Consider the following 144,179-nt stretch of genomic DNA (forward strand, 5'->3'; position numbering starts at 1 on the left):
ACAATTCCTGTGTGCACACAGACTCATGGTGTGATTCTAGGCAGAAAACGATATTTGATTGGCAATTTGAAAGCACATTTACTACTGTTGAGGAGCAAATGATAATTACTGTGACAGCCTGACACATTTTTCTTATATTTTAGAGAAGCAGAAAAGAGCACATGTCCTTACACCTATTTGAGACCATGACCATGTGTTACAGGGTGAGTGATTAGACTAGAGCAAAGGAAATGAGCCTTGGTGACATTGAATCTGTTTGCGTTACACACTGCTATCTGAAAAACCATATACAGCTGAGTAGTACGCACGGGAGTGTACGAGAAGCTGCTGTGTGTGCACAAAAAGTGTGTTTCTGGAGACTGTGTATTGTCAGTTGCAAGAGAGATCTGCATGGAAACTTGCACAACTGCATGAAGAGTGCAGACATGTGTATAAGAGTACATGTGTGGTAAGGGTTAATTTGAGTATTGAACATGTAGGAACTACCTCAGCCATTGCAAGATTTGATGGAAAATCTACCTTGTTGATTTGAAATGTGTTAGCATTTGCCTCTCATTTTTGAGATAGTGATTTCTGCTGAGTGCTAACCAACACATTTGAAGAAAACAAGCTGGCCCTTTCCTGAAAGTGCAAGTTTTACAGAACAACAGCAACACAGATTAAATCTCTGACAACAATTTCTGTGTGCACACAGTCTCATGGTGTGATTCTAGGCAGAAAACGATATTTCCTTTGGCAATTTGAAAGCACATTTAGTACTGTGGATGGAGCAAGTGATAATTACTGTGACAGCCTGACACATTTCCCTTATATTTTAGACAAGCCAAAAAGAGCACATGTCCTAACAGCTTCTTGAGACCATGACCATGTGTTACAGGGTGACTGATTAGACTACAGCAAAGGAAATGTGCCTTGATGACGTTGAATGTGTTTGCATTACACACTGCTATCTGAAACACAACACAGAGCTGAGTATTATGCATGGGAGTGTAGGGGAAGCTGCTGCATGTGTGCAAAGAGTGTGTTTCTGGAGACTGTGTATTGTCAGTTGCAAGAGAGATCTGCATGGAGACTTCCACAACTGCATGAACACTGCAGATATGTGTGTAAGAGTACATGTGTGGTAAGGGTTAATTTGAGTTTTGAACATGTAGGAACTACCTCAGCCATTGCAAGATTTGATGGAAAATCTACCTTGTTGATTTGAAATGTGTTACCATTTGCCTCTCATTTTTTTTATAGTGATTTCTGCTGAGTGCTAGCCATCACACTTTAAGAAAACAAGCTGCCCTTTTCCTGCGAGTGCAAGTTTTACAGAACAACAGCAACACAAATTAAATCTCTGACAACAATTCCTGTGTGCACACTGTCTTATGGTGTGATTCTAGGCACAACACAGTATTCCTGGGTGATACCAGGCCCTTTCCTGAAAGTGCAAGTTTTACAGAACAACAGCAACACAAATTAAATCTCTGACAACAATTCCTGTGTGCACACTGTCTCATGGTGTGATTCTAGGCAGAAAACAGTATTCCTGGGTCATACCAGTACACCTTAACTTATGGTGAAGACATACTCCATAATATCTTTCAAGTTCAAGGCACTTAAATATCTTCCTTAACATAAAATGTAAAACACAACTTTTAAAGTGGTAGGAAAATGTACCATGCTATTTTCAAATGTGTGTGCATTTGCCTCTCATTTTTGAGATAGTGATTTCTGCTGAGTGCTAACCAACACATTTGAAGAAAAGAAGCTGTCCCTTTCTTAAAAGTGCAAGTTTTACAAAACAACAGCAACACAAATTAAATCTCTGACAACAATTCCTGTGTGCACACAGACTCATGGTGTGATTCTAAGCACAAAGCGATATTTTCTTTGGCAATTTGAAAGCACATTTAGTACTGTGGTGGAGTAAGTGATAATTACTGTGACAGCCTGACACGTTTTTCTTATATTTTAGAGAAGCAGAAAAGAGCACATGTCCTAACAGCTCCTATGGAAGGAAATACAAGTTACTGGTAAGTACGCTTAGAATTACTTTTCAGGGTCAATGCTGGGCTAAATGATGCAGCACTGGGTCCTCTCCTGATTACAGGTGAGTAAATCTGAATTCGTAGTTCGGCTGATTTTAGAGGAATATTTGTACGTTTCAAAAATGGACACTTAGAAACTTTTCTGGTGAAAACAACACAATGGATTCCTATGGAAGGAAATACAAGATACTGGTAAGTACGTTTAGAATTACTTTTCAGGGTCAGTGCTAGGCTAAAAGATGCAGCCCTGGGTTCTCGCCTGATAACAGGTGGGTAAATCGGAATTCGTAGTTCGGCTGATTTTAGAGGAATATTTTTAGTTTGTGAAAATAGACACTTAGAAACTTTTCTGCTGAAAACCACACATTGGATTCCTATGGAAGGAAATACAAGTTACTGGTAAGTACGCTTAGAATTACTTTTCAGGGTCAATGCTGGGCTAAATGATGCAGCACTGGGTCCTCTCCTGATTACAGGTGAGTAAATCTGAATTCGTAGTTCGGCTGATTTTAGAGGAATATTTGTACGTTTCAAAAATGGACACTTAGAAACTTTTCTGGTGAAAACAACACAATGGATTCCTATGGAAGGAAATACAAGTTATTGGTAAGTACGCTTAGAATTACTTTTCAGAGTCAGTGCTGGGCTAAAAGATGCAGCCCTGGGTTCTCTCCTGATAACAGGTGAGTAAATCGGAATTCGTTGTTTGGCTGATTTTACAGGAATATTTGTACAATGGTGAAGGAAGGGGGCGGGGCCTGAGGTGACGTGTGCAAACACGCCCTATGGCGCGTTTTAAGTTGGGGAATTAATTCCTCTTCAATCCTGAGGTCCCCTGGGGGCCAACTAGCCCACCAAGTACCTCCAGTATGCGCCAGGGAGTAAAAGGCAAAAGGCACGAGTCTGAACTGAGGACTACCTCTTTGCCAAATTTGGTGTAGTTCTGTTCAGCAGTTCGGGCTGTAGCTGCGACAACAGATCCTATGGGAAATTGCATCGGGAAAATGCGTTTTGGGACCCCCCTTTTTTCTTGGCCCCCGCTTGTCGAATCACCACGAAACTTTCAGGGTAGGAGCGGAGCGGAGCTGGCCAAAAGATTGGAAAATTTCGCGAAGATTCGTCAATCGCCGCCAGACTTATTGGGAATAGAATGTTGTGGATTTCCTATGGAAAATAGGTCCTAACTATAACTATCTACTGGTGACCGCCAGTAGATAATATATATATATATATATATCCTTGTCTTCATTGCTTGATTTTGCTCGCGAAAAAGTGTCACACACAGTCGGTGAAATGTCACTCATAATGACACTAAAATTATGAAAATGTCACACATAGCAATCTGAAACCTTGGCAGCTATGCAAATAGCTATTCTACACACGCTTTTAAGCAGCATCAAGGCAAAAAGGCCAAATAGGCTTGACGTTGGTTTGATTGATACTTTGAGAGGTCAGCGAGTCCATGGGTAAGTCCTGTTGTCCTGGTTCCCAAACCGGCACAGTAGAAGATGTGTGATTTCATTTTGCATAGGCTCCCGTAGTATGAGGAGCGGTTAATATAAGGCCCTGCCAAGGGCTGGAATCTGGATTATTTAGTTCTGTGTGCGGCAGGCAGCCTGTGCAGATTTGTTTTCAGATTGCCACTTCTTGCAATGATTTTAATTGTCTACATAGCCACTGACTAGCCCTTACAGTTAAATATAATCAATTCGCAGCGGGATGATGAAGAGAACGTTATCTTTACAAGACGAGCACAAAGCCATTTTATGAACATAAGACATTTGCAGCGACGTCAAAACACATCCAGTCCTATTTGTAAGGTCTCTTTTCATACTTGACTCCACTCCTAAAGCCGCGGGAAGGTCGTACAATCGGAGAAGATAACTTAGAGAATTACAAGTGTAAAGACATGTCAGCACCCGGAGGGGCACAATTTTGAGGCCTGGTGGGTGTCACAGCCTTTTGTGATCCTGCAGTTTAACAAGTTAATGTTTTAATGTTAAAGTAATACCTGTTATTAACGTGATTTGAAGCCAAATGGTAAATACTATTACAATGTCATAAAGTACTGGTATTTCCTGCTCTGCATCAGGCACTCCCTCCTCTAGGAATACACCACACGAATATAAATTTAATGCAATTACAGTTGGAAAGTGGTCTCTCTTTGTCTTTCTCTGTCTCCCACACTTTTTGCACTAACTTTTTCTGCCCCTCCCTCTCTTTCCCTGCCGCTCTGACTCTGTTTTTGCTCTCTATTGCTCCTTGTTTTTTCCCTCTCTTTCTTAATACCCTTTTGTCTCTTACATGCTCCATCTTGATGCTTCCTTATATTTTTCGTTTTCCTTCGAAGCCTTTCCTTCTCTCTTTTATTACATGCTTGTCATTCTCAGAACACTACAGTGTGACAGCATTTTGAGTAATCAAGCACTGACTTATATTTCGTTTTGATGTGAAAGACGATGTTGATGGAAATGGTGTGGCCCTTTCTGCAAGTCATTATATTGAAAGCATGGCAACGTGTTTTTGTCCAAACTGGCACGTATTATGTCACTTAAAAAAAAATAGATTTTTAATCTAAAGTTTGTATACATCATCCCAGAGGAAGGATATCCATAAAAAATTGCAATAGCTTTCTCTTCCTAGATAGAATAGTTGTTTCTCAACCCACAGCTATGAGTTTATTCTCATGTTCATGTTAGAACGTGAAAACCTTTATCTCGGTTTTCTTACAATATCATAATCCTTGCAAATCATTTTGAAACAAAAGGTACTTGCGGGTTATTGTAGGGAGTGCAAAAACGGGTGCTAACAGTATATTTTGTACTACCTTTGCATAAGAACCCAAGAGCCGAGCACAGCCTGGGCTTACTCTGGTTTGGCACTTGCCTTTACCATCAACTATTGCTTTTTTAAAATATTGTACTAGAGAAGAATTGTTACCCATGGCTTTAGTAAATGCACTCATGCTTTTAAACGCAGTATTGTTGTAGCATATCAGGCATTGCCAAGTCTCAGTGTGCCTGACATGCCTGTCCAACTCTTTTTAAATATAGAACACCCATTAGAGGCAACTTTAAAACTCACAAATCTGAAGATATTTAATCGTATGCAGGCAAGTACGCCCTCACGCATTCTTTTTTATGGTATAATCCAAGTGAGCTTCAGAAACAGTTTTGAAAAACTCAGACATCACTATTTCATTGTTCATTACTTTCAGTTACTTTTAACAGTGCGAGTTGAGGATGTGGGTGAAGCCAATAGACTAAGTGGGTGGAGCCGGTGGAGGAAGTGGGTGGAGCCGGGGTAAAAGTAGGTGTGGCCTCCGAGAAACATTTGAGCACCTGGACTTCATATTCTACAATTTAAGCACTGCCCTAGATGACAAAGTGCACGTAGTAAATGTGTTGGACATAAACGCAAGAGGTGTGGGGAGTGCCTTTTGCATCCGTAGGCATGCTGTGTTGCCAGCACACCGTGAATGTGTCACTTCATGCACCATGTTTAAGGAGGAAGGCTGGCAAATCAGGATTCTAAAACTAATCATAGCTTATTAGAGTGACTGATGCCACTTTTCTGAACAGGACCATATGCAACTGCAGAACATCCTACGGTGCTAGAATGGAAATTTAAAGCAGAACAAGCTCAAGGCCATTTCTCCTCAAACTTGTCACCAAATTTACCCTATCAACCTGCTGGACACATTGCCATGTTCTAGCTACACACTTCACTAAATAGGCCATTTAAATATGTTTTGGTCATATTTTCTTTTCCTTTCAGAGAATGCTTGCATCATGCATAGTGTTAAGACAATAACAGCCACAGTTGTTAAGGCTGTCTCCCAGATGCTAATGGGTGAAGGGCCTCTATAGATTTGGGAATATGCCCTCTAGTGAGCTCGACAATCATGCGAGCCCGCTGGAGGTGCTCCATGTCATTCTGATTTGTCACAGTGATGTTCATAGGTTTACCGCATTCTCAGTGAGAGTGGCTCCCATCCCATTCTGAGGAGACCGCCTAAGTCTCTGTTACTGGGATCATTTACCTTCATCATGGTGGGGGCACAGATTTAGGATATCTGTTATGCGTATGTGGGATTTCCAGGCCACGTGGACAGGTGAATGGTGCAGCCCATTTGCACTCTGTGTGTGGGTGCTGCACAAAATTTTGGTAGCGTTTGTGGTGGGCTGGTTATGTCCATCTTGAGCAACTCATCCTGTTGGTACACTCTCCCTACCCACCTCCAAAAGCTGTGTACCTGGTGGGTGGGGTCGGTTTTCAGCCCATACCATTAATCTTGAGCAGGGTCCCTTTCCTGGGAAAACACACCCATCTCTCTTTTTCTTGTGTCAAGCCATGTTCCTTGACAACAGGTCTGGGGGGAATACACATTACGCCTAGACCAACCTGATTTATCTGACTATAATTTGTGGGCTCAGAGGCATGTGAAATCTTCTCAGTGACCGGGCCAGGATTCTCCTCCAGGATTGGAGGAACACTCAAACTTTCAAATGTCGCAAATTCTCTGATTGGCTCTGTCAGAATATCATATAGATGTCCTCAATTTAATTTAGAAAAGCTTCAAACTTCCTGGTTTGATTCTTTTCTATTTGCTTGTAAATTAAATATAATATTTAATCATTTGTGTATTTGTTCGATAAATAATTGTGTCTGTATTTTTGAGTACTGTTTTGTGGTTTAAATCATCGAAATTGCTTAGGCTGGGGTCCCCTGCTTCCAGCAATGACTCAGTGGGGGACCCTGGATTCCAGTAATGATTAAGTGGGAGTCAACAGACTTCAAATGGTTAAGAACACCTGCACTAGAGACTTTGCCTTTTTGTGAGGAGATGTGAACTGCATGTTTGATGCACATGTGTGTAGTGTGGGTGGGGTCTATTTGTTTGTTAGATGCAAAAGTAACAGCCACCCAGGTCATTGGTTTTTTTGTGTGGAATTGTCACTTTCACAGCACAGGCTATTGTTGGTGGGAGGGCCTGAACGAAGTAGCCTGCTGATATCCTTCTGTCATCACCTGCATACAATAAAGTTAGAGTAGTATGGGCTCCTCTTGTGACCAGTAGCATGGCAAGGATGTCATGGGCCCTGGTTCAGGCTAGGAACATGGCCTCTTCGACTGCTGCTGGGATAGTAAAATACAATATTGTCAGGGCTCACTGGGCCCTTCCGGGCTTTGCGTCCTGATGCCACTTCACCTTCTGAATCCATAGTAGCTGCACAAATGGGAAAACAAGGACTGGCAAAGCCAATAGGTGTGGTCTCAACTGTGGCTATCATATGGCAATAATGAATGCATTATACATTTTATTAAAAAAATGAGAATGTATGTATGTCTTTAAGTTTCATATGCAATGGTTCTTGCACCAGTATTAGGTTTGGCATGCAATGGTACTTGCATCATGTTTGCAAACAGTAGGACTATCAATGACTTCCTTTAATTTAGTTGGATCTTTAAAAGACTGTGGAGAATTTGAAGTCGCTATTGGATCATCTATGATTCTGGCTGCCCAGGTTTGATGAAGTGCAGCATTCTCATCCCATAGCTGATCCCGTTCCTGACTTTGTTGCTATCAAAGCGCATACACATTGGAAATTAGATGCGTATTTTCAACAAAGGCCTGAATATTTAGGCATCACAACCTGTCAAGGTCTGGACACAGAAGAATGTTCCAAGTTCGGGCTCCGGTCTGTCAGAGGGAGGTAAGGACGATTCCTGCTTATAGCCACAGTGCCTTTGCACTATGTGTATAGTATATGAAAGGCAGGTGTCTGCAGGAAGTGTTGCACATTGGAGAAAAAACCAGAGGCACAAAAAACCTTCAGGACTTGGAAAGGCAGGAGACAGAAGACAAGGACCCTTGAGGTCAGAAAAAAAGATTGCAGCAGGTCAAAGACCAGACAGGAGGCTAAACTTATTTGCCCAAGTTAAAAATAGGATCAAAAATACAAAACCTAAGGTGCGTTGAGCTTGCTGAAAAATATTATGGCTGCATTGCTAATCAGTGAAAAGGAAGAAAGGACGTACTTAAATAGTGTACAAACAGAAAAAGGAAATTACACAAAAAGCACATAAGTCCAGCCATAAGAGATTGGGAAAAAAGGAATATGAAAACAGTGAACCTCCTTCTTGCAATTACAAAGCAGAACAAGGAAAACATGGACTGGATTCAAGTCTTCAAAAAGCATTTACAAACATTTAGACAAGTGATAGCGCTCCCCCTATGGCAAGACCATGAAACTGTTGGTGAGAATTGACCCCATCCCTCTCCACCTTCCATAGTAGCTGAGTTTCAAGATGATGCTCACAGGGAGCTTACTAAATGAACTCCCAATAGGACCCCAGAAACAGAGCAGGACCGGACCCCCTTGGGCTGCAGTTGTTTGTCTCAAATGCCAACATACCTGGGAGTAATCTGTCCGTAAAGACGCTGCCCGTGACCAGGGGAATATGTGACAGAAATTTGCACATACACTCTTGCTATTCTAATTCCTTGTTCTGGTTGGAAAACTACAGTTGCACTATGCTACCAACAGAGGTCCTCACAGAAGAGTATATTGTAGATGGAGAATGTGTTCCGCTCTACTACTGACAGATGTACTTAAAGAAAAGTACAATGGAGATAGGAATGGAAAGCTACAGTTATGTTATGCTACCAACAGATGTCCCCAGGGTACAGTGCAAATAGAAAGCTGCAGTTTGCACAACTCTACCAAGAGAGGTCATCTCAGGAGAGTACATTGGGATAGAAAGCTGCAGATGTGTACCAATAGAGGTCCTCACAGAGAGGACAATGGAGATGGAAAGCGTGTTGTTGGCACTATATAACCAACACAGCTCCTAACAGAGAGTATAAGCCCTTCTTGGGTGTACACATAGGGGCATATTCACAAGGATCTATCGCCGAGTTAACGGCACTTTATTGCAGCCAAAGTTGCGATAAACTTATCGCCCCAATCACAAGCTGGTGTTAACATCTCACAGCACCAGTTTACCCGCGACAGCAGCTGCAAAAAACATGGCCACAGATGACCCCCGCAACTATCGCTAATGAGATGCAGATTAGGCGTTCCCGTGCCCAAAGCCGCGACAACACCACTCCACAACATTTACAGCGACCAGCCAGAACTGCGATAAGAACACAAAACCGGCGATAAGGCGCGTTAGCAGAAGGAAAATAACACCTGCTCTGTCCTGGTGCAAAGTCGGACCACAGCCCGCACCACAAAAGGGAGTACAGCCCAGAGCCACATCTGAAGAACAACAGATGCACCCAGGCAACTGAACATGCAGCCCAGAGGGCCGAAAGAGCAACAACACCTGCCGCCACCACCCCCAGGACCCCCCTTCCCGGCACCCCCCTGACCAAAGACATGCCATATCAGCTACACCTAAACATGTACAAAATAATCCGCATGATGTCGCACAATCACAACTGGTGACATGCATGTGCCGTCACAAAAATGAGCATCACACATTCACTTTCGAAGCAACAAATGAAACTTTATTAAAATGAACACTGAAATGAAATGAAGACACATGGCGGCTCCCCGCGGGACAATCCGTAGGTCACAACCTGCAAGACAAAAATCATGATGAGAAGGTGTGTCCTGCACACATCAAAGGACAGAGAGAGAACGAAGGAGATAGAGAGGAAGAGAGGGAGAGAGAAAGATAAGAAGAGGGGTGTGAGAGAGAGAGAAGAAGAGTGGGGGAGAGAGAGAGAAGAAGAGAGGGCGAGAGAGAGAAGAAGAGAGGGGGAGAGGGAGAGAAGAAGAGAGGGAGAGAGAGAGAGAGAGAAGAAGAGAGGGGGGAGATGGAGAGAGGGAGAGAGAGAGAGAAGAAGAGAGGGGGAGAGAGAGAGAAGAAGAGAGGGGGAGAGAGAGAGAAGAAGAGAGGGGGAGAGAGAGAGAGAAGAAGAGAGGGGGAGAGAGAGAGAAGAAGAGAGGGGGGAGAGAGAGAGAGAGAGTGCCGCCAGAGTCCAGATACATGATTGGCACAGTACACACATTTGCACAAGACAACATCGCCTGCCCACCCATGCACACCCAGGCAGAGGCATCCCAGCCCCTCCCGCCGCCCATCAGAGCATGCCCGCCCATGCACACCCAGGCCTCACTGCTCACCTTCCGCCACCGGCGTGCAGACAGGAGGTCCCACCACGTGCCGCTGCAAGTCACAAGTCCAGGGCCCGTGGACATGGCACCCTCCACATCATGCAGCTCCGCTCCGCAGGCCACCAGGTCTCACGTTTGGTGCTGGGTCTTGATTACTCCATGGCAGAGGACATACCAGAGCGGCCTCATCACAGGCTGCACACCTGCTCAGCCCAATATGTGCCACTAACTCTGGGATCCCGGAAGCGACGCCACGTGGCAGTAGGCCCGCGCTGCCCGCTAGCTCTGGCCTATACTGCGGTCTAGCAGGGTACACAAAACCTGAGCTGTCCGGACCACGGGACGGGGCATCTTCGCAGGCTGCACACCCGCTCAGCAGTTTAAGGTTCCCCCTCCTCAGTGCACCCAAAGTCACCGTCCCGTGGCGGGGTGCCTGTGTTGGTTGCAATGCTCAGGGTGCCACTAACCCTGTGAAACCCCAGTCAGCGCCACGTGGTGGCAGGCCCGTGACGGCTGCAAGGCCTTGGGTGCCACTAACCCTGTGCGCAACAACTCATGGGCCCTTTATGATTGAGAACCGTGGAGTGTCCGTTATCCAGTCACCACCGGCAGAGGGGAATGTGACATCGTCGGCCCCTTATGTTGGCGGAATCACATGGCCTGTGACGCCTGTGCTGGATGGGTGTGGTGTGCGTGCAAACCTGCCCACAGGGAGTGGCTGTGACATGCTGACAACTAGACTAGTGACCTGCACACCACCAGTGAGTACGCCTGCGATGGGTAGCAATGAGGGCCCCCCCTTGGAGCGTAAGCTGAGTGGTCTGGCATGCCGTACGCCAGACCAGCGCAGGGCTTGCAACAATGACTCGTGAGCTCTGGGCGTGGTTCAGTCCATGTCCGGACATGGAAGTGACTGATGCGTGTGTCCCTGTTGTAGTGTCCATGGCATCCGGTACACAATATGCAATGTAGCACCCTCTGACTGGCATCCCACAGGATGACGCAAGGGAAATCACTGTCCCTACATTCATCCACACATTGATACATGAATGATGAAAGATATAACACAGCAGTGCGTCACTGGATGTTTATTGCACATCCAGTGCAGTTCTGCAGCTGGAGCGGTACATGGCAATGCCGAGCACACTACACAATATGGGCCTGTGGAGGGCCAGCCAGAGTCCATCCGGGGATAACAAGTACTGCGGAAGAGGAAGGGTACAGTCCGCAGTCTGGTCACCGTGTGGTCATCAAACAGGATATGGCAGTCCATGTCGCTGTCCAAGGTGAGTGCATCGGAGTTTATCGGAGGTCAGTGGAAGGTCATGGCACCAGGCAGAAACAGACCAGGTGGCGAAAATGAATGCTAGTGCCTCCTGATCACAAACCTATCCACGTCCTCATCCCCGGATGTGTGCTCTGCCCCACCTGTGGGTGTTGCAGTACCGGCTGAGGCACTGTGTGCCACGGACACATCAGGTTCCGGAGTGGATACCTCTGCCGCACTGTCAGGCAATGGCACACCAGGTGGTGGAGATGTGGATGGTGTGGGGGCAGCAGCATTCATCATCGCCACGCTTTGTGGCAGCAATGCCATGATGAGGATCTGCAGGGTATCGTAGATCCCAGCTACATTTCGCTAGTGTGCAGCGGTGGCTGCTATCCTTTCCGCCTCCATCCGCACCATGTCCTCCATAAGCCCCCGCATGTGTGCCAGCTCAAGGCTGGTATTGCTGGAGCCCCTTTGAGCAGACAGATGTTCTTCTCTCCGCGTCATGACTCTAGCGATGTCAGTCAGGGCTCGTTGGAGACTATGGAGCGGGCCTAGACATCCATGGATGGCGTCCAGTTTGGTAGCCATGAGGTCGAACCCTACCCCCACCTGCTCAGCCGTCACCCTCTGGCCCTCCAGCACACGGCGTTGGAAGGCCGCGTGTTGTTTCTGGGGGTCTTGGGTGACTGCCGGGGCCGTGGGTGCCTCCTGCTGGGTGGTTTGGGTGGTGGGTGGGGTCTCCTCAATGCAGTTGGGCAGCCCTGATCCTGGAGGTGAGTCGCGGATGATGTCAATGATGTCTAGGAGGGCTCGTGCGTCGATGCTGGGGTTGTCCTCCTCATCATCAGTGAAGAGTGGCTGGGACTGCTCTGCAGGGGGTGTTGACGGTGGCCCTGCAATATGAAGGGGAGATGGTGTATTGCAATGTGTCCACATGTAAGTAGTCGCATGGTACATGTTGACATTCAGACAGCATGGCATTGTACATTTTGACAGTCTATAGATCTGGGCGATGACCCAGAGTCATTGAGGGTGTGCACTGTGCTCTGCTTTATTGTGCATGTGTGCCATCATGGCCATTTACACCCGTCCCCTCAGTACCTGGTGGTCACTCACCCTGTTGCGGTTGTGTTGTGTCTTGTCGAGCAGTGTCTGGTCCCTCGACTCCCGCACAGTATCCACACTGATGACTGTCAACACCAGCTCCTCCATGTCATCCAGCACGAGCTGTGGTGCTGGGCCCCCACCTCCAGTCTGCATTGCTGCCTTCTGGTTGGCTGCGAGTTTCTCCTTGGTCTTCCGCTTGATGTCATTCCATCACCTTGTGAACTCGTCCATTGTCCTCTTGTGCTCTCTGACGGCATTCACCTTGTCCACGATGTCCCGCCATATTCCATTTTTGGTGCCCAATGACACGTTGGAGGTGACGAACAGTTGTTGATGGTGTTCCATCACCTCTGTTACTATGATCCTGTTCGCCTGCGGACTGAACTTCGTCTTCCTCTTCTTCTTGTCCTTGCCCTTCCCTGTCCCCGAGGTCCCGGCCTGGTCATCCGGTTTGCTTGTGGGGTTACGCTCGTCCTCTGCGCCTGCTCCGGCTGCCTGCATGGTGCTAGGGTGTTGGTCAGTTTGTGTTTGGGTGTTTTTTCTACTTTTATAGTGATTTTTCCCACCTGCCAGGTGTGTGTTGCAGGCCTGGCACTGGTTATGGCTGATTTCCTCATCGCGCTTTGACCCATTGCAGGTTTTTTCGCGTTGGGGTTTGTGTTTTTATCTCCGTTGAGCTGGTTGTATCGCTGGCATTGGCCGCGGTTTCGGCAAACTATCGCATAGGGCCGCCTTGTTGTGAATTCCACGTTGACACAGGGTTATTTTCCCATGATAGGCTGCGATGTGTAAAGTAGCGTTAATATTTTTGGGTGATATTTAGCACCACACGTTCTTGTGAATATACCCCTTAGACTTTGTACGAGCGAGTAATGCAAAAAGCCACACAACATTAACATCTTGCGAAAGTACAGAAAGTACAGAAAGCACTACTTAGGTCAAAGTTTTCTTCAATCAAGTGCAATAAATAGACTTACTAACTTTTTCAAGATCACATTTGCCATGTACTTACCTCCACCATTGAACATTTTCTTTCTTTTTATACATTAGGGTGTGTACCCCATTGAAGAATAGCAATTGCACTATTATGGGATGACTCTAACATCCAGGAATTTTTGCACACAATGAACACATCTAACTACAACACCAATATATCGGAAAGAAGTGCAGGGGCTGCAGAGCTACTGCAGTTCCTCAAGGCGTTACGAGAGGTTCCTCTCAAGTAAGATATAATTGGTTGAAATGTCTTTCACGAAGCTGAGACGTAGCTTCAGCCTAGACATTTGTACATATCTACTCTTGCTAATCAAGCGCCATGTGCTCGTTTTTCTAAAAGATATATAAATACCGCAGCTCGTTGATAAAAATGAGTTAACATTGCAACTTACAATAAATATCTTGAGTGTTATGAAAATAGTTGATGACTCTCTACTACACATAGGACAAGCAGTCACTGAAAACTAAAAATGTCCAAAAAGTTCTATTGTTGGGAAAATATTTTTTTTAGGTGCATGTATACATTTGCAAGGGCAAAGTGCAATTATTCAAAGTGACGGCTTCCAATGGCTGAAGTGATTTGTTCCACTGACCTATACTCTGCTGTGGTGTGAGGGAGCGTTATTTGAATGTCATTTAATAAACCAATTGCAAAAAAGTGTTTATTGAGAGCCTCTATATATCTAAATATTATTTGCTTGATTTTATTTTGGAAAACATGAAGCTAACAGGTCAGCTAAACCTTTCTTTAGGCAAAACCTTAAAAAAAAAACAGGGCACCATCCACATCTAAAGCCCCTAACCCGTTCATCTCTTCATGACTAGACAATTCTATCTGTCCTTAGTTTGTTTTCTTTCCGCCCTTACCACCTCAGCATCTCCCTTTCAATAGTGTGAAAATTCAGTGTTTTTTACTTGCAATGCAATGCTTTTAAGGACAACACTAAAACAGAATAATAAAAGCAATGTTCTTCTGTCCCCCGCCTGGAAAGATGTGAATGGGGCTTTGACTGCCTGTGAACCGTTCCAAAAAATGAGAATTGCTTCATGTTTCGATTTGAATAAAAACCAATTTTGAAAAATAAATTGCCTTTGGGACTTTATGTCATGAGCTTATAGATAATGCAGGCTGCAGCTCCGAGAATGGATGGCATTTTCTTGTTTGCACATAAATACATTAAACCATCTTCTACTGGGTCAGGAAGCATATTTACAAAATGACAAGTTATATTAACACGCAAAGCAAACTATGCGAGCTCTTGAGACCTGACCGGTAAATACAGTGGTGCACAAAAGTGTTGGAGACAAGAGATTTAAGAAGCTCACCCAACATGAAGGTTTAAATCTGTATTTCAGTTGGCCATTTACTTAGGCGACCAGGATAAATCCTATTTGCCTTTTGATTCCTGACAAGGTCATAATAGAAATCAGACTTAGAAAGCTAGCGTACCAAGATTTGCATCGATATAGATAACTAAATGCAACTACTTCAGCAGCTGTGCTGCATCAATAATGTCACAAAGCCATCTGCAAGTATAAGCTGCATGTAGAGGTATAAATGGCTTGCAAATCCTCTTGGGAAGTTATAGTTAGAACCGTGTTTCCATAGGAAATGCTTTTATACTTTTGCTAATAACTTTGGTGCCGTCTGACGAATCTCTACAAAACATTCTTAAAAAGTGCTCCTTCTTGACTAGTTTGCCAAGGAAAGTTTTAAGAGGACGAGAAAAAGGGGGGAAACCCAAAACTCATTTTCCACATTCATTTTTTCCAAAGGGATTGTAGACACAGCTACAGTTGAAACAGATTTAAACCAAGTTTGGCAGACAGCTAGACCTTGGTCCACAAAAAGTGATTTTTGTATTTGATGTAAATCTGCTCAGTAGTTTTTGAGCAATTAATGCTCAAAAACTTAGAATATTCAACAACAATGTGGCTACAGTGATCTCAGGACTCCGGATTTAGTCCGGAGTCCTAATAAACGCAAAAAAAGAGATAAGCTGTCACGGTAGGGACACTCTAACCCCTAGGCTTGGGGCTCAAAATGGTTAATTTCTTTAACGTTATTTCAAGGAGGATCAGTGAAACTGCTGTAAATGAAAAGCACAGTAAAAAAAATACTATCCCGTAGAGGGCCACGGCCCGGGCGGGCGGTGGTGCATATGTAATTTAGGAGGAAGAGGCCCATGGCCCCCTCAGCCTTTAAGAGGCCCTAAGGACCCCATCCCTTGGCCTGATATTTTGATTAAGGGAGGGAGGCCTTTTGGGGACCCTCCCTGAATCTGAAAAGGCCCCTGGGGCCCCATTCCCTGGGCCAAATACAACAAAAAAGAGAAGGGGGCCACATGGCCCCATTCCCTGAGACTTAAAAGACACCAGGGACCCCATTCCACAGGGGCAAAATACACTAAACATAGGGAGGGGTTGTGCAGCCCACTCCCTAAGCCTGTTGAGGCTCCATCCCCGGAAGCCGAAATAGATATATATGGAAGGGAGCTTGCAGACCCACACCTGAGTCCTTACAGGCACCATAGTGTCCCCATCCCACAGGACATATGCATTTTTATGGCGAGTGTGGGACCCAGCTCTTAGCATTTATAGGGCCTGGAGACCCCATCCTCTGGGGCCATATTACATTTTAAGGAGAGGGCGGTGTGTGACCCCCCTCCTTTAGCCTTTAATGGCTCTGGAGACCCTATCCCCCTCAGGACCTAATGTGGGTACAGGTGTAGTCACCACGTGGTGCCTGCCACCTGGTGCAGGGAAATGTAGAGGGTGCAACCGGCATCCCCCAGTGCACACCCACCTCCCCCAACACAAGAGGGGCCCGAAAAAGGCCCCGGAATGCAATCCCCGCCAGCCTTTCCATGGCGGTTTCACCGCTGTGGAAAGGCCAGTGCAAGCCTGCATCGTAATTTGGCGGGCGTTGCCTGCTAGGCACCGCCACCATTTTAGGAATACGGGCTGGGTCTGCCAGGCAATTGGAACGATTTTGCATCGACCATCACACCTCCCCCTATCCTAATTTGGCGGGCGGGGAAGTGCTTCGCGATCGTGGTGAATCTGCCACCGGCAGGCTGCCGGTGGCGGTTTCACCGCCATCGTAATCAGCCCCCTAGTTTCCATAGGGAAAGTGTTTTTTTGACTTTCTTATAACTCTAATGCCATTTGATGAATCTTCACACAATTTTCCAAACAAATGACCTCTTGATTCTAGTTGTGCATGGAAAGTTTTGGGGTGATCCGGCAAGTGGGGCTGAGAAAGAGGGAGAGTCAAAAAATGTGTGTTTTCCCATTATAATTCCCATATTATAGACATGACTGCAGCCCAAAACGTTGAACCGAATTACACCAAATTTAATAGAAATGCAGATCCTGGTCCAAAAAGTGACCTTTTGTGATTTTATGTAAATCCCTTCAGTAGGTGTTGAGATATTAAAAGAAAAACAAATTTGTATCTCTAGATGTGCGGACTCACTGCAAATCTTATAATCTCATGCAGAGACCCAATTGGCTGCCAACACTTCAAAGATATGAAATTCTTAATGGAGTTGAATTCATCAATGATCTATTGGAGCGCAATCTGATCTGTATTGACTGTGATGAGTGGTTTCTTTCTTGTCATCTCCCGGTGGAAGCAGAGTCCTTTGTTCTCCCTTTTAAGTACCCTAAGTATGCAAATGTCCAAAATCCATAGCACTATACACACACACTCACAGATATACACAGGCACTCACACACCCACTTGCAGACTCACACAGGCATTCACAGACCCACTCACAGACCCACACAGGCACTCACAGACCCACTCACAGATCCACAGAGGCACTCCGACTCATTCACAGACCCTCACAGCCCCTCACAGACCCACACAGCCACTCACACAGACACTCACACAACTACACAAGCACTCACAGACCCACTTGCAGACCCACTCATATACCTATTAAGACACTCACACACCCACTCATAGACCCATACAGCCAATCACACACCAAGATACTTAGCCATACAGCTACTCATAGACTCATACATTCATTCACATATCCACTCACAGACCCATGCAGCTACTCACATACCCGCTCACTGGCCCATGCAGCTACTCATATACCCACTGACTGATTTATGCAGCCACTCACACAGCCATTCTCAAAGTTTGCAGGTTACAGTTAGGAAATAATTAAAATGTAGAAGATGACAGGGACGTTATAGTTAGGAAAGAGAATTAAAAAAACCCTTAGAAATTCACTGAAAAAACAAAGGTTACAGGGATGTTGTAGGTAGGCTCAGATTTCACTCATACAGAACAATAGAAATTCAGCAGTTAAAATGACCCTACCTAACTATGAATTACACCCTTGCAGTGCACTGCTTATTTTTTTTTTTGTTTGTTTTTTAGAATATGTTTATTAACATTTAAGAGCATGCGAAACACATTACAGTCAGCAATCAATACTGCCTTAAAACACCCACCTGAGCCGCATGTCTAGTACAATCATACCCACTGGTACCCATTGTCATATTCACTGTCTAATCACTCCCCCTAGTAATAGAGCCCTCGCTCAACGGGTCCAGGTCATGATCAAAATAACTCATCCTGAATCAATCAGCTATACTCTGCAACAACTCCCTCCCCCCTCCCTCCACCCCCTTCCCACAACTCCTCCGGCATGACTCTGTGGCTGAATATATGGCCAGGCACTAAGTTCCTTGTAACGTACTCCGTATTCTATCCTAGTACAGGACCATGGAGAACCCAAGTGGGGCAGCGCCCAATCCCCCCGGCTCCCCTCTAATCCGATACAGTAGGGGATCGACTCTGTACCTCTCCATTCCCCGAGGCCCCATCCCCACTAGTGTCTGCGGCTTTTAATAGTACTGCCAGCGTTCCCCAAGCATGAGCTGCCTCCAATGCTCTATCACTATGTGCATGGGTGGCCGTCTGCAATCTAATAACCATTTCACAGTCTGCCCACCGGGAATTGCAGTGCACTGCTTATGACCTCACATATTACATCACTCGTTACATAGTCAGTGACATCACTGATGACATCTCAAATTATATCACTGACAACATCATCCACAGAACTACTTACGCACCCACTCACACCCCATATAGCCTACCATATATCTACTCACACACCCACACTCCCACTCGCACACCTATTCACAGTCCCATACAACTAATCACACACTCACTCACTCATCCATGGAGCTACACCCACTCATTCACTCATACAGTCACTCACACAATCACTCACTCATCCATGGAGCCACTCACACATCCACTCATTCACTCATACCGTCACTCACACAATCACTCACTCACCCATACAGCCACTCACGCAGCCACACATTCATCCATACAGCTACTCAGACATCTACTTATTCACCCATATAGCCACTCACACACCCACTCACTCACCTATACAGCCTCTCAATATGGCCACTCATAAACCCACTCATACAACCACATACATACCCATTTACACATCTACACATCCAGTCATACACCTGCTCACTTGTCTATGCAGCCACTCACACAGACACTCACTCTTCAATACAGCCATGCACACACACATTGGCTTAACCAAAATCCCACTCAACAGCCACTCACTCACCCATACCGCCACTTCCAAACACTAAGTCACTCACCCATATACCCACTCACACACCCACTCACCCAATAATACAGCTACTCATGCAGACACTCACTCACCCATAAAACCACACACACCCAGTTACAGATCCATAGAAACACACACATGTCCACTCACACCCCAGACAATCACTCACACATCCACTCACACACCTACACAACCACTCACAAACCCACTCACCTACCCATACAGTCACTCAGACACCCACTCACAGATGGATGCTCATAGTCACACAGCTACTCACATATTATATGTTAGAAGTAGTAGCACTCATTAGTAGTACACAAACGATAGCAATTTAACTTTGTAGTAGCTTAGTATATATCGTTAAGTCTCAGAAACCTTTACAAAACAATAACACTCACTGGATGATGTCATCATTGATGTCATCAGTGATGTCATTTGAGATCACATCAGTGATGTCATCAGAGATGTCACTGACCATGTTATGAGTGATGTAATATGTGAGGTCATAAGAAATGCATTGTGGGGGCATAAGTTATAGTTAGCTCAGGTAACTATAACTGTTAAATTTCAATGGTTTTGTACAAGTGAAATCTCAGACTAACTATAACGTCCTTGTAACCTTTGTTTTTTTTCTTTGAATTTCTAAGGTTTTCATTAAATTTTTTTCCTAACGTAAACATCCTGTAACCTTTGTTTTTTCCAGTGAATTTCCAAGGCTTTTTCAAATTCTATTTCCTAACTATAACGTCCTTGTAACCTTTGGTTTTTCAATGAATTTCAACTTTTTAAAATGTTATTTCTTAACTGTAACCTGTAAACTTTGAGAATGGATGTGTGAGTGACTGTATAGGTCGGTTAGTGGTTGCATGAGTCACTGTATGGGTCTGTGAGTGGGTGTTTGAGTGGCTGTATGGATCTGTGAGTGGATATGTGAGTCGCTCTGTGGGTCTGTGAGTGGGTGTATGAGTGCCTGTGTAGGTCTGTGAATGGATGTGGGAGTGCCTGTGTGTATCTCTGACTGGTGCTATGTGTCTCTGAGTGGGGATGTGAGTGGCTGTGTGGGTCTGTGAGTGGATATGTGAGTGCCTGTGTGTGTTTGCAAGTGGGTATGTAAGTGATGCTAAGGATCTGTGAGTAGATGTGTGAGTGCCTCTGTGGGTCTGTGAGTGGGTGTATGAGTACCAATGTGGGTCTGTGAATGGGTGTGTGAGTACCAGGGTGGGTCTGTGACTGGTTCTGTGAGTGATGCTATGATTATGTGAGGGGGTGTGAGTGGGTGTGTGGGTCTATGAGTGGGTGTTTGAGTGCCTGTGTGTGTCTGTGAATGGGTGTGTGAGTGGTGTCATGGGTCTGTTAGTGTGTGTGAGAGTGCCTGTAAGTATCTGTGAGTGGGTGCATGTGTGCCTGTGTAGGTCTGTGAGTGGGTGTGTGAGTGACTCTGTGGGTCTCTGAGTGGGTGTGTGAGTGCCTTGCGTATCTGTGAGTGGGTGCGTTTTAGTGTTTGTATAAGTTGGTAAGTGGGAACATGAGTGGCTTAGTGGACCTGTGACTGAGTGTGTAAGTGGCTGTATGAATGAGTGAGCAACTGTGTGAATGTGTATGGGAGAGTATGTGGCTGTGTCAGTCACTGTATAGTGTGTGTGAGTGGGCATGTGAAGATACTCACATACACTGCAGATCTGATTTCACTGCAATAGAATAACAATGCATTCACTTTTAGTGTGGTTTTCAGAGCATATTTCTTCATGGAATAGAGGAGGAAATACACTTACTATGGCTACATTAATCCCAAGCTATTAGAATCATTTGTGGATTGCAGAAGTTCAGTTTCAACTGGGGCACCTGCTATATGTGTATTTGCAACATGTTCCCATTGACATTTAATTTCTCTGAAATGAGCATCAGTGCCATAATAAACACAGGTTTTTTTCTATGAGCAGTCCACGGTTTCTTTTCCAAAATGTATATGTAATAGCTGTACTTTATGCTATTTAATTAGTGAGTGCTTCTATGCTGGGTAAATTCCTAGACCGTACTTTGTTCTACACATGCATTTATTGTCCACAAGTTAATGTCCGAGGTGACCTTGTGTGAAATATATATATATATATATATTTTTAAAAAATATTTTCTTGAAATGTGCAGGTCCTTCCTGGAGTTTGAAGAATCTGCTGTTTTTTTGTTATTCGCAAACTTTTCTCGATCAACTCCGATACATATTTTCAGGTACTTTGTGAAAGACCAGGGTCGCGGTGTGAGATGAAGGCGATGCTCATCATGGTGCTGGCAGGTCACGGTGCAAGCAGCGGCGTCATTGTTGCTGAAGCGCTGTCGTCAGCTGACGAACTGGAGTCGATGGCACTGACGTTGGTAGGCCAAGGCTGCGGTGTGGGATGAGGGCGGTGTGTCGTGTAACTTTAGGAGCAGTGCCCTCAAACCACAGTCCAAGCAGCGGGTTCGATTCCGGCATGGAGCAGTGGTGGCGGGGATAACAAGGAGTCGTCGTGAAGTGAGGCGGTGCGGAGTGCTTTGCCCACAGGTCGCGGTGCGAGCAGCGGCTCGGTGGCAGCATCAGCAGGCATTGTCGGTGAGACCAGGGTCACGGTGCGGAGTTGCAGTCGGTGCCCTCTGCGGTGCCTCCAGGACACGGAGTCGGCAGCGGCATCGTACACGGTGTCGAGCTTGAAGTCTTTGCTGTTCCTGAGACTTCTTGAACAGGGGGCAAGCTCTACCTCAAGCCCTTGGATAAACTCATAAAAGTAGATTGCAGAAAGTTCAGACCAGTCCTTTCACTGCCCAAGACCGAAAAGCACACAGCAAGTGGTAGTTCCTCCTCATAGCTTCTCCAGCTCTTCTTCTTGGCAGTCTTCTTGATCCAAAAGAGTACTAAAGTCTTGGGGTTTGGGCCCCAATATTTATACTAGCAAATCCTTTGTCCTCTGCAGGAAGAGGGGCCTGTACCTAGTTCAAACCAGTTCTGGGTGCATTCTGCCAGTGTGTACCTTCTTCCTTTATCAGTGTGGGCCAAGGTCCTCAGATGCACCACAGGAGGTGGAGCCAGCATTGTGGAAGGCAGGCACCGCCCTATTCAGACCCAGGTGCTACTCCTCCCACCCATCTACACGTATATAGGTCTATTCAGCCCTATGCTGACTCACCCTGTCTCCTGGATAGTCTCCCCCAGCTCCTGTCACTCACAAACCAGACAGACAATGCACAAGCTAGCAGAGGCAGGCAGGATGGATAGGTAAGAAAAGACCTACTTTCTAAAAGTGGTATTTCCAAACATAGAATGTTAAAACCATCTTCCCTAAAAGATGTATTTTATCATTCTGTGTTCAGGTATACTAAATTCGAATTTCCACCATGTTCCCTGGGTCAGTTAGAATTATAGGATGTTATAATCAAACTGCCCATTCTGGCCTATGGGGAACAGGTAGCCTTGTAATAGTGAAAAACGAAGTAGGCTGTAATTCACTATCAGGGCATGCCACACACACCAGGGCATGTCCTACCTTTCACATACAATGCACCCTGCCCACAGGGGTATCTTGGGCCTACATTAGGGGTGACTAACGTGTAGAAAAGGGAAGGTTTAGGGACTGGCAAGTGGGTTCACTTGCCAAATCGACATGTCAGCCCCAGGCCGAACACAAGCTCTGCAATGGCACTTACGGGCTGTTTGCGTGGGTGGCACAATCAAGTGCTGCAGTCCACCAACAGCATTTGATTTATAGGCCCTGGCACTCGCACTGCACTTTACTAGGGACTGACACATAAATCAAATAGGCCAATCATGGAAACACCAATTCATAACACATTTTATAACAGGAGCACTGGCACTTTACCACTGGACAGCAGTGAGAAAAGTGCGCAGAATCATTACACCAGCAAAAACAGAGTCAAAACCGGGAGGTCAGAAAGCAAAAACTCAGGGGAAACTTGCCAAAAGATGCTAAGTCTAACACATCTGTATTGTCAAAGACAGTACTTCCCACATTAATAACTTTCAAAGCATAGAACTTCTTGTCTCAATATCTATTCAACCCGTCTTTTGGAATGGCACGTCACCTACTGTTCAATGAAAGACAAGACAGACTCACCACTATCGCATCCAAATTTTAGTGCATCCTTTATCCATAACAGCATGAGAATATGAGGCGCACCTCTTGCTTGGTACTCTTTTCACCCAAAAAAATGAGTTACTTCGCAAAGAGGATGATATTTTTTATTACAGATGAAAGACGTCACAGCTTAAAACCTGTGGTTAAAATATCTGATATCACTAGTGGGATCCAAGGAGTGAAATTCTCTGGCTGTCTTCACTGTGATATCTTTAATGTTAGAGTTCGCTTCTCTCAAAAATTCAAGCAGCCCATCACAGGCATACTCAGCACACCTGAGTGTCAGAAACCAAGTAGGTGCACCTAGATTTCTCAATATACTCATTGGTGCCACGTTGGCACACCATCAAATTAATTAAGCTGTATTCTAAGTTTTCATCTTTTTCATGAACACTGTCAATTAATTCCTTTGCAGAGAGATTTTGAAAATTAACTCCGGTCTTCAGGATGTGGTTAACAGCATATAAATGTCCAGCTAAGTCACTCTAAAACAGAAGATGAAATATGTGGGAAATACACTACCGAAATCTTGCATAGTCAGAGAATAATCTTGCTGACTGGTATTCAGCTGCTGGAATCTGTACAGGATGGTCATCAAAGCGTCCACCTTTTCCAGTCGGAAACAGTTGTGGAAAACAGCAATCTTCTTAACTTTTCTCCCACACATAAACGAGAGCTACTTTTGCTTGCTTCATTTGAAAGAGATCAGTGGCATCACTGATGACTTTTTATTCTTTCCACTTGTTGGTAATGTTTCATCCTCTACATATGTTACATTTTGATCAACATCATCATTTTTGTAATAAACATTAATTTGTACAAGGAATAATGTTGCATTTTTTACTTTACTAATATTCACTAACTCTTGCCATATTTTTTATTCTTCATAGGCACACCATTTACTAGAATGACAACTGGTTCATGATCGTCCCTGTGTACACCAACAGTTTCAATATTCTGTTTAAAATCTAAAGTTAAATAGACAAGTCATCCTTTAAAGCCTTTCTGATGACGAGTTGGTGGCAGCTTCCCTGTCTTAGGCTACATATGAACTATAGCCTGAAATGGTTGTACACATTGTATGAGGCTGGATTCATAAACATTTAAATCTCCTAGTTCTTGTGGAATAGAGACTAATTTTAACTTACTATGTACTGCTCTAGCAACCATTTTTTATTCTCTAATTTATCATAGCAGTACTTACATATAACTTGCCATTTGGACAAGTCAAAATGTTCCTGTACAAATAAATAAGCAGCACATGCTTGCCACTTATCTTTTTTCACCTGTTCAGTTTTTGAGAATACAACTACATTGTGAGTTTGGCTTTTGTAGTGAGTGTGTCAACAATAAATACAAGCACAGTTTGGTTTTTCAGAAGAAACTGTGCTAAACTTCCTAATCTCTTCTGTAAAGTTATCTACACTAATACTTATGTTATGTTCCTCTACAATGCCACATACCAACTCCTCATTTTCTCTTTACTGCTCTTCAAGGCCAAAGAAACAAAACTGGACATCTTCACAAATGTTTTACATCTCTGCTACTGTACCATGCAAAAGAGCTCTATTCATTTCCCCTAAACACAGAGCAGGAATTTTGACATAGTAAAGCCTCCAAACTAACTTTCACATTATAGAGTGATGAACAGCTAACATTCTGAAATGATTAAAGGTGCGTTGGCACATTTCTTTCGAGAGACATACTAGTGAATGTCCCTGATTTTACTTTACATGGATCTAATTCTTGCAACATACTTATATTCTGTTTCAGACTTTTGCACGTAAACATATAAAGAAAAGTTCTGAATATGTCAATTAATTCCTGCCTTAGCACTTCCAAAAGGGGCCTGTCTATGGTTTCCCCGTACCTCTTCAGTTATCACAGCTTCAACATTCCTAGGTACCATCTCCTCATATGCAATGGGAGCCCTATCCTTCATTTCATAACATCATCCAGTTGTTTCAACTACATGCACTTATACGTTCTCTTGCAAGTAGTGTTCTTCATTAAAGAAAGGCTCAGTACTGGAAGTATGCTTCCATTCACCTCTAAAAAAGTTACGAAAGTTACTTCTATTCACAAGTCTTGTATTTTCCTCATATATAACACTATTTTATCCAGTGTTCTCATTCTGGTCAGAATCAAGGTAAATAGCTTCCTCTTGAGAGCTAAGGCCTTATTCACTACAGCTTCAACATGTTCCTTTTGTTTGACTGCTTCTTTTCTCCTTTTATACTGCTTCATAGTTCTTATGCGATTGCAAATTACCCTACAACGAAACATTCTGACTCTAATTTTTTAAACTGCCTCTGTGTTGTTGTTAAACTATATCCTTTCTTATATGATTTTTAACTCTTAATGTCATGCATTTGTTGACTTTTCTTAGCTGAGTTGCAAGTTTACTTTTTATTTACTTGCTTTTGCTCACTTTTTAATTTTCATACACAATTTTTAGGAACTTTTTTGTTTCCTTACCAGCAGCTATTTTCTCTTTTACTGCATTCTCTCCATTTTGCTCCTTTTGTTTCTCAGTTGTTAAGAGATAGTATCCTTTCCTCTGTTTCTTTCTTCTTCCAGTTTCTGATGGCATTGTAATTATGTTGTTTAAAGTGGAAGTAAATATCTGCAAAGAGAAAATACAAATGAACACATTTATGTTTTCTTTACATACTATTAAATAACATTTTTGAAGCATTTGATTAACAACGGAAACAGCTATATTACAATAGCCTAGCCACTTTATCTCCATTTATTCTTGTTTACATCTGTGTGTCTCTGTCTGTGTTAGAGTAGCACTCAATGTATGGGTGGGTATGGGTGTCTTAGTCGATGCATGAGTGTGAGCTTCACGATGTTGGTGTATGGATCAGTGTCTGCCTAGGTATGCTACAGTATGGTTAGAGTGTGTCTTGATGTGTTAGTGTATACATCAGTGTATCTCTACTTATGATCTACCTTAGGGGTGACTTACATGTAGTAGAAGCACAGTTTAAGGCTTTTCAAATGTTTTAAATGCCAAGTCAGCCAGTTAGTAAAATTGCACACACACAGTCTCTGCAGCAGGAGGCGAAACACATGTTGAAAGGGCAAATTGTCTAAAGGGGTGGCTCAGAGCATTAGCACACAAGTAAATATCTGAGAGAATCACTCCCTCTGTCAATATGTCACTGCATGTATAAGTAATTATGCCACTATATGACTGTCTCTCTTAGTAAGTGTATGGATCTCTAAATGTGTATGTGAGTGGGTCTATGGATTGCTTTCTGGCTGTGCTAGTGAGTACTGGCATATCTAACTGTGTGTGCAACAAGCTATGTTACTACTAAATGCATAAGTGCTGTGTGTGAGTAAATATGCAAACTGCTCTAACACTCTCTGTGTGTGAGAGAGGCACAAACCTTTTGTAAATAACTAACTCACAGTATGGGTGGGAGAGTGGATATGTAAATACTCAAATGGGTCTCATTATGTTTTAAGCACATAGCTCACACCCTAAAGCCTACATACAGCCTATCTTAGAAGTAACTTATAGCTAGTATAAGAGGAGTTTAAGGCTTAGAAACATGTTTTGAATGTCAAGTTGGCCTAATAAGAAAACTACCTACACTGGCTCTACAGTAGCAAACCCTAGACATGCTTAAAGGCCTACTTATCTAGATGGTCACTAGATGGGTCAGATCTTCACTACATATCTGAATGAGTGTCTCAGTGCCTATTTGAGTGTATCATTCTATATGTAAGTAAGTATTCAGATATATATCTGTGTTTCTTAGATACTCTATGGGACTCTCAATCTGTATGCGAGGAGCTACATGCATTGTTTGCAGGTAGGTTTAGTGAGTATTAGCATATTTAACTGTGTCTGTAAATGCCTCCATTACGCTGGATACATAAGACCTGTAGGTGTGTGTGATTGACTGTTTAAGTGCTTCTGTCAGTGTCTGACTGGGAGTATTAGTGACTATCCTTTTACACATAGGTATGTGAGTTCCAGTATGGGTAAAATACCGGATGTATAACTGGACATATGGGTCCACAAGTACACATATAACTCAATCAAACTTCAAACAATATGTCTTATATTTTAAGTTCATTGCTCCCTCCCTATGGCCTGCCTACAGCCTATCTCAGAAGTGACTTATATGTTGTAGAAAAGGAGTTTGAGGCTTAGCAACAGGTTTCCAGTGTCAGCTCAGCCTACCAGGGAAACTGCACAAATACACTCCACTGTAGCAGGCCTGAGAGATGTTAAAACGTCTACTTGTCTGGATGGATGACTTGTTAGTGTCAGTTTTTCAGTACATACCTGAATGAGTTTCTCAGTCCCTCTGTGGGTGTGTCAATGGGTATGTGAGAAAGTATGTTGCTCTATGTTCAGCTCTCTTAGTCACCCTATTGGTCTGTCAATCTGTATGTAAAGAGCTTCATGGATTGCTTGCAAGCAGTGTTATTGAGTCTTGGCATATTTAACTGTGTGCAAACGCCTCCATTGCTGCTGGATACATAAGAGATGTATGTGTATGTTAGTGAATATTTAAGGGCCTCTGTCATATGTGACTGGTTGTATTAGTGGCTGTAACCTTTTACATATAGGTATATGAGTTTAAGTATAGGAAGAAGACTGGATGTATAACTGGCCATATGGTTCTGCAAGAAAGTCAATCAAACTGGAAACAACCTATCTTATCTTTTAAAGCTCATAGCTTCCTGCCCTATGGCAGACCTAGAGCCTATCTCAGAATTGACTTATATGTACTAGAAGAGCAGTTCAAGACTTAACAACACTTTTTCAATGTCAAGTCAGCCTAGCAAAAATCTGCACATATATGCTCTATTGTAGCGGCCCCAAGACATGTTTAAAGTCCTACTTGTCTGGATGGATGACTTGTTACTGTCAGTTATTTAGTACATACATATATGAGTGTCTCAGTGCCCATGTGCGTGTTTCATTGGATATCTAAGTAACTATGTTGATAAATGTCTGAGTCTCTTAGTTACTCTAAGTGTCTCTCAATGTGTATGTAAGGAGCTGCATGGATTGCTTGTAGATAGTGGTAGTGAGTATTGCCATATTTAATTGTGTGTGCAACTCCCTTCAGTGCTGCTGGATACATAAGAGTTGTGTGTGCATGTGACTGAATGTTTAAGTGCCTCTGTCACTGTCTAAGTGGGTGTATTGGTGACTCTATCCTTTTACACATAGGTTTCTGAGTTTCTGCAAGGGTAGGAGACTGGATCTATAACTGGAGATAACAGTCTGGAAGTGTGCCTGTAACTGAGCCAAGCCTGAAACAACGTGTATTTTCCTTCAAGGGCATAGCTTCCTGCCCTATGGCCTACCTACAGCCAATCTCAGGAATGACTTCTATGTAGTAGAAAAGGAGTTTAAGGCTTACAAACATGTTTTTAATGTAAACTCACCCTAAGAGGAAAACTGCATATCCACACTCCACTATAGCAGGCCTGAGACATGTTTAAAGGCCTACTTCTCTGGATGGATGACTTGTTAGTGTCAGTTCTTCAGTACATACCTCGATGAGTGTCTCAGTGCCTATGTGGGTGTGTCATTGGATATGAAAGTAAGTATGTTGGCATATGTCTGGGTAACTTAGTTACTCTATGGGAGTCTCATTTTGTATGTAAAGAGCTCCATGGATTACATGCTGGCTGTGTTAGTGTGTTTTGGGGTATTTGACTGTATGTGCAACTGCCTCTGTTACTACTGGATATATGAGTTTTGTGTGACTTAATGTTTATGTGCCTCTGTCACTTAGGATTTTTTTTAAATGTAATAAATGTTATACTTAGGACTACTCTACACGTTTTAAAAGTGATTTCTATATACAAGTATAAACCAAAGACAGAGGTTCTGGATTAGCACACCTCACAGTTATTTGAAGTTCTACATCTCTGGGTTGTACAACTAGATGTAGAATACATCTACTAGTCATAATTTCTCTTTACATTTATATATATACATTTTCAATATCCACCATTATTAACATAACTATGTATTGCTTTGCTGTTCTCCAATTTGTAACTCAGGTTTATTTAAAATTTAAAATTATGAAAACTGATAGGTACTGCCATCAGTAAAAAAGAACCATAAATAGCAATCTTTCCCACTCTTTTTTGAGTGATACTGATGTACTACAAATTGTAACCTTTCTTTGAATTTGTTCTTTTGGTATTCCACTTGTGAATGTTCAGTTTTTTTTAATGTCTTTCCTAGTCTCCTGCTAAGAAGCCCAATCTAGTAGTGTCTGTGGGGGACTTGCGAATCTGTCGTGATGCTCAGCGCGGCCCCTGTATAACTTCTGAACGGATTTGCGAATCCATACGAGAGTCCTTTAATGCATTTACCATAATACTACTATTATATTATTGATCTCCATTTCACATACTGTAAAAGTGCTGATTTTGGAAATGTGTATTTCCTAATAGGTACTATATATGAGCTACTCTTCTTTTTAGTTTGAAAGTACAAAGCATTTAGAACCCTTCACCTGACACTGTTTTACTTCAGTTGCCATAGCAACCTCCTTTGCAACACTCTATTGTACCATCAGGTCATAAGTTCACAGCACTCTCAGTCAGTAGCATACTAGCTTCAAATTCAACTGTAGCAGATACTGTTGAGTCTTAGAAAATGTTAGCATATCCAAAACAGCATAACTTCTTTTTAAATTAACCAGAACCAATCACAAATCCACTTTCTTTATTAATTAAATCACTACCTACTTTAGCTCCCAACATAATTACCGCATCAAACCAACTGTGTCGTTTTCTACAGCAGCACCTGGTCTCCATGTTAACTGCCTTGCATATTGAAAACTGCCTCATTCAGCTCCAGCCTTCTCCTGAGTCCTACTGCTTCTTGCCTTGAAAATGACCGGAGTGTGCATTCTGGGTCACAGCTATGTGTTTTGGGCCAGAGAGTGTGCTAGAGAAAGTGGCATTGACAGGGACTTGGATTTGCCTAATGTGGACATTACTTGGATTGGCCAGAGAGGGTTAAAGTGGCAGCAATTTCTGCCTTTGGTTGAGAACATTGTTGACTGTCTACATCCTGATCTCTTAATTGTGCACTGTGGTGGCATTGACCTAGACACTCTTACTGGGGGTAAGTTTTGAAATCCCAATGAAGGATACCTTTGGCCAATTAATGGCACTTTTCCCTCACATTGCCTTGGTATTCCCCAACATATGCCAAAGGCAGAAATGTAAATGGTCAGACGAATTCTGTCCACAAATAGACAAAGCCAGGAAATATATTTATAAAAGTGTTTCTGCATTCCTGAGAGACCACAACATAGGCTCCATCTACAACAACTTGCTCTCTGACATAGAGCATATATACAGAAGTGATGGAACAGATTTCTCTGAGAAAGGCAACAGGATATTCCTTAAAAATTTGAAAGACTGCACCCTTTTGTATGTGTAGTGATAACCTACACACCATAAACACAAACGCTCTTCTCAGAGCCAATTTGTTTTCCAAACGCTGGTTCATTTTCTTTAAAAAAATTTTTTTAATTAAGATTATGATAGAAACAGCACAAAATAATATAACATATTAAACCGTGAGGATGAATCCAATCTTCTTAACAATCAGAAAGATAGACAAAAATTCATCCTGCTTCACAAATCAATTAAGGAAGAACTCATCCGAATCACAATTCATCCAACAAGATATACAAACTGCAATGTTTGATAAAACTGACAGTACACATACATTTCACCTCCCATACAATCATATAATTCAGGGGTCATTAAGAGCCAGAGACTTCTTCCAACTTAGCATAGGAGCCCGAATACGGCTGCCCAGCAATCTCCCTCTTTTACCCTTTCTCTCATAAATGGTTCTTTCCAAATTAAACATTGACAACAGCCGCGCAAGCCAGTGTTGGAATGTTGGGGGTGCAGGATCTAACCAAGCAGAAGCGATGCATATCCGTACTACGACCAAAGCCAGGAAAAGGAAGCAATGAGATGGGTCTTGCACTCCATTACTGCTAACCCCAAGAAGTATCAAAGCCGGGGTTAGCTTGACTTTCACACCCAGTGTCAGATCAAGAAATTTCTCAATGGAGTTTATCAGGGTTTCGAGATGTGGGCAAGACGCAAACATGTGAGCTAGATCAGTATCCGGCGAGTTGCACTGCGGGCATCAAACTCCTACCTGCCCCCCCATTGTGCAATCCTCTCCGGGGTGTATTAAAGTGCGAAGATAGTTTTATAGTGCTGAGCTTGAAGCCCTGCCGAACAAACAACCGTCTGACCTAGTTCTAAGGAGTCAAGAAGCTTCTCCGGTTGTACGCCCAGCCGTTCCGCCCATTTACCAGCATGTTTTTCGAGATCATCTTGCTTGAGCACTACTAATTCCACATACATTGACTTTATAGTGCAGTTCCTACCATCTCTGATAGCGTCCATAGCTTTGACTTCACCAAAGCCATTAAACCCCCCCACCTTCTTACTGAAAAAACTTCGCAGCTGCAAATATTTAAAAAACAATACTCCTTTCAAAGCCAAACTCAATCTGCATATCGCTAAATTGGCAGATACCATCAATCCGTATTAGATTCCCAGCATTCTGAACCCCCCGCCTTGCCCACTCTGCCATAATCACATCAGAAAAGATTCCAGGAAGCATAGGGTTTTTATACAGCTGAGTATAACAGTTAATCCTCCCAAGGCCTGTCTTCTTTTTAAGTGCAGGCCAGATTTTAAAAGCTGCAAGCAAGGTCTTAAATTTTGTCTTCTTATAATAGCTGGACTCACTAAATGTCATAAAGCAATTCACTGCTTGTTCGCCAAGCAATAACTTGTACACATCCGGAAGCCCTACTTCGGCCCCGAGATCAGTAGGGCACGCCCCAAACAAGCTACTCATATATTGGAGAGCCGCCGTCCAATAATAGGTTTTAAAATCAGGGACAGCAAAGCCCCCTCTTTCCCTAGGCAATGACATGAACCTAAGAGCTCTCCTGGTTTTCCCTTGCGCCCAGATAAACCGATTTACTATGTTCTCCAGTGCCGCAAACCAATGTTTTTCAAATTCTAGAGGAATTGCCCTAAACAGGTACGCTGGTTTATTTTCTAATGAAATCCCTGTTTTAAAATTATGTTTTTTTGAATTTGAGAATCCTTCTTGATTCCACAATACAAAAACACACATTCATTACAAAACACCATATTTGTGGTTTGGGAATTCGTATTGAATCCACAAAGTAAAAATATATATTTAATGCAGATCAACACATTTATTATTCACAATTATTTGATTGACTCTCTCCATCTCTCAACACCATGTCAGTGGATTCATGAATGCTTGAATGGGTCTGTGAGTGGAAGCATTAGTGTCTAAGTGTGTCTCTGAGTGGGTGTGTGGATGTCTGAGTGGGTCTGAGAGTGGGTGCATGAGTTTCTGAGTGGGTATAGGAGTGGGTGCATGAGTCTTTGAGTAGGTCTGTGAGTAGGTGTGTGAATATCTGACTGGATCTGTGAGTGGGGTGTAAATATCTAAGTGTTTCAGTGGTTTTGTTATTGGGTATGTGAGGGTCTGACTGGGTGTGTGAGTGGGTGTGTGAGTGCCACAGTGGGTCTGAAAGTTAGTACATGAGTATCTGAGTGGTTCAGCGAGTGGGTGTATGACTCTCTGAGGGGGCTTCTGAGTGGATACGTTAGTCTGTGAGTAGGTCTGTGAGTGGGTATGGGACTGTCTGAGTGGGTCTGTGAGTCAGAAAGTAAGTGCCTGGGGGGGTTTGTGAGCAGGTGCATGAGTCCCTGAGTGGGTCTGTATGTGGGTGCATGAGTCTCTGAGTAGGTCTGTGAGTGGGTGCAAGAAAATCGGAGTGGATCTGTGAGTGGGTGCATGAATATCTGAGTGGGTCTATGAGTATGTGTGTGAGTGGCTACATGAGGATCTGACTGTGTATGAGTGGGTGCATGAACATCGGAGTGGGTGCATGAGTCTCCAAGTGGGTCTGTAATTGGGTGCATGAGTGTCTACATGGGTCTGTGAATGGGTGCATGAGTCTCTGTCTGGTTCTGTTTGTGGCTGCATGACTCTGTGAGTGGATGCGTGAGTCTGTGAGTAGGTCTGTGAGTGGGTATGTGACTGTATGAGAGGATCTATGAGAGGGTGTTTGAGTATCTCAGTAGGTCTGCAAGTGATGGTGTGAATATGTGAGTGGATCTGTGAGTGGGTGCATGAGTGTCTCAGTGGGTCTGTGAGTGAGTTCATGAATATCTGAGTGGGTGTGTGAGTATGTGAATGAGTGTTTCAGTGGATCTGTGAGTGGGTAGGTGAATGTCTGACTAGGTGTGTGAGTGGGTGAGTTAGTGTTTTTGTGGGTCTCTCAGTGGGTACATGAGGATCTGACTGGATGTGTAAGTGGGTAAACGAGTATCAGACATGGTCTGTGAGTGGATGGGTAAGTATTTGAGTGGATGTCTGAGTCTTTTTTTAAATTTATTTAGAGATAAAAATGTGTGAATCCGTCACAAACTTACATGGGAGAGCCGCGATGAGCGCCACAACAGATTCATGAATATCGGCACAAGGAATAAAAAAACAGTTTCTGGATATGTTATTCCCACCAGAGGTCCCTCACACACCCCTATATACCTCCCAGGGGGTCAGGGTATCTCTACCCTGGCCCCTCCTACTACATTAGATGTTTTTTTCACTACTGTGGACGGGTCCCCGGTGTGTGAAATGGTGGCAACAACTTTCTACTCTGGTTGCAGCCACCAATCACAGCTGTGCTGCTGGCGCATAAATTCACAAACAATTAATAAAGGATCCGCGCCTCTAGATATTCAAATGTTGATATTCTTCAATATCTCCAAAACTACTGAATGGATTTACACCAAATAACCCAAAGCATGATCTCTGGAAACAAATTTTCCTTTCTGCCAAATTTGGTGCCATTCTGCCCAGCAGTTTAAGCTGTAGTCGTGCTCAAAACTTCTACGGGAATTAACTTGGGAAACACACTTTTTATGACCCCCCTCCCTTTTTAAAGCTTTTCCTATTGAAACATGGTCCTACTTATAACTACCCATACATATATTCACTGAAAAAAACATAGGTTTCAGGCATGTTATAGTTAGAAATTAGCATTTAAAAAACCATAGAAACTAACTGAAAAAACCATAGGTTTCAGGAACGTTATAGTTAGTTGGACATTTCACTCATACAAAACCATAGAAATTCCGGCGTTATAGTTAGTTCAGCTAACTATAACTTGCGCCCCCGCAATGCACTGCTGATAACGTCACATATTACATCATTCATGACATGGTCAGTGACATCACTGACGACATCACTGATGACATCTCAAATGACATCACTGATGTGGTTTTTTCAGTGAATTTCTATGGTTTTTTTAAATGCTAATTTCTAGCTATAACGTGCCTGAAACCTATGGTTTTTCCAGTGAATTTCAAAGGTTTTCTAAATGAAAATTTGTAAGTCTAATGTACCTCAATCCTATGTTTTTTTTATTTTATATATATATATATGTATATATATATATACACACACACACACATATATATATATTTAAAAAATTGTGAATAATTGTTAGTAGGGAAAACTATATTCATTCATTAAAAAAAAAATATTATACAGAAGTCGCACACCCTTTGCGCACCCTACACAATGGCTGCGTGCATTCCGGTAGCCATTTTGAAAAGCTGCGCTGGGGTCGTGACTTCAGCGTAATTTGTGAAGTATGAAATATCTTTAAATTAATTATAAATAAAAGTTTTCCATTAAGTGTTTGTCTAAATTTATTAATAAAAGTATTTTTAAAGTATTATTTTCAATATAATTTTGACTAAAAATTATTCAATTCGGAGGTTAGGAGGGATGGCCATTTTGCTCGATCTGTTTTGCAAGATTTTTTGGTCTAGTCAGGTGGACACCCTCCTCCGGGTGAGGTACGGCTTTAGGATTCTATTCAAAAGGTGAGGAATCAACAGGCAGATGTATCCATCAGAAGAGCAAGTTACTTACCTTCGGTAACGCTTTTTCTGGTGGATACAGTATCTGCCTGTGGATTCCTCACTGTCCCACCCGCCTCCCCGTTGTCCACCTGTTTCTACCAAAAAGATGCTTTCACTGTTTGGCATGAATGTTTTTAATATGTCTTAATCATGCTTATGTTTCAATAGTGAGAAATGCTTGATCTGTTGCTCGGATTATTCGGAGCACTCTGGGGAGCATCACTGTGATTTATTATGCAAATGCATTTCGGCATTCTTCAGTGCATCTAAAATCACTTTCAAAATTGAGCACAGCTTGTAGTCTTTAAATGTCCCACTCTGTAAATTCATTGGTATAGCCTTGACCAATCATCGGGCGGCATTTCCGACATCACGGGTGTGTACAGATACCAGGAAAGGCATCAATGTCCCACAATTCATTATTCTTAATGTTCAATCCTTTTCAATTATTCAAAGTTATATATCCTGTTATCATTATTTCGCCACCTCTGCACTGCTGTGCCCATCTCCCTCGCCTACTGCAAGATCAATTTCTCGGTAACTCCGCAGGTGTCCCTCTAATGGTAGGGCACCCTGGGCTTGTATAGTCCACGTTCCTTTGGTCGACGGGTTCCGAAAGTAGTGGTTCAGACCGCCAACATAAATTGACTTTCTCACTTCACCCCGGTCGTCGAACACTCGGCATGTGTCTCCGTAGGCAGAGGGGGATTCTGCCTACTATGTATACATGTGAAAATGTGTGGGTCCACCTGTTTACCTCGGTGGCACGGAAAAAAATGGGTGGAACTGACGTCAGCACGCCGACGAGGTCCTCTTATGGCTCCTATGACGTCATACGTTGTCGCGAGTGGAGCTGTGCTCTTATGACATCGTTGTCGACATGGGAGAGCTAGGAAAGAATTTCCGTGGAATGCTGGTGCAGGGGATATTCACCGAAGTGTTCAGGCTAGGCCTTTGGGAGCAACTGTTTATGTTACCACTTCAGAAACCGAAACCAGTGATCCAAGGGCAGAGGCCCTGCAGATGGCACACGAGGTGGGGAGCCCAGTAGTGTGCATTGGCGGGGCAGCGAAGTGACAAGCACCACTACCCACAGAAAAGGTAAAGAGGGCACTGAATAACACAGGATATTTTCTTTGTATCTGGCAGGAACAACAAGGTTAAAATGCCCTAGTTCAAGATGTAGAATTAGTGCTACAACGGTCTTCAAGAGGACCTGCGATGGATGCCGCTTCTGCCTTCCGTACACTGGAGGTGGCACATGGGTCACGCGGTACGGTCATACTGCGGTGGGACCTCTCATGGCACTGCTCCACACTTCGTGGACAACGCTTTCCATTAGCTGTGTTTTCTGATGACGTGTCACGGCAGCCCCGTCCAACAGCAGAACCCCTTTAGATCCAAACAGACTCTTCCACTCTCTCACCGGAAGTGAAACCAGGCCACGCGGACACTTTCACAATACAACAGCCGGGAATGCACTTTTCGGTAAAAAAATCACATTCCTTCCTCCTAATTTATAAAAAAAAACGACTCACTGAAGAACAGGGGCCAGCTTCGATCGGTAAACAGCCATTACAACAAATTTTTTACTTCGCGATACCATTACAATGCATGCATTACCACGTATGCGTTGTACATCGCGAAGTCATTACTACGTATTTTTTTAGAACGCATGGTCATTTACCACGCATGCCTTTACAACGAATTTTGTTGTAAAGGTATGTCTAAAAAAATGTAGATGATCCAACAGAGGCTGTTCCGTTTCCTCACAACGACGTGCACCGCCTCTCAGAGACGACATGAAGCAGGAACCATTAGGCGAGAGGAACCATGAGGAGTGAGAGGTAAGGGGGATTGGGCATGGGGTGGTGGTTACTTTTCTAGGGTTTAGGGTAGTGCAGTGGTGTTTGTGTAGTGTAGGGGGTCATGCTGGTGGTAGTGTTTTAGGGTTTAGTGTAGTGCAGTGATGTATGTGTAGAATACAGGGTCGTGCTTGGGGTAGATTTAGGGTTTAGGATAGTGCAGGGGTGTTTGTGTAGTGTAGGGGTCATGCTGGGGGTTGTGTTTTAGAGGTTTAGGGTAGTGCAGTGGTGTTTGTGTAGTGTAGGGGGTTGTGCTGGGGGTAGTGTTTTAGGGTTTAGGGCAGTGCAGTGGTGTTTGGGTAGTGTAGGGGGTCATGCTGGGGGTAGTGTTTTAGGGTTTAGGGCAGTGCAGTGGTGTTTGGGTAGTGTAGGGGGTCATGCTGGGGGTAGTGTTTTAGGTTATAGGGTAGTGCAGTGGTGTTTGGGTAGTGTAGGGGTCGTGCTGAGGGTAGATTTAGGGTTTAGGGTAGTGCAGTGGTGTTTGGGTAGTGTAGGGGGTAGTGCTGGGGGTAGATTTAGGGTTTAAGGTAATGCAGTGGTGTTTGGGTAGTGTAAAGGGTCGTGCTGTGTGTAGATTTAGGGTTTAGGGTAGTGCAATGGTGTTTGGGTAGTGTAAAGGGTCATGCTTTGTGTAGATTTAGGGTTTAGGGTAGTGCAATGGTGTTCGGGTAGTGTAGGGGTTGTGCTGGGGGTGGTGTTTTAGGGTTTAGGGCAGTGCACTGGTGTTCGGGTAGTGTAGGGGTCATGCAGGGGATGGTGCTTCAGTGTTTAGGGCAGTGCAGTGGTGTTCGGGCAGTGTAGGGGGTCGTGCAGAGGGTGGTGTTTCAGAGTTTAGGGCAATTAAGTGGTGTTCGGGCAGTGTAGGGGGTCATGCAGGGGGTGGTGTTTCAGGGTTTAGGGCAGTGCAGTGGTGTTCGGGCAGCGTAGGGGGACTTGCTGGGAGGTGGTGTTTCAGGGTTAGGGCAGTGCAGTGGTGTTCGGGCAGTGTAGGGGATCATGCTGAGGCTGGTGTTTCAGGGTTTAGGGCAGTGCAGTGGTGTTCAGGCAGTGTAGGGGATCGTGATGGGGCTGGTGTTTCAGGGTTTAGGGCAGAGCAGTGGTGTTCGGGCAGTGTAGGGGATTGTGCAGAGGGTGGTGTTTCAGGGTTTAGGGCAGTGCAGTGGTGTTCAGGCAGTGTAGGGGGTCTTGCTAGGGGTGGTGCTTCAGGGTTTAGGGCAGTGCAGTGGTGTTCTGGCAGTGTAGGAGGTCGTGCGGGGGTGGTGTTTCAGGGTTTAGGGCAGTTGTGTTTGGGCAGTGTAGGGGGACTTGCTGGGGGTTGTGTTTCAGGGTTTAGGGCAGTGCAGTAGTGTTCGGGCCTTGTAGAGGGTTGTGTGGATGTGGTGTTTCAGGGTTTAAGTCAGTGCAGTGGTGCTCGGGCAGTGTAGGGGGTCGTGTAGGGGTGGTGTTTCAGGGTTTAGGGCAGTGCAGTGGTGTTCGGGCAGTGTAGGGGGTGGTGTGGGGGGTGGTGTTTCAGGGCTTAGGGCAGTGCAGTGGTGTTCGGGGAGTGTAGGGGGTGGTGTGGGGGTGGTGTTTCAGGGTTTAGGGCAATGCTATGGTGTTCTGGCAGTGTAGGGGGTTGTGCAGGGGGGTGGTGTTTCAGGGTTTAGGGTAGTGCAGTGGTGTTAAGGCAGTGTAGGCGGTCATGCAGGGGATAGTGTTTCAGGGTTTAGGGCAGTGCAGTGGTGTTTGGGCAGTGTAGGGGTCATGCTGGGGGTGGTGTTTCAGGGTTTAGGGCAGTGCAGTGGTATTCGGGCAGTGTAGGGGGTCGGGCAGGGGGTGGTGTTTCAGGGTTTGGGACAGTGCAGTGGTGTTTTGGCAGTGTAGGGGGCCGTGCAGGGGGTGGTGTTTCAGGGTTTAGGGCAGTGCAGTGGTGTTCAGGCAGTGTAGGGGTCATGCAGGGGTGGTGTTTCAGGGTTTAGGACAGTGCAGTGGTGTTCGGGTAGTGTAGGGGGTCGTACTGGGGGTGGTGGTTTAGGGCAGTGTGGTGGTGTTCGGGCAGTGTAGGGGGTCATGCTGGGGGTGGTGTTTCAGGGTTTAGGGCAGTGCAGTGGTGTTCGGGCAGTGTAGGGGGTCGTGCTGGGGCTGGTGTTTCAGGGTTTAGGGAAGTGCAGTGGTGTTCGGGCAGTGTAGGGGGTCGTGCTGGGGCTGGTGTTTCAGGGTTTAGGGCAGAGAAGTGGTGTTCGGGCAGTGTTAGGGGTCGAGCTGGGGTTGGTGTTTTAGGGTTAGGGCATAGCAGTGGTGTTCGGGCAGTGTAGGGGGTTGTGCTGGGGCTGGTGTTTCAGGGTTTAGGGCAGTGCGGTGGTGTTCGGGCAGTGTAGGGGGTCGTGCTGGGGCTGGTGTTTCAGGGTTTAGGGCAGTGCAGTGGTGTTCGGGCAGGGTAGGGGGTCGTGCTGGGGCTGGTCTTTCAGGGTTTAGGGCAGGGCAGTGGTGTTCGGGCAGTGTAGGGGGTCGTGCTGGGGCTAATGTTTCAGGGTTTAGGGCAGAGCAGTGGTGTTCGGGCAGTGTAGGGGGATGTGCGGGGGTGGTGTTTTAGGGTTTAGGGCAGAGCAGTGGTGTTTGTGCAGTGTAGGGGGTCATGCTGGGGGTGTTGTTTCAGGGTTTAGGGCAGAGCAGTGGTGTTCGGGCAGTGTAGGGGGAGGTGCGGGGGTGGTGTTTCAGGGTTTAGGGCAGTGCAGTGGTGTTCGGGCAGTGTAGGGGGTCTTGCTGGGGGTGGTGTTTCAGGGTTTAGGGCAGTCGTGTTCGGGCAGTGTAGGGGGTCTTGCTGGGGGTGGTGTTTCAGGTTTTAGGGCAGTGCAGTGGTGTTTGGGCAGTGTAGGGGGTCATGCTGGGGGTGGTGTTTCAGGGTTTAGGGCAGTGCAGTGGTGTTCGGGCAGTGTAGGGGGTTGTGCTGGGGCTGGTGTTTCAGGGTTTAGGGCAGTGCAGTGGTGTTCGGGCAGTGTAGTAGTCATGCTGGGGCTGGTGTTTCAGGGTTTAGGGCAGTGCAGTGGTGTTCAGGCAGTGTAGGGGGTCGTGCTTGGGCTGGTGTTTCAGGGTTTAGGGCTGTGCAGTGGTGTTTGGGCAGTGTAGGGGGTCGTGCTGCGGCTGGTGTTTCAGGGTTTAGGGCAGTGCAGTGGTGTTCAGGCAGTGTAGGTGGTCATGCTGGGGCTGGTGTTTCAGGGTAGTGCAGTGGTGTTCGGGCAGTATAGGGAGTCGTGCTGGGGCTGGTGTTTCAGGGTTTAGGGCAGTGCAGTGGTGTTTGGGTAGTGTAGGGGGTCGTGCTGGGGCTGGTGTTTCAGTGTTTAGGGCAGTGCAGTGGTGTTCGGGCAGTGTAGGGGGTCGTGCTGGCTGGTGTTTCAGGGTTTAGGGCAGAGCAGTGGTGTTCAGGTAGTGTAGGGGGTTGTGCTGGGGGTGGTGTTTCAGGATTTACGGCAGAGCAGTGGTGTTCGGGCAGTGTAGGGGGATGTGCTGGGGTAGTGTTTCAGGGTTTAGGGCGGAGCAGTGGTGTTCGGGCAGTGTAAGGTGTCGTGCTGGGGGTGGTGTTTCAGGGTTTAGGGCAGTGGTGTTCGCGCAGTGTAAGGGGTCTTGCTGGTGTGGTGTTTCAGGGTTTAGGGCAGTGGTGTTCGGGCAGTGTAGGGGGTCTTGCTGAAGGTGATGTTTCAGGGGTTAAGGTAGTGCAGTATTGTTTGGGCAGTGTAGGGGGTCTTGCTGGGGGTAGTGTTTCAGGGTTTAGGGCAATGCAGTGGTGTTCAGGCAGTGTAGGGGGCATGCAGGGGGTGGTGTTTCAGGGTTTAGGGCAGTGCAGTGGTGTTCAGGCAGTGTATGGGGTCATGCTGGGGGTGGTGTTTCAGGTTTTAGGGCAGTGCAGTAGTGTTCCGTCAGTGTAGGGGGTTGTGCTGGGGGTGGTGTTTCAGGGTTTAGGGCAGTGCAGTGGTGTTCGGGCAGTGTAGGGAGTGGTGTTGGAGGTAGTGTTTCAGGGTTTAGGGCAGTGCACTGGTGTTCGGGCAGTGTAGGGTCTTGTGCTGGGGTAGTGTTTTAGGGTAGTGCAGTTGTGTTTGTGTAGTGTGCAGCGCATGCGCTGCATTGCTAGGCGAGACCTAAAAATCATTGCACCAAGATGGCTGCCAACACTTCCTGGATTGAAGTGTTGGCAGCCAATTAGAGCCAAGCTTGTGCTTGTGTAGTTAGGTCCCACCCAGATATACAAAGATGTTTTTGCTTTAATATCTCGAAAACTACTGAACGGATTTACACCATTTAAAAAAAGGTCACTTTATGAACCAAGCACTACCTTTTTGCCAAATTTGGTGTAATTCCGTTCAGCAGTTTCAGCTGTAATCGTGTCTAAAGTTTCCTATGGGAAACTGATTTTTTGACCTCTATTTTTTGGACTTCTCAGGAACTACTGAACGGATATACACCATTTAAAAAAAAGGTCGGTTTCTGAACCAAGGGCTCCCTTTTTGCCAAATTTGGTGTAATTCTGTTCAGCAGTTCGGTCTGTAGTCACGTCTAAAGTTTCCTATGGGAAATAACATGGAGAAAACGCGTTTTGGAAACCCCCTTTTTGCTCGGCCCTGCTTTGCGAATCACCCCAAAACTTTCAGGATAGGAGCTGACCAGAGCGGGACCAACGTTTTGAAAATTTCACGAAGATTCGTCAACCGGCGCCAAAGTTAGAAAAAACACTTTTTGAATAGAAACAAGGTCCTAACTATAACTACCTACTGGCGACCGCCAGTAGGTAATATATATATATATATTCACTGAAAAAACCATAGGTTTCAGGCACGTTATAGTTAGGAATTAGCATTTAAAAAACCTTAGAAATTCACTGAAAAAAACATAGGTTTCAGGGGCGTTATAGTTAGCTAGACTTTTCACTCGCACAAAACCATTGAAATTCCCCCGTCATAGTGAGTTCAGCTAACTATAACTCGCGCACCCGCAATGCACTGCTGATGACGTCACATATTACATCACTCATGAAATGGTCAGTGACATCACTGATGACATCACTGATGACATCTCAAATGACATCACTGATGACATCATCCAGTGAATGTGTGTTTTTCTGAAAATTACATATGTTTTATATATGTATATCTCAAGGTCGATAGAAGAATAAATGGGTATATAAGTGACTAAATGGATGATTTGTTTTAGAAAAATTGATTGTATAACTGACTGATTAAGTGTATCTTCGTGAATACATGGATTAGTGAGTAATGTTTAAATATGTAAATATCTGTATCAGTCTCTCACTTCGTGTATAAGTGGCTGCATGGGTTGGTGAGTAGCTACATGAGTGTCTATATAGGTTATTAGTTGTTTTTTTGAGTATCGGTATGAGTGTCTGAGTGTCTGTATGGTTCGGTGGGGGTATTACGTAGTGCATAGGTGCATGAATGAGTGACTCACTGTTTGTATGTATTGAAGACAGCAAGTGTGCAGGACTGTATGGGTGGATGAGTGTGTGCATGGGTGTGTTAGTGAGTGAATGACTGTCTCAATAGTGTCTTTATGAGTAACTACATATGTTTTAAACTAGTATATGTGACTATTGGTGTATATAAGTGAGTATATGTGAGAGTGAGAGATTGAAAGAGTTCCTGTATGAATAAGTATGTGTTTCTATAAGTGATTGTTTAAAAGACTAAGTATGTGTAAGTTTCTGTATAAGTAAGTGTGGCGGTGTGTGTATAACTGTATATGCAAGTAAATGGATGTTTGATTCTTTATTAGCATGAGTGACTATGTGTGTGAGTAACTCTATGGATGAGTGGCGTTGTGTAACAGGATGTATAGGTGTATGAGTACATATGATGAGTGAGTACATGTATGAGTGACTGTATAGGACTGTTGGTGAATGAGTGGATGTGTATGTGGATCTTAGAATTACTGAATAGGTTGTTGTAACTGGTATTGGTATGTCCATTGTTTTGAAAATGTTATTTTCTATTTTTCAATGTGTGTATCAAAGGTTATATTAGGGGGAGAGGAGGTCTGCCACTCTATGACAAGGATGATGTCATCAGTGATGTTATCAGTGATGTCATTTGAGATGTCATCAGTGATGTCATGAGTGATGTCACTGACCATGTCATGAGTGATGTAATCTGTGACGTCATCAACAGTGCATTGCGGGCGCACGAGTTATAGTTAGCTGAACTAACTATAACGGGGGAATTTCAATGGTTTTGTATGAGTGAAAAGTCCAGCTAACTATAACGCCCCTGAAACCTATGGTTTTTTCAGTGAATTTCTAAGGTTTTTTAAATGCTAATTCCTAAATATAACGTGCCTGAAACCTATGGTTTTTTCAGTGAATTTCAAAGGTTTTTTAAATGCTAATTTCTAACTATGCCTACAGAGATAGGACATGTGAAGAAAGAAGAAAAAACGCACAGAAAGAAAAAAACAGAAATGCAGAAAGAAGCAACAGAAGTCCTCAAAGACGAAGAAAAGTGCAGGAAGAAGGATAACGTGCAGAAAGAACAAACAGAAGAGCAGAAAGAAGCCTTGTTGCAAAATCATCCTGTACCCTCAACTTTTTCAGACGGATACTGGAGGTAACTGAGTCTGACTAACCAGTCCTAGAGCCAGTGCTATGTTAAAAGACACTCAGAATACAGTGAAAACACCTACATACACTAAGGAACACTATGCGTTGGGGTCCCCCTGTGATTAGCATGACCTCCTCTGTAAGCCCCTAGTATATAATAGGGTAGGGGATTAAAACTACCTCTTAAAATTCGCCACAGGGCGTGTTTGCACATGTCACCTCAGGCCCCGTCCCCTCCCTTCCCCACTGTGTAAACACGCCCTGTGGCCGTTTTAAGTTGGGAGATTAAGTCCCCTTGAATACCGAGGGCCCCTAGGGTCCAACTAGACCACTAGGTACCTCCAGTAAGCGCCACAGAGCTGTGTTGCAGAGAGATGTAAAAAGGGGCACAGCCTAGACCACCTCTCTGCAACGCAGCGCAGTGGTGCTTACTGGAAGCACCTGGTGGTCTAGTTGGCCCCCAGGGTCCCTCAGGATTGAAGGGGAATTATTTCCCCAACTTTAAACGCACCACAGGGCGTGTTTGCACACGTTAACTCAGGCCCCGTCCCCTCCCTTCACCACTGTGTAAACACGCCCTGTGGCCGTTTTTAGTTGGGAGATTAAGTTCATTTTAATCCTGAGGGTCCCTAGGGTCCAACTAGCCAACTAGGTACCTCCAGTAAGCGCCACAGAGCTGCGTTGCAGAGAGGTGTAAAAAGTGGCACGGCCTGGACCACCTCTCTGCAACGCAGCTCAGTGGCGCTTACTGGAAGCAACTGGTGGGCTGGTTAGCCCCTAGGGGCCCTCAGGATTGAAGGGGAATTATTTCCCCAACTTAAAACGCGCCATAGGGGCGTGTTTGCACACGTCACCTCAGGCCCCGTCCCCTCCCTTCCCCACTGTGTAAACACGACCTGTGGCCGTTTTTTAAGTTGGGAGATTAAGTCCCCTTGAATCCTGAGTGTCCCAGGGGCAAAATAGCCCACTAGGTACGTCCAGTAAGCGCCATTGCAGAGAGGTGTAAAAAGGGGCACGGCCTGCACCACCTCTCTGCAACGCAGAGCAGTGGCGCTTACTGGAAGCACCTGGTGGGCTAGTTGGCCCTTACTGGAAGCACCTGGTGGGCTAGTTGGCCCCCAGGGTCCCTCAGGATTGAAAGGGAATTATTTTCCCAACTTAAAACGCGCCACAGGGCGTGTTTGCACACGTCACCTCAGGTCCCGCCCCCTCCTTTCACCACTGTGTAAACGCACCCTGTGGACGTTCTGAGTTGAGAGATTAAGTCCCCTTGAATCCTAAGGGTCCCTCGGGACAAACTAGCCCACTAGGTACCTCCAGTAAGCGCCACAGAGCTGCATTGCATAGAGGTGTAAAAAGGGGTGTGGCCTCAGAAAAACTGTCTGCAACGCAGCTCCTTGGCACATACTGGAGATACCTGTTGGGCTAGTTGGCCCTCAGGGACCCTCAGTATTGAAGGGGAATTCATTCCCCAACTTACAACTGGCCAGGGCGTGCGTTTGCAGAGTGCTGCAAGGAGGGGGCGTGGCCTCCGGCGCGATGCTGGTCTTTTATTTATTTTATTTTTTTAAGAAGGAGGGCTGTGTGGCCCCCCTTCTTTTTCTAATTTATTGGCCCTGGGGACCCCATCCCCCAGGGCCTGCACCCTCATTTTTTTTGTTGAAAAAAATAAATTTAGCCCTCCCAAGGCCTTAATCGGCCCCGGGGACCCCAACCCCCGGGTCATGGCCTTTTTAAAAAAAATTTTTAGGAGGGGGGCTGTGTTGCCCCCCTCCTCAGGCCACTTATTTCCCCGGGGACCCAATCCCTCGGGCCGGCCTTTGTTTTTTAATATTTTTTTTAAATATATGTTTATAGAAACACCTAGGACATGCTGGACAAACCATATGTACCTATCACCATGACGATTTGCGTGATATTCATTAAAAGGCGACTATGCATACAATGAATTCACGTGGAATGTATTTACACCGCTAGTGAAGCTCTGACGTGTCTGGCGCCCTACCGTGCCTAATCCCGGTGCCCCCGCCGGTGGGTACTCTCCGAGTAGACACCCTTGTCGTTTATTTATACAAACATGGGTAGCTATTGATGGGCACATTTAATACACATGCACACCAAGCCATTCAAAGGGGATTCAACAAAAATTTGACCAAACTATGCAAGAAACCCCCCTCACGGTTAATAAAACACACATCCACCGCCAGATGTGTAATACTTTTTATTTTACTCTCTGGAAAGGAGACGAACCTCACTTGAGAGTCACAGTGTGCTCCTGGCTGAGCCCAATGCTGTGTTACACCCACCAGTGCCCGCCGAGTGCCACACACCTCTGTGTTGTATTACACCAGCTAGTGCGTTTGCTATGACACTCTCTAGCCCATGTGCACTGTAACACCACCCCGTGAATATGTCATGCCACTCTTGCCTTCGCACGGGTTATATTGCCCCATCTAATGTGCCTTCCTCGATGCCTATGTTATAACGCATAGCGCTATGCCATACATATTACAATCTTGGATCCATATCTTTGTCATAGTGCATATGCAACGTTACACTCCCCAGCACATATTTTATATTACAACTTTAGAGACTAGTTAGGTTACACAACACTGCCCTGTGCATATTACACTCCAAGGCGCATATCGCATAGCACGCGCTAGTGCCTGTGCTATCTCGCGCTCTCCAATGAATCTGTCATTGCGCACAATGTATTGCATATTATATTTCACGCCCCGGTTCATCTTATATCACACTTTTTGGTGCATAGTTTATCCCATATACTATATCTAGTTTTCATTTTCAATCGTGCTCTCAGGACTATGTTCTATATAACACTGCGTCCACCTACCCTTTTCACGGGCATTACATTTTGCGATGGGGGGTGGAGGGTCAGGGGGTGTTTCTGCCAAGTGAGCCTGGAGTCACAGTCAAAAACGTCCTCTTCTTCCTGAATAAAAGTGAGATAATGCTGTATACTTGTTCATATTTTAAGTAGTTTGCACAGACACACATTTTAAAAACAATAACATTCCTAATACCCACCTTCTCTGAACAGTTAGCTTGCTGCCCCATCCACCTTCTCCTTATCCTCTGTTGTCTGAATCCACGGACTAGCCTCCTCCCTTCTGCCATGCATGATCTGATGTGCTGCTACTGCCCTCCATTTAGCATGATGTAGCAGTCCACTCCTCCTGCCCTCCATTGCCCAATTCTATGGCCCATCATTGACCTCCTGCCTAGCCTCTGTGCTTAGCTTGCCGCCCCTATTCTCCTTCCCCCTGCCCTCCGATGTCTTTGTGCATGCCCCTGCTCCATCCTTTTGCCCACCATGTTCCATGGACCTGCCACTCCTATCTACTCTGAGTGTTCTGTTGAGCTGCCACTCCCCTCCCACCTACCTAGCATTGTCAGATGACTGTAACCTGTCCCTGCCACCTCCTCCCTGACTGTTCACATGCCATGCCCCTCTCCCCTTCCTCCTGTCCTCCATGGTCCATTTTACTGCCACACCCTTCTGCCCTCCCTGGTCTGTTGTGCTGCAACTGCTCCTCCTGCCTGCCCCACGCGGTCTGTTGTGAGGCCCCTTCCCCTGAACACTCTTGTCTGTGCCCAGGTCCTGACCCTCCCTTCTATCCTCCATGGTCCTTTGTGCATGCCCCTGCACCCTCCTTCTTGCCCATCATAGCCATTGTGCTGCCACTAACCCTCCCGCTTGCCATGCATGGTCTTCTGTGCTGCCATGGCCCCTCCCACCTTCCCTGTGTGGTCAGCTAGCTGCCCCTGACCCCCTCCCACCTTCCCTCCATGGTCTGTGTGTATGCCATCATAGTCTCACTGTTGCTCTCCATGGTGTGTCTTGTTTCTAGTGCCCATCCTGCCTGACCTCCATGGTCATCTTGCTGCTCCTGCCCTGCCCCCTTGCCCCCAGCCCTCTGTTTCCATGTGCAGACCCCTATTCCCTCCCTCCTGGCTTGTCTGTTCCATTGTAATGTCCCTGATCCGTCCCTCCTGCCCTTTATGGTCTGTTATGCTGCAGCTCTCTCTCCTGTCTGTCCATTATGGTCAGCTAGCTACCATTGCCTCTTTCCCCTCTGTTCTCTGTTGTCCATGTGCATGGTCCTGTCCCCTCCCTATTGCTGTCTATGGATTGTTGTGCTGCACTCCCGTCCTGCATGCCCTGTGTGGTGTATTGTGCTGCTGCAAACCCTGAATGCCTGCCCTGTAGGTCAGAGTTTGGTGCACCTCTCCATGTCCCTCCTGTCCTTTGTTATCCGAGTCCATGTCCCTACCCCAATTCCTCCTGCCTACCATGATCCAATGTACCATACTTGCGAACATTTTGAACTTGGTAAGAGGGAGATTTTGAAAAAAAAACTGGGGTATTGATTTTCCCCTTTGAGTTACATTGAAAAAGAGGAGATTGTAGACAGGAGACAGATCAAATAAAGCCCATTTGAGCTTAAAAACATTGGACGTTTCCTGGCTAAAATGGGTCTGTTGGCATGTATGGTTGTACTACCACTGCCTCTTCCTTCTGCCCACAATGGTCAATTGTATTGCCACAGCCTCTCTTGCCAGTCCTGTATTGTTGGTTTGTTGCCCCTGCCCCCCTTTCCACTGCCCTCCATAGTCTGTTGTGCTGCCACTGCCCTTCCAGCCTGCCCAGTGTGGTCAAATTGTTGCCTCTGCACTCTCCTACCTGCTTTCAATTTTCAGAGTCTCTGCCCCTGGCCTCTGCCTCTCAACAGTATCCCAATGAACAACTAGATTGCTAACATTCTATATTTATTACAAAAGTGTGGAACGCCTGACGTCATCTTGATGTAATAAAAACTGTAATACCTAGAGCATTTCCTTTAGAAATTACATATATGCTACAGCTCAACATTCTGTGATTCTGGTCAAATCATTTAATCTCCCCATGTCTACAACCAAAATTTCCTCATTTACTGTAGTCTCCTCAGTAAGAAATGCTTTCAGTTTTTTACTTTGATTCCATCAAGAAGGTATTCAGATATGTCACACACTTGCCATGAATTCTGAATGTTAGCACTCTAGTTGCTCATTAGATCACTGTAGTAAAGCTACTGCTCACCACGGAAGTCTGCTGCTGGTATTAAATGTGCATGTTTCAGTCTGCATATCAGAATTTGTTTATGAAATAGAAGAGGATTTGAGAAGTCACTCAAAATGTGCCCTAATTTTTCTTTCTTCAGCACTAATCATAATTTCTATGGCAAAATGAACCCCTCATTGTGTTCCTTTTTAAATTAAATGTTTTAAGTGTTACCAGCTTATTCCAATCAAGATGGCTTCAGGTGTGCCATACTTTTGTCATAAGTAAGACAGTGAGCGCTCTAGTTGTTCTTAAGAACACTCTGGGACATTCTGTCATTGGGCTATACTTGGGCTACATCTGGGTGATATTTGCGCTACATTTGGGCTCTTTTGTCTCTGGTGGCCATCTTGGGAGATTTATTTGTTATGAAGTTTCCTAATTTCCTCATTTACTGCAGTCTCCTCAGAAGGAAATACTTTCAGTTTTTTACTTTGGTTCCATCAAGAAGGCATTCAGATGTGTCACACATTTGCCAAAAATTCTGAATGTTAGCACTCTAGTTGCTCATTAGATCACTGTAGTAAAGCTACTGCTCACCAGGGAAGTCTGCTGCTGGTATTCAAAGTGCATGTTTCAGTCTGCATGTCAGAATTGTTTTATGAAATAGAAGAGGATTTGAGAAGTCAAAATGTGCCCTAATTTTTCTTTCTGCAGCACTAATCATACTTTATATGGCAAAATGAACCCCCTCATTTTGTTCCTTTTTAAATTAAATGTTTTAAGAGTTACCACTTTATTCCAATCAAGATGGCTTCAGGTGTGCAATACGTTTGTCATAAGTAGGACTGTTAGCGCTCTAGTTGTTCTTTAGAACACTCTGGGAAGTTGCAGTAGAACACAAAGGAATCAACTGACAGTCTCTGCTCTTGTTGGATGTATATGTTTTACTGAGAATGTTAGACTTCATTTTCACATGACTGAGAAAGATAATGTGAATTTACAGAAAATATGCTCTCAGTTTAGCCTATAAATCACCTTCCAAACCTCTGTGGGAAAAGCATGAGAAAATAGTTTTCTCTCAAACATGATTCATGATATCACAGCAGAAGGCTTTTTCACATGGTAAAATCACCTTAGAACACACCACAATTCCTAAAATGAGTATGGTACCATCAACAAATGATTTATAATGTAACTAAAGTCTTAAAACCTTCTATTAACTGCAATGCTTTTTAATGAGGTGCTATCATGTATATTGGTCCCAAGATGGCTGCCAACACTTCTTGGATGAAGTACTGACAGCCAATCAGATCTCACGATGAGATGTGTGGTTAGGCTCCGCCCAGATATATCTATCTTTTTAACTCTAATTTTCTCAGGAACTACTGAATGGATTTACACCATTTAAGCAAAAGGCACGAGTCTGAGCTGAGGACTACCTCTTTGCCAAATTTGGTGTAATTCCGTTCAGCAGTTCGGGCTGTAGTTGCCTCAACAGGTCCTATGGGAAAATGCATGGGGAAAATGTGTTTTGGGACCCCCCTTTTTTTTCGGCCCCCACTTGACGAATCACCGTGAAATTTTCAGGATAGGAGCGGACCGGAGGTGGCCAAAAGTTTGGAAAATTTCGTGAAGATTCGTCAATCAGCGCCAACGTTATTCCAAATAGAATGTTGCGGATTTCCTACGGAAAATAGGTCCTAACTATAATTACCTACTGGCGACTGCCAGTAGGTAATACACACACACATATATATATTTTTAGGCATTTCACAACGATTCTGGTAAAGTACCAATAATGTACCAATTCTGCTTTGTGGAAGTTCTACTATGCACAGTGTGTTTTTATACAAAGTATATTAACCCCTTGCATGCCCGCCCCTTTCCCCGCCCAGTGCCGCGCCTTTCATTAGCGGGCGGAGTTCATGACGAGCTGGACTCGTCATGGGCACAGCGCCACCGCAGCCCATGACGAGTCCAGCTCGTCATGGGCACTGAAGGGGTTAAAGCGAGTGTACCCATATCCCAGGCTACCATAAAACATGTAGACCTCAAGTGCAGACAAATCCAACAATTCATTAAATTCATATCTTCATCAGATGGAACTAAAGTGTGAATCCAAATGATATAAAGTGCATATGCTTTCAAGCATTATCAGATCTTAAAGTGCAAATATGTTTGATCCAACAGCTCATTCATTTCCATTTATCATGTGGAAGTGAGGTGCAATTCTGCATTACATAAAGTGCAAATGCAATAAAAGAAACTCTGATCTTGCAAGTGCATTAGATTCTTACACAGTATGTAACCATTTTAATGTAAAATGCATTGATATAATTCAGTCCACTCTTTCCCATATATTATCCTTATCATTTCAAAATGAGGTGCAACTCTGCGTAACATAAAGTGCAAATGCGAAAGAATCATCTCCAATCTTAAAGCACAAATGCATTGAATCCTGTATATTTATATATACGTGAAAAAACTAATGTTAAAATGAAGAGTTAAATAATAACTTTTGAATTTCAATGCTTCTTTTTTTTAAACGTTAGTTTTTAGCTCATTTAAAAAATGACTATTACGTCTCTTTAAGTTTGTTTCTTTTCAGTGAAGTTTTGGTTTTTAACGTAAACTAAGATCTTTTTACCGAACCTAAGTTTAACGTCACTTTAACCTTTGTTTTTTTCAGTGAATACTCACAAACACACACGCACACACATACACACATGCACATACACACACAAACATACACACACAAGCACACACATACACACATATATATGGTACAGAGTGGTGGCAGCCACTCTGTAGTTATAGTTAGGATTCTTAAGTATAGGAATTCTTCAGAATTTTTTTTGCTATTACCTTTGCCTCCATGTGATGAGCCTCCACAAAACTTTCTAGACCTATAGCTTTTCCTACATTGGCAAAGATGGAACGTTTTGCGGTGAATGGTCAAAGGGGTAAAAAGATGAACGGGGGTCCCAAAACATATTATTTCACCAAGGCATCATGAGGAGACTTTTGTATCTCACATAACGCAAATATAGCTAAACAAATTTCCATGAAATTTGGCATGATTACTCAGTATGATAAGCAGATGATCCTTTTGGGTACTACAGGTAAGTATTTCGAGGATCGAATACGGATGCACAACTCTAGCAGGACTACCCAAGATTTCAACAGCCCCACTATAAGCATGTCTCAATGCGGCTACAAGACTTGTGGTCAAATCACCCCTCATCTGAAAGCACTTAATTGGCTACCTTACGAAGCAAGAATCCAACTAAAGATAACATGTATCACACACAAAGCGATTCACTACCTAGCCCAGAAAATCACATCATCAGGAGGCATCAGAGTCTCTCGGAGCCATCTCTTACTGAAACCTGCCCTCTTCCAAAGGAAGAGAACTTATGACAGAGCTTTTTCTGGTGCGGCACCAAGGATTTGAAACTAACTCCCACCGAGCATTAGAAGAATCGTGTCCACTCCAGCCTTCAAAAAAGAAGCTAAGAACTTTCGTATGAGCAAATTCCTCCCGTAATAACATTAGACTAGACTCTGTTAGGTTACTTTCCTGATAACACACCCTGTTAAAACAAATCGGTCGCTAGTAGTTGTCAGGACTTGTATATATGATGATGAAAGCACAAATGTTTCTCTCTAAAATCGATGGATATATACGTATGATCTTGTAAGCACAATTGTTTCTCTCAAAGTGTTGTATGCTTCTTATTTGCTTATGCTTGTGTCAAACCTGCTGTACTAAGATTAAGACTATGTAAATGTGAAGCGCTCTGATACACTATCGGGTCATGTCCACGCTATAGAAAACACTGAATAAATAAATAAATATTTTGTATGTAATAATGTAATTTAACTCAATGATATCTGTTGTTGCTGTACTTTCACTGTATTTTGCAAATGTACCACGTTACACAGCAATGACAAGTCATAAAAAATCGAAAATAGCTTTACGACTGATTGACTGACAAGTCATTATGTGATTAGCTAATGACTTCCTTACAAATGTAAAAGGCAGCCATGTTGTTTTCAGGTACATTTTAGCTGTGTTCTTTGTTACACCTTCAGATATAGGTAAGTATTAAGTTTGATATGTTTCTCTACTTATTACCACTTTTCTAAAGTGGTAATGGGTAGCGAACAATGTTTATAAGTGTATAATGTTTTTTTCAAATGCAAGGAATACCACAGTACTTCCTTGGAAGTTCTGCAGTAATTAAAAAAATGTTAAGAAAATAAAAATATTGTGTACTACAATCTATTTTACATATATAGTGCATTATAGTGTATTTTCTACTTTTACCATATTTAAAACTTCACAAACAAGTCTATGGAGTACCGTGGTAATACCTACAAATTTGCACACTACTTGAAAACAAATCGCGATTTACCCTAAACTACTGTAAAAATTAGAAACGTATAAATACATTTCTCTAGCTATTACCACTTTAACAAAGTCACACTAGATAGGGAACAACGATAAAACCTACTACTTACCTATAACTAAGACCCTAATGCAGAATGCAACAAAATGCATAACGCAGCCAAACTGTGCTGAAAATGAGATCGCTGATTTTTACATTTGGTAAACCCAGCCATTAGCCGATCACATAATGCCTTCTCATCTGCATGTACCCCGGTATACTGTGAACTTATAGCAGTATACGGCATCACAATTTGTAACTAAGTATTTGAAAATGCATAACTTTAACCATATTTACCCAATTAAACACATACCACTAAAAATTAACATTTATGTCTAATAATGTATAATCCTGCCACATTACATCTATATCTGTTCACCCACTTTCATGCTACATCTGTTTTGATTTCTACACTCAACTCAACATCTCTCCACTCTATGCCACTTCACTTACGCTATTACACTCTATGCCACTCCAGTCTATGTCACTCCACTATATGCCACTCTACTCGACGCTAGTGGACTGTACGCCACTTCACTCTATCACACTCCACTCTATGCCACTCCACTCTACACCACTCCATGGTATGCTATTACACTCTACCCATTCTACAACACTCCAGTCTACACCACTTCACTGTACCCACCTCTATTCTACGCTACCCCGCTGTATTCTATTTCAGTGTATGCAGCTCCACTCTACGACACTACACTCTATGCTATTCCACTCTCTGCCACTCCACTGTACGCCACTTCAGTGTACACCACGCCACTCCATTACAATCCACTGTATGTTAAGACACTGTAGACACCTCCATTCTTCACCACTTCACTTTCTGCTACTACACTCTACACTATTCCACTGTATGACACTGCACTCTACATCACTCTACTCTATGATATTCTACTATATGACACTCTACTATATGTCACTACACTGTGTGGTAGTACACTCAATGTTATTGCACTCTACACCACTCCACTGTATGCCACTGCACTCTACACCACTCCACAGCACACCCTACACTCTATGCTATTACACTGTATGCCACTACAGTCTACCCCCACTACACTATACCTTTTTCCACTTTACAACACTGCACTCTATGTTGTTCCATTCTACAACAGTCCACTCGATGGTATTCCACTGTACAACACTTCACTCTAAGCCACTCCATTGTATGCCGATCCACTCAACGCCACTCCAGTCTACGCTATTCCACTGTACGTCACTACACGGTACCGCACTCCATTCTATGCCACTCCACTATATGCCACTCCACTCTATTCTATTGTACTCTATGCCACTACACTCTACCTCAACTACACTGTATGCTGTTCAATTTTACCCCTGTCCACTCTACACCACTCCACTCTACACACTCCACTCTATGCCACTCCACTATATGCAAATCCAATCTACTTTATTCCACTACATGCTATTTCAGTTTATGCTACTCTTCTGTATGCTATTCCACGGTATGCCACTCCACTCAATGCAACTCCCCTGTGCGGCACTCCACTGTATGCTATTCCTCTGTACGTGACTCTAATCGACCCCACTCCACTCTGTACCTCTCCACTCTATGCCACTTCACTCTACACCCCTCCCCTGCATGCCACTCCACGTTACCCCTCTCCACTCTACAGCACTCTACTCTTTGCTATTCCATTGTATGCCACTCCATTCTACACCACTCCATTCTACGCCACTCCAGTCTACACCACTCCTGTGTATGCCACTACGCTCTAAGCTACTCCACTTTACATAAATCCTCTCTACCCCACTCTAATCTATGCCACTCAACTTTATGCCACTCCACTGTACGCTATTGCACTGTATGCCACTTCACTCTAAGCTAGTCCTCTGTATACGCTACTCTATTCTTTGCCACTCTACTCTACCCAATTTCACTCCTCGCCCCTCCACAGTGCTCCGGTCAACAATATTATACTCTACTCAACAACAGTGTGCGTCCATCCATTTGTACCGTAGTATACTCCACTGTAGAGTAGTACACTGTACAACAATGTACTGCTGTCAATGCCAGTTGTACCATATACCATCCATTTGTACCATAGTATACTCCACTGTATAGTAGTACACTGTACAACAATGTACTGCTGTCAATGCCAGTGTACAGCACTCTACTTTACTCTGTAGCACTTTACAACACTGTACTCCACTCTACACAAATCCATCTCTGCCACTCCACCCGAGTTAATATACTCTACTCTATGAGACACTGCTCCACTGTACTCCACTATTGCACTCTAGACCACTCCACTATATGCTACTCTATGCCACTCAACTTTACGACAGTCTATCCCACTTCACTGTACCATACTGTACTGCACTCTGCTCTACTCCTCGCCATTCCACTATACAACACTTTGAGCCACTCTATGAGGCTCTACTGTACTCTACTCTCTGACACTCTCCAACAGTCTACTACAAACCAGTCCACTCCACTGTACCACTCCACTCTACAGCACTTTACTTCACTGTATACTTCTGCACTCCACTCTATTGACTCCACACCACTGTACACTGGAACAGGCTACTCCACTCTATGCTACGCCACTCCAATGGACTGCACTCCACTCAACTCCACTACACAACTTTACCCCACTCTATGGAACTGCACAACACTCCACTCTACACCACCTCACTCTACCACATTCTACTCCACTCTATGCAACTCTACTCTACAAGACTCTACTACATGCTGTGCCACTTTACAACACGTACTCCACTCTATGCCCCTACTTCCTAGTGTACAACAATCTATTCTGCTCTATGACACTTTACAAGACTCTATGACTCAACACTCCACTGTCCAAGACAACAGTCCAATGTATAACACTTTACTCAACTCTACACTACGCCTGTCCACTCTAATGCACTCTAATGCACTCAACATCACTGTGCCATACAACAACCCAATGCACTATATAACAATTCACTTCACTGTATGGTACTCCACTCTACACCACACTACTCCACTGTACCACACTCAGTGGAGAGTGCTACAACACTCCACTCCATGCCACTCCACTGTACACATTCCGCTGTATGCCACTCTGCTGTACCACACGCCACTCTATTATTTGTCACTATTCTTTACACCGGTACACTGTGTGACACTCTCTACTACTCTACTGTACCACACTCTACTTAATAACACTCCACTCGACAACAGTAAACTCTATGATTAGAACCAAATTCTTTGAAACGTAATGAAAAAAACAAAGGTTAATTCTTTGTTATAGTTAGGAAAACCTAATGTATGTTTTCTATACAAACCAAACTTAAAATACACAAACATTACAAATTCTAAAGTTATACCTTAAATTTATGATTTATGAACCACCTTTAAATTAATATAGCTTTCTTGATTCTTTAGCTGCAAAACAAATGTAAACTACATAAAAAATTACATTTCTTAAATGTATACCTTTAATTTATAATTCACGCAACACTTTCAGATTTTTATTACTCGTGCACTTCATACACCTCATGCATTAAGTATAACGCGCCACTCTACCATGCACTGTGTCCTCACAAAAGATTTGATTTGCGATGTCATAACTGTTCTTGTAAATACTATTTAGATAGTATAAGGGATATAATATAAAAGGGTATAAGCAGTGCAGGGAAAAGGGGCGAGTTATAGTTAATGAAGTGTGGCTACTGAGTTGAATACACTGTGTGTGGTGGTGCCCGATGTTATCGCCTGCGAAGTAACAACTGACATTCCCATCAGAAAGCTACACTATGTCCCAGAAAAAGAGTAATCCCATTCACTTTTCCAAATTATTTTAATGCATATGTGTCAAGTTGGCCCATGTACTCATACCCATGGTGTAGACAACCTAATTTTGCATTCTGTTATTTGTAGGGCTAAATAGTAAAAATGTTGGGACTTCTAATTGTGCAAATTATAAATGATGACTAGCTAAAATTGTAACAAAGTATTCCAGTCTATTACAAAGGAATGCTTGAGTTCAAGTGCGAAGTAATAAGATAGCGGAGGCAGCTTTGAAAACATGGTCCCGATTCACAAATGTAAGCATGAAGTCTACGTTGAGACCTGTAGTCTAAGGGCCAGATTCACGCAGGTAGACTTCATGTCTAAGTTTACCTTTGTGAACTGGACCCTTAGACTTCAGGTCTAAACTTCGATTTCAGGTCTAAGTTTGCCTTTGTGAATCAGGCCCATTGTGTGCAACTTATGTTGCCAGTAATAAACTTTGATAAATCAATGTGAAACAAGCCTTCCAAGACTAACACTCTTAACGTAACCTACACAGGAGACAGTGGCTACATCATATTACAGTGCCTAAGTGTTCATAGTGACCTTGCATTGATTGAGATAGCTATAGAGAGAGTGGTGCAGCTCGACAGTGCTCAGAATTGTATAGCTGCAGCTGTTGGGGGCTCTAGCCCACATTCTTTATGCTCCATACTCTGTTACCCAAGCTTTTCTACTCCGTCCAGCCCTGACCCTACTTTTATCTAGATCCTGGCTGTGTGCAGGAGAGAGATAGAGGCCATGAGGGGAGACAGTGTATTTGGGGGATTAGAACCTCATATCCCCACAGCAAAGGCTGCCGATGTCCCCGCTTTTCCACAGCATGAGGGTCAAGGTGCAGGATTGGATGTCTTCTTGTTTATTTTTTCGCATCACCCCCAACTTGTGTTGTATGCTGCCTTTTCGCACAGCTTATTAGTTTGCTAGTTATTTCACATTGTAGCTATAACTCAATGCAGTTTTACCATTCTATAGCCCTCTAGCAGTCGCATATTTTTACGGATCATATCCCCTTGCTCACTTTACCACTGGATTCAAGCAAGCCTTGTTGATGAGGGGCGTTACCCTGAAACTGGTCCCAGGATTCTAATTTCTGGTCCAGGGAGGACCTGACTTGACAGTTTGGGCTGGAATATTCCCATGAGGAGCAGGGTCAAGACTGAGTTGCATATGGCTGGGTTCGAACTAAAACAATGATGGAATCGACCCAGATTTGTGACCTGGAGAGTGGTTGAAAAGTTTTAATACTCCGCCCTTCATCTTATTGTGTCTGCTATGTTTACCCTAAGATGGCAGGTTATGCCAAGACATGGGTCCCTTGCTCACTTTGTCACAGGATTCAAGCTAGCCTGCTGGTGGGGGGTGTTACCAGGAAACCAGTCCCAGGATGCTTGTTTCTGTTCCAGGGATGACCTGGCCTAGCAGTTCGGGCTGGACTGTTCCTATGAGGAACAGGGTCAAGACTTATTTGCATATGGCTGGGTCCAAACTGGCATAGCATAGTAAGCAAAAGAACAATGGATTAAACCCAGATCTGTGACTGGGGATGAGTGGTTGAAAAGTTTCAATACTCTGTTCATCATCTTGTGTTTTCTATGTTTGCCATAAGTTGGCAGGGTGTGCCCAGACAAGGCTCCCTTGCTCACTTTGCCACTGGATTCAAACTAGCCTTGCTGATGAGGGGTGTTACCACTAAACTGGTGCCAGGATGCCTGTTTCTGGTCCAGGGGGAGGATCTGGCCTGGCAGTTTGGGCTGGATTATTCCCATGAGGAACAGGGTCAAGACTGATTTACATATGGCTGGTCTCAAACTGGGGTGGCATAGCGAGCTAGAGAACAATGGATTAAACCCAGATCTCTGACTGGGGGTGAGGGGTTGAAAAGTTTCAATACTCCGTCCATCATCGTGTTGTGTTTGTTATATTCACCCTAAGTTGGCAGGGTATGCTTAGACATGGGCCCCTTGCTCACTTTGCCACTGGGTTCAAGCTAGCCTGGCTGGAGGGGGTTGTTACCCCAAAACCAGTCCCAGGATAATTGTTTCAGGTCCAGGGAGTACCTGGCTTGGCAGTTCGGGGTGGGCTGTTCCCTTGAGGAACAGAGTCAAGACTGATTTACATATGGCTGGGCCAAAATGGGGTGGCATAGTGAGCAAAAGAACGATGGATTAAACCCAGATCTGTGACTGGGGGTGAGTGGTTGAAAAGTTTAATTACTCCGTCCATCATCTTGTTTTGTTTGCTATGTTTCCCCTGAGTTGGCAGGGTGTGCCCAGATGTGGCTCCATTGCTCACTTTGCCACTGGATTCAAGCTAGCCTGGCTGATGAGGGCTGTTACCCCAAAAGCGGTTCCAGGATGCTTGTTTCTGGTCCAGGGAGGACCTGGCCTGGCAGTACGGGGTGGACTGTTCCCATGAGGCACAGGGTAAAGACTGATTTGCATATGGCTGGGTCCGAACAGGAGCGGCATAGTGAGCAATAGAGTGATGGACTAAACCCAGATCTGGGACTGGGGGAGTGGCTGAAAAGTTTAAATACTCTGTCCTTCATCTTACTGTGTTTGCTAGCTAAATATTAGAGAAATATTCTCCTGAATCAGGTATCATGTGGATTTTCATTTAGTATTTCTGTTTGTACAAAATTATTCCTTCCCCGTTTTGTGAACTAAACCCCAAATTGGACAGATTTAGGTGTGGTGATACCAGTTGGAATCAGAAATTCTGGCCCCCAGAATCCCCACTCCAAAACCTGGCCACCTCTTAATGTGGGCTATTTTATGCGCACAAAGGCCTTTCTTCAAGCTGAGTACTTGACAAAAATTTGAAATTGTTAAACTATCTGTTTCATTTACTCATTTTAGTTATATTTTCTAAATATTTTAAATGTCTTTTTATGTAACCTGTGTTGACATGAAATGTCAATGTGCAAAATGATTATAATGAACTCAATCTCAATCGCTTATTGACACGTATTCTAAACACTCAGCCCCATCTCCAAGAGGGCACAAATATTCACACAGAATGGTGTGTGCAGCCATTGAGTGTGCTAGTTGTGTCTTGAATTATTGATCCACATTCTTTTATGCAACTTGTGGATTATTTAGCCACAATTGTATATATAACACTGCAATATATGACTGTATAGATTTCATGACTAGTGTCCTTGTTGCAGGGATTCTGCTCATGCACAGAACTATGCGCAGGAAACCAGGACCCCAGTGAATTGCGGTGTACCAAAAACTCACCTCAGTACCCAGAACCCCAATCCTACTAGCATCAGTGTCCCATTCTTTATCCGTATTCTCTCGGAGCTCCCAATGTATAGACAACCCAGAACAAGCGACTTAGAGTACTCTCAGGAATGGTGGGAATCAGAAATACCTGTTCGTTATTATTCTCATATCAGTCCACAACAAGAGTAATCAGTGACACTGTAAAGTTTAAAATGTTTATTTTATAAACTACGTGTCCTAAGATGCAGTACTTTGGCTAACATAAGCAGACAAATGATTAAAATTAAAACCATCAGCATTGTTTCAATACCATAGAAAATGAAGGGAGAAATCATATTACAAATGACAGTGGAATACAACCACCTTCCCTTCACTAATAAGCTAGTGGTATTATACTAATAGCAGGTCTCTAGGTTTGAATGGGGAACCCCATACCGTAAATATCAGCTTAGGTGAATCACATCACAGGATCAGCTTTGCTCTGCGCCTGGAAAAGTTATTCTCCAGAATGTGTGTCTAATGCATGCAAACTGCAATATTAAAGGCTCTCGACTTTCAGGTATTTGCAGTTGTGTGCGTGTTATGGCTAGAGAGTGGGCCGATCAACCTGAACTCAAAAACATACATTGTTTGGTGGCTCAGACTGTTATTGCACACAGTGTTCAGACCAAGGTCGCAGTGCACGTCTAGGGATGTGAACAACAGACAGTTCTCATGTGAAGAAAATGCAAGCAAGCAGTTTTCAAATAATAACATGTATCGGTAGTGTCGTGTGCAAAAGCAGCAAAAGTGGTAAGATGGCGTTTGTACGTCTAACGCGCTTATGCTAACATAGCAATGTATGTATCTAAATCGCTGCCTTCACTACATCCTCTTGATGGGAAACAGGCTGCTAACAGGAGATACCAGTGCCATCATATTTACACGTCCTGGGGCAGTAACATTGAATAAGTACATTTCACACAGTGTAGCAGGTGGAGACAAATGAGGAAAACGGAAGTGGTACTGGTAACAGAATTAATGATTTCTCTAATTCCTTATTTTTAAGAGGCCCTCAATGTCACACTTATATTCAGCCATTAGTTCTCCCTCCCACATCTACACATACCAACATTATCAGTAACACTGGGTGCGATAACCAAGCACATTACCAGGGCACTGAGAATGAGGCCCTACATTGCATGTGAAGCTTTCCTTCTCAATTCTGTGGCAGTAGGATAATTGCTGCTGCTAATGGTCATAAATAGAAGGTGAGTAGAGCGTACCTGACTGGTACACAGAGAGTAAAAAACTACTGCATAGAAATTCCCTTCTGAGGATGTGGACCCCTGATCCACTGTTGGCAGCATGCTTCATCACTGGATTGCCTCCTCACTTGGGAATGGCGCAGGTTCAGGCTACTCATGTTATGTTTATGACAATCCTTGGAGGGTATACAGCAAACCTTTAATGTCTCTACTCCCCCTTTTTTGTGATTACAGTGCTAATGGTCATCACTGTTGTTTTCCTACACTGCTTCAGGGCAACAGATGCTAGTCAGCAATTGGATAGCCAAAACATTCACTATGTATTTGTATCTCCATTGGTAGTCTGGTTGAGCAGTCAATGTGTTACTCAAGGAGTTACAATTTGTTGTGGAGCTCGCAAATAAACGTCAATATCCGTCCAGTAACCTGGGGATGCCTTTATTCACAAACAGGGTATATTGGGCAATAAAAATGAGAAACAATACAATTAGAATATGGAGGACAGTAAAATATGACCTTTGGTTTTGCTTTGTTCGCCCTAAGTTGGCAGGGTATGCCCAGACGTGTGCCACTTGCTCTCTTTGCCACTGGATTCAAGCTAGCCTGGCTGATGACGGCTGATTAGCCAGAAACCGGTCCCAGGATGCTTGTTTCCGGTCCAGGGAAGACATGGCTTGGCAGTTCGGGCTGGACTGTTCCCATGAGGCACAGGGTCAGACTGATTTGCATATGGCCATGTCTGAACTGGGGTGGCGGAGTGAGCTAAAGAATGATGATGGATTAAACCCAGATCAGTTGACTGGTGGTGAGTGCTTGCAATGTTCAACACTCCGCCCATCATCCCCTTTGGTTTTGCTTTGTTCGCCCTAAGTTGGCAGGGTATGCCCAGATGTGGGTCCCTTGCTCACTTTGCCACTGGATTCAAGCTAGCCTGGCTGATGATGGCTGATTAGCCAGAAACTGGTCCCAGGATGCTTATCTCTGGTCCAGGGAAGACATGGCTTGGCAGTTCGGGCTAGACTGTTCCCATGAGGCACAGGGTCAGACTGATTTGCATATGGTCATGTCTGAACTGGGGTCGTGGAGTGAGCTAAAGAATGATGGTGGATTAAACCCAGATCAGTTGACTGGGGGTGAGTGCTTGCAATGTTCAACACTATGTCCATCATCCTCTTTGGTTTTGCCTGTATTTGTGGAACAGCATTTGTTACAATGCGTACCAATACATCGCATACCATTACAACGCGGTATTAGTATGCGTTGTCAATTACAACGAGATACCATTACAATGCACATTTTTACCCCGACTATGCCTTTACCATGCATGCCATTACAACGCAAAAACATGCGTGGTAAAGGTATAGTCATGGTAAAAGTTTCTATGGTAAGTGACAGTCCTCTCACTACATTTACACTACCCAGCACGACCCCCTACACTACCCTAAACACTAATACACTACCTTACACTACACATACACCACACCACAACACTACCCTAAACCCTAAAACACTACCCCAGCACGACCCCCTACACTACACAAACACCACAAAAATACCCTAAACCCTAAAACACTAACCCCAGAACAACCCCCTACACTACACAAACACCACTACACTACCCTAAACCCTAAAACACTACCCCCAGTACGACCTCCCCGACCCCCAGTCCTGTCCCTACACTCAAACACTACCCAGCATGACCCCCTACACTACCCTACACCCTAAAACACTACCCTAAACTACACAAACGCCACAACACTACCTGAAACACTACCCCCAGCACGACCCCCTACACTACACTACCCTAAACCCTAAAACACTACCCCCAGCACGATCCCCAACACCCAGTCCTGTCCCTACACTCAAACACTACCCAGAACGACCCCCCTACACTACCCTAAACCCTAAAACACTACCCTACACTACACAAACACCACAACACTACCCTAAACCCTAAAACACTACCCCCAGAACGACCCCTCCGACCCCCCTAAACCTTAAAAAAGTAACTACCACCCCATGCCCAATCCCCTTACCTCTCTCTCCTAGCGGTTCCTCTCTCCTCTTGGTTCCTGCTTCACGTCGTCTCAGAGGGGTGGTGCACATTGTTATGAGGAAACGGAACAGCCTCTGTTTCCTTACGACGCGGATCGTCTACATTTTTTTAGAACGCATGGTCATTTACTATACATACCTTTACAACGAAATTCGTTGTAAAGGCATGCGTGGTAAATGACAATGCGTTCTAAAAAAATGCCTAGTAATGACTTCGCGATGTACACGCATGCGTGGTAAGGCATGCGTTGTAATGGTATCGCGAAGTAAAAAACTTGTTGAAATGGCTGTTTACCGTATTTGTGTTGTGTGAGTATATGGTCATATGTCAATGTGTTCTGTGTGCATACGTTGGTGCTTGAGTGTCCCTTTGTGCTTGTCTGTCTATTGTTCTATTTGCATAAGTGCCTTCTATGTTGGAAAACAGGGAGCCAAAAAAGGCTTGGATCACAAATTCTGGGCCCTGGCTGAGCCTTGAATCCACACTCATTGTCAGGACGAACCACTTAAAATGGTCTAGCCACTAGAATATTTTTTTAATGGGATAACATGATGCATTTTAAAGCACAATGCTCACAAACATTTGCTAAAACGTTATGGTCTCTGAATGAGCACACATTAAATATCCAATTCCTTACATGGTGTGTAATGCCAATTAATTCTGATACTCCCCAAGAATTTAACCCAATTTTATTTCAAAATGTGCTCTGGTGCTGCTTTGTGTCAAAAATGACTGCCATTATGACAAGACGTACCTCCAATGGGCCCTCACCGGCATTTTTCCACAGTTGCCCCATATGTTAAGGATTACCTGTAGTTTGCCAGTACCAGTATTTTACCACAAATGCGGAAAATTATCTTAAAGCTACCAGTGCCAGTTTTTTGTCACAGGTACCTGTTATGCTACAAATTGCCTCCAGTGTGCCAGTGCCAGTATTTTGCCGAGGTTGCCTCATAAGCCAAGAATGACCTTCAGTATTACAGGGTCAATGGGAGACTCACAAGCATAACTCCACTTTCTTACTCGAGTTCTCTTACATTTGCACACTCACTTTCATTCATTAGCAGTCGCTTGCCCTCATTCCTACTCGCTCTTACTCTCACTCATTCTTGCTCATTCTTACTCTGATTCTCTCATACTTTTTTACTCACATTCACTTTCACTCACTCATACTCTCCATCCTTCATTCTCACTCACTCTCATTTATTCCCACTCTGACTTACTCATTCTCCTTCATTCATTCACACTCACACTCACTCTTACCTTTCCTCACTAATACTTTCTGACTTAATAATACTCACTTGTAATCACTCTTACTCATACATATTCTCACATGTTCTCACTCACTTTGACTCTCTCATTCTCACTCAAAGGCTCGCTCACTCACTCACTTTAGCTTACTGTCACTTATTCTTAGTCACACTCTCTCACACTAGCTCACAACGATTCTCACTTATTTATTCTCACTAATCCACTCTTAACCACTGACAAACACTCTAACTCATTTATTCTCACTGCCTCTTACTCACTCCTACTCACTTACTGACACTCAAGCTCACTTATTTTCATTCACTACCTGTCACTGACTCTCTCGGACTCACTTTCACACACACACACATGCTCACACATACAAATAGACACATGCTCACACATTCACACCCTGTCTCTTTCACAAAGACTCTCAACCCCAAGGACAGGACTGGACTGTGGAAACAAAAGCAGCCCTGGGACAAATGCGCAAACAAGGCCAGTTACCTTTGTACAATCTCTCTCTTTCTCTCTTCCCCTTCATTTCTCCCTCTCTGATTGCTTTCTCTCTACCCTCCTCCCTCCCTCTCCATCTTGAAGCCTCCCTGTCTCTACCGAATTAGACCTCGGGGAGCTGGAGAAAGCGACTGAAGCATGACAAGCAGCACTGGACTTTCAAAACCGGCCTCCAAGGACTCCAGCCTACTAGGGAACTGCCCAGTGGAATAAATGGCCTGTGCAGCCATGCACAAGCAGGCACATAACATACATTTAAATGTATTTTTAAACTTACCCCAAATGCCTGCGAAAGTCTTGTTTCAGTACCTGGTGCACTATTTTTCATTACACCAAAAATTAATAACAGACAATTATTCACTATTAGTGTAATAAAAAAAAGGCCAAAAAAGAAGATCGGATCGCCAATGACCATATAAGCAACCCCCCACACTCCTGTATTCTTGGCACTGATGTTGTTACCTCTGAGGCCAGAGGGTCACAAAATCAGTATCAGAGGTCACAAGGGGTATGCCAGGAATCCCCTGGTGAATCCTCAATGACATCTATGGTGCTGTGTCTGTAAAAGTGTGATTGTAAGTTGAGCGTAAACACTATGAAAAAGCAAACCCTATTGACATTTTCTTTGCCTGTTTTAGTTTGTGATCGATAACTTAGTCTTTAACAACTGATTAATTGACAATGTATTGTGACAAGACAAAGGACATGATGTATTGGTAAAATTCATTTTGTGGTTAGATACTGTACTTTGCTTGCCTTGATCACTGAGACGAAGACAAATCGAAGAACAGCAAGGGATAATTTAGACTAAAGCTGTAAACATTTGCGTATAAACATCTTGGTTCAATTGGCTTTTGCACTTGTTTTTAGAATTTTGGCACCTGATTTACAGATTAGAAATTGGACTTTAAGCATGCAAACATTAACTGCACCCATTTTGTACACCTTACTACCACTGATGCCTTGGTCTGCACAGGAAAGTAAGAACAGGTAAAAACTGGGGCGGAATTATATATATAGTGGCACGGGGTGCAATAGTCATCTGTGCCTTCTTTCTGTAACCTTCAGCTGCCAGCACAACAGATATTACAGAAGGGAATGCAGAAGCTATGCTTTTGCACCTGAACCATATTACAGATGTGGGCGCAGATGCAAAGAAGCTGTCTGGTTGTGCAAACATAGGGGTGAGTTCAATTTAGGTTCAAGTCCTTATAGATATGAGTGAACAAGCAGATTCAAATGACGTTTGCGCCCGATTTTTAGACTATAGGGGCCATATTTACAAGTTTAGTGTCACAGGGCAGCACAGTAAGACACCTTGCTGCGCTGCATTGCCCTGCGTCACAGGGAAAGGGCAGGAATGTACGATATTTATCTGATACGGTGCATTCCTGTCCTTTCCCCTTGCACTGGAGCCTTTTTGGCAGCATATCGCAAACGCAGATACCCCTGCACCATGGAGAAAGAGTGCCTGTGATGTAGGCAGCATTGTTTTTGTGCAGGAAGGGGCATCCTCCTGCACAAAAACAATCCTGAGAGGCGTTATCCTCTTTCGATGTGTGATGCAAAATGCAGCACACCTAGAAAGAGGAAAAAACGAGGAGAAATAAACATATTTCTCCTTGTTACGCCTCCACTAGGCATATCTTTTCGACACATTCCCAGATTTACAAGGTCTTGTAAATCAGGGAATACATCAAAAGCCATGGGAGTCGCGTGGGAACATCCACGCAGCGCCCATGGAACGCCTACCCAGGGCAGCGATTTGCGCTGCTTTGCCTTACTCCATATTTTTGGAGCCACTCAAAGCCACACAAAGTGGCTTTCTTGGCTTAAAAACTATGGGGCATATTTACAATAACTGGCGCATCCCTGCATATCAGCAGGGATGCACACGTTATTGTGCACCACAGCTCCGCCACCATGGATGCGTCGCATTTACAATGCGGCGCACCATGGGGCAAAAACGGCACAGATGAGTGACGCATCTGTGCTGTAAAAGTGGCGCGTTGCTGGAGTTGCGTCGCAAGCGCGACGCAGCTCCAACAATGGTCTGGTGGGACCTATCTTGTTAATGCTGCGTCAATCCTTACGCCTGCTTCAGGCAGGCGCAGGGTTTTGACGCAGCATGGCCCTAAAAGGGGCTGAGTGAAATCTTGTAGATTTCACTCAGCCACTTTTAGGAGGCGTTCCTGCGCCGGAACGCCCCTCCCATGCAGGGACACCTACATTTGGCGCAGGGCTTTACAACGTGACGCATCTCCCAAATGCGTCACGTTGTAAGTACCCCGCACCATGGAGCAGGATTTGCGCCGCCGCTGCGTCACTAAAGTAACGCAACGGCGGCGTAAATGAGGCGCAAGGGGCTTGTAAATCTGCCCCTATGACTTAATGTTTGCGTCGCTCGTGCATCACGCTGTGTGGTGCAAGAGCGACGCAAACCAGGTCATATATATGCCCCTAAATGACCAAGTAAGTAAAGAGGTACAAAATCAGAGGACCCAACGAACAAGTCACAGTAAAAATGTAAGGCACCTCTTTAAATCACGGAATCTTTGATGCAAAAAAAAAAAAAACAATTAAAAACAACAATGGGACAAGGGATTCAATAAACCAACACACAAAAGCATTAATTCACCCAGGACCTAAAAATGAAACATTGTCTCCAAAACAAGTCGATTTTTTGCAACCACTTGCAAAACATCTGTTTAACTCGCAAGTTGACCTTTGAGGCCTATGCCTGGGGAGTTTAGCCTATTCTGAATATACGTCGCTACATATAAATTGCTTTTGGGATACTGCGGTACGGTGCTTCAAAAACATAACAAATTATTCGTACTGTGCTGCGCGCCACTGCGGACAGGCACACCGAGGAGGAAGGCGGGGGGCGGGCAGAGAGAAATTGTTAATTTCCCTTACAGTATTTGCAGCAATCAAGGATTTGTCATCTGAAATTGACCCTTCAGGTTCGCTGCATAAAAATGAGACAAGGAATGTGATGTACCCACTGAAGGCGAGGATGGAAGTGACAGAATCTGTAATGAACTGCTTCCTGCGAGATGTGGGAAGAGCTGCGCATGTTCTCGCTGGGTACTTATTTTAATTTCTTGAGAGTAGGAGCGCTCTCGCCGACATTTATTCAAGGACCACTTCAAACCATAGGGGAGAGCCTGGCCCTGGAATCCGCCCAGAGCTGTGATTGTGTGCGGCGCCAATCAGGGTCTCTCGATGAGCGGACGGTGCGCATTAACAAAATAACTTTTCTTCTTTATGAAAAACAACTTTTAATTGTTGCAAAAAAGAGTGAAACACACACCGGCTGTGATTCATTCTTCAAAATGGGACTAACGATCGCCCTACAAGGCTGGCAAATGAGTTTTCATTAAAATGGAACCTGCACAGGTTTGCCTGTTACTGAGTCCTCGTTTCCACTTGCTTTATTTGTTCGTGTATAATTGTGCTGTTTTCTTGTTCTGTCTCGATAGAGTAGTCACTTTCTTAAATGAAGTGCAGTCAACATAACCTGAGGTCCTTATGTTTAAGCTCCCTTTGTGATGTCTCTTTTTACTTTCAACCTCTCTGCGGGTCTCAAAGCACAAACAAGGCCCACGCAGAGTCATGTGGCCACAAAGGGCGCACAACATTCGCAGCAGTCAGTGATTGGCAGGGCTGGCCTGAAGGACCAAAGCGGCCCAGGCAAAAATGCCCAAACCAGCCCCCTCCCTTTGTAAACTTGGGCAATCTGTCTCTTTCTATTCATCTATTCTCTTTCTCTCCTTCTCTCCTCTCTCTTCTCCCTCTCTGATCGCTTTCTCTCTACCTTCCCTCTCCCTCCCTATGATGCCTCCTGTGCCTGCCACAATTAACCTCGGGGAGATGGGGAAAGCGTCAGTGGCACCAGGAGTGGCCACTGCCCTATGAACTGGCCTCCAGGCTCTCCAGCCTATCAGGGAAATGCCCTGTGGAATTACAGACCTGTCTGTCCTGGAGATTTATAATCTGCATACTGCCTTTTGGATCCTCCAAGGTGAGGATCTATGCTAGGAATCCACTGCACATAAGTGCTATAGAGCAGATGCCCCCCCTCCTCGTCTCGGCTCGACTTCAGATCTTTCAGGCTCCATCACTGATCTCCCCTGGACAACGCTGCAAACTGTCAAATTGATTTACAAATTAAAGCTGTTTTTTCAGGCAGCCTTGGGTGAATCACATCGGGCCAGATTTATCAAAGGATTGCCTTGCCCTGCTGCCCCAGGGGAGCACAATCCTGAAGTCAGATTTACCAAGCCACACACCTTGCGTGGCCCTGCATTGCTTGGTAAATCTGGAGTAATGCAAGTCCGAGCAAAGTGCTGCTTTGAGTTACTCTGCACCAGGAAGGCGTTACATGGGTGGAGCTTTTTGGCGCTGTCTCAGATTTACCAAGACTGGTAAGCCTGGGAATGCTTCAAAATCCTATGCCTTCCCCATTTCTCCTCATTGTTTCCTATTTCTACGTGAACTGCATTCTGCGGCACACTTACAAAGAGGAAAACACCTCTAAAGATTGTTTTTGTGCGGGAAGAATTCCCTTCCTGCACAAAACAACCCTGCCTGCAAACCAGGCACTATTGCACCCTGGCACAAGGGTGCCTGCATTGGTGCTAGCCGGCGCACAGTGCGCCAGCGCAGGAAGAGAGCAGTAATGCACCATATGCTGTGTAAATTAATGATACATCTGTGTCATAGGATTTAATCCAGCAGTCTCCTAATGCCCCCTTACATAAATAGTGAACTCTTCACCATGGGCATTGCCCTATTCTAATACAGGCGTGATGCATACAAGGTATGTGCCCTGCTCACATGCATTTCACAAATCGATGCCACTTTTGAATTGTGCTCAGTGGCCGCCGTGCAATAAGTATGGAAAACAGCAATTTTTCAATTATTAGAATATCCAGAAGACCAGAGAAAGGGCCACCGCATGATATCAATCCGCTAATTGAAACCATTCAGGAAGTATCTTTTAGTTGATGGTCATTTCAATGACTGTACATAGTTTTCCTTTCTAACCATGGTGGTTCGATATGTTACATTTAGATTTGACTGATATCCGCTGTTAGTCCTCCAGAATGGATGGAAGAACATGGGTAAACTACAGGGCCTTCCCTTTTTGTTTCTTTGACATGTCTCGAGCTACCAGTTTGAAAATGTTTTGAATCAGTTGATTAGTTAAGTGAATCAGTTAACTGCTTTAACTATTTGCCACTCCACTGAACTCGGTATTGTACAACTTGTATCTGTCAATTACGTGCAAACTTTTGTTTGCGTCCTTACCAGGATTACAAGACAATTCAGAGTGCAGCCTTTGGTAAGGTTGGAAGGTGTGTGCGGCCATTAGCAGCAGTTAACTAATCGTTAACTGATCCTAGTCATTATTATCAACTACAAAAACCCTTTGGAAAATGTGCATATTTCCAATTAAAAAATCATGATATGTAAGCATAAAATTACAATATCGTTATATCGCAATAACAAAATGAACTATTATTATTGGGGAGAGGAGTTGGCCTAACAGCTAGGGGCGGTCGACCTCGAATCTGGGGAACTGGGTTCGAGTCTCAGCAATGACACTGAACATCCTGTAATTCTGGGCAAATCACGTTATCTCCCCGTGCCTAACAAAACAAGCATTGGCATAGCCAATAGGTCTCGCCTTTGGTACCTTATAAGTGTTTAGCCATGCAGCACTTGATGTTGTTGCACCAAGGATATTGTGCTTGATAACTAAACACTTATGAGGTCCCAATGGCGAGACCTATTGGCTATGCCAATGCTTGTTTATTTTTCTCGTGCTCCTCCTTTCTCGCTAGTGTTTCCCTCGTTTGCTCTGGGCCAAAGTGTGTTGATGAAAAATAAGCGCTGGTCCCCAAAACTGAAAGCCGGTGGGCCCCACCTACAACCACCGGCTCAAATTATGCACTGGTGTAACTAATATTACTTGGCAAAACAACAAAAGTATGCCTAATATATAGAAGATGAAAGGTACTGCTACATGAAACGATTAATGAGCAAGGTTTTTTCTGAATGGGAGTACAGTAAAGAGGTCCCCCGAAGATCCAGAGGTAGAGCGCTTCATAGGGAGGGGACACGAACTGAAAATGAGCAGCCACAGCCTTGGTTCTCAAAGGCACAGCACGTTTAAGATACAGAGTTCATGGTGTATAATGCTCTGGCAGGAAAGGGTCCGCTCAGACAAGAGATTAGCTGCTCAAGTGACATTCCTCGAAGGGAATTGTATACCAAATATATTTCCTCAAATGCAGTGCTGGCCTGAATGGGGAACCACTGCAGACTGAAGGATGGGAGAGGCTACGCTGAGCCTTGTGACAGATGTCACGGTCTCTAGTTTGTAGGTTATTTAGAAGGCTACGGAAAGACATCTTACTTCAAACATTGGATAATGAAAATGTTTAGTTTCCACAGCAAGATAGGTGCAATAGAAAACTATAGAGGTGCGTTGGTAGGCCGGTACCGATCTGGATTACCACTCTAATGTGTAATGGAAGGTATAGGACAAGGGGTCAGAAGGTGTGTTGCCAAACGTGGACACTCCCGACAAAGACAAGCTACTCGTACTGATGAATGAATATTCTCCAGCACTGTGGACTGCAGCCTATAAACACACATGCACACCATGGGACCTTGTGTTATGGCTGGGCATGCTACCCTTATTTTTAAACCCTGAATGTTGGAATTTGAGATGTTCAAGAGACCACTGTCTACATACATTTTTTTTATCTCGAAAGCAGAAGTACATGGCTCAAAATTAGCATAGCAAGCATGCAAAATCTACCACCTTCCGTCTTGTATTTAGGGAAAAACTTCAGTCTTTTAGTGGAACTTTCTTTTTAGTATGTGTTATCAATGTGAGGGCGGCAGGTGACGATATATCCGCTTCTCATCTTTAGTTAAGTTCAGATATTCAAAGAGAGTAGTGAAAGCATAAACTGCACGTGATAAAAATTAATTTAAAGAATGTGGAGGAGACACAGCACTAAACAGTTAAATGAAGCAGCAAGAAGCACATACAGGGGATTACTGCAACTAATGAACTTTAAGATAGATATGGAAGTGCACTACACTTACTAAGAAATATGAACAACTGGACAAGCAAGATTTGAAGGCAGAACCTCCAAAAAACAGTACGTAAGGTCCCAAGTCTCCTGTTCTTACCAAGGTGTCAATGAAAAGTCAGGATTAACGATGAGTCCTGGGAAACAGTGCAACAAAACAAGTTTATGCAAAGCGAAGAGATGGGGACAAGATGAGATTCAGGGATGCTCCCATATGATTAAAAATAAGGCATTATCTGTTTAACTATTAGCTGGCCGATGAGTGCAGGAGCTATATCTGTGAGCCTTAAGTCAGTACCTGTTTGTGATTAGCTTGAGTGTAGTACCTCGTAAAAGTTTGTGCTCAAAAGGAAGCAGCTAATAAACAAGTGCGCGCGCCTCGTGCTGAAAGTTTAAAAAAATCCAAGGAATGCATGAGAGAGAGGGGAGCAGGAGATGAGCCTGGGATTGGTGCGCGCGCAGCCTGCTCTTTTTTGAAGCCCATACTCGTGCTTGTGGCGCGCCCCTGCGCGCTCCCGCAAGGTGTATGCCGCCACAAGCACGAGTATGTGCTTCGAACAAGAGCAGAACGACACCTAAAAGGTCCTCCTAAGCAGCGTATGCGCGCAGAGTAGGCGAGACCTAAAAAATGAATGCATCCTCATGTAATGCAACTGGTGCTGTGTAAAGTGCTCTGATACCCAATTCGGGTCAAGTTCACGCTATATGAAACTCTGTAAAATAAAAAATAGAATACAAAAAATTGCAAAATTATATGTGATATTAAAACTTCCATCAAAATCAAGAACACCATCAACAGAACCAATATTAAATGAATCCCTAATAGTTGTGTAAAGTCATCAGCCTTCTGCCTGGTCATCAACCACGCCGGATAAAATTCAGGATTACAAGTTGTGTGGGAGAAAGTGCATGTTCAGTAGTTTTCCCTATCCACAATTCGTTAGGAAAAATGTGCTGACAGAAACAAGGGCACAACATGTTGTAATCAGTGCAGAAAACGTGAATTTTGCATGTTGTGCCTCATTCCGACTTGGAAAACCAGGAATAGGGAGGGAAAGTTGGACATGCGAAATATTGCATCCTGCTGTAACCGTATTTACCAGGTCGGTATTACAAAAACATAGCAGGACTTGAACGACGGCCAAAGGGTGCCACTGTGTATTATTTGGTAGAAAACGTTACATGTCTCTATAGTATAAGGACATGTGCAGGCTGTTCCAGGTCTTTGCTGTGATGTTAGAGAAAGCGTATCCTCCGCTTCTGATTGGTGGATGCGAGGCGTGCAGACAAGTGCAAGGTGAGGCGGAGCGTAGATTTCTTGACGACTGCTGGAAGACCAGGCTGTGGTTAATATAGGCGGGACCTTGGGTGCGCATTCCTTGAGTGCGTGAGTCAGCATTTTGAATTGGCATTTCTGAATCAGCTTAATTTCGTTGTCCAAGTCTCTACAATGTGTCTTACCTAAGTAGTAAATGCTGTGTAAAAGCAGAAAATGTGAATTCTTTCTTGTATGTTGCCTGTCATATTGCATGTCAAGGACTACTTAGAAGAGGAAGAATAGGAAATGGAGGGAAGGTAGGTGAACAGGGCACACTTCTTATTTTCTGCAAGCATCCTTAATCTTTGAAATTGCTCTTTGAGACAATTTCCTTGTGTGTGCAAAGAAAGTAATTGGTCTGTATTTCAAAAGCATTGCTCGAGGGAGTGCCTCTAAAAATAAATGTGTAAGGTCGAACTGACTCAGCAGTCTTAGGAGTATTGTAATATTTAATTGCCCTTGCATAACAGTATGTAAATCCTATGGCTTAGTAACCAATTCCTTTGGACAATGGTGCTTGAAAAATGCACCATCTGGCCTAATGTTTTAAAAATGTTCTTGGAGTTTGGGCTTCGCTTGCTTAGGCATTTTTATTTCCACTCCACCGGTTTCAAAGTTCACTCACCACCCCTGGATTCAGTTCAGAATCTCGAGTTAGACCAATTGTGTGTATGGTCTTTTTTCCTGCAGAGGGAGCCAGCCCGGAAATCTGTTACCTAACCTAAACTATAATTATTTGCTAATATTTTATCTTTGCCCTACACTTTTTCCGTTTCCATGAGGCAGGTAAACCCGCAAATCCACAAGATCACAAAGAAGAATCTTTTATTCTGTTCCAGAGGACCACATTCTTTCATAGATGTGAAGGTTGTGAGCCAGAGTCATTTCTAAAAAAATGAAAGTCAATTTCCTTGAGATTTGGGAGATATATGCTCTAAATTATAGTTGCACTATGCATTAAAAATGTCAGCGTATAGGCATCGCTTTTTCCAACGAGCAGATTCCGTACTTAGATTGTCTCTCGGTGGCTGGGTAAATGTTGTCAAAATAAATATCCCTCTTGGATTGGGAGATTTATTTCAATCTTTTCACTTGCAGCTTTCTGTGATATTTTAAAGAAAATTAAATCACTTTTGAGAATTGGATTCCCCAGGGGGAAATTACATGTCGTGCCAGCCGTGGAATGCCGCATTTATTCTGTTGTGAAACTAATATGTCGGCTTACTTGTTCCTTGAAGTAACTGATGAGAGGGTAAGCCTGAAAGGCTGTCTCTGAACGTTATTATTTTATTCGCGAAAGAGCTGAGCTTCCGCATCATTTTTTGTTTTGACGCATGTTTCCAACAGATATATGACAGGATTATTTACTCACTGCTGTTGTAGCAATACATATTGTCCCTTTCTGACAAAAGGAGGGTCAGAAAGGTAAGCTGTCAAAAGTTTGAAGCTATAACTCTCTACTCTATAACTTCTCTTTAAGGATGTACACATAGCATAGAGATTTCTAGGGAGGGGTACAGTACTTTCAGAAGGAGAGCCCAGATCCCCTTGTCCATTCCAGCTGCTCCTTCACTTCTCCGCGCATTTTATTCTGCTCAGAAGTGCCACTGCTCAGGACAACAGGGCTCTCTGGCACTGTGTCCCCAAGCAGACTCCTCCCCCTGGGCGGGAACGGCAGTAGTAGGATCAAGCAGATGAGGTAGCTGTTGTCTGCCAAGAGCTACACATGCCTCCGGGGCCGGCTTTAGAGCAACGCGACAGGTGCGGCCGCACTGGGCGCTGACCTGTGGAGGTGGTGCTGACCTCGCTATGTTTAGCAATAGCTTAATATTGGAGAGATGAGGGGCACTGTTGCCTGGTGGTAGTGAGAGAATCATGGGAGGCAGTCATGGTGTGTGTGGGTGCCAACAATGACTGTCGTTCCGGGTGCCACCAGCGCTATAGCCGGCCCTGCATGCCATGGTGTGTGGATGGAATGTAGTCAGCAACTGGTTTCAGGCCTGCATCTGGTTTCCATATTCAAGGGCAAGATGACAGTGAACAGCAACTCCACTTCTTTTCTACTCCAACCCACATAGCAGTAAGGTTCAAGCTTGGAGTGAGTGAGAGGATCTCCGACATCTTGGGAGCATATGCTTTCACAAGTACTGACTAGGAACTTGCTGTCAGAGTTAGGAGTTTGGTGGGCCATTAATCAGGCACAGTGATAAACCGTGGATTTATTTGGCAAAGGTTAAGATGAGTAGGGCTCGTTTGATAATCCATGAACGTGGTGAGCAGCTCCGCAACACTGGATCCACCAGAGGGAATTTGAACAAGCTCAAGCTGAACAGAGTTCTAACATGGGCCCATATACTTCCTAATGTAGATTCTGGTATGGAAAAGCTAAGATCTGAACAGACCTCACCTTCCACATGTTGAAAGTGAAGCAGGAAATGTATACCTCTCAACCCGCCATCATTTGGAGATGTCACCTGGCTTGTAAAACTTTTCTTCCTCTCAAGAAGTGCAAATGATTCCCTTAGATTTCAATGTGATCACCTACAGACACCTGACTTCACTCTTCCTGCGACTCAATAGGTTGGAAAGTATAGGTCAGTGAATTCAGCCCTGATAGGTTCCCTCAGTCAGCAGACTATGTTGATGTCTCAAGGGCACTGGGGTGTGAGCTCTTCTTGAGGTGAGCTATGCACCCATTAAATTGAGTGGCTGTCTGCCCCTGTAGATTGTCTGATACACCTAACATCTTCCCCTATAAAGGAGGTTATATAGAGCCATGATCACACAAAACGGCAGACCTGTCCACGGATTCTTCCAGTGTGAGAGGCTGTGTTGCTGCTCATCCTCTGCTGTGGGCCCGAGGAGCTACTTTGTGCTGGCCTCGATAATCCTTTCAGGTATCTGGGAAAGAAACATTTCCTTGGTCATGTAGTATGCTGTCTGCCACTGACTCCCTGCTTGCAAACCCAGAAACCAAGGGCTAGCAGAAATGGTTGCTGTTGAATTATTGCTTAAACTATCTTCATTTGGACTGCTGACCGCATCAGGCTACTACTTCTATTTCTGGCCTTGTTTGGGCCCTGGTTCTCCCCAGCTATTGGAATCCAGTCAGTGTGCTTTCACAGATACACAGTAGTTGCCATCCTGCTCATTCCATCTTCTAAGAACCACCGGTGTGCAAGTGCATTTTAGGGTGGGTATCAGTCTAACTATTCAGCTATTTTAAACCACAGGGAATCCCAATAAGCTCACTGCACTAGGCCCAAGCCCTAAAGCTCTACTATCTAGCAGATCAAAATCTGGGTTTCGGTCTTTTTGTTTACGCCGGTAACAACTTTTTTTTGTGTTTTTATGTTATCTCATTTCATTATGTAAAAAATTATTTTGGTTTTCTAGTAATTTGCAATCTATCGACATTCCCATTAATTTCTGCGCTCAAAACTATGTGGAATGCATTGTTATTATAAGTTTGATGTGCTTTTTCACCACAGTGTTGTATTCACCAAATTGTTCTTCCTCGTCTTCCTCACAGTTAGCATATATTGGTAGGTTTTTAAGCACTTTAGAACCTTCCACCACTAAAGCAATACCTCAGCCTGGGTGAGGCACACATCCTGCTTGAAACAGGGGTTATCTCCCAATGGCTTTGAAATTTGTGTCTTGAATCCTTCATTCCAATCTACACAGATAGGTTCAATGAGTAACTGTAGAAATAGGCTGCAGGTGAAGCATTTTGCACAGCTCTTTTAAGGGACGATCAACACAGTAGATGAAATATCACTCCTATATCTCCTGATGTTTGACTCAGTTGCCACATGGCACAGTGAACATGTATGTAGGAGGACACAGCAATTGGAATCATCTTCTACAAGATAACTACAGGCTCCAAATGGAGTGGCAACAGAATATCGTACCCAGAATATCATATGCCGTATATATTGTGTTCTAAACACCATTTTTATAACTATCTCCCTACTGAAGTTAATAAAGAGGCAACATACACCCAATGGGGCAATATTTTGGAAAATTATGTTTAGAGCACAATATTTATGTCAATGCAAATGTAAATGCATGCAATATTCTTACACAAAACCCTAAGAGTGAGGAACTCAAAACTTCCCATCACTCTAGTCGAAAATATATGTACCCAATCAAAAAATGTTCAATTTCAGACAGCAGGGTCAAGGTACAGGATGTCACAACTGCTCATGATTGGTTCAAGCAGACCTCCAATGGCCTACTAGTGACGACAGCACCACGCATCTTCCTAGATGACCTCATCTTCAGACGCGAATGGAGCCAGATCGCCTGGAAATGTACCCGCGACTGGCTAGTACTCATTATCAGTACGGCTAAACGCCTATCTGAGGCCCTTATCATCAGAATCAACATAGTGGAAAACAAACTCAAAGCTGGGATCAGAATCTCCGAGGATAAAACATGCCTGGCAGAAATCAATGCAGAAATGTCTGAACACCGTGACTACCTAATGCAGCAGAAAGATATCAAGAGGTTTGGCAAAGAGAAAATATACCCTTACATCAAGGAGGACTATTAACCATCCAGCAACGACGCATCATCTGATGATGGATCCACAGCATCAGAACGTCCCAACCTCTCCACCAACAGCACCTCAAGCAACAAAATCTGGGGAAAGAACGGAATCAGATAGGGACTTCTTCCACCTCCTCTGCCCACCATGTATGGGTACCCCAACCAACCTTACCCTCCGCAGCGACCTATGTGGTATCCAGCTCACCCCGGACCCCAACAGGGTTTTCAACCACCCTTATTCCAACACCCTCCTCCTCCTTTTTTGAACAGAGGCAGGGGCAGAGGCAGAGGAAAAAGAAGAGGCAACAAATAGGTCCAGTGGCAGGACACAGAGACGCGGCGAACAACGAGGAGCCAAATAAACAAAAAGACCTAATTGTCGACATCTCTGACAGAACACTCTCCACAGACGAAATCACGGTACTAGAAAAGGGATTACGTTTTGTACCAACGCTGAGGAAAGACAAGTCCAGACTTAACAGAGAACTACATTAGTTGCAAACCAATTGGAGAAAAGGAAAACATACAACAACCTATCTAATAAACTCAGAAGAGCCATCTCCACACTCAGAGAGGACGAGAACATCATCATAAAACCAGCGGACAAGGGTGGTGACACAGTAATAATGAGCATAAGCGACTACGAGCAAGAATGTCTCTGCCAACTTGACAACACTAAGTACTACAAAAGATTGGACACGGACCCCACCGAATCCCTTCTCACTCGCATTAAGATTGCAGTGAATGAAAACGGGGGGCGTGATCTCGCTGCTCATGGAGTGAGACGCATACCGTGAGAGCTCCGGACAGCCGCTGCCTTTATTCGCTTCTAAATCGGCATTGGGGATTCTCTGGTGATGCTGCCCTTGGGCACCTGAACAGCGGAAGGGACTGAGTATCTCCTACCAGCTCAGCGCTCACCTCGGGCTGCTAGCAGCGGTGTTTGTGGCAGCTCCGAGTCGGATCCCGGCCCGGATTTGTGAAGCCGCCATCTTGTGTCTCCCGGCCCCTGACGTTCCTCTGCCGGTGGAAGCCTGAATCACTCTCCTGCTGCCGCACCCGGGCACCCCCACCAGATCTCCTGGGGTCCGTGGTGGCGTTCCGGAGGCCTGGACCCCCCTACCTTGATACACGGAGGGTGCACTCTCCGGCGACGGTGGCTCCCTTGGACACCATCTTGGGCCTTTTTGGCACGGTTCACGGGCAGCGGAGTCCTGGCCGAGTCATTCGCTGTTTCCTGGAGATGCTGCATCTGTGACTGGGCACTGAAGGCTTCCTAACACCACTTGCTGCCTTGGGCAGTGCGTGGCGGAGCTCCCCCCGACACAGGGCCGCATTCTGGACGGAGAAACTATAGTCACAATCTTGTGCCTCCCCGGGCTCTGGAGAGCTTTTGGCTAGCGAGGGCCCACAACATCTCCTCATCGCTGCACCGGGGATGCCCTATCTACCTTTCTGGGGTCCTGGGTGGAGTCCCGGCCCCTCTGCTCTGGTGCACAGAGGGTGTGCTGACCCGCAGTAGCAGCTATTATTACCACCTTGGGCTCCCTAACATGGTTCGTGGAGGCATGCAGGGACGCCCGACCTGATTCCACGCTACTCCCTGGTGACGTCGCTGGAGACCCACAGACATTGAGCATCGGATATCGCTGGCCGAGCACTCCTTGCCTGCCGGGTGCACCCTCCTGGCCGGTGGCGACAGCATGCTTGTGGACCCTGGAGGGGGGCCTGAGGCGGGTGCCTGTGGCTGCTATTTTGGTTCCTGCCGGGCCTTTGAGAGCTCCTTCAGACGGGGCCCCTCGTCGAACCCTCCTGCACACTGGTGAGCCATGCACGTCGATCGGGGTATTGGGGCTGGGGCTTGACGGCCTGAGTGCGCAGCTGTACCCCATAACGGATGTGTCGCCCCCTGCTGCTGCACCTTCTGATGCCTTGGGCCTGCTGGCACAGCGCCGGGAACCGAGCTTCAGACCGCAGGGCAGACTGTTCCTCCCGCTTGTCCCCTGGGGGTTCTGAGGGGTTGCCCCTCGAGTGGGGGTGAGTGGCGATGCTCACTGGATTGGTGCATAATAGGTTCACGACACGTGCTGCAACTGGGCCCTGGATTGCCACCCTTCCATTCTGGCTTTGCTCCCCAGCCGGTCCGTGGGGCCCATTCCTGTGCGCTCCTGCGGTTGGACTCCTGAACCCACCACTGGCCTGACCCTGGTGCGACGTGGACATTCACCGCCCCGGCCTGTGGCTCGGACTCTTAGATGTGGCTGGGGGAGACCCTGGAGGTCTCGGACTTTGGCGGGTTGGGCCCCTGCTCCTCCTCTCTTGCCTGGGGGCACCCTGTTCCCGCCTATTGTGGTGCTCTCCAACATCTGCACGGGGTGCCATCCGGCCTCGTGTGGCACCCTCTGGCCTTGATCTCCTGTCCAGGGCGTGGGAGCCTGAGGGGTCTTGACTCGATCTAAGGCTGGGAAGGACAAAGCTGCACCCCCGAAGGACAAGCCTGTGACTGCCTTGTGGAACAAACCAGGCTGTACCCCTGTAGTGGATATGGCATAATCGGCGGGGGTCCTCTGACCTTGTCACTCAATCCTTCATGGCCAATTTTATGCAAGAACTTAAATCTGAAATTTGTTCTCTCCGAACGGCGTTAGGGAGCTCAGGAGAGATGTTGCGGAAATTGAAGGAAGAGTAGATGACCTTGAAAAGGTGGTTGACGCTCGCACGGAGGACCAAGAGCAACTTTGGCAGCGTATGGCCCTTCTGGAGGAACAACACATCCAGCTCAAATCAAACAGGAGGACTTAGAAAACCGGGGCGGCCGTAACAATGTGCGCCTAAGAGGGGTCTTCGTGGGGGCAGAGTCCTCAGACATCATGACCTTTGTTGCAGACCTGTTACAGGAAATCAGAGGGGATGAAGATGCCTCCCCACCGGCACTTGATTGAGCTCATCGCGTGTCTGGCACTCCTGGTCGCCCTGGTCATGTCCCCTATATACTGGCTCGGGTTCACTTTTTTACAGAAAAGGAGGCCATCCTCAAGGCAGCACACTCCAAATCGGAACTCAGCTACATGGGCTCTACCATCCAGCTATTCCAGGACCTCGCCCCTACCACGCTTCATCACCGCAGGGACTTCAAACCCGTTACCGACAAGTTAAGGGAGCTGGGCGTTCAGTACCAATGGGGCCACCCATTTGCGCTCATCTTCCAATGGGAATCCAAACGTCGGGTGTTGCGATCCTTCCAAGAGGCCGCGCAACTGCTTCATCTCCCTGTCACTCCGCCATCCAGCCCCTCAAGACTACCATCTCTGGGCGGCGAGCCTGCGAAACCACAATGGGCCAGGGTGCCTCGATCTCGACGCCTGTCTCACCGAGGGGAATGCGCTTCTTCTCAAGCCAAACAGGACATTATTCAACACCTTCGTACCTTGGATGGTGGGCTATCTCCATCATGGTCTCAGTCCACAGAGAACTAACGTCTAGACATCTCTTAGCGTGCCATAGACCATCGTCATCTTCATCGGTCATCTTCAGAGGCGGGGTTGGAACCGTAGTGTGCTCCTCGACGGCAATACTGATATTCTGAGAGCCGCTTCCCCTCCTATTCCTCGGAGAGTGACATCTCTGGGATGGCTTGTGCCATTGAGCCTAGCTTGCTCCTGGACTGAAATAGGTCATGTTGGCCACGTTGGCCGCTGTTTAACTTGGACATTTTGCTTCTCTTCTCTTGCTCTCCTTTCCCTTTTCTTCTTCTCTTTTCTTCTCTGCTTGGAGGAAGGGTGGGCTTAACTACCATGGGTGCGTTATTGCTCTTGCTAGGGCTGCTAAGGGCTGCTCCAACCCCCATGCCTCGTGTTGGATTCTGTGAATTACTCCTTCTCTACCTGCTTCCTCAGGGGGCATGCCGGGGGTGGCTGGCTGGCGCTGCATCTTACTCTACTTCCCCTACCTGCGTTGGCACCTGTGCTTGGTCTACCTTTGTCACAACTTCTATCTCCTGTCTGAAACTCCTTTCACTTAATGTAAAGGGTCTCAATTCCCCCAACAAGCGCCGCCAGATATGGCGACATTTATTACAGCAGAATCCAGATGTTGTCTTCCTACAAGAGACCCACCTGATGAGGACAGATATCTCCCGCAGGCCCCACCCTCGATACCCCCTTTAATTCTGGGCATCTGCACCTACTAAAACGGCTGGGGTGGCTCTCCTTTGCAGGCCAGGTATCCACCAGGGTGACCCCAGGGTGATCTGTAGCAAAGATGGCAGATTCCTTAAATTGGTGGTCAAGATCGGGCAACGGGCTTTCACTCTTTGCAACATTTATGCTCCTAATCACGCCCAAGACCTCTTCCTTAGGGAACTCCTGCAAGAACAGGTAACACATGATGATCCTCACCTCATCCTGGGGGCGACTTCAATCTGGTCTGGGACGAGGGTCTGGACCGTAGCGATGGCTCGTTTCATGTGGCGGGGGCCATGTCCTCTTCCTTAAAGAGGCGTCTGACTGATCTTGGCTTAATAGATATTTGGCTTTACCACTCCCCAGCCGCAAGCCACTACTCTTACTATTCTCATGTCCATCGATCTTACTCTCGCATCGATTACATCTTCACTTCCCACTCGCTGATCAGCTAAACCCTCTCAGCGTCTATGTCCGACATCTCCGTCTCCGATCATGCTCACGTGGAACTTCTCCTGCAGGACCACTCCTCTCACCCACGTCGTCCTCCCCATTGGCGACTCCCTACCCAAATTCTTTGAGATCCCGTAGATGTCGCAGAACTCCGGGAAGCTATCACGTCCTACTTTGTGTCCAATAATCTCCCTGAGACCCCCTTTCCCGTGGTTTGGGATGCTTTCAAAGCCACGATTCGAGGTCATATTACGTCCATTGCCATAGCTTGGGCTCGGAAAGCCTGTCTCTTTGAAGACAATCTCTCTTGGGATATAAAAACGTTTGAAAGATTAGACCAGGAACGTCCTCTGGCCCTCCACAAGAGACGTCTAGCCATGCTTAGAGGCCAGCTATGGACACATGGAACCAACAAGGCATAACATGCTCTCCTAGCACTGAAACAACAGTATTATGAAGGGGGGAAAGGTGGGAGCGGTCTTGGCCCGTCGCCTCCAGACACGGGCCGCTAAGGCGCACATTGCCAAAATAAAATTGGAGGATGGCTCATGGACCCCCACTGAAGCCGCTAAACTAAAAGTCTTTCATGAATACTAATCATCCCTTTATGCAAGGGAATCGCGCAGTCCGGAACAGATACAGGCTGTATTGAGAAACTGCACTTGGTCTCCGATTTGCCGATACCATGCGCAGCTCCTTGAGGACCCGCTCACCCAGGAGGAAATTACCGGTGCCCTGAAGGACCTCCCTCTCGGTAAATCTCTGGGACCAGATGACCTTCCTGTCTCTTTCTATTGCGCTTTTCTCCCGCAGCTTAAGACCCATCTACTTTGTCTTTTTAATTCTTTCTCAGATACTGAGGGTCCCTCCGCTTCTATGGCAATGGCCAAAATCACCCTACTTCCCAAACCAGGGAAGGATCCCACACTCTGCTCCTCTTTCTGCCCCACAGCGCTTTTAAACACAGATCTTAAACTCTATACCAAAATACAAGCCAAGCGACTCGATCCGCATCTACCTGGGCTTATTGAGCCCGACCAGGTTGGCTTCATTCGTCACCGGCAGGGAGGGGACAATGTGTGGCGCATCGCACATTTAGTCGGGAAGGCTCATCACTGAAATATATCCGCATGCTTGTTGTCACTCGGTGCTGAAAAAGCATTCGACCGGGTGGATTGGGTCTTCCTCTGGGCTGTCCTGCATAAAATAGGGCTGGGCCCTCAGATGATTGCTAGGATCATGGCTCCCTACCTTTCTCCTTTGGCCCAGGTACGGGTTAACGGCCAACTCACGAGACCCATCTCGATCTATAGAGGCACACGCCAGGGTTGCCCTCTCTCCCCCCTATTATTTGCCCTTGTTGTAGAACCCCTTGCTGTCATGATACGCCAGACCCCCCACATTCATGGCATCACCCTTGGAGGGTTGGACCATAAAATAGCCTTGCTTGCGGATGTTTTCCTTCTCACGCTATCCCGCCCACGAACCTCCTTGCCAGCTTTTCATGGACTGCTCCAATTGTTCAAACTGGTCTCAGTCCTCAAAATTAATCATGCTAAATCATGGGCCCTGAACCTCACAATCCCTGAGGCGGAGATCCCTGTGCTCCAGTCTCTCGTCCCATATCAATGGGCCTCCCATTCCATTCGATACCTAGGGCTCAACTTGACTCCCAATCTCGCCACATGGTCACAAGCTAATTGGCAGGAATGTAAATAGGCCGTACTAGAGGACCTGCGAACGTGGAAGTCTTTCCCTCTTTCCTGGCTGGGATGCCTGAACACAGTTAAAATGTTGGTGCAACCAAAAATATTATATCTATTTCTGACTCTTCCCACACCTTTCCCCCAACATCAGATCCAGAGCCTTCAGCGTGAACTCACCACGTTCATTTGGGGAGGGCATTGACCACACTTCTCCAATAAAATTCAGGGGGGGGCTGTCTTTTCCCAATTTGTTGGAGTATTACTGGGCCTCTCACCTTCGTTTCATTTCGGAATAGATGGCGTGGGAGAGTGAGAAAGTCTGGTTCCATATGAATAGGGCGGTGACCTGTAGACCCATATGGGATCTTGCCTGGCTCCCACGGGAGGCTCGCGCTCGCGCACGCTGGGCTTATATAGCCATTCCCACAAAGACGGTGCTTGATATCTGGGATAAGCTAGCACTGTCTAGAGGTCTTACCTGTTTCCCGTCCCCTTACACTCCTATCGCACGCAACTCCCATTTTCCGCCTGCCTTACACCCACATTCTTTCTCGGCTTGGTCGGATGGGGGATGTCGGACGCTTCGGGACCTCTTCAGGGGGGCTCCTTTAAATCTTTTGATCAATGTAAACAGGACTTTCAGCTCCCCAAGGGGGCTAGGTTACAATGCCTTCAACTCCGGCATTGGGTCCAGGCGTCATCCTCGGCACAGGCGTCCACTCGCCCCTTTACCCCTTTTGTACTGTTGGTGCGCTCTTTTGACAACTCCAGGGGTTTAATTTCTCGCTCTTATCAAGTCCTCCAACACTTTCCAAGGGTTGCCCCACATGCTTACCAGTTCACGTGGCAGTTGGACACGTCCACTGACATCACGCCCACACAATGGGGCCACCTGTGGCGCGACATTCCGAAGGCAGACTATTTTTGCAAACTGGAACATGCCTCTGAAGCTCCGGGCTCTATGCCTATTCAAAGATGCCATATCCCCCCTGGATGCGGATAGTCTCTGGGGATCCAATAGAGATGCCATCCTACCCCTTCCTTCGGTGGGGCTCTCCCTGCAGGCCTCCACCGTCCCACCCTTCCCTCAGCTTAGGTAGCCTTGCTCTCCTCTTGAATGGTACCCGTGGCAAGTGTTGGACTTGGGAATTGCAGTAACCTTGCTCTCTCAGCCGACGTTCCCCGAACCTAGGGGATGCTAAACCTCACCCCCTCACCTCTCCTCTGTCTCTCTGACTTCCTCTCTTCTTTTTCTCTTTCTTATTTTTCCCCTCTTAGTTTTCTATTGATTTGTATCGTTATATTGTTCTTATCTGAATTGTATTCTCAATAAACAGATTTGAAACAAAATTGCAGTGAATGAAGCAGTGACTGAAGGATGGATTTCCACACACAAATCAGGCTTCCTTGTGAATGCTGCTCCCAAAGTACCCTACCTTTACCTGCTACCCAAGATACACAAGGTTATTGTTCCACCTCCTGGACGCCCCATCGTGTCAGGGATTGGGGCCCTTCTTGAACCTCCTGAGCCAGTTAAGCGAGTTCTTCCTGCGTCTCCTGGTTCAGACGACGACGCCTGCCTACCTCAAGGACACAAGAGATGTCTTCAATTTGATCACCGAAATCAACACCGACAACATCGAGGAAATCAACTTCTTGATAACGTTAGACATGGAAGGGTTGTACACAAACATTCCCCAGGATGCCACCATTACAGTAGTGGAAAACCTATTACAGACATCGGAAATCCCTACCAATACACCTGTGGAGTTCATACCAGAGTGCATAACCCTTGCCTTAAAAAACAACTACTTGTATAAAACTAACTTCTACCATCAAATACAAGGTACTTCCATGGGGAGTACCTTTGCGCCAAGTCTGGTGGTACTGTACATGGAGCACTTTGAATCCCAGTACATCTTCACGGACTCTTCAGGAAAAAATCCTTACCTGGAAATTGTACATTGATGATATCATCATTTTCTGGAAAGGTACAGAAGAGAGTTGTTTGGATTTTAATGGCTCGATTAACAACCTGAACCCGTACCTGCGCTTTACGAAGACACAGTCCAAGATGGAACTTCCCTTCCTAGACATGATGATCTCCTTGGAACAAGGATACCTGCATACCAGAATATACAAAAAGGAAACTGACTGCAACAGCCTTCTCCCATTCAACAGTCAGCATCCTAAGGCCCTACGAGAGAACCTGCCATATGGCCAATTTTTGAGAATCCAGCGAAATTGCAGTTCCATCACTGATTTTGACTCACAAGCTGCAGCTCTCACTACTAAACTGAGCGATAAGAACTACCCCACAAGTGTCATAAAAAAAGCTAGAAAGAGAGCACAAAATAACAATCGCGAAGGCATGCTGGAGAATAGGGAACGTAAAGGCGATGAAGTGATGAACTGTGTCACCACCTTTACATCCCTCTCTAACCAGATAAAGAATATCATTCTACGTAATTGGAGGATCCTGAATACAGATTCACTTAACATTGCAAAACCTAGATTTGCCTTCAAAAGAACAACCAACTTAAGGGACCAGTTGGTACACACCTGACCCCGTCCATGCAGAAAACCAGGTAATACAACCCTTTGGGATTTACCACCAGTAACAGGACATTACTCGTGCAGCACATGCAGCACGTGTTCCTCTACCAAGCACACAAAGACACTGCAACTGGGTGATTTCATGTGGGAACAACAACAACATACGAATTGCAAGACAAGGAACTGTGTATCCCTCATCTCATGCCCATGTGACCTCCTCTATGTTGGAATGACAAAGAGCCCTATCAAGACAAGGATTAGCGAACATAAGAGTACCATATGGTGTGGATACACTTCCACTAGAATGTGTAACCACTTCATCGTAAAGAGACACTCTGTCAACGACATAAAATGGACTATCCTGGAATACAATCCTGCATGGAGCAACCCTGCTCTATTAAGACGTGAACAGTGGTGGGTACACCGCCTTCATACACATATCAGGGGACTTAATGATCACATTCCGTGGACAGTAGTATGAATGCCATGGACTATGTGCCCGATCTCTTCTTGGAACAACTAACACCTATCAGTGATTGTCACGGCCCTCTCCTGAACCCTGGGATCAGTCACCAACTGGCCAGTACCCCTTAAGATGTATTTACATCTAATACTAAATTGATACAGTGTGCCTTCTACTTTTATCCCCTAGTAATTGAGGCACTTATCATTTCTACTGGACATATTAAAAATGCATTTTACAAACATTGTAGATGCCGATTACGATCCGGTAAAAACCGGGTACGAACCGTCGGTCGGAGCGTTTTCCCCGTCCGACTCGTACCCGGTCGTAAAACTTCACAAACATGGAATTACGATTCGCACGGAAACACCATTTCCGTACGAATCGTAAAAAACACCGACCGACGAAAATATACATACGAATGTGATCCGGGAATGCTGCGACGTGACGTCGGTACGCTTTCAGGCAGCGTTTCACGACCCAGGAATTACGATTCGAACCGACAACAGTCCGGACGGCAATATTTTCACGGCACCCAAAAAGTGCCGCAAATGCGAAGTATTACAACAAACAAATGATGGACGGAATGCTGACAATGCATACATTCTCCCCCAGTCAAGAGATCTGGGTTAAATCCATCGTTCTTTTGCCCACTACACCACCCCAGTTTAGACATGGCCATATGCAAATCAGTCTTGACCCTGTGCCTCATGGGAACAGTCCAGCCCGAACTGCCAAGCCATGTCTTCCCTGGACCGGAATCAAGCATCCTAGGACCGGTTTCTGGCTATCAGCCGTCATCAGCCAGGATAGCTTGACTCCAGTGGCGTAGTGAGCACGGGTCCCACGTCTGGGAATACCCATCCCACTTAGGGCGAAAAGCGTTACAACAAACAAATGATGGACGGAATGCTGACAATGCATACATTCTCCCCCAGTCAAGAGATCTGGGTTAAATCCATCGTTCTTTTGCCCACTACACCACCCCAGTTTAGACATGGCCATATGCAAATCAGTCTTGACCCTGTGCCTCATGGGAACAGTCCAGCCCGAACTGCCAAGCCATGTCTTCCCTGGACCGGAATCAAGCATCCTAGGACCGGTTTCTGGCTATCAGCCGTCATCAGCCAGGATAGCTTGACTCCAGTGGCGTAGTGAGCACGGGTCCCACGTCTGGGAATACCCATCCCACTTAGGGCGAAAAGCGTTACAACAAACAAATGATGGACGGAATGCTGACAATGCATACATTCTCCCCCAGTCAAGAGATCTGGGTTAAATCCATCGTTCTTTTGCCCACTACACCACCCCAGTTTAGACATGGCCATATGCAAATCAGTCTTGACCCTGTGCCTCATGGGAACAGTCCAGCCCGAACTGCCAAGCCATGTCTTCCCTGGACCGGAATCAAGCATCCTAGGACCGGTTTCTGGCTATCAGCCGTCATCAGCCAGGATAGCTTGACTCCAGTGGCGTAGTGAGCACGGGTCCCACGTCTGGGAATACCCATCCCACTTAGGGCGAAAAGCGTTACAACAAACAAATGATGGACGGAATGCTGACAATGCATACATTCTCCCCCAGTCAAGAGATCTGGGTTAAATCCATCGTTCTTTTGCCCACTACACCACCCCAGTTTAGACATGGCCATATGCAAATCAGTCTTGACCCTGTGCCTCATGGGAACAGTCCAGCCCGAACTGCCAAGCCATGTCTTCCCTGGACCGGAATCAAGCATCCTAGGACCGGTTTCTGGCTATCAGCCGTCATCAGCCAGGATAGCTTGACTCCAGTGGCGTAGTGAGCACGGGTCCCACGTCTGGGAATACCCATCCCACTTAGGGCGAAAAGCGTTACAACAAACAAATGATGGACGGAATGCTGACAATGCATACATTCTCCCCCAGTCAAGAGATCTGGGTTAAATCCATCGTTCTTTTGCCCACTACACCACCCCAGTTTAGACATGGCCATATGCAAATCAGTCTTGACCCTGTGCCTCATGGGAACAGTCCAGCCCGAACTGCCAAGCCATGTCTTCCCTGGACCGGAATCAAGCATCCTAGGACCGGTTTCTGGCTATCAGCCGTCATCAGCCAGGATAGCTTGACTCCAGTGGCGTAGTGAGCACGGGTCCCACGTCTGGGAATACCCATCCCACTTAGGGCGAAAAGCGTTACAACAAACAAATGATGGACGGAATGCTGACAATGCATACATTCTCCCCCAGTCAAGAGATCTGGGTTAAATCCATCGTTCTTTTGCCCACTACACCACCCCAGTTTAGACATGGCCATATGCAAATCAGTCTTGACCCTGTGCCTCATGGGAACAGTCCAGCCCGAACTGCCAAGCCATGTCTTCCCTGGACCGGAATCAAGCATCCTAGGACCGGTTTCTGGCTATCAGCCGTCATCAGCCAGGATAGCTTGACTCCAGTGGCGTAGTGAGCACGGGTCCCACGTCTGGGAATACCCATCCCACTTAGGGCGAAAAGCGTTACAACAAACAAATGATGGACGGAATGCTGACAATGCATACATTCTCCCCCAGTCAAGAGATCTGGGTTAAATCCATCGTTCTTTTGCCCACTACACCACCCCAGTTTAGACATGGCCATATGCAAATCAGTCTTGACCCTGTGCCTCATGGGAACAGTCCAGCCCGAACTGCCAAGCCATGTCTTCCCTGGACCGGAATCAAGCATCCTAGGACCGGTTTCTGGCTATCAGCCGTCATCAGCCAGGATAGCTTGACTCCAGTGGCGTAGTGAGCACGGGTCCCACGTCTGGGAATACCCATCCCACTTAGGGCGAAAAGCGTTACAACAAACAAATGATGGACGGAATGCTGACAATGCATACATTCTCCCCCAGTCAAGAGATCTGGGTTAAATCCATCGTTCTTTTGCCCACTACACCACCCCAGTTTAGACATGGCCATATGCAAATCAGTCTTGACCCTGTGCCTCATGGGAACAGTCCAGCCCGAACTGCCAAGCCATGTCTTCCCTGGACCGGAATCAAGCATCCTAGGACCGGTTTCTGGCTATCAGCCGTCATCAGCCAGGATAGCTTGACTCCAGTGGCGTAGTGAGCACGGGTCCCACGTCTGGGAATACCCATCCCACTTAGGGCGAAAAGCGTTACAACAAACAAATGATGGACGGAATGCTGACAATGCATACATTCTCCCCCAGTCAAGAGATCTGGGTTAAATCCATCGTTCTTTTGCCCACTACACCACCCCAGTTTAGACATGGCCATATGCAAATCAGTCTTGACCCTGTGCCTCATGGGAACAGTCCAGCCCGAACTGCCAAGCCATGTCTTCCCTGGACCGGAATCAAGCATCCTAGGGCCGGTTTCTGGCTATCAGCCGTCATCAGCCAGGATAGCTTGACTCCAGTGGCGTAGTGAGCACGGGTCCCACGTCTGGGAATACCCATCCCACTTAGGGCGAAAAGCGTTACAACAAACAAATGATGGACGGAATGCTGACAATGCATACATTCTCCCCCAGTCAAGAGATCTGGGTTAAATCCATCGTTCTTTTGCCCACTACACCACCCCAGTTTAGACATGGCCATATGCAAATCAGTCTTGACCCTGTGCCTCATGGGAACAGTCCAGCCCGAACTGCCAAGCCATGTCTTCCCTGGACCGGAATCAAGCATCCTAGGACCGGTTTCTGGCTATCAGCCGTCATCAGCCAGGATAGCTTGACTCCAGTGGCGTAGTGAGCACGGGTCCCACGTCTGGGAATACCGAAGTACGGCGCGAAACGACCAGAGTAGGTGGCCCGGTAAGCACCGTACCCCCCCCCAGCCCCTGCATGTACGCACCGTACCCCCCCCAGCCCCCGCATGTATGCACCGTACCCCCCCCTGCCCCCGCATGTACGCGCCGTCCCCCCCCCTGCCCCCGCATGTATGCACCGTACCCCCCCCAGCCCCCGCATGTACACACCGTACCCCCCCTGCCCCCGCATGTACGCGCCGTCCCCCCCCTGCCCCCGCATGTATGCACCGTACCCCCCCCAGCCCCCGCATGTACGCACCGTACCCCCCCCAGCCCCCACATGTACGCACCGTACCCCCCCAGCCCCCGTACGTACGCGCCGAACCCCCCTGTATGTACACCCGTGTACGTGTCGAACCCCCCCGTGTACGTTCGAGTCGAACCGCCCCCGTGTACGTTCGAGTCGAACCCCCCGTGTACGTTCGAGTCGAACCCCCCTGTACGTTCGAGTCGAACCCCCCCGTGTACGTTTGAGTCGAACCCCCCCCGTGTACGTTCGAGTCGAACCCCCCGGGTGGGGGTACGACTCGAACGTACACGGGGGGGTTCGACTCGAACGTACACGGGGGGGTTCGACTCGAACGTACACGGGGGGGTTCGACTCAAACGTACACGTGGGGGGTTCGACTCGAACGTACACGGGGGGGTTCGACTCGAACGTACACGGGGGGGTTCAACTCGAACGTACACGGGGGGTTCGACACGTACACGGGTGTACATACAGGGGGGTTCGGCACGTACGGGGGCTGGGGGGGTCGGCGCGTGCATACGGGGGCTGGGGGGGGGTCGGCGCATATGCGGGCACGTCTCCATGGTTGCTATGGGAGTTCGGTGCGGACGGTGTTTTTTCCATCCGGTTGTGACCTCGGACGCACGGGATGGATCGTGATTCCTCGGTCGGACTTGACTTTTCACGTTTGTACGGTAAATCGTCCGAGGACGTGTCGGACACATTTTCCGACCCGAGGACGTGTGGGGAATGATTCCCAATGCGGTTCGTATGGACTTTTTACCATGCGAATCGTGATTGCCAGTTCGTACGGCACTTGTACGATTCGTACGGTAAAAAGACCGGATACGAGTCGCACGGGGAAATTTTTTACCGGATCGTAATCGGCACCGTAGTGTGATCTCATGAACATTGTGATTAGACACATCCTTATGACTCTATGGCACTGATACGTAAGACACATAGTTTGTTTTTTATCAACAAACACTGTTTTTTCCCATGCACCAAAGAGAGGTCCAAAATGTACCACTTTAAGATGGTACCCGCGCATGGGCAGTAGTTTCAAGAAACAGGTACTCAAGTGAAGTCCTAGATTCACCACTTCAAGATAACGTCCGCGCATGCACAGTGGTATCAAGAAACATGCCCACCGGAAGTCAGGCACTCTGGAGAGCAGGAGCCTCGCTATATGAGGGAGGCTGTGCTAGCAGCCCGTCAATATGCAGGCATGTGTGTAAGGGGTAGGTGCTGGAAGGCAGTGCACCCGACAACAACCGTGAGTACTATTGTGTTGGTCATCTGTGACCGCGACCGGGTTTTCACAACACCTGTTTCACGCTGAGCTGCCATTACATCGTATGTTCTCCTTTCTCCCCATTTTTTTATTCTCGGCCCGTTACGGAGTGAGCGAACACGCGCTAGCCTATGGAGCAACCCACCACTTACTAATAGGTAAGAACGCATGACATGCCATGTTCTACTTCACCGCAGCCTATACCATGCTTTTGTGCTATGTGCTGGAAGTTTTTTGGAATGCAAGTTTGCACTTTGGCGCTATATTCCCACAATTAACCTAGGCGCCCACTGTACAGTTGTATTCTTTTACGGTCTTGCTAAACTGTAATGAATGTATTGCGATACCACGATTTCGGCCCATGAGCCCTGTATGTATACTGGTGTGTGAGTAGCACCACCTGGTCAAATTCTACTAAGGCACTACTGGCACTTTTTCGTTTGCCTGATAATCAAGTGTATCAATGTGGTGAAGTGCAATCAATTGTCTCAATTCTGAGCATGATTCTACATTTATGTTGTTTGTCTCATTTGTATTTTCCTATGCTCATAATGTGAATACACTACTGGGATGAGGTACAACCAATCATCTCATCGCTGAGAGACTTATAATAATTTCACCCTTTGTGTTTCGTTTTCTATTCTTCTTTCCCCATCTAGGTCGCAATAAGATCGGCCACTAATTGAGCATAGGCCACCTTGTAGCTGGTCAAAAGGGGAACCGCCTATTTCTCTTTACTAGGGTTCTTTACCCATTCACGGTTTTATTCATTTCATTGGTCCTGAGAAAGATCGAGGGATCGTTACGACCATTTTAGGGTGCGAAACATGTGGATCGAAGAGTTACTGAGGCACATTATTGCCTAGTCAGTAAACGCACAACCTATGGGTTTTTTAACCTGTAAGGGGAACCCACACACTAATTTTGTTTTGGTATCCCCTAGTCAGTTTTAATCATTCACTCACTCACCCTTCCTTACGAACCCTCAATCTAACACCCTCATCATACGGCGTTATGAAAAGATCTCCGCCCAAGGGACCCTTCGGGGGACCCATAGGGCATTGCAGCGCCGGCCCGAAGAGGAGCAACGCCCCATGATGAAGCATGACATCCCTTGGGATGTGTGAGGGCAACAAGAGACAAGACTTGGGCTTGCCTCTATCTTGTGGGGTTTAGACCTAGTCCTTTCTGTTACTTTTTCTATTTCTCTTTCTCTGTGTACAACTATTTTGCCCACACTGGAACAGTTACCCACCGTTTGGTTTGAGATTACTATATGGAGCATGGGTACTGGACCATAACTAGCTTTTTGAGATGACCTTTCCTTTGACACATTGCTTGCAAGTCTCAGCTATCACGCAGAACACTGACAATCCATCTCCTGCCCCCCTCACTGGCTCTTGCTTAGTTTCATAAAGATGACATCAGGTGCGGATTTTAGGAAAAGTAGGGAGCAGGTAAAACTCCATTGCAATAGAATGAGCCCCTTTCCTGCATAGCACCATGTAGCTGGCATCAGGGGTAGATTTGGGGGCAGGCAGGGGACATGTAGTAGGTCGCTATGTACTTCTAGCAAAGACTCTCTTGTAACATGACTGTAAGCATAAACTCTCTCTCTTCTGCCCATCAGAGAGTAGTCCCTACACCAATCTCTTTTATCTACCAGACTGCTGCAACAATGTCACATTCACCTTCGATCCGATAGCCTTCCTCAGTTAGATTGCCAAATGTGGTGTTGACACTTTTCATGGAATATTGTCAGATTTTTGGGAAAAGAGATTTAACCTAAAAGGAGCCCTGAAGAATCGTACTCGTCACCTGATCCAAATGATATAGCAAAGCAATACCAGGGGGAAAATGGCAGAAGAGAGACCCTGGAAACACAAGGTAAGGACAAGCACTGAATATTAGCCCAGGACCCTCACTGAAACACTACTTGATACTTATTGAAAATAATGTAAGCTTAAGAATATCAGCATCCCGAGAACACAAATAACTGGTTGTTGGAAAATGGGACCTCTAGTCTAGATGGAAGAGATTTACACCAAGTCCAAGTAGAGGCCACAATCCTAGTCAGGGTAAGCTAGATACACACATTAAATTAACCTGTGCTCACACCCTGGTAGCTTGGCACAGAGCAGGCAGACTTAACCTAATAAGCAATGTGTAAATATTTGTGCAACACACACACACACACACACACACACACACACACACACACACACACACACACACACACACACAGTAACACAATGCATACACCACAGAAAGATTCCACAGATGTTTAGAAACATAGAGAATATGTATTTGAGTAAAACAATCCAAAAACAGCAAACATCCAATCAGTAGAAGTCAAGATATGAATTTTTAAAAATAAATGCAAAAACAGTGCTTGGATTTCAATAGCACTAAAAGGGTACTTGAAGTCACAAGGGGCTGGGGTAAATCCAAAGTTCACGCAGGTCCTGTTGAAATAGCACCTTTGATGAAGCAGAGTGTAGACGCCGAGGGCACGATGCGTCGATCTTCTACACAGTCGGGTCACTGCGTTGGCGTATAGCTACATTGAGATGCAGGCAATGCCTCGTCATCAAGCCACGCAGAGCGTCGTCGTCGGGCCAAGCAGGCTGTAGAACTACTGTCGTCGAAGAGCCTCTGAGTCGAAGGGCAATGCCTCAGTTTCTGACCAGCGCACTGGTGACAATGCGGCGGTTTTGTAGAAAATCAGCTGCAGATCCCACTTCTGAGGCCCAGGCAGGACTGGAGGGGGCACCTCAGGCATGGGTAGGACTCACAGATGGCATAGTCCAGCAGCACAATCAAGATTGCAGGAAGTCTTTGGTGTCCCTGAGACTTCAGAAAACAGGAGGCAAGCCAGAAAGCCTTTGGAATCACTCTGGGTTCAAGTGAGATGGGTCCCGTCCTTGTCCTCAGCAGGGCAGAGATCAGCAGGCAGCAGGGCAGCTCAGTAAAGCAGAGAAGCAGTTCCTTAGAACAGTCAGTCCAGGCTAAGTGGCAATCCTTACAGCACAAAAGCCTTTACTCCAGAACAGTTCTTTACAGGTTCATTAGTGTACTGATTTGGTGGGGCAAGAGCTTCAGTACTTATACCCAAATGTGCCTTTGAAGTGGGGGGGGGGGGGTGAATTGAAAGCAGCTCCTTGAAGTGCACAGGTCCCCTTTCATACCAGCCCTGTCTGCCAGGCTATCTGTGTGGGTAATCAGTCCTTTGTGTGGGGAAAGGACACAGCCTATTCCAATTTAAGTGTGAGTATTAGAATGTAGATGAATGCACCACCCTTCCTGGGTTTGTGGATGTCTAGAGGGAATGAACAAATTGTAGCTCTCACCCAGCCAAGATGTGTATTGGAGACAGGCTGCAGGCACATAGAGCAACGTTAAGAGCAGAGAAATGTCCACATTCTATAAGTGGCATTTCTAAAATAGTAATGTTAAATCCAACTTTACAGCTAAAGAGGATTTATCATTTCATTCCAAAGATATGAAACATGATGTAGCTCTTCCTTTCCAAGCAAGAGTTACAGCTTAAAAGTTAAGAAATCCCAATGCTAGCCTATAAGAGGAGTAGGCCTCACAGCAATAAAAACTTAATTTAACTGTCTCTACCAGGACATGTAAGACTTAAAAGTACATTTCCTGCCTTTTACTTGCAGTGCACCCTGCCCTTAGGGGTGCCTAGGGCCTACCTTAGGGATGACCTATGTGTAATAAAAGGGGAGTTTAAGGCTTGGCGAGGGGTTAAATGCCACGTTTAAGTGGCAGTAAACTGCATACACAGGCCCTGAAATGGCAGGCCTGCAAGAGGTTTGAAAGGCTACTTGTGTGGGTGGCACAATCAGTGCTGCAGACGCCCTAGTAGCATTTAGATTACAGGCCCAGGGTATATGTTATACCACTTTATAAGGGACATATTGGTAAACTAAATATGCCAATCAGGTATACACCCAGTGGCTGTCGCCTAAAACAGAACCAACTACTAACCATGAAAATGAGGAGAGGATGTGGCGTAATGGCCAGAGCTGCCGCCTTCGGAGCTGGGGAACAGGTTTGAGTCTCGGTTGCTCCATATCCTGTGATTCGTGCCGAATCACTTAATCTCTCTGTGAATAAATAAATATTATTAATATTAAACATATAACTGCTGCTCAAGGATGCTTATGCTTAGCACCGGTGTTGATGATTAAGTGCTGGTGCTGAGCACCGGAAACCACAGTCTCAAATGAAGCACTGTGTACACCAATGTCACCATGTTTAGGGAAGGAAAACATGCACTTTAGCACTGGTTAGCAGTGGTAAAGTGTTTAAAGTCCTAAAGTCAACAAAAAGATACACCATAAAGTGAGTAGGCAAAAAGCATGGGGAATACCACTGTAAGGATGACAAGTCTAATTCTGGTGTGCAATATTTTGTAGTCAGTCATTAAACTTCGTCTTTTCTCAAAGCGGATGAGCCATGATAAGCTTCATGTCTGACCGGGAACAAGGAACAAACTGGCACATGCATCAACAATGCCATTTGCGATTCCTTATTAGCGAAAAATAAGGATTCGCTAATAAGGAATAGCAAAAGGCTATGCATGTAGAAATCTCTTACAAAATAGCGATTTCTAAACATTCCTTAATTGCGACTCGCAAATTGCGAGTCGCAATTAAGGAATACCTCCCCATTCATTCCTATGGCCCTATGGGCCCATAGGAATGAATGGGAAGACATTCTCAATTTGAGATTCTCAATTAGAGAATCGCAAATTGCTCATGCAATTTCAGGGTGTCAAAAGGACACCCTGTTGCACCCCTGAAATCTGCATATGAGTACATCTTGCGCACACACATGCCCCAAGGGCGTGTGTGTGTGTAAAATGGAACTTTGAAAAATGCACTTTAGTGCATTTTTCAAAGTTTTTGCAAATTACCATGAAGTTCAACTTCATGGTGATTTGCTCCCCCTATTAGCGAAATCGCTAATATTTTTACTTTCATGCATTGCATTTAAGGAATCTCAGTTTGAGATTCCTTAAATGCAATCGCAATTTAAGTAATCGCAATTTAGAGATTACTTAAATTGCGATTTTTGCATTTGGGATGATGCATCCCAAATGCAAAAATACCGGTCGCAAAGGGGCAGATTCTGAGAATCTGCCCGTTTGCGACCGGTTTTTGCTTTGATGCATATGGGCCAAAGCCCCAGGGTGCCCAGAGAGGGTAGCTCAGCTTAAACAAGTCCAAAAGGCAAATTCAGAGTTCAGCAAGCAAATCCACAAGGGTAGAGGAAAAGGGAAGGGAACTGAAAGGGAAAACCACAAAAACAAATCAGGGGTGAAGTCAGTAATGAACTAAGATGCAGTGAGGTAGCCCAACAAATGAGTAATGTTGCTCGGCACTGAGCAAATGCAGGAGGAGGGTTTCTTACTGCCTCTCCTACTCTTGCTCTGGTAGTCTCACCATAGAACCTTGCAGCGATAACCTGGAGGCTTTACCGAGCCTATCAACAAGCCTGCAACTATCTGTTTTCCTTCACCTCCACTCCTGATTCCCTCTACCTTCAAATGATGCATGTAGCCTTGTATTCCATCCTTGTGCTAGGTACTACTGACTGTGGGCTAAAAGGCCTAGAACCTCTTATTTGGGCATTGACTGTGATGGGTAATGTGTGTGGAGAGCCAAGGCTTATTCTTGGAGGGTTATGTGGTATCAGAACTCAAATGTATAACACTGAGAAATGTGCAATAAAAATAATGTACTGTCAGTGGAATTTCACTAAGACAATGGCAGAATGGGATTTTTATTTACACAAAGATACAATTTTATGGTAAAATATAGTAATCTGCATTTGAGGGGTGTCTTCGCCTAGTGCACGAAACTAGTCTTTCAGAAATGCACTTCATTGTTTCTGTGTACACTGTCTAGAGGGGGATGTAAACTGGAATTGTGTTGGTCTTTCTCTAGTTGCTTCTTAATGTGTGTTGGGTTGAGTATAAAGAGACCCAAATAAAGTTCTGAGCATTGGATTCAGTCTTATTTTCTGTTGAGTATATGCACACCAGCAGCTGGACATCAACTGCAGTTTAAGGGGCTTATTACCAGTCCATGGACCACCAGTCTCGCTGGGGCACAGCGGTGATGGTCTTCCGACTGCCCTGTTAGGACCAGGGCGGTCAGGCAACCCAGGGATCACAGGAACCACCAGGGATCAGAGATTCCTGGCGGTGGTGCAGTGGTCTTGAGGCCTCAATATGCATATTATGAGTTTCCTCACGATGCGACCTCCATGAAAATTGTAGCAGTGAGGAAACAAAGGAGGTGCTACAGGGCCCCCTGGTGCCTCACGCCCCGTGGATGCACACACGGGGGAACAACATGTGCCCCCCATGTGCCTGCACACCAGTACCTGCATGGCATGGACTGCAGCAGTCCATGCCAGGCATGGACTGCAGCGTCCATGCCATGCAGGTACTGCCTTTGACGTTCCTATTGAGGTGTCTATTTCATAGGCACCGCCCTGGGAATGCCAAAACAAACTCCTGATCTGGCGGGAGGTCTCGCTCCCGCTCCGCCAAACTCAAAGTAAGGCCCTTAGTGTCACCCCTTAAAGTCATGCTGGAAGGCTTAGGTGCTCCTGGCTTTGCCACCAGAAAGATGATGTGGATGCTAGTGTAGATATCTGGTTTGAAGTATGCCCACAGGCACTTTTCAGGGAGGCTACTAGAGCGGCCTTCAAGAACAACAACAGTCACAGTGACCTATGTCAATATAGCAAATTTGGCAACCCACAATACAATCAGTGCAGTCCTTCACAGACTTTTTAAAAACTTTTTTCATTGTCAATGCAGCCTCAGCAGTGATGTTTGCATAAGAGAGAAACTGACAGGAAAACAGAAAGAGAGAGACAGTGGAGAGAGAGCGAGAGAGAGAGAGAGAGAGAGAGAGAGAGAGAGAGAGAGAGAGAACGCGGTGGCATATAAGGAAACTTTAGGGGGCCCCACTGCAAGGAATGGTGATGTGGCCCCTGACAATAACCGTACTCTCGAGCTGACAAACTGATGGGCCCTTTATGTCTAGATGCCTGGAGCCCCCACACTGCAGGGGATAGGCGGTGTCCTTTACGCCCCTGTGGGAGAGAGAGGGAAAGAGAAACAAACTCCAAGAAAGTGCAATTTGTCTCAGTCAGGTTGGTCAGTGTTAGAATTGGGAATCTCTAGTTGGCACAGGTATGCACTTGCGACAAGCAGGGACTCTCAATTCTAAGTCAGAGTAAGGGGATCACCCTTTCAAATAACCCCTGCTCACCCTTTAGGTAGTGTGGCGCAAGCGGTCAAGACTATTCTCAGGGCGTCATGGGTTAAGCATTTGTGAACCCATACAGTAATACAATGACACACCACAAATGGACACCAGTCAAGGTTGTATCAAAAATAGTTCTCTTTATATAAGGCTTAGCACAAGACCAGAATAACGATTAAAATGACCACAGTATTATTTTAAAGTTCAATGTTCTTGTGTAAAAAGGCTTAAAATGCAAAAATATGCTTCTTTTACTCAATTCTGCTTCTTTTCAGGCTTTGTACGGTTCGTACCTGGGTGTGCGACTCGTCTGCTTTAAAAACAAGGAAAGTACGAGTCAAACAATCGGTGCGGACTCCGTGGTCCGTGACGCGCACGCTGCGGTGCGAACAGAACAAAGTACCTTAAGTTCGTGGGGTCCGCGATGGACAGTGCGGGACAAGTTGATGGATCCGGGTCGTAGTTCGGCAGCGTATTCAGATGCTGGTCGGGTCGCCTAGGCTGTCCTGATGGTCCGCCCGTTGAGGGGGATCCCCTAGTGTCTAGTGGACGGGGAGTGTCTGTAAGCAGGCCTCCCTCGGTTCTGGTGTCTGGCAGTACTGCTCCAGTTGGGAGGGTGCAGAAGACCAGAGTGAGGGGTGAGAGGGGAAAAGAGTCCCCAGTGGAAGAACCAGTGGGTCAGGGGCCAGCCAGAAGGGCTGCGTCACCAGTGAATGACCATGGTGACACCACTTCTGTCCTGGGGGATCTTCAGGCACTGTCAGATGGACAGGGGTCGGGAGATCAGCGCCAGGCAGACTGTCACATGACACATGAGTTATGTGTCACCCTCAGGGGGGGGCATGCGTGCTCCCCGGGAATTCCTGGTGCGCCAGGCGAGCGTTCAACCGCATGGGTTGGACCCAGGGTTGGGAAGCCAGGTTCAGGTGTTGTCTGATCTGGAGGGTGGGACCACTGTAAGCAGTGTCCTGACCCATGTTGCTTCTAGGGTTCCCACGCCGGTTGGGAGTGGGCAGTACTCTGGAAGGGGGTGCGGAGGGAGGGAGTCCTCTCCTCTAACCCCGGCTGAAGGGTTTAGACCCTAGGTTGGAGGGCCAGGTTCAGGGTGTCTCCCCTGACCTGAACGCCCATTTGCAGGATAGAACCCCTGAACTGGTGGGCGAATTGCGCAGGACACCTGCCCCAGGTGCCCTGGCAATTCTGGAAGGGGGTACCACTCCAGGTGGGAGGGTACAGAGCCCCAAGAGGGAGGACCGGGTGTGGGAGAGGCCACCCCAGTCTTTAGTCCAGCCGCCGGGTACAGTCCTGGGGCTGGTGGGTCAGTGCCAGGATGTCATACCTGATCTGACAGGAGGGAGGATGGACAACGGGTGCCAAGCACCTGGGGCTACTGCCCCCTGCTCCCTGGCGCCACAGAGGATGGAGAGCCTGTGGTGATGTGGTGATGTCATCTGGTTAGATGACTGTCAGAACTTTCATATGTCATCTAGAGTGTTGGGGGGTTTCTGATGTTGAATGTTCTGAAGGTTGTCAGTTACTTTCTATGCCTTGGTCTCTCCAGGGACGGCTCTCTGTTTTACCTAATAAACCTTCATATTAATCTTATCCTGTCTACTCTTCACTTCATTGGCGACGAGGATGGGATTTGGAACTCCAATCAACTTATACACTACAAGATATGAACTCATTGCAAGATTACATTGATGTGAGTTCTTCTCGTCAAGGTACTGCCTTTCTCACTGTTTTCAATGGACTTCTCGGCTGTCTGTCGTCAAATCAACAGTGAGGCCACGTGATCTCTGAGCGTGGCATCAAACCGAGACCAGGCCTTATAAAAAGTATAGTTGATGCTCCTCCTCCTCAGAACAGAGAGCAACTAATGTCATTTCTAGGTTTATGTGAGTTCTATTCTAAGTTTTTGAAAGACTTTGCCAGGACCACAGAATGTTTTAGAGCGCTGCTTAAGAAAGGAGCAAACTATGTATGGTCTGATGAATGCCAAAATGGCTTTCAAACTATCAAAGACCATATAGTTCAAGCGCCTGCTCTACAAGCGTTCATAGAAGGAAATCAAACTATTATTACTGTTGATGCTTCTGAGTATGGCCTAGGCGCTATTCTCTCGCAATATGCTAATGGTAAGGAATACACGGTTGGATTTGCTTCCAGGACTCTACGTCCGGTCGAACGGAAGTATTCCGTGATTGAAAAAGAGCTCTTAGCTTGTGTTTGGAGTGTAGAGAAGTTCAAACCATATGTATGGGGTAGATCCTTCATCTTGAAAACTGACCATCGTCCTCTTGTAGCCATCCTCTCTGGTAAAAGTGTCAAACGCACTACTGCACGCATAGCACGCTTGTCCACGAAACTTATTGAATATAGTTTTACTGTAGAGTACATCCCGGGAGGGAAAAATTGCAGGGCAGACTGTTTATCGAGACTTCCTATTTCAGATTTTGATGATCAAGAATGGGAGAGTGAGGTTGAGGAGTGTTTTGTAGCACTCATTGGTCAGGACAATTTATCTTTTGCAGAGGAAGATTGGATCATGCAAATTGATAAGGATCCTATCCTTAAGGAAGTTGCATCTTTAATAAAGAAAGGATGGCCAAAAGAGAAGTGTTTGTCACCTGAACTACAAATATTCTGGAAAGTTAGTGATGAACTTTCAGTAGAAGGTGGTAAAATAGTCAGGGGTGATAAACTCGTTCCTCCTAATCCCTATCGTGAAAAGATTATTCTAGCGGCGCATTCTGGTCATCTGGGATCAACCATTACAAAAAGGAAAGTTAGAAATGATTTCTGGTGGCCCAGAATGGACTTTCAAATAGATAACATAGTAAATAATTGTTCACGTTGCAACACCAGCGACAAAGTGTTGGTACTTGAAGGTACCATTGAATCCCCTGTTCTTCCTCCCGGTAGAGCATGGCAAAAAATTGGTATGGATTTTCTGGGTCCGTTTCATGTTCTTCCTTCCAGTTCAAGATACTTCTTAGTTCTTATTGATCATCTATCTAGATGGGTGGAAGTTGAACCCATTTCCGTGCCAAATTCAAAAAGTGTTATTAACTGTTTGAATACCATTTTCATAAGAGAAGGGTATCCTGAAGAAATTCTCACTGACAATGGGGTGCAATTTGTGTCACATGAAATGACTTCGTTTTTGCGTTCTTGTGGCATAAAACACACCAGAACTCCTCTATATCATCCGCAGAGTAATGGGAAGACAGAGAGGTTCAATAGGGTTGTAGTAGAATGCGTACAAGCAGCATTCAGATCTAAATCTTGTATTTTTCAAGCTGTTAAAGATCTTGTTTGGTCATATCGCACGTCACCTCATGTTGCAACCAACTTTTCTCCATTTGAACTTATGAGAGGCAGAAAAGCGTCTTGTCAGGTGTACCCTTTTTGGATGGTAAAATCTTTCCATCAGGGCAGTGACATGAAATGTTTATGGGATTCTGCATGGAAAACTTCATGTGAAGTTTGCTCTAAATCTTGTCAATCCTCAACTAGAAAGGAACCTCACAGACTGTGCGTTGGAGACTGGGTTAGAGTCAAAAATCCAGTTTCAGTGAGAAAAGGTTTTTCAAAATTTCTTGAGTCACAGCAAATCATTGATGTACGAAAAAATGCTGTTAAATTGTCGAATGGTAACTGGTGGAGCACCACTCGTATTGCAAAGGATCCATCTTTGGCTTCCAAAACTAGTAAGTGTAATCATAATGTTTCAGGAGGGGATGGTGTTAGGAAAAGCACTAGAATTTGTTCTAGACCTCGACATTTACAAGACTATATTTAATTCATATGTTTTCTTAAGAGTTGTTTTATTTAAAGGGGGGAAGTGTGGTGATGTGGTGATGTCATCTGGTTAGATGACTGTCAGAACTTTCATATGTCATCTAGAGTGTTGGGGGGTTTCTGATGTTGAATGTTCTGAAGGTTGTCAGTTACTTTCTATGCCTTGGTCTCTCCAGGGACGGCTCTCTGTTTTACCTAATAAACCTTCATATTAATCTTATCCTGTCTACTCTTCACTTCATAGCCCTGAGAGGCATACGGCCTGGGTCTCATCCCTGACTACTGTCAGTGGCCACTGTAGCATTTTGCTGTCTGTCTGTTGGGACACACCTGTGGGCCAGTTAAGGTTAGGGGCTGCACAGGTGGTGTTCACAGGTGAGGAGAAGGGTTCCTCAGGGATTGGCTTGGTGGGCCCTGAGAGTATGGACAGAGGGATTCCAATAGGTTCAGATTGGCGTAAAACTGGAGTCTGCCCCTGCTGTTGCTGGCCAGGTCCTTGTTCTATCGCCCCAAGCAGGGAAGACCATCACGGTGGTGATTGGTCTACCCTGCGTTTTGGCTGGAAGGGGGTTGTGTTGGACTTGGCCCTTTTTGCAGGGTCATCCCTAAACTTTTTGCCTTCCTCCTGTATTTTTTCTGACCTGGTGTTGGCTGTTTTATGACTCTGGGCACCTTACCACTGCTGATCAGTGCTAAGGTGCATATGCTCTCCCTATGGTAAAGTGTTGATGTTCATTGGATTCCATGATTGGCTTATTTGGTTTACTATCAGTCCCTAGTATAGTGCACCAGGGGTGCCATGGGCTTGTATATCCAAATGCTGCTAGTGGGCTTGCAGCACTGGTTGTGCCACCCACAGAAGCAGCGGGGTAAAATGTGTCTAAGGTCTGCCATTGCAGAACCTGCATGCAGTCTGGTACTGATTATAATGGAGCATCCTCTGACATCTGAAGAAAGTACTAAATCCCCAGACAAATCCATTGGCGGAATTTCTACCACGATGGATGCATAGAATAAAATGAGGAGGATGTTCAGCTTGTCGGTCTTCCTCGTGATTTACCTCTTCCCCCAAAAATCTATCAATTTCTCATTAGCATTCAACTTTAAATGAGGACCTTGATTACTTTGGTTGCATTTAAACATTAGGGCCTTGGTAATGAGTTGGATGGAGTTGCAGGAGGAAATTGTCAGTGGCCAGAATTAGTAACATAACTTGTGTATTTGTAAAGCACACGCTGACTCAGAATGGTATCTTGGCGCTGAATAACAGATGTTTATTGCTACCCATCTCAATGGTACTCACATTATTGACCTCAGAAGGATAAAACGCTGAGTGGACCCGCCAGGATTTGAACCTGTGACCATGAGGTTGAACTCCTACAGTGGGCACATTAGTCCACTGAGCCACTAGACCTGACAATTACTGTTAAAGGCTGGTATCTCTTCATGGAACTCCAACTATTGTGAGTGAAACCCCCATAGAATGGGGAATAACTGCGCCGACCTGTGCAAAGTTCTGCACAGTGCTCCCTATTTCGAGGGATTTAAAGTGCCTGTTTACCACCTGCTTTGAGCAGGCGGTAAGTGGGAGCAGCGGCTTCCCTTGGGGGCGTGGGTGAAGGGAGGGGACTGGGGCAGTTGGGGAGGGAATCCAAAGCCTCGTGTGATTTTACCAGCTAAAATAACCAGGCTGTAAGTTCAGATCCAGTGTTCATGCGGTGTGGGAACACCGGGCAGCCGAGATGGAGAGCAGAATGCCATACAATGGCCCCAGGCACGTGTGTAATCAATGCCTCGGGGCCCAATTCACAAAGACTGGTGGATGAATATGTGTGGTTTATCATGTGATCTTGAACCTACAACACTTCAATGGAAAAGGCAAATATGGACAAACGCAACATCGTAAAGATCATTATCTCGGCTTGTACACATTTCCGTGTAAACCCTACTGTGTTCATAATTTTAATTACAGTTCATAAAAGGTATTACTGGCAACTCAGAATACGAAGCAGAATGCGATTATTATGAAAATGATCAAACAGAGGAACAATTAAAACCCAATAATGTCAATACAAGATCTCAAATTCATCGAATTCATGAAAAGCTGGAACGCACGTGGAGTAAATTAATTTCATATATGAAAACAGGATTTCTAGCAAGCGTGGAAACGACTCGTGCGTATTTGGTGCTAATATTTGCACCTCCGAAACACGAGCAGGCTTTTTTCTCCTTCCGTTTTCTTCCTTCCATAATGATTTCAATCTTTTTTGACCCTCTGGATATTATCTCACCATGCACGTGTGATCCTCCACAGAACTCGGTCTTTTCCTCGGTTTTCTCTTTTAGTTCCATGGCCTGCTTCCTTCCGTCCTCACTAAATTGTGTTTCATCCTGGCCCTTTCATGGGAGCTGTGACTTGCGCTGCGTGCGTCGGGCCGATTTCAGAAGGCTTCGCCCATATGAGGTCAGACAGAGCTGAGAGCGCGAGAGCGTCTCTGCCATTTATCGCCAGGGCGGGGTGATTGGATATTCCTCGCTGTATTGAGTTCCCTCCGCAGAGCTGCTGCGAGCCGCAGGGGTGGTTGTTAGTTGTGCCTGCAGCCCTCGAGGGAGCGCCGCTCTCGATAAAGGCGGCCTCTGACTGACACTCCTGGCGCCGGGGGACTCTATCACTGAGGCTGCGGGAACAGGTGAGACGCTGGAAGCAGAAAATCAATGCCTTTGGTGAAGGATGCTTTAAAGAGAATGAATGACACAAAATATCTGTCATTGTCGTTTGGATAGCCAACCAAAATGGTAATTGTATGCCAGATAATATAATACATTCAATTCTTTCGCCGTGGCGTTATAACTTCATATATAGCGCTGCGTGCCAGGGTGATTGGAATGGTATGTTATGTACTTTGGCCGACATTTACATACTAGTCACGCAGTGCGAGTTGCGTGAAAGGAAGAGAGCAGAACAGGGTCATATCTACTGAGATGCGTGCGCTGGCTGCCAGGAGCCAACGCTGACATCCACTTTCTTGCGCCATAGTGCAAGGGTGTCTGCGTTGTAGCTGTAGGAAACATAGTTTTTGTGCTGGAATAGGTCTTTTCTGGTACAAAAACTTTACTTTAAGGCTTTTCTCACTTTGTATGTGTGCTGTACAAAGTAGCACGCACAAAGTGTGAAAACAGGAGGAATGAAAACATTTCTCCTTGTTACCCCTACCTCGAGAAGGCGCAGGATTTTGGCACAAATCTCTTTCTACGATTCCTTCTGGATAGAGATTTCAAAACCCCTGGGTGGCTGCATGGGAATGCCAATGCATCACCCACGGAACTCTCCCTTGATGCAAAGTAACACTCAGTTCTGGTTCAGAATGGGGATGCCGCCCAGCGTTTACTTGGCATCTGAGGAATGGATTGAGTGGAAACTGGAGGCGCTCATCCCGAGAAAACTCCAGACGTCATCCTGACCCAGTGCTACGTGGTTCACACCAGAGATTAGGGTGCCAAAGAAGGAATGTGAGAGAGGTAAGAAAATGGAGATCCCAATATGATAAAGAGAAGAAGGGCATTTATAAAAAAGCTTTGGAAAAATACCAGCACGCAATCAGAAGAGCTAGGTTAGCAGACTTTGCTGATAGGATCTGCCAGTCCTTACATGCATCCGAAGAGATTTATGAGACTGTAAATTACTTCTTAAAACCCAAAGTTGCAGGAAGGGGCCCCTCTCCTTCCAAGGAACGCTGTGAGGAGCTTGCCAATTTATTCCACAGAAAGGTTAGACTTATATATAATTCCCTGGCTGGCAGTAGCGGTCCGTGGAGGGAGTTCGGTGGGGCAGTGAGGCGGGACGGGGGAGGGGCAGAGTGGGGAAATGTAAACACCGGAATATGGATGAACGGAGGTAAGTACACATTTAAATAAATAAAACGAATTTCGTTGCGCACACTGCATCGCATGTTTACATTTCCCCACTCTGCCCCTCCCCCGCCTCACTGCCCCACCGAACTCCCTCCACGGACCACTACTGCTGGCTGGGGACTTAGACCTGCATTTTGCTGTTAATGATGGCTCACCAGACAAAAAGGCTACCTCACACTTTTCGACCTTTACTCAACTAAGCAGTAACATTATCATGGGAGCAGCAAATACAGTTAAGTCTGGCGCCCCTTCGGACCCTGCTCTCATAGAGATCCTGCTGAAAGGAGGAGACACCATTATATCGGCCTTGACAGCCATGTATAATCTAGCTCTAGAAAGAGGACAGGTCCCTGACCACTGGAAGCACGCCATTATTAGTACGCTGTTGAAAAAGCTCTCCCAAGATCCTGACAGGGTGGAGAATTATAGACCAATATCTCTGCTCCCAGGTGTCAGTAGATCTTGGAAAAACTGGTCAATGGTCATCTGACCGATTTTCTGGAAACTTACAACCTCCTGCATCAGACGCAAACTGGTTTCCGACCAGGATGCAGTACAGAGACGGCTCTCTTACTGACATCGGAGGACCTCAAGAAGACTTTAGATCAAGGATGTTCAGCTGCGCTTGTACTTCTAAATCTGAGTGCAGATTTCGATACAGTCTCCCACTCTATCCTCCGATATAGGCTAAAAGCACTAGGCATTACTGGAAGGGCATTAAAATGGCTGACCTCATTCCTTGACAGTTGAAGAGTCCAGGTCAGGAAAGGACCCTGTTTGCCGGAGGTCAATCAGCTTAAATGTGGAGTGCCTCAGGGCTCATCCCTGAGCCACACTCTTATTAATGTGAACATGTGTCCTTTATCTAATTTTATCTGTTTATCAGGCCATACTATGGTGTCATATGGGAATGACACCCAGATGGTTGTTTTCCTGTCACCCAATATCAGGCTAACAGCAGAGAAAGTGTTCACCTACTTGGAACAAGTGAACAAATGGATGGCAAACAGCTGTCTCAAACTAAACAGCGACAAAACGGAGGTTATGGTAGTTGGAAACAACCCATCACTCTGGGACCATCTACTCTGGCCTTCATACCTTTGTGGCTGCCCCTCCTCTGAATCAGAAGTGAAGAGCCTGGGAGTTTTCTTGATGAAAGATCTTACCATGGTCTCCCAGGCTAAGAAGGGTACATGTTTTGGTCTCCCAAGAGCGATCAGAAAGACGCTCAAATGGCTTATTGCTGAAGCCCGGAGAACAGGGGTACAAAGCCTCATACTCTCATGATTAAATTCACTGGCAGCCATTAAATTATGGCAATGCTCTTTACCTAGGCAGTCCTGCCTATGTCATCAAGAAGCTGCAAGTTTTTCAAAATGCTGCAGCCCAAGTATTGCTGGGCCTCCCAAAAACACATTCTGCACGCTTGGCTCAGGCCAGACTTTACTGGCTGCCAGTGAATAAAATAATAGAATTCAAAGTTCTCTGTATCACACATATGGTAAAACATGCTCATGGCCCACACATTCTCAGTCATCTCATTACCCTGAAAAACAATGCAAGAGAGCTAAGATCAAACAATCGCTCCCTCCTGGCTATTCCGAGAATCAAAAGGATGAGAGGCGGAGGGCGGTCATTTGCCTATTTAATATCAAAGCTTTGGAACTCCCTCCCTATTCATCTCAGGAGCAACTTCAACTTGCTTGGCTTTAGAAAGTAACTTAAGACTCACCTCTTTGTATAAATAGCACATATTTTACCTCATGATTCCTGTTAGCACTGGGATGCCTGTCTCTGGGTAGGTATGTGCTCTATAAGAAACTGTAATATAACACAATACACAAGGCCACACAGTGCACAGCTTTGCATTACTTTGGGTTACAATTTAATGCAAATTTGAATTTACAGAGGATTGTGTTGAACTTGACCCTTTTTGGCTAAAGTTCCCTAAACATTTTGCTTTCCCCCTAGACCTTTTTTCTGACACGGTGTTGCCAATTTAACAATTTAATGCAAATTGCAATTTACATAGGATTGTGTAGGACTTGGCCCTTTTTGGCTAAAGTTCCCTAAACTTTTTGCTTTCCCCCTAGACCTTTATTCTGACATGGTGTTGCCAACTTAGATGCTTTGGGCACTTTGCCACTGCTGATCAGTGTCAAAGTGCAAGTGCTCCCTGTGTAAAGTGTAATGGTAATTGGTTGTCCATGATTGGTATGTTTGCCTTACTAGTAAAGTCCCTAGTAAAGTGCCCTATGTGTGCCAGGGCTGGTAATGCAAATGCTACTAGTGGGCCGGCAGCACTAATTGTGCTACCCACACAAGTAGCCTTAAAGAGAGAACTCAGGCCTGCCACTGCAGTGCCTGCATGCAGTTTATTAAACTGCCATGTTGTCCTGACAAGTGCACCCACTTACCAGGACTTACTCTTCCCTTTATATGCACATCGGACACCCCTATGGTAGGTCCAATGTACCCCCTGGGCAGGGTGCAGTGCACGTGAAAGGTAGGACATGTACTAAGGTGTGTACCATGTCCTGACAGTGAAATAATCTCCATTTCGTTTTTCACTGGTGAAAGGCTACAGGATAGAATGGGGAGGCTGTGTAATATGTTTTCCAGCCTATCTCCCCAAAGGCTTAAGATGGAGAGGTGAAGTTTAGTGTGACTGAACTCACAATGTAATTACACATATTTTTATGAGGGTGGTTTTTGCATTGTGTGTTTAGAAACCACTCTTTTAGAAGTGGCTGGGTTTTTGTGCTCTAACATTTCTGTGTGTCTCTGCCTGGTTGTGGATTGACTGTCTGGATTTGAAAGTGATAGGATCTGGGGAATGTCTTGACCCAGGGGAGGAGGTGAGACAGCAACAGGCTGACCTGCATCTGGAGTGTAGGGGGAGGAGTAGCCCCTAGAGGTGAAGAGACCTGGGTTGCTGCCATACAACAGTGGTCCCATCTCTTGCTGAGTGATTGAGAATCCAGACCCCCACAAATCAAAGGAAGAAGGTGTCACTGGCAGGAAGGCACCCAGAACTGGTTTGAACAGGGGTCAGTGCCCCCCTGAAAACAAAGACTTCAGAGACATTTAGGGGAATAACTATGAGAGCTGAGGCCCCTGAACTTTGGAGAAATGGATTGATCAAGACTGGTTAAGAGGAACCTCTGCCCAGGAAGAAACAGCTGAAGAGACTGAAGGAAAGGACTGACCCTTGCTGTGTGTTCTGGGGCTGGCCTGCAGTTTGCTGCTTTAACCAAGGAGAGGCTGAAGGGGCTTCGCTGTGTGCTGTGTCCCACTGCTTGAAAGGACTTTGCTGTGTCCGGAAGTAACATATCCCCAAGGGCCCGAGGTGAGCTGGCTCCCTGTTGCGGAAACTCAGGAACACGAAAGTTTCCAGGAGAGTCTCAGCGATGCTGTGTGTGTGTGTGCTTTTTGCAGCCTGAGACCCTCGTAAGAATTGCCCTGTGATCGTGGGCACCTGGAATCCAAGCGAGTCTCAACGACGCTGTGTGTGTGTGTGCTTTTTGCAGCCTGAGCCCTTTGTGAGGATTGTCCTGTGATTGTGTGCAGCGGAGTCCAAGTGAGTCTCAGCGATGCTGTGTGCGTGTGCTTCGTGCAGCCTGAGACCTTCGTGAGGATTGCCCTGTTCTCGTGCACACCCGGAGTCCAAGTGAGTCTTGGCGACGCTGTGTGCGTGTGCTTTGTGCAGTCTGAGACCTTTGTGAGGATTGCCCTGTTATCGTGCACGCCTGGAGTCCAAGTGAGTCACGGCGACGCTGTGTGCATGTGCTTTGTGCAGCCTGAGACCTTCGTAAGAAGTGCCCTGTGATTGTGGGCACCTGGAGTCCAAGCGAGTCTCAGCGATGCTGTGTGCGTGTGCTTCTTGCAGCCTGAGCTCTTCGTGAGGATTGTTCTGTGATCGTGTGCACCCGGAGTCCAAGTGAGTCTCAGCGACGCTGTGTACGTGTGCTTCATGCAGCATGAGACCTTTGTGAGGATTGCCTTGTGACCGTGCACACCAGAAGTTCAAGTGTGTCTCAGTGACGCTGTGTATGTGTGCTTTTTGCAGCCTGAGACCTTCGTAAGAATTGCCCTGTGATCGTGCACACCCGGAGTCCAAGTGAGTCTCAGCGACGCTGTGTGCCTGTGCTTTGTGCAGCCTTAGACCTTTGTGAGGATTGCCCTGTGATCGTGTGCACCCGGAACTCAAGTGAGTCTCTGCAACGCTGTGTGCATGTGCTTCATGCAGCCTGAGACCTTCGTGAGGATTGCCCTGTGACCGTGCACACCCGAAGCTCAAAGGAGTCCCAGCGACGCTGTGTACGTGTGCCCTGTTGCAGCCTGAGGACTTCGTTATCGCCATCGGCCCGTAATCAACCAAGTCGCATCGGAGGCCCAAGTCGCAAGAGGAGGAGAGGAGAGCAAGGTTGCACCCCCCAGGTAACTTGTGTCACCGCCTGGGGCGGGGTGAGGGCTCGGAGAGAGACGCTCTCGGCCTCTCCCCTTCTTGCAGCGCGAGCCTCTGCTTCATCTCGTATCATGGCCCGTACTTGCCAAGGAGTGGCAGTACCGGGGCCGGAGTGTGGAGCTTCACTGTGGTTTACACCATACCCGTGTTGGGGGCATATGTTGGCAGAGGCGGACAGCGAGTCGGTACGAGTGGCAGAGAGACCATCTGAAGCACCGTGATCAGTGCCGAAGTGCCTTGCGCATTGCATTGCTTCTGCATTACGAACTGCCTGATTGTTGCATTACGCATTGCGTTATTTTTGCATAACAAACTACCTGATTGTTGCATTACGCATTGCATTAGTTTGCATTACGAACTGCTTGATTGTTGCATAACGAACTGCATTATTTTTACATTGCAAAGTGCCTGATTCTTGCATTACGAACTGCATAGCATTGCATCAGGACTGCTTTGGATCATCTACAATTGCTTATTAATACCAACAGAACCTACACGGGCTGGCTGGCCTAATAACCGACCAGGAGGAATATTACAAATACGCATATGTTGGATTTTTATCCTGTGGTCTCATCGTATATCTTTTTATATAAACATATACTTGTTTTTCTATGAAACTCGTGTGGAGATCTTTTGTGGTGTCATCATTGGGTCACTGAGAGCATGGTTGCAAATACTTTACATATTTGCCTTGAAGATAAGCCTGGCTGCTCGTGCCAAGCTACCAAGGGGGTGAGCAGGGGCTATCTGAGAAGGTGTCCTTCCTTTCCCTGACGTGGAAGCGAGGGTCCCTACTTGGCCTAAGGTACCTACCTGAGCCAACTAGGGAATCCCAGTTCTAACAGATTGTTAATCTAAACAATTGCATTGGGTTAACATTAGGAAGTAACGCAAACTTGATGCAAAGTGTTTGTAAATCAGGACCCATTTTTTATACAGTGCTCTTCTGCCATTGCTATGGCCTCATAGCACTGCAGGCTCTCTACTTTGGGTACTTCTTACGGAAATGCGAATGGCTGTTGTTCAGCAAGAGTGGCGTCTGTGTTACTTCATATAAGGTCTTCCTGTGTCTGTACCAATTGAGTCTTTCTAAATTCATGCCTTCTGTTTCAGTTTTTCCTTGAGCATCCTTACTTTCTGTCTCGAAAGCATAGGCTCATAATTATGTGGGCATTCTGTCTAGTTGTTTCCAAATTTCCCACACAGAATTTGTGACTCCCAGGGTACTGTGGGCCCTAACACACTTAGTAAAAAACAACTATTACTTGGGTGCAGTGGGCCACCCAGATTTATCTAAACTGGTGAGAGCGAAGCACCCCCTTGACTGTGTGGCAGAAGCCGGCAGCTCGCTTTACGCCTCTTGACTCTGGCACCCGTCTTCGGAACTGACACATCACCTTCACTGCGTGGAGAAGACTGACACATCTTGCTGCTTGCAACCAGGAAAGATAATTTGTTCCCTGGGGCCTGCGTATGTCTCCATCGCAGTGAGCCTGAACTTTGACTTTGCCCTGGTGCAGTGTGATATAAAGCGACCTTTGAGCGCTACTTGCTTCTAAGCGCTTAACTGCTTTTATTTCTTTAAAATTCAATATCTCAACTTCTACACATAGGAATTTTGTTGTGTTGGTCTTGTTTTATTTATAAAGTCATACTTTATTTTTCTAAAATGTTGTGGAGTCTTTTTGTGGTGTTTTCACAGTGTTACTGAATGAGTTATTGGACAAATACTTTACACATTGCCTTCTAAGTTAAGCCCACCTGCTCTGTGCCAAGGTACCAGAGGGTGAGCCCAGGATAATTTAGGTTGAGTTGTGCCTTGTCCTAACTAGGATTGTAGTTCTGACTTGGACGGGGTGCATACCTCTGCCAACTAGAGGCCCAATTTCTAACAGATAGATATATATCTCTCCTTCATATATCAACATCCTAGAAATACATCCATCGGTTACTCACAGTTGTATTTTCCACTCACCTTAATACTCTTTACAGTCAATGAGAAATAACACATATGTGAGTTCATTCACACGTCTTAACATACACACTTAAAAAGCAATGTTGAGGTACGACAAAAACATACATATTGCAAAAGTGTGGTTAAGATATTGTTAACTGAGTGGAATTTAGACTTTGGCCTGGTTGGCACCTTGACACAGTAGGAACAAACTACTTCTGCTATAGCTGTTGTTACCACTGCACTTGATATGGAGACAGGATGAAAGAAAGTTCGGGTTGTTGAAAATTAGTATAGCCAATTACACTCTAAAGGGGGTGGTAAAGTTGTATTTAAGTGTCGTATGTGAACTGTGTGCCTTGATAAGGGGAAAGAACAATGTGACATGAGCTGGGGGTGTATGTAGTGGAAAGATAGAGTTGCTCTGGGTCTACCCCCTTGATGATGGGACTCCCAGGAACAGACAGAGATGTAGCAGGTGGAAGTGATTGCTGGAGAGGACATATTCATCAAACAGGAGAAGATGGAGACCAGGTCTGCAATCAGAAAGAGCTTTGCTCCTTGTATCCTGGAAATCTTCTCTTTCACCTGCATCTTCTCATCCTGCCACTTCTTTAGGTCACCTGTGGTGTGTTATTTAATCCCCAATTTATTGGCAAAGTCTTTCACCTCCTGTCACATGGGACATTACCAGCTCTATTACGGTTGCATGGAAGCAGACAACGTAGTTCCACATGGGTATCCACATCTAAGTTCACTACAAAGTCTGTCTCTTCCTCAGTGAAGTCCCTCTTCTTCCTGAGTAGGGTGGGCTGCATCCTGCATGTTGGAGGTGCTTTGTGGTGTCCACGAAGCAGTGGCGGCTCCTCCGCTATGGCGGAGGAGAGTCGCCCCACTGCTGTTGAGTAGTGGAAAGGAAATATAAAATGATAATAATTTTGAGTTATTATCATTTATGTTTCCTTTGTGGCTGGGCGGGCGGGCGGTTGAGTGGGGCTGCCCTGCTCACGGAGCAGGGCAGCGAAAGAGTGGTTTGCCCAATCCTAAGTGTGCAATGACTGTTTGGTCTGCCCTCTCGGGACGCCCAATCCAGTCATGCACACTTTCCCCATTCTCCATGCATTCTGCATTACAGCCTGTGTGGAGAACAAGTCCAGGCCCTCATTCCCTGGTTGAGCGTCAAACCAGGACACTCAAAACCAATCACAACGCTGCATTGCAGCATTGTGATTGGTCAGGGGAGCCTGGCTGTTCTTCCTGACTTCCTGTTTCACAAGAAGAGCAGGAGCAAGGAGCAGAGATGCGGCTGTGAGACTCAGCGGCAAGGTCAGTGTATATATATATATTTTTTAAATGATTTACATTTCGCAGCCCTGCCCCGCCACCCATGAGTGATGCGAGTTGCCACTACCACAAGGTAAAGCAGACCAAGGTGAAGGGAACAGAGCCTAGGGTGGGCTGCATTTATTCACTTGCAGAGCTGATGTTTGTCAAGAGTGTGGGATTAAGGTAAGATGGATGCTGTTTCTCTATACTTTTTCATACAGAGTTTTCCATAGCAGAGGAAGAGATCTCTACCTCAGTTGTGGAGATCTCTGCTATAGGTGTATGTCTGAAATCCAGTCATATAGTTACTATCAGTAATGTTACGTTTGTCAAGTTAGTCAAAAGAGTCTCCACCTCCTCAGTTGGGGGGAGCAGTGGCGATTTCTTCGTGAGGGCGAGGGGCTGTCGACCCCCCCGCACACTACAGTGGCGCTAAAAGTGAAAAATAAAATGGCAATGAAATTATTTCATTGCAATTTTATTTTTCACATTTAGCGTGCAGCAGCCTCCAGCCAGGATAAATAAGTGTGTGTTCTCCTCTGCTGCCGTTTGGCGGAATAGAGGACTAGAGGCGCAAGATGGACCCTCCAAAGTACTCATGTCAGTTTGGCCTGCTCTTTTGAGCTGGCCAAAGTGACATGCGTACTTTGCAGCTCGCCACTCCGCTGTCTTAGACATTTGGGTGAATACCAAGCACAGGCCTAAAGGGCCTGAAGGAGCCAGGACGCTTCATCCAGTCCTGGCGCTGCTCTCATGCTGGTGAGACTAATGCCAGGATTGGTTAGTGGAATTTCCTGGAAGCTCGAGCCCGCAGAGATGAGAGAGGAGGGACTGAGAAGGATGTCGGATGTGCAGTAGGCAAGGTAAGTGACTTTATTTTTTATTATTTGCCGCGCGCCTTGCCTGCATGCATGCACCCACCCACCCACCACTTAGTTGCCTGCCCCACTGGTGCATAGACTAGCCAACTTCCCCTGGAGGGGAGACTCGTCATCTTACTACAGGGTGGATATTGCGACTTGAAAATGTGAACACCAACCAGGCATAGATTTCTGTCCAGGCATAAATTTCTGCCCAGGCATTGGTTGAAATCTATGCATGTGAAGACCTTCATACATAGATTTCACTACGTGATTAGGCCTAATAGATCCTTGAAGCCTGAAAACAGAATTGGCCATGCCAAAATGCAGAAAAAAGCACACACTTTTAATGTGTAATATGCTAAGTAGCACCTCTGTAAATCTTTGCACCAACTAGGCATTTTATGCAATGAGGCCTGGCCTCAGTACTCTTAGTGGCATATCATCAACAGAATGAGATAGGTATTGCAAAACGCGCTTAGCGCGTTTTTCCGAATCGCCGTGTATCGCTGGTTTACAGCGCCGGGTTAGCGGCGTACCATCAACGCTTTTTACCGAGGTGATGTAAATCCAGCGACAGCGGCGATTAGCGGGAGGAATCCAGCGATATTGGGAGTGCGCTAAGGCGAAGCTTGATAATAGGCAAGCGTGGACCTCACCTGTCAATCCACCTGCCATTATAATTATGGCTAAGTAAATTTTAAACCAGGCGTTACATACCTGCGATAACCGCGGTTAGCGCGGCTTATTTTATCACTTGGCGGGTTTGCACGAGGCTTGTAAATACCGCGATGCCGTGTCAGCGAGGATTTCCATGGAGTAATGGAAGGGAACGCCTACTTTGCATGTCATTAGCGATATTTATCGCTGACATGCAAAGTGGAGGAAAAACGGCTGCTATGTCAAGGAAACACGCGCTAAAGCATTTTTGCGTGTCCTTGTAAATAATGAGATAATTAAATCGCCGCTTTTTCGGCCCTATGTGCCAAAAAAGCAGCGATATCTCTCTTGTTAGTATGCCCCCAAATGTGCAACCTTGGCTACACGTCTCTCACTTAACACACTACTACCTCGCATCGCATATCATTTTCTTTTTCTTTCGACTGAAACCTAAATAAATCTTGAAATTCAATGTTTCTTACTCTTTTCAGTGACGATCATCGTGTTACTGCCGAAAAAAAAAGATAGAAATTGATTCTGATAGTTTATTTGCTCTTAAGCTTGCACCCTTGGGGCAAGTTTCGCAGCCTTATAGCAACCCATTCACCCTGAGCACATGCTTAGGGCCTCTGTTTTCGAAATGATATTTTGGAGCAAATGTGGAACAGGCAGCTCGGCGCACATTCTCATAAATCTGTGGAATATGAAAGAAACAGCTTGAATAAAAACTGTGCTCTTCGCCCACACACTGCTGTGGTTCGTTCATGTCTGCTTGGCGCCTCCTGCGACTCTCCGTAGCCTAAATCCGCTCAAATAGCCGTTGCTTAATAGGTCCCAGCTCTGGGATTTGCATTCTCCCGAAGACCTGCGAGGCGCAAGCCACTGGCACCGAGGTGACAGCTAACATATGACTTCCCTCTGCAGAGGAACCTGCGACTCACCCCCATCCAACACGCGCTAATGACCCCGTATGATGGAGCACGCGCACAGCGCCGAACGCTGCCGGCCGCGCGGAGGGTACCGGAATCCCCTCTTCACTTCCTAATGGATGGTCCTTCCGCAATTCATAACCCTAATTGGGCAGCTTGACATCACTTTGGCCCCAAAACTTCAGTAGCCTGGTGGAGGGTTGAATAATGTTTTTACGTCACCAAAGAAGCAAACTGCCTGCGACATATTCTGTTACAAGGTATTCATAGAGTGCGTCAACACACCTTTTTGTAGCGATCAAAGGGGCATATTATCAAGAAACGGCGATAATGGGCTTGATAATATGCCCTTGAGAATTCCAATAGAAGCCCATGTTCTGGTGTCAACATGGGCTTCTATTGGAATTCTCTGTGGCATATTATCAAGCCCCTTATCGCTGCTTTAGCGGCAGTTTTCAGCGATAATGTTAACGCCATGCTTGATAATTTGCCCCAAAAATTGTTTATCATTGGCTGGGGTTAACATTAATTAATGTAAAAGACCCTGCCTTGGTACCCCGCGGGGTCCACTGAGAGCAGCACAGGCTGTGGTTAGCAATGTGAAAGGAGCACAGTCAGTCGTCCATCACTCTCCACCCACCACAGGACTCCGCCAATGAGAGGCCCGGTTTGCCTCTGCTAACTGCTTCAGATTAGACTGTCTCTCCTCGTTTTTTAGGTCTCGCCTGACCCAGCGCATGCGCTGGTCTGGCGAGACTTATTGAGAGGGCTCCAAAAAGTGCTACCAGGGCAGCCTAGAGCTACAGTGCATGTGCGCGGGCGCCGCGCTTTACCGCGAATACTCGCACTTTCGCGGCCGCACGGCCGCTTTGATGTTTGATCGTGATCGCGATTGCGATCACGATCACTTTCACTTTCGCGGCCGCAGGGCCGCTTTGCATAGCCAATAGGTCTCACTTTTGGCACCTTATAAGTATTTAGTTATGCAACTGTTGCATGGCTAAACACTTATAAGTTCCCAAAGGCGAGACCTATTGGCTATGCCAATGCTTGTTTTTCTTTGCAAAGTTGTTCCCTATACCTTGTGACCCTTCAGCTGCTTTGGGTTTTTAACCAAGTACAAGACCAATTCTGGGGATTTCAATTCTTTGTCTGAGTCTGTATGAAAGAGTCATTTTCTGTTTTTTTCTCCAGAACCTCGTTTCCTGGTGCACCGGTCTTTAAACTGTTCTGTAAAAAACAAAGTATGCGAGTCTATTGCCGTATATGAGTTCAGGTTAGGGTGACCAACCGTCCGTAAATTTCACGGACAGTCCGTAATTTCGGCCGTCTGTCCGTTGTCCGTGAAGGATTCTTTAACGGACGCCATTTGTCCGTAATTTTAACCGGGCACCGGTCGCACCACCCTAAAGCCGGCACAGCTTCCACCCACCTCCCTTCTTGACTCCCATGCTGTTGAGGTCGGGTGTAACAGACTCCGACGCAGTACCAAAGCTCAGATACCCAGCAGCATTGGAGAGGCACAGCGGGATGGCAACCCTCACACCTTCCGCCCTTGATGAGATGTTAAGAGGTGCTTGAAGGTGACTGAGAGGGAGGGGCTGCAGCTTCAGGCGCAGGGGTATCTATTCAGATGCAAACAGCCCTGAATGCCATGTCTCTGCAATTTAGAGGGGCCTCACACATTCCCTTTCTGCCCAGGGCCCCAAAATCGTAGAACCGGTCCTGCCCGATTACACCGAGGCAGCACGTGGTTCTCTTCACAGAGCTTAATTACTGATTGTAAGCAAACCTCGGTTCTTCAAACATGCAGTCTATATTGTAATAAAATAAAGAAATGGCACAATCGCACCCACACTGATTAACAAAGTATGGAGGACAATCAGTTAAATCAGTTCTCTTGGAGTATCTCCTTTAAGTACTGTACATCACAGTGGGGGATGGCAAAACTAACATTTTAGAAAGAGAGCCTGTCATCTCGTTGTCTTGTCCAGGAGGGGGTGAGGAGCCCTACCCCACCCTGGAAGAGACTAAGATGATACTAGAATACTGCATGCCCACCCTGGTTGATCCTCCTGTGATGGCTCCTGCCCCCCCCCCCCCCCACAGTGATGGCTCCTGTCCCCCCATGTGGTGACTCCTGTCCCCCCCTCCCCCGCCTGTAATGGCTCCTGTCGCCCCTGTGGTGGATCCTGTCTCCGCCCTGGGTGGCTTCTGCCCCAGTCCTGGAATGGCTCCTGCAGCAAGGGTGAAGTTCTTGATGGGCCTCTTCTCAAAAAGGCTCAGCTCAAAATTAATATGAAAAGGTGATCAAGTGAGTAAGTGAAGGGATGGGTGGATGAATTAGTGAAAGGGTGAAGGGATGAATGAAAGATTGAATAGATGGAGAATGAGAGAGGATGGATGGATGGATTGATGAGTGAGTGGAAGGATGGATGAGAGAAAAGGTAAATACCTGGAAGTATGGGTGGATGGGTAGCTGGATGGGTAAAAGGGTGGATGGATGAGTGAAAGGATGGATGAGTGAAAGGATGGATGATGAGTAAGTGAGTGGGTGGATGTATGAGTGAAATGATGGATGGTTGGATTGATGAATTGATAAGTGCAAGGGTGAATGGATGGACGGATGAGTGAAAGGGTGGATGTAAGGATGGATGAGTGAGTGAAAGGGAGGGTAGATGGAAAAAAGGATGAATAGATGAGTGAAGGAGTGAAAGGATAGGTGGATGAGAGAAAGGATGGATGAGTGATAGTGTCAATGGATGGATTCATGAGTAGATGAGTAGATGGATGGGTGGGTGGGTGGATGGATGACTGACTGGGTGGATGGATGTGTAAGTGAAAGGATGGCTGGATGGGTGAAAGGGTAAATGGCTGGATGGATGAGTGAATGGATGGATGGATAGAAGAGTGTACAGATGGATAGAGTGAAAGGGTGGATGGATGATGGATGGATGAGTGAAAGGATGGATGAAGGGATGGATGAGTGAAATGATAGATGGAAGGATACATGATGGATAGGTTTGCAAATGGTTGAATATGTTTGGATATGGCTGGGCTTACTTATATACTATTGCACAACCTCCTCTGATGTGTCTGTAAAACGTATCTATTGTACTGAAGTTTTGTCCTGAATTTTGACCTCCTGTCCTGAATTTGTGTCCTGAATTTTGACCCTTTGTCCTGAATTTTTACACTCACCGTCCTGAATTTGCACCAATGCCAGTTGGTCACCCTAGTTCAGGTCACAGCCAAATGTCGTTTATTTTTGCTTTGTGTTTCATTACACCAATTTCAATTGAATGCAGCGAATTGCATTTTTCATTTTAAGTTTTGTTTGCGACACGAGATACAGACTATGAAAGAGAAGCCACAAAACACATGCTGCGGCACCTGATTCTAGAAGTAATCAAGCTATGCAAATCATACTTTGGGATGCATGCTGGGACAGACTCAGATGACGTTCAGGGAAAAATGCTAATTTGCTGTTATGGGAGATCTCGAAGGCTTTCTAAAATGAAACAGCCAAAAAGTTTATGGTCTTGTTTGAAAGACAACTTTATGTCCAAGGCCTTAAACTTGGAGAGATGGACAGGATCCCTGAGGTAGCTGGGAACAGGGTAGGGCAGCATCTCTCAAGCTGGAGAGCAGCGAACACGAGTTTGTAGCCTCAACAGTATTTCACTTAAGTCTTAAAATCACAAGTCTAAACATGTTCAAGTCATTTCATTTTGTGGTCGTCTAAGTTCTCAAATACTTAAAATTTAGAAGCAAATTACTTAACAGAGCATGTAATTCTGTAGCTAGTTGAGTTGCTAGGTACAACCTCCCTGGCTTCCATATATTGTCAGCAATCGGACAGCTTCTCTAGAGTTCCAGAGATCCTGGGTCGGCACTACAGATAGGGTGCACTGCCTCGGTTTGTGTTGCCTGCACCCTTACCTGGGTGTGCCTGGTGCAGATCAGGATAGTGTGCCCCATTATAGTGAATGCGCTTTTCAGAGTCCAAGTGCAAGCTTGTGCCTGTACTGTGAACAATGCATTGGTGAAGGATGGACCGGCTGTTTGTAGCCATCGGTACACCTTTCACTGTAGGTGGCAACTCAACATGTGTCTGAAAAGTGGCCAGAGATCCTGCTGCAGGCAAGTGCAGAGAGTAATTGAGAGGGGGGTGACGGATGGGGGTACACAGAGAGGTGAGTTAGAGAGAGATAGGTCAGTAAGACAGATGAATTAAAGCTAGAAGCTGAGAGAGATAGAGATAGATGGGTTAAGGGGTTAGATAGTCAAATAAATGTATTGGTTATTTGGGGGTTAAGGCACTCATTTTCAACCTACTTTAAGCAGGTGGTAAAGGTATGCGGGCCCTATGGGTGGGGTCTGTTGTGAGGGAGTGAAATTAAAGGTGTTTTCTGGCGGGGGCAGCCCTGGATGACCCCATTGATAGGGAAATAATGGGGAATGAGGCCTTGCTGCTGCTGCAGCCAAATCCTGATAAGAGTTTTCTGTGCCAAAGTACTGTCCTGTAAAATTGGGTCTGTTTCTCCCATATAAAAAAAAGAACAGGGCCCAGATTTATCAAACTGTCACGCAACACAACGCAGCAGCACACCTTGCTACGTAATGCAGCGAGAAAGGGAGAGGGCAGGAATGTGCCATATTTATAATTATGTGGAACATTCCTGTCCTCTCCATGTGCTGGTGCACAATGTGCTGCCTTGTGCCAACAGAGGCACCCTTGTGCCGAGGTGCAATGGTCCCTGCCTTGTAGGCAGGATTGTGTTTGTGCAGGAAGGCACACCTTCATGCACAATAACAATCCTTTGAGACTTACATCGAAAAAAGAACAAGCATTTGAAATGCAATAGGTCTCGCATTCACGCGAGTTTGAGCTATTGCCATCGTAATTGACAATGCCTTTTATTTATGCTTTAGGTTTTAAAACATAAATAAAAGCATTGTCATTTTCAATACTAAAAGCTTAAACTCTCACAAATGCGAGACCTACTGCATTGCAATAAAGGGCCTTCTCAACCGCTTGTTAGATTGTAAATATAAGAGGAAGAGACCGGCCTGCGACGTCTTCAAAGTAGTGATAAATAGTGCAGTGAAGAAGATGTGTAAGTGTTGTAAATTACACAGACCCAAAGTGTAAAGTGAGAGTTACATATGATTTGAGCTATAAACACTAACAAAGCGCTCCAACAACCTTCGCACTGGGATTACACTGTCGCGGCTCAGGAGGAAGAGCGGGAGCTATTTCCTGCCCTCTCCGAGTGTGCAGTGTGGCATTGCGTAATGTCATTGCTATCTTTGGCCTACTAAACAGTCCAGCTGTAGTAGGGCCCTGGCTTCACCTCCTGGTGCAGAGCGTGCTGTGCTTTATGGCACGCATAGAGGGAGGGATAGTCTTGGCTGCAGCTCCAGCCTCGTACAGTGCCCCTGCTATTAGTGGTGAGTGAGAGGCGCTGAGGTGGTGGTGGTGGTATTGGTGGTGGTGGCATTGGTGGTGGTGGTACTGGCAGTGGTACTGGTGGAACTGGTACTGGTGGTACTGGAACTGGTGGTGGTGGTATTGGTGGTGGTGGTAGTAGTAGTGGTGGTATTGGTTGTGATACTGGTGGTATGGGTGGTGGTACTGGTGGTATTGGTGGTGGTACTAGTACTAGTGGTGGTATTGGTGGTGGTACTGGTGGTACTGGTACTGGTGGTTCTGGTGGTACTGATGGTACTGGTGGTGGTGGTGGTGGTGGTACTGGTGGTGGTGGTACTGGTGGCGGTGCTGGTGGTGGTGGTACTGGTGGTGTAGTACTGGTGGTGGTGGTACTGGTAGCACTGGTGGTGGTACTGATGGTGGTGGTACTGGTGGTGGTGGTGGTACTGGTGGTGGTACTGGTGTTGGTAATGGTGGTGGTGGTACTGGTGGTGGTGGCACTGGTGGTGGTAGTGGTGGTGGTACTGGTGGTACTGGTAGTGGTGGTACTGGTGGTGGTGGTGGTACTGGTGGTGGTGGTAATGGTGGTATTAGTGGTAGTGGTACTGGTGGTGGTACTGGTGGTGGTGATGGTACTGGTGGTGGTAGTGGTACTGGTGGTGGTGGTACTGGTCCTGTTGGTGGTGGTACTGGTCCTGTTGGTGGTGGTACTGGTGGAGGTGGTACTGGTGGTGGTAGTACTGGTGATGGTAGTACTGGTGGTGGTGGTACTGGTGGTGGTACTGGTGGTGGAACTGGTGGTGGTACTTGTGGTGGTGGTAGTAATGGTGGTGGTACTGGTGGTGGTGGTGGTACTGGTAGTGGTACTGGTGGTGGTGGTACTGGTGGTACTGGTGGTGGTGGTACTGGTACTTGTGGTGCTACTGGTACTCGTGGTGATGGCACTGGTGGTGGTGGTACTGGTGTGGTGGTGGTACTGGTACTGGTGGTGGTTCTGGTACTGGTAGTGGTGGTGGTACTTGTGGTGTTACTGATGGTGGTACTGGTGGTGGTGGTACTGGTGGTGGTGGTACTGGTGGTGGTGGTACTGGTGGAAGTGGTACTGGTGGTGGTACTGGTGGTGGTGGTACTGGTGGTTGTGGTACTGGTAGTTCTGCTGGTGGTGGAACTGATGGTGGTACTGGTGGTGGTGGTAGTACTGGTGGTGCTGGTACTGGTGGTGGTGGTACTTGTGGTGGTACTGGTGGTGGTGGTACTGGTGGTGGTGGTACCATTGGTTGTGGTACTGGTGGTTCTGGTGGTGGTACTGGTAGTTCTGCTGGTGGTGGAACTGATGGTGGTACTGGTGGAGGTGGTGGTACTGGTGGTACAGGTGGTGGTACTGGTACTGGTGGTGGTAATGGGGTGATGGTACTGGTGGTGGTACTGGTGGTATTGGTGGTGGTAATGGTGGTACTGGTGGTGGTGGTGGTGATGGTACTGGTACTGCTGGTGGTTCTGGTACTGCTGGTGGAGGTACTGCTGGTGGTAGTACTGGTGGTGGTAGTACTGGTTGTGGTACTGGTGGTGGTGATATTGAAGATTGTGGTGGTGGTACTGGTGGTGGTACTGGTGGTTGTGGTACTGGTGGTGGTACTGGTGATGGTGGTACTGGTGGTTGTGGTACTGGTGATGGTGGTGGTACTGGTGGGGTACTGGTGGTACTGGCGGTGGTACTGATGGTAGTACTGGTGGTGGTGGTGATATTGGTGGTTGTGGTACTGGTGGTGGTGTTACTGGTGGTGGTACTGGTGGTTGGGGTACTGATCGTTGTGGTGCTGGTGGTGGTGTCACTGGTGGGGCTGGTGCAGGTGGTACTGGTGGTGGTGGTGATCCAGCAGCGCACCAATGGCAAATACTCCAATACCATATATTCACCTGGACCCATCAATGTCTCATACACTCAAATTCCCTTGGTTAACCACTAGGGTTTGTTGCTGATCACTGATCAATAAGTTCTTTCCATTTGGTCGATGAACCAAATTAGTTGGAACTAGTTGATGGTGATGATGCACATAACCTATCTCGCAAATAATTCATCTATAATAATGATAACAGACTCAGGAAGTTTTCAAAACCTTTATCTAAAGTTTAAATGTGAGTGAACCATTCAAATACAGCATCAATCATTAGGAAGGAAGAATCAGTCAATTCAAATATTCTTGCAATTTCAATAGATTGACGTTGCTTAGAAAGGAGAGGATAGGGAGAGCAGTACATCAAGATATATAGGAATTTTATAGTTACCACAGATGGTGTGAAGACCAACCCTCTGGCCAAAGGGCTGGCAAGGGTCCCCTGGGAAAGATCAGGCGACAAAGCCTTCAGGACAGGTATTAGGACCGGACAGTGGACCTCTCTAGAACCAACTACTCTCTGCCTCCTCGAGATTCTTCCGCGATCTTCTTCTAACAATTTGCTTAAGATAAGTAATTCTCTATTCGAATCTTCTTCAGCATCTCACAGCATCAGCATCATGAATAACTCCGACAGCACCTCCCCTCTCAGCATTCTCTCAGGATCACACACATCCAACTAACTAAACTACCTTAGTTATACCTTTTTGGATTCATGTACCACACCCTGAAGTTGCAATATCACAAAATTATGATTTCTGAATGGACAGGCAAGGGGCGTTTGGTCATCACTCCATGGTGGCATAGCACTTTTTTTTGTTCCCAAATCCACCCCTTTATTAATATTCATTTTATTTTATTCCCACCGAGTTTATTCACATACGTAACAATTCTATCAATTACGTTCATATGACTTCAGCCACTGCATTCTCATCATCCGTGTTTGCCAGGGTTTAGCGGTCGATGGCCTTGGATGTGGTCCAATCATGGGATCATTCTTCCAGGGGAAGAAGAGGTCACCCATGCGCAGACGGTTTTGCTCATTTACTCGGATTGTGGCAAGATGGCCCAAGATACGAACTAATAAAAGGTCAAAAGAAATAATATTAATTCAAGAAATAAATGATTTCACTGTATTCCACCTACATCTACTCTCAATCAATCAATCAATCAATCATAGCATTTATAAAGTGCGCTACTTACCCGTGGGGGTCTCAAGGCGCTGGAGGGTGGGGAATGCTGCTACTGCTCGAAATGCCAGGTCTTGAGGAGTCTTCTGAAGGTCAGCAGGTCTTGGGTCTGCCGTAGGTGGGTGGGGAGGGTGTTCCAGGTCTTGGCGGTGTGGTGGGAGAATGATCTGCTGCCGGTGGTTGCTCTTCGGATGCGGGGGACTGTGTCGAGGGCGAGGTCGGCGGAGCAGAGCTGGCGGGTGGGGGTGTAGAAGCTGAGTCGTCTGTTTAGGTACGCTGGTCCGGTGTTGTGGAGTGCCTTGTGTGCGTGGGTGAGGAGCTTGAAGGTTATCCTCTTGTTGACAGGGAGCCAGTGCAGGTCTGTCAGGTGGGGTGTGATGTGGCTAGGCATGTCGAGGATCAGGCGTGAAGAAGCGTTCTGGATGCGTTGAAGCTGTTTCAGGAGTTAGGCCGAGGCTCCTGCGTAGAGGGCGTTTACGTAGTCCAACCTGCTGCTGACGAGGGCCTGGGTGACCGTTCCTCTCGTTTCGGTGGGGATCCACTTGTAGATCTTGCGTAGAATGCGGAGGGTGTTGAAGCAGGAGGAAGATATGGCATTGACCTGCTTAGTCATGGAGAGGGTGGAGTCGAGGATGACCCCTAGGTTGTGTGTGTGGTCGGTGGATGTTGGAGCTGTTCCCAGTGCGGTCGGCCACCAGGAGTTGTCCCAGGCCGAGGGGGTGGATCTGAGGATGAGGACCTCCGTCTTGTCTGAGTTCAGCTTCAGCCAGCTGTTCCTCATCCATTCGGCGATGGCCTTCATTCCTTCGTGGAGGTTGGTTTTGGCAGTGTGGGAGTCCTTGGTGAGGGAGAGGATCAGCTGGATGTCATCGGCGTAGGAGATGATGTTGAGGTCGTGCAATCGGGCGACGTGGGTAAGCGGAGCCATGTAGATGTTAAATAGCGTTGGGCTGAGGGATGAGCCCTGGGGAACGCCGCAGATGATCTCTGTGGCTTCAGAGCGGAAGGGGGGAGGCGGACGCTCTGTGTTCTGCCGGAGAGGAAGGAGGTGGTCCTGTCCAGGGCCTTCTCTTGGATCCCGGCGTCGTGGAGGTGTGTGTGTAGTGTGCAGTGGCAGACCGTGTCGAAGGCGGCTGACAGGTCCAAGAGGATGAGGGCCACAGTTTCTCCGTTGTCTAGCAGGGTCCTGATGTCATCAGTGGCGGCGATGAGGGCGGTTTCGGTGCTCTATTCCCCTTTATTTATTTAATACTTCCCTGCATTAGCTCTTAGTAAATAAAGCGTTTTCCTAGATAGCAAAGCAGGTGCAAGGCATGTGGGTCTTGAAGACGCCATGTTAGTATGTTCTGCTCATGCACAGGAAATTCCCTCTAAAGCCTATTAGTCATCACATTACGTAGGTGCATTTAACGCATGCGCAGTAAGGTTTTTCCCTGTTAGAGCCACACTTTTAGTCTGCTATCCGTATTAATGATTAGTAAACACATAGGAAAGCTGCACTGTCTTATTTATGTAATTGTATTGAGCAAGGATTAATCACAAAACATAATTAGTAATTTCATGTTAATAAATTAATAAGTTAAACGAGTGAATTGAATCCGAGAACGTCTCGCAAAAATGAGTCCTTGCTCCATCAGTGGTACTGGTGGTACTGGTGGTGGTGGTACTGGTGGTGGTGGTACTGGTGGTGGTACTGGTACTGGTGTTGGTGGTACTGCTGGTGGTACTGGTGGTGGTACTGATGGTGGTGGTGGTACTGGTGGTGGTACTGGTGGTACTGGTAGTGGTAGTGGTGGTCATGGTACTGGTGGTGATGGTACTGGTGGTGGCAGTAATGGTGGTACTGGTGGTGGTGGTACTGGTGGTAGTGGTACTGGTGTGGTGCTGGTACTGGTGGTGGTGGTGGTAAGGGTACTGGTGGGCGTAGTACTGGTAGTACTGGTGGTGGCACTGGTGGTGGTGGTACTTGTGGTGGTGGTGGTACGGGTGGTTGTGGCACTGGTGGTGGTGGATGTGGTACTGGTGGTGGTACTGGTACTGGTGGTGATGGTACTGGTGGTTGTACTGGTGGTGGTACTGATGGTAGTACTGGTGGTGGTGGTACTGGTGGTTGTACTGGTGGTGGTGGTACTGGTGGTGGTGGTACTGGTGGTGGTACTGGTGGTACTGGTGGTGGTAGTACTGATGGTGGTACTGTTGGTGATGGTACTGGTGGTACTACTGGTGGTACTGGTGGTGGTAGTACTGGTGGTTGTGGTACTGGTGGTGGTGGTACTGATGGGGTGGTACTGGTGGTGGTGGTACTGGTGGTGGTACTGGTGGTGGTACTGATGGTGGTACTGGTGGTGTGGTGGTGGTTCTAGTGGTGGTGGTACTGGTGGTGGTGGCAGTAGTGGTGGTACTGGTGATGGTGGTGGTACTGATGGTGGTACTGGTGGTGTGGTACTGGTAGTGGTGGTGGTACTGGTGGTGGTTGCGGTGGTACTGGTGGTGGTACTGATGGGGGTACTGGTGGTGGTGGTGGTACTGGTGGTGGTGGTAATGGTGGTACTGGTGGTGGTGGTACTGGTTGTTGGTACTGGTGGTGGTACTGGTGGTGGTACTGGTAGTGGTGGTAAGGGTGGTACTGGTGGTTGTGGTACTGGTGGTGGCGACGGTGGTACTGGTGGTGGTGGTGGTACTGGAGGTGGTGGTGGTACTGCTGGTGGTACTGGTGGTGGTGGTAATGGTGGTACTGGTGGTGGTGGTACTGGTGGTGGTGGTACTGGTGGTGGTCGTGGTACTGGTACTGCTGGTGGTACTGGTGGTGGAGGTACTGGTGGTGGTAGTACTAGTGGTGGGGGTTATACTGGTGGTGGTGGCACTGACTGACTGACTGAATTATTTATTAAGCGCACTATTGCCGAGGCGTCTTGGCGCTGAGCAAGGATAGGGAGTGGCTGCTCCTAAACTAGGATTTTGAGAAAAGCCAAGTTTTTAATGCCTTTCTGAACAAGATCTTGTTAGCTTGCAAGCGTAGCTCTGTAGGGAGGGAGTTCCATAGCTTTGCTGCTTGAAATGAAAAACCCTTGCCTTCCCATCGGGGTCTTTTTATCTTAGGGAAGCAAACAAGCCCCAGACTGCCAGATCTTAATGCACGAGTCGGTACATACCGTGAAAAAAGAGATTTAATATCCACTGCACCTCCTTCATATACAGCTTTGTGAATTAGGCATACCGCCTTGAAATGCACCCTTCGTCGAACTTATGCCATTCGACGTCGGGTGATGTTTAGGAAGATCCAGCAATATTCTTACAGCAACGTTCTGCAATGACTGAAGTTTGGAAAACTGTCTTTCCCCAGTTCCAACATACAGTGCATTGCAGTAGTCGATTCGCGATTGAACCAAGGCTTCTACTACTGTTTTTTAAAAAAGGTATCAATGGCAATATTTTTCGGAGGACCTTAATCATAAAAAAGCAGGCCGAGGTAACTTGATTAACTTGAGAAGTAAGTGTTAAGTCCTTGTCAATCAGAAAACCTAAATTTCTAGCCTTTAACACAGGGACGGTGGTAGTGATACTGGTGGTTGTGGTACTGGTGGTGGTGGTGCTACTGGTGGTGGTGGTAATGGTTGTGGTGGTACTGGTGGTGGTGGTACAGATGGTGGTGGTGGTACTGGTGGTGGGACTGGTGGCATTAGTACTGGTGGTACTTGTGGTGGTGGTACTGCTGGTGGTGGTGCTGGTGGTGGTGGTGGTACTGGTGGTGGTGGTAGTGGTGGTGGTGGTGGTACTGGTGGTAGTGGTGGTACTGGTGGTGGTGGTACTGGTGGTGGCGGTACTGGTAGGGGTGGATGTATTGGTGGTGGTGCTACTGGTGGAGGTATTGGTGGTGGTGGTGTTGTTGGGCTTTTGAAAACTACCAGTCAGGTGGCTTTAGTACAGATTACATGTAACACAGATGTGCTGTTGTCAGCTTCAGCCCATTAGCACCCGATTATGTGCTACCTTAAATTCACATGACTTAATTCGCTAATCCTTTCTAATTCCATTTTACTTGGGGAGGGGGTTTGAAACAGACACGAGAAAATGCGGGTTAAAGTGATTTAAAGCAGGCACCAGTGTTACAGGGCGGTTGTGCTGCTTAAAAAACACACGGTCAGTGCTATATTTAGAAAGCTGTCCAGCCGGACAGGTGTTTAATGTTCAATATTTTAATCATACATAAATTACACAGAAAAAAAACAATTTAAGTGGGACACAATCCTGCATCCAACTTTGACAAGGAAGACACACAATGAGGGACAGAAAAAGGCTCAGGCAGAACTAATTGTAAGAGACATATTTTTGATATAACAAACAAATCATAAAGGAAGCACCTTTACACATAAATAGCAAGCTGAGTGTATAAGGTGTATAACAAGTCGACGGCGTTTCGATCCATAAAGAACATACTAGGATCATCATCAGGACATTAGAAATTGCATGCCTGTATACATATGCCTGTAATAAACAAAATCGTATCCAGCGTGGGTTTGAGGGGGAGCAACAATGGTGCAGCCACCTCTGTGCACAATGGCAAGGTGAAGGACCAAGATTGGAGCAGAGAGGGAGCCAAGGGGGAACCAGACCACTTTGGATGTTTGTGGGGGAGTGACGGAATGAGGGATGCCAGGAATCTTTAGGGAAGACCCATGCGATATGGGTGATCGGCAGGGCTAATTCATGTTCGGTTGTGAAGTTGTCAAGGAGCTGCGTTGGCGTAAATGCGAGACCAATTGCATTGCAAATCTATGTGCGTTCCCTCTGGGGGCATAAAACGCCCACTCTCGGTTGCGGCGCCGGAGAGGCTCCTGCGCTGCGACCAAGAGTGGACGTTTTATGCCCCCAGAGGAACCGGACATAGATTCACAATCTGAAAATTTATCGCCTGGACTTCGGAAACTGCCAACGTAGCTCCTTGACAACTTCCCACTGCCACCGCGGTGTCACAGCCGAATGTGAATTAGCCTTGCTGATCACCCATATCGCATGGGTCTTCCGTAAAGATTTCTGGCATCCCTCATTCCTTCACTCCCCCGCACACATCCAAAGCGGTCCGGTTTCCCCTTGGCTCCCTCTCCGCTCCAATCTTGGTCCTTCACATTGCGCACAGAGGTGGCTGCACCATTGTTGCTCCCCCTCAAACCCGCGCTGGATACGATTTTGTTTATTACAGGCATATGTATACAGGTATGCAATTTCTAATGTCCTGACGATGATCCTAGTATGTTCTTTATGGATCGAAATGCCATCGGCTTGTTATACACCTTATACACTCCCTTAACTTGCTATCTATGTGTGAAGGTGTTTCCTTTATGATTTGTTTGTTATATCAAAAACGTGTCTCTTACAAACAATTAGTTCTGCCTGAGCCTTTTCTGTCCCTCATTGTGTGTCTTCCTTGTCAAAGTAGGATGCAGGCTTGTGTCCCACTTAAATTGCCTTTTCTGTGTAATTTATGTATGATTAAAATATTGAACATTAAACACCTGTCCGGCTGGACAGCTTTCTAAATATAGCACTGACTGGGTCTATATTCATTCCCTGCCTTCATTGACTTTTGCCTAGGGACCATTGTATTTAGAAAAGCTAATCTCCCAAGGTCCCTGGCTGACCTTATTTGGGCTCCCTTGTTTTGTATAGCAAGCTTTAAAAAAACAAGCATTTGCAATGCAATAGGTCTCACATTTATGCGAGTTTAAGCTATTGGCATTGTAAATGACAATGCCTTTTATTTTTGATTTAAAAATGAAAACAAAAATAAAAGGCATTGTTATTTGCAATGTCAATAGCTGAAACTCGCGTAAATGCGAGACCTATTGGATTGCAAATTAATTAAAAAAACAAGCGCAGCTTCTAAAGTGAAAGCGGACTGCGCTGCAAATAAAAAAAAGTAGTGCTTATCGACTTATGAAGGAGACCGTGTAACACCACAAGTAAAAGATCCAGTCCTCATGGGAGATAACAAATGCTGACAGGGCGGTAACAAGGAGGGACTAACAAGAATCATTATCAATCGGAAACCAGCATTTACCAAGGATAGTGACACCAGCCAATCAAAAATATGGGTGAAGAGAAGGCAAGGCTTCCACAGAATACCTGACTACTGCATGCCTCGCAGAGCGAGCATTGCGTGTGCGCTGCCGCTAGGCTCGACCTAAAAAACGAGAATAAATAAACACATTTCTCGTCGGTATGCCTCCTTTGGGAAGGCGTAGCATTTTGATTTGATGCATTCCCTGGTCTACCACTCATGGTAAATCCGGTAATGCACCAAAATCCACGGGTGGATGCGTGGGAACATCCATGCTCCACCTATGGAACGCCTCCTCAGTGCAGAGTAAAGTAATGCAAGGCAGCGACTTGCGCTGCATTGCATTACTTGAGATTTACCAAGCACTGTAGGGCTATGCTAGGTGGCCTTGAGTTGCTTAGTAAATCTGACTTTAGTGTTTAGTGGCCCTTGTGTTACCTTAGGTGATGCAAGGGCAACACAACAACAATATAATTAGGGACCCCGGTGTAGAAAAACCAACCCACCTGGAGTCAAGCAGAATGGAATTCCAAGAAGTAATTCCACTCTGCCTGACTTGTAATGATGGGCAAAGTTTCCAGACGCCTGTGTTCTATGTACATACTTTTAGACATGTAATTACTGGTAATTGTGAAACAGTGCCTCCTAAATGTGTATGTTCTAACACTCCAGAGGACTGTTACATACAATATTCAAATGTTCGAATGAAAGCAACAGTCATGTAGTACACTGAACAGACATCCGTGCTGCCTACAGGAGAACTTGGGAATCATACAAGGCCTAAAATGGCAGGTCCTCTTCACAGATGAAGTGTCGGGAAGAGTTTATTGCTTGTCGAATTCCTGTGCCTAAGCTACCCAGTGCAACCACAGTGTTTCCTTCACCCACATGGGCCATCGAGGAAAATAAAACCCACTATGAACAGATCAACAGCTTATGAGCACACATGTACACATAAATTCAAGGCAAAGTTCAATTGGCAGCTTTGATGTGAAAATGATATTCATATAAATACAACTCCAGAGCTGTGCAAGGATTGCTGCCACACTAGGCAAAGCCTAACATGCACAGGTATGATCCTTTTGAGTTGGACCATTAGGCAAAGTGTCATCTTACTCCCACCCTACTCACAGTAACAGGGTCATATCTGCTGTTTTCGAAGGCAGTTTGTTGCTTATCTGCTGGAGGAACACAATATTATTGGAGGCGGTGTGACAGTTAATTCCTATATTATGGAACGTTGCACGTTGTTATTCAATGTTATTCAAATCTGACTCATTTTAGTAATTGTTAAATCATTTGTTTTTACACGATGATGATGACATTCCCTAGAGTATGTGCGTGTGATATAGGTATGGCTAAATTGCAGTTGAGAGGGTTACATTTTGCCATCAATACGGTTCTATTATTTCTGTACAGTTTTATACTGAGCATCAGAGGTAAGCACAGTACCCACCCATGTGCATGCTGATCTATCTATATGCTCCATGGCTTTGGGAATGTTCGTGACATGATAATTCATGTTATTTAGAGCAACTGTAATAAGAATTAAGTTCAAATTCCAGTTTGTTACTACAGTACTGTCAAATTCACATGAGTAAATTAGAAAATCATAATTCACAGATTCCATGTTACACTAACTTTACACAAGTTAACAACCCTCGTAATATACTCTGGACCTTTTCCATATAATGTTACCTTACTTCACAAATTATAGCCCTTGCATCCTTGTTTTGGTAAATACTTTGGAGGAAAAAAACAAAAGCACAAGAGAAATCTCATGACATCGTGAAACACTGCGGGACATTCAACATCTTAGTCGAATATGGAGTGAGATGGATATTCAAATAACAGTGTTTAAAACATTGCACAAGCACACAAAAATTGTCCTGGGCAAAGGCAGGGCTAAAGGTGGATTGGCAATACTCATTGAACTAGATCAAAATCTAACAATAAAATCATTGGGCAAAAGCATCTGGACTACCTGTCTCAGAATTTTCTCGGGGCTAAGGAGCAGTGGTGTCTGCCGTAATAAAAAAGTGGTGGGGTAGGGTGTGCAGGGGCGGGCGCTGGAGGGGAAGTGCAGAGGGAGGAGGGAGTTTAATCCTAATGATTAAAAAAATGGGAAAACTTACCTGCAGCTGCCAGCCGCCTCCCGCGTTGCGCCTCAGAGCTCTTTCTTGTCCCAGCAGACACTGGGACTAAGTCACAGACTTCCTGTGCAATCCTGTGCTGCTCTCATACTATTAGAACAACGCAGGGATTGGCCTGAGCAGGCTGCAAAGATGCTCTGCTCAGGTCAGGGAGTCTGTACTGTTTCTCTAGCCAGGCTGTTCAATACAGTCAGGTCAGAGAAACCTAAGTGCGCATGTGTGTTTGGCCTGCCTGAAATGGCCAGCCACGCACACATGCGCACTTAGAAGTGCACATCGCACTCCTCCTCCCCCTCCCAGGTCCAGCCCCACCCCTCCCCATTGCACGCTGACTCAGTCAGCAACTGAGAAAAAAAAGCTATGAAAATATACTGTTTTATTTTTCAGGTCCTGGCTCTGAGCCAGTGGGGCAATGCTCCTCCGCCATTGTGGAGGAGCCGCCCCTGCTAAGGAGACAGCCCTGCAATCACCTGCGCCTGTACCGCATTGCTGCATGCTGTATAGCAATTACATGGAGCCCGCTGCACAGGATGAAATCATCGGGCAAAAGCATCAAGGCTACCAGTCCCAGAATTTTCTTGGGGTTAAGGAGGTGGCCGCCGGAATCACCAGCACCTGTATGGCATTCCTGCCATACTATACAAGGCTTCCACAGAGCCCACTGTAAGGGATGAAATTATCGGCAACAGCATCAGGACTACCTGTCCCAGAATTATGTTGGGGCTAAGGAGATGGACCCCACAATCACCAACACCTGTAAAGCATTCCTGATTCCCTATATAGCTCTTCCACTGTGCCCGCTGCATTGGACAACTCATTGGGCAAATGCATCGGGACTACAAGTCTCAGAATTCTCTCCGCTCAGGGGGCAGCCCCGCAATCACCAGCACCTGTACCGCATTCCTGCTGCACAACATAGAGCTTACATGGAGCCTGCTGCGTGGGTTAAAACCATCTGTTGAAAGCATCGGGACTACCTGTCCCAGATTTCTCACAGGTCTATGGGGGCGGCCACTGCAATCACCAGCACCTGTACTGCATTCCTGCTGTGGCACATAGCACTTTCATGGAGCCCGCTGTGCGGGATGTGCCCGGGCAAAGCCTGGGCCAAGGGCGGGACCATCCTGAGCCTGTCAGCGCCAAAAGGAGACAGGGCAGGGCCAGTCTCCTTTGCTCGCAGTCAAGCTTCTCGGGTCACGCTTTATGTTTCAAGTATAACTCCTGGTAGTCTGATTTTTATATATCTGCCAATTAACTGCTCAAACTGTGCAAAGTGTGGGAGAGAGATTCTTTTATTGCACACAATAAATGGCTATTGGCCAAAAGCGAAAAACGAGAGTCCTGAATTAACGAGTGCATCATGGAGAGAGAAAAGCAGCGCAAGCACCGGTGTCCAATGGGAAAGGGCAAAAACATCAGACATTCTGCAGAGAACTGCACCCTAAGTGAGATAGACAATGTAATCGTCGAAGTGGAGGAGATACTCAGGCATGACAATAAACAGCTTGCTAAACCTCCCAAATCTGGTAGAGAAAATAAAATCATCCACTTTTACCCAGGAAAACAACCTAAAGCAATAGGGAAAGGTCTTACTTTAGGTGACAAAATGTGTGATCAAAGGAACAGCTCTAAATTGATCACTGTAATTTCTAATGAAGCACTTTTTGAATCTACCCTAGTCCCCGACCAAACTGTTGATTGTTCAAAAACTGTGAAAATCATGAGCAGGCGTCTCGTGTCCAGTTGGCTGAGCCTATTGATTTACAGGCTTGACTGAGCTTAGTTAACCATCTAAACACCAATAATCGCACAGAGGATAGTGGCGATATTTCTACTGGTCTGGTGTTAAAAGGGGGCATCGAATCTTTGGTAACAGATGATCTACAAGCTCTAATTGTCTATCTTAAAAATGAGTTTTCTCATATGAAGTAGTCAATCATTTGATTAAATACTACTCTAAGGTCTATGCAAGATTCTATCACTATTTCAAATTCTACTATGAACCATTAAGTACCCTTCGCGCCTTGTATGCAGCAGTCTGATCCAAGGAGGCCCCCACCTATGATACCTCAAAGTGGTGACTACAACAACCTTCTAATCTCAATCATAGTGCGAGTATTGCAGGCGACAATCAAGCCCCCTCCCTTCAGCACTTTTTTCATTTGGGTCAATACAAAGCGCCATCGCAAAGATTCAATAAACACTCGACTCCTCCCCAGCTACACTGAGAGCAGCAGTATAATACCCGTATGCAGGCTTTTATACTCCCCAGGACTCTTTTTCCTTCTGGATTAAATGTGCAGAGAGCTAGTGACTTTTTAGAGTATTCTCAAAGCTTTCCAGATAAGTGCCAAAGAATAATCAGGATGGATAGAGTTAATACAACATACTCACAGAGCCTGCACTACGAAGAGAGATCCGAAATATTTATGATGAAAATGTCTGAACTGGAAAATGTCCACAACTGTGGGACAGGTACCCTTCTAACTAAAACGGACAGGGTCAATTAACAATTGAAACAAGAACGGATCCCTTTTGTGTCACTTACTTTCTCTGTCAATACTACACACCAAAGTATGCTTTTTATGCAAGTCTATAGAAAATCACCCTTTCACTATCACACACTGCACTGTCTAGGCACTGACCACTGTTTTATGTAAAAATTGTCTAATTTATTCAAGATTGGTAAACATTTTCATATTCACACTAAAAATATATTGGATACAATAATTTTTCACAATAGTTATAAAAAATATTAAGACCAATATGCGTATTATATAAAAAAATATCACCAACATATCTCAATATTCTGTTAAACACATTTGTTTGTTATAAAAATAACTCTGATTTGTAAAACTACAAGATTACAAGTTTTACAAATCCTTATCACATTTCGGTGATTTTAGGTTGGTTCACACCATCATCTTCAGGACATAATATTTAAAAACATAGAAAATAACATTTATATATACATTCCAATAAAGAAGTTTAAATATTCTTGAAATCTTCACATTTCACCCTTGTATCTACACACTTCAAGTGAAGTGTGTAGATACTAGGGTGAAATGTGAAGATTTTAAGAATGCGAGTTTATGAATGGGCACACTTTTCAGGGGGGACTGGCTAGAAATATTGTGAACACGGAGCCTGTTTATGTAAACTTGTTTATTTTAATGTATATTTAAATATTATTTTTTTATCTTATTAGAAAAACCTATGGTTTTAAATACAATGTCCTGAAGGAGGTGGTGTGAATCAGCCTAAAATCCCCCAAATGCCACGCCGACAATTTATGATAAAGATTTGTAACGCCTCTAATCTTGTAGTTTTACAAATTAGAGTTATTTTTATGAAAACAAATATGTTTTACAGACTATCAAGATGCATTGGTGATGATATTTTTTATATAATACTCATATTGGTATTAATATTTTTTATAACTATTGTGATAAAATATTGTATGCAATATATTTTTAATTTTGAATATGCAGATGGTTACCTATCTTGAATAAATTAAACAATTTTTAGATAAAACTTTGTTTAGTGTCTAGACAGTGCAGAGTGTGATAGTGAAAGGGTGATTTTCTATAGACTTACATAAAGAAACGTACTCTGGTGTATAGAATTGACAGAGAGAGTGAGTGACACAAAAGGGATCCTTTCTTGCTTTTATTGCAAAGTGGCAGATGGCCAAAAGGGGAACGTGGGCTCGCTTATAAATAAAGAAACCGAGTGGATCAGTATCAAAAGACACTGCTGGTTTATAATTTGAGAGGATAGCATCTCAGCCTTGCGAGTGGAGGGGACCAATCTAAATCTCAACACTATAAAGCTTAACTTAAGGGATCAGGCCCTGGTTGAGGGGTTGATTAACCTGGAGGCAAGGACAATTTTACCAGCACTGTCTTGCATTCAGTTCAAGATAAAGATGCGTGTAATGATAAGGGGGAGTTCAACCATGGGGACTGACCAGAAAGACATCTTAACAGTGAAGGATCTTCCTAGTCCTCCCATCGCCTGTTCTATGTCATCTAGGGAAGTCTGACTCACTCACAATATGTACCTTGGTAATGAAAGCATTTTGCTTCCAACTTATACTCCAACCCCTGCTCTTAGTACAGATCCGATATCTGAATGGCTGAAGGGAAAATTAGATTATCCTGAATGGATAAAGTTGATCAATTACTTCAACATTGTTATGTTACATGAGACCTGGTCCTTGGCCCAAGTAGTAAAAAATGGCTATACTAACTATAGCTTTGAAGGACTCCCATCGAAGGCGGGAAGACCAAAGGGAGAATCTAAATTTTGGTGTGAGTAGCCAGGAATTTGATTATTAAGCAAATCCATTTGGCTGTCCTGATATAATAGGGCTGATTGTTATGGACCCTAAAGGTTTTTGCATTAAATTGTTCAATATATACAATAGACCAGGAGATCTACACAGGGAATCGCCTATTTTGTCAAAATTAGATTTTGCTTTTTCTAATGGCTCCCCAGTGTCCCTTTGATTGTAGCTGGGGACTTTAATGTCACATTTGAACCCATTGTTCATATTGATTCCATCATGGAAATGGAGGACAGAGCTAGCGGCCAAGCCTCTAAAAAGATGGTCCACTATAGTTCTCCAACTTACTGCAATGTCACTTAAATATGGCCTTAGGGCCTACATTGGCACATCTAAATCTGACCCTCATAGAGATTACACATTCAGAAGGGGTAGTTCCAAAAGCAGGATTGACTATATCGGGGTGATAGTGACCACTACCCACTACATCTGTCCATTAACACGACTCTCCCCTATTGTGATTCCACAGTGAAAGACTTTTCTGATACTGAGGTTACAATATCTAACAATAGGAGAACATTCAGTTGGGGCAAAACCCTGAAGAACTCCGAGACCATGGCAGCAATTTGCAATTCCTTTAATGCCAACCTAGATAGCCTTAGCACGGGGGGAACATTTATGGAAGTTCATGTAGAATTATTTAGCACCGTGATCTTGTTCTGCTCCACCGAATCCAAATATGTTAATCCAGCCAACACTAATCTATCCCCTTGGTTTAATCCTGAATGCAGGCACGCTGAACTCAAACTTTTAGCTGCTTTGGAGTTAGTGGGCTCATCCTTGATTAGAACCAGAAGAGCTAAGTTTAAAGACACTATAGCTAAGTTCATGCAGGAATGGATAAAAAAAAATTGGGAGGATTTGCTCATTGCGGCTAGATCTGGGGATAGTAGATCCTTCTGGCATAAAGTAGCTAATGGTAATTTAACAACTACACATCAGCTGGATCACCATATTCCTGTCCATATATGGGAGCAATATTTTAGCAATATGTATACTGGTGTACCAGAGCTACACCAAATAGAGAATTCAGTGGTATCAGATGTTAAGGTGACTGACAATGACCCACCTTTGAGGTTTAGTTTAGAAGAAACAAGAAGAACTGTAAAACAACTTAGGCTAGGGAAAGCACTAGGACCCGATAAAATCCCAGGTGACCTGTATATCTCAGTGTTGGAAGTGTGGGTCCCTTATATTCATAACCCTTATACTGGAGGGTAAAATTTCTCCCAAGACATAGATGGGTGCGGAATTATTCCTATACACAAAAAGGGGATAGGAATAATTCCAGAAATGATCATCCTATAAGTTTCATTGATAACTTACAAAAGACATTTTGATTTCATGTTTTAGAAAAGATTAAAGACCGCGTTAATGCTGAGAGTGTCCTGTCCCCTCTGCAAGCTGGTTTTAGACAGATGATTAGCACTGTTGGCCAAATTTTCAGGTTCACTCTAATGCAGTGAAAGTACCTCCAGCTAACCAAAGACCATTTGTTAACCTTAAAACAGCGTTTGACCAGAAACCTAAGTTCAATTTATGGCATGTTCTGTGACAAATGGGGATGTAGCCATCTCTACTATGTATCATAATTAGAGTACATGAATCAAATGTTGCACAGGTGACATGGGGCCCTAGAGAGGAATTAACTAAACATTGAAAACAGGCATGGAGTCCATCAGGGCTGTGTGCTTGCCCTGATCCTCTTTTCGCTTTCCCTCATTGATGTACTCAAGTACTTACTTGATTGCACACATGATTGTCGTAAACTATGTGTAAAGTTTATACCAAGGCTCTTATTTGCTGATGAGACTCTACTGATCTTGCGCACTCCTATGGGTGTACAAAATCTTCTGAATCAATTTACACTTTTTTGTAATGAAAGGGGCCTTGAGGTTAACACTACTAAAACAAAATATATGTGCTTCAATCTTCACAGATCCCATAGTGGTGCTTTCAGCATGGGAGGAATCCCCCTTCAAAGGGAGGATACATTTGACTATTTGGAGATCTCAATTGACAAATCTAGCTCTTTGGTGTCTCAAATGGTTAAAACAAAGCTTCTCTTTTACATGGACCACATGCCATGTTAAAAAGGTACAAAAGCAGAATCCAAGAAATGTTTCACCTGCGATCAAAATTTAGCGTGTCAAAATCCAGAGTGCGGCTCTGTATTGGGCAGATATCTGGGGGCATGTCTGGAAAAAATGACTGATTAGAAAGGAAAACTCCTTTCTTAGATCATTGTTTAATTTACCTCAGCGTACCCCTATTATCGCTTTAGTTCTGGAAACTGGCCTTAAGCAGCTCGGAGACATTGCAGATCTTCGCCTTCTGTTATTTTGGGAGTGTTTGTGGGGTACCCTGCAGTTGGAACCACACTACAGTGAACTAACTGAGATCATGACTATTCCTAATTCTGAATCCATAATGTGGCTTCTACATATAAAAAAGACCCTCTTAGCAACAGTCATGAGCCAACTCCAGTTAACTCAATCCGCAAATACCAGTAGTGCGAAATTAGCTGTTAAAAAAGCATACTGGTCATATGTGATAGAGTAGTATCATTGCAACAGTAGACAGGGTTCGTTGACATTACTTTTTAAACCGAGTCCAGCTTTGACCCATATCTGGATAAAATAAGACCTGGCCATGCGAGGAATTTATATGTTAAATTTAGATTTGGTACACTCCAGATTGGTCATTATTAAAAAAAACTGGAATACCCATCAGGTAGATTCGTCTAGGTGTGGCCTATGTGGAGTAAACCACTAAGACATTGACCAGCTTTTGTTTTTCTGCCTCCAAAATAATAACCCTATGCAAAATGGATAAAGTCTCTCTGTAGAGGTTGGAAGCTACTTAGCAGCCTGAAGGGAATAAGATCAAATACTGATGGGTTTAATGTATTTGATGTTAGCAGATACATTTACGTGTTTGGCTTAGAAGAAAATTCCTTAGTAGCCCATTATAAACATCTACCTCATTGCACTGTTTTGCCAATCTATTTGTACCAATGACATTTGTCTTTTGCGAGACTATTATTATTGCCATCATTGTCTAGTATCTATTTTATATTGATTCTGATCTTATCAGTTTTAATATTGGCTTTTTAATACTAATGTTTAGGAAGTGGCTATTAGTAATGCATAGATAAAACTTATGGATGCACATTATGTAACCAGCATAATATGTTAGGATAGGCTTTTCTGCAGTTTTACTACTTTTTCCAATTGTACTATGCATGTTCTGAATGTTGTTTGATGTTACTATCTATGGTTAGCATGTTTTATGGGTTCATTGAATCCCTGAATAAACTATTTTGATATGATAATATTAACACATATTGCTATGCAAAATGAATCCTTACAAGCCATTCACATAGACAACTAGTACCCAAGAAACAGATTTATCCCTATAATCATTTTATATGTATACAGAAATCCTGCCCGGTAACGGAAAAAGGGAGATCTTACGGAACTTCAAAAAACAATAACCCCACGAACACACAGATTTCTAGAAGATTGTTTTCCGCTATTGGATCATTTTAATCATAAGCTGATGTATGTCTCTAATGAAGCTGTTGAAACAAATATTCAAGATTTGCTACAGCAAATTCCGCTTATAGTCAACACTTCACATAGACGGGACAAGCAAGGGGAGTGACTGATCGGAGAGTTCCTCTCCCTGGGGTTAATGGTGTTCAATGGGAGATACTCATATGACTCCGGGGCAAAGCCAACTCATTTTTTAGTATCTAAGAATACTATCCTAGGCTACACTCTGGTCAGTCTAGAACTTGCTTCAGCAGTTCAGAATTTTTAAATAGAAAACAGCTTCAAAAGGGTTCACCAACCACAGGTAATCCTAATATCAAACAACCACCTCCCCCTGGGAAAATGTAGTCCAATCACAGAATTTACAACCCTGGAAAACCTAAAGAAGTTAAACTAGAGAGGGAATGCGCTTTATTTATTTACCAAAACAGACCACATCTGATTGAATCTGCTGGATTACCAACAGGTAACTGAAACAAATTAAATTGAACACATAAAGTTATTGCATTATGTGTGAAAGAAAACATAACATCTCAAAAAAGCCTGTTCTCAAATAAATGGACAGTTTAATAAAGAGCTTAAAAAAAAAACTAAAACAAATCAGCGGGAAATTATGATAATGAGCAAAAATCCATGGGACGCAAGCCACATTCAAATTAGCAAAAAAAATAAAGATTACAAACAAGAAGTCTAAAAAGGAAAAAGATGGGCTTATGACAAGCTTTGGAATGACCTTCTAATTCCATGCAGAGAAGGACAAATCAAAACAATTATGAGCCATTCCCATCCAAATGGTACACACTTATTACCCTATTAGAAAAACAAAGCATCATCCAAAAGACTTGGTTTCTTGTTCTTCAATCTGAGTACAACATCCAACCCGATAATACCTCTTCATCGCGGTTTATTTTTAACTCTAATGCAGAACAGCAGCCATGGCTAACTATAAAACTTGGAAAGAAAGACCAGCTGCTCCAGGAATTTTAGGAATAGATAACAAGGAGCCTGTTTCATCAATAAGCAGAAAGTCAAAATTGCAAGCTCATACAAATACCCAGGTATGATGTTCGATCATCGAAGCACTTTCCAGGAGGCCAAGGCATTCCTAAAAAAACTAAAGCAATCCTACTCACTTATGCATTTAAACAGTTACACTCCAATTTACAGTGCTCTTCATAAGATCCAGTGCTGAAAATTATCAAAAGCAAACTAGATCCAGCACTGAATTATAGCTTTGTTGCACCTACAAGCGACATTGCCTGCTACTTGATCT

This window comes from Triturus cristatus, chromosome 8 (genome assembly GCF_964204655.1).
Source record: "Triturus cristatus chromosome 8, aTriCri1.1, whole genome shotgun sequence".
Lineage (NCBI taxonomy): Eukaryota > Metazoa > Chordata > Amphibia > Caudata > Salamandridae > Triturus > Triturus cristatus.